Below are 143,023 nucleotides of genomic sequence, written 5' to 3'. Positions count from 1 at the left end.
GAAAAAGAACAATCTAGCTGTGCTTTGATCCAGTCATGTGTCTAGAGTCTATATCTCCACACTCCTCTATTGTCCCAATTAAATCAGGACATCCCATTTTTGGTGTGCTCTTGCATGAGAGCACAGTACCCCAAAACATACATTTTGGGGTGCGGTGCTCTCTTGCGGGTCATATGACTTGCGAAAGAGCAAAGCCCCAGAAAACGAGTGTCCCAGTTTTCTGCTAGGACATGTTGGAGGGTAAGTATCTCACACGTATTAGTGAAAGAAGGCTGAATAAACCTTTTATCATCCCAAGGGCTGCATTCCCTTCTGGACAACTTTGTGAGGGGCCACATGCTGCCTGCTGGTGGTGGGAAGAGGAAGAGGCAAAAAGTGAGGAGATAAACAATTAATGTATTGGTTTCCTACAGTTGGATCATTTCTACACACTTTTCTAGCCTTCATCCAGCAGGATTTATGTCGGGGGGTGGGGCGGGGCGGGCTTCATGTTAGTGAGGGCAGAACCTCAGTTAATTATTCTTATTGGTTTACTTGATTTAGGGGAGCAGCTGCCTCCCCGCATGCCTCAGGAGGACTCAAAGAGCCATAGAGAGAGGTCTGGAGGGTACTCTAAGGTACTCCAACCCAGTAGTAATGGGGAAATAAACACTTTGAGGGTGACTAAGTAGGGATTAGGGCTACTTCAGCCACAGTACCACAAGAACCACTTTCCTCCACTGCTGGAGTCAGATTTCAAAATGGGCTCCCTTGACATCCTTTGTAGTCCCACAATAAAGTGCCATTAAAATGAAGATATATGGGATGTCTTGGCATTTTGCTCTGCTTTAAATGCAAAGGAATGCATTTTTATTAATTGAGCTAAACTCCATTAGTTCTTCTAGAAATGATGAAGTGGCTGCAGCTAATGGTGAAATGAACTTGTTTCAACATCCCCTTCCTATTAGATTTGCCCTGTACCATTCCTCAGGTATGTACTTGACCATTTCCACATAGGTAATCTGAGAAACAAATAAAACTTTTGAGTCAAATGGTTCTGCCATGCTCCAGGTTTACAGATCATGCCACTGGCAAGATTGTTTTGCTTTTTGTCTCTCCCCACTTTCTTTATATGGAATAGAACTCTAAATTTTAGCTACCTGAAAGCTAAAATAGATCCTGGAGATTATTAACTCCATATCCTAATACCGTGAGAGATATGCAGAACAATCCTATTGTGTTTATTCAAATCCCACTGCACTCAGTTATGTTTATTCCCAGATGAGTATGCCCAGGATTGCAATCTAATTTTTCTTTCTAGCCATCTGCTTTGGGATTAAGCAAGCAGAGATTACCTGTGCTGAAGAATTGGAGGGGGGATGGGGAACCTCTGGCCCTGCAGAAGTTGCTGGACTCCAACTTCCAATGGCCCTGCCAGCATGGTTAAAAATAAACGGAGATGGAAGTTGGAGTCCAGCAACATCACCATCCTTCCCTAAGGTCCATTATGCCATTAGTCCCAGTACAGATTTCACTAGTGGAGATGCACTGATGCTTATGCAATAACCATGATGCTTCTCTTTGTATCATCCATTTTGCCACTAGAGAGGAAGCATCATAAATTGCAAGCAACTGCCTTTCTGTCCTTTCGAGTTCCTCCTGAAGAAAGGAAATCAATGCCTTGATCTTTTCTTTTGCCTTTTTGAAATGCCTGCATTAAAACAAGCAGTGTGAGTGCTGACATTTTGTGTGTGCCCTGAAATTACCCTCCATTCTATATTGCCATTTAAGCAGTTACATGGAGCCCACTTCCCAGAGGAAGGCAATCCCCTCCACTGAGACTCAAAGGCATCAGCGTGTAGAAGTATCTCCAGTGCTGCAGACACAGAGGGGTTTACCTTAATAAAATGAGCCCAGACCTACCTCCAGTTACTGATGCCCCTTCCCTTAGTGCAATTCTGTGCAATCTAATCTGCACTTTCCAAAGCAGTATGCAAACTAAAACACAGCAGTCCTTTGGAAATTGCACTTCTCTGAATTTTGCAATGAAGTTCTCCAGATGAGTAATGAGTAGAAAGAGGTATGTACTAAAGCAAAGTGTGCATAAAAATGCATGTATTAGTGTGAATATCACACAAAATGCTTTGTATTAGGGAAAATATCAATATTAGGGAAATTTGCAAGAATGTGTGTATCTGGCAAAATTGGATACAACAATGGGTGTATTGGGAGAAATTCAAGCGAAAAGGCTTGTGAATCTTCGTGAGGACTATTTAAAAATAGAAATTTGCAAAATGATGTGGAAACTGGAAAGTTGGAAACTTAAAATTGGAAAAATGAGAAACTGAAATTGACAGATTCATCCATCCCTTTGCACTTGTGTGATAAAAATTGCCGTGATGGAGCATCATATCCAAAGGTAAGCTTTGTTGGCATCCATCTTTCTTCAGAGGCAATGGAGTGTGCCTCTGGGGGTGAAGTCAAACTGCTGCATATGCAGCACCGAAGTGACCTCCCCAGGGTCTGCAATCTTAGATACTCTAATATCCATCCTTTAAGTTCATATTTCAGTAATATCTGTGATCATGGACTGGTTTTTGAGTTCCCTGCTTTGCTTATGAGGATGCATTTATTTATATTTTAAGTTTCAGCCTACTTGCTTGTGAAGGCTCTGGATGGATACAGTATGTGAAGACACTGATACCGCCCAGTGACATAACTATTCTCATGGCCATTGCATCACATTGTGGCCGTGGGATAAAACTAGCCTCTTGGCTCTCGCCCGCGTCAATCTGTAGCGTGCCAGTTGTGTGCATCTGCCAGGCATAGCCTCCAGATTTCACCATGCCACTGCAAAGACATTCTTTCAGCATTCATGGTAGGGTGCCTGAAGCTAAATCTAGGGTAAATCCCATGTAGAACTGCCACCTTGGTGCTTGTAAAGTTCTGCTATTATTCGGCATATTTCAGCTCTCAGTCTTCATAATGCTTTTCTTCCTACAACAGCAGAACTGCCTCTCTCTCTCTCTCTCTCTCTCTCTCTCTCTCTCTCTCTCCTTCATTTCAGTGAGGCACAGATGGTGTGAAGGTAGTTTGAAATGCCCTAGTAAAGTCCCACAGCTAGGAGTATTAATCACTATACATTGCTTAATTGGGTAACCTTTATTGTGGTTTAAATAGCAATACCAAGTTGCACCAGCACAGATGGTAATCTGTTATTAATTGATTGCTAATAGTAATGAATGGCCCTGCAATATGGGTTTATAATGTTATAAATAAAGCATCTGACAACTATATTAATGGCAGGCAGCACGCGGAAATGTTCTGGTGGGAGCATTGCTCCCTGACCACATGACCTGCAAGCTGGCACCCAGGACCATGAAAGGGGCTATCATTTAGCCCACAGTTTAAACACACACACAGAGAGAGAGAGAGGGAGAGAGAGAGAGAGAGAGAGAGAGAGAGAGAGAGAGAGAGAGAGAGAGAGAGAGAGCGCATTTGCCCCTTTTGGAGTGAGAAGGGCTGATCTTCCACTTGCATGCCTCCTTTCATTCTTCACAGCCGTGGTAGCTTTGGTGTCCAATGCAAGAGAGAATTGAACAAGCACAAGGGTGTCTCAAGTAGTCAAAGCTGAGTCCGTGCATCTCCTACCACCCCCACCCTCACTAGGAAGATGTGTGTGCTGTGCCGTCCCTGCATCTACATAGAATAGGCTCATCATAGGGAGAGGCAGGCCCACCTTGGGAAGGGTCATGCACAAGGTCTCAGGTTTAACCTCCCTCAACTCCAGGTAGGACTGGGAGAGAACCCAGCCTGAAATCCTGGAGAGCTACTGCCAGCAATACTGAGCTAGATGGACCAATAGTCTGAGTGAATATAAGGCAGGCATCCTATATTCCTAAACCAGGAATGGAAGAGGAAGCAGAACTCACACATCATCTTTGGCTAGGCTTACCTAGCTGATCAGCAAGGAGCCCTGGGCTGGTACTAAGAACATCAGAGCATAAGACCACTACTGATGTGGATGCACCTGCTGGCCCCAGTCTGTCTACATAACCTGTAACCAACATTTCTGCTGGATATGTGTATTTTGTACACAGATTGGGTCTACTGACACGACATAGGGTTGCATCCAACTAAGTTCTACTTAGAGTAAAAGTTAGTCTTGCCTACTCTAAGTATGACTAGCATTGAATATGACCCACAATAAACACATGGAAATTATGGCCATGGCCAGCAGAGGTGATTCTGCTCCATTCTCCACGAATTTATTGCATTCCCGTTTGTACACACCTTTCTAAGAATGGCATGAGCCCATTCAGCAATTCTAGCCACAGCAGGTTGGTTCATTAGGACAAAGAAGGCAGTGCCCCCACCAGCCTCAGCCAGCCCCCACCTGCCCGTCTTCCTACTTACAACCAATCCAAAGAATGGTACTTTGTCAGCTTCCTCCTTAGTTTCAGAGTTACCCTTGCAGAACTCAACAGAGAGGAGGATGGGGACCAAAACCAGGTGAAGTTGGTTCTGCTTACCAGTTGCTTTGCCTGCTCTGTGCAGTTGAGGGTCTACATCATCTGGGAAAACTATTCCCTCTTCACTGCAGACCTTTGCCCTCCAACACATGGAGGTCAATGGGTGGCCGTGGAGAGTGGTTCTTTGCACTCACATTATTTTCCTTGTACAAGGGTTAGAAGGCCCAAATAGAGTTCAAGAGTCTAAACATAAGACGTTCAGCATTGCAGTGGAGACGAGAGCATCTGACCAAAGGCATCTGTCTGAACATTTCTGATAGAGAAGTCTTCAGTTCCGAAAGTGAGCTGTCTCCACCTTTCTGCAGCACTGAATTAAATCTGTCATGTGTTATTTTGCCTCACTGATGTGCATTAAAAAAAAAATCAACCCAGCTCTGGGCTGTAATCGCCACTCATCTAAGGCTGCACAGTAATTGCTGGCAGCCATGGAAACCAACTTTCCATAGTCATTTATAAACTTGACCCTCCTTGCCGCCTTACTACTGCGTTAAGATCAGCTGCAGTGGGGGGGGGGAGAGAGAGAGAGAGAAATCTGGAACTGTGTTTGCAAACTGGTGGTAGGCTTGTCAGCCTAAGTAACAGAGGGCATGACCCTTCCTATCAGCCATATGGGAGACAGATAGCACAGCTATTTATATGAGTGATCCAGCAGTTTTACGGCAGAAACCTTACAATGGTGAGTCATCCAAAGAGTCTGATTTCGCTTCTCTCCCTGTCAGCCTGTCAATCTCCTGTAGATGTGTGGAGGGTGGGCCTTGATGAGACAGGGCCTTTACACCAGTGGTCCTTCTCAGCCGTGGAAACTCTCCCTAAAGAGGTTTACCTGGTGTTGACATTATCCTCCTTTTAGCCCCAGGCCAATACTTTGCTTTTCTCCCCGTCATTTCTGTTTTCCTGCTGCTTGGTAGTTTGTTGTGATTGTGCTGGTGTCGTGGGGAGGTTGGGGTTTTATTGTACAATAACTTTTAATTTCTTTTTAAGATGTTTAATTTGTGTGTGATTTTATATTTGGATTGTATTTCTTGATGTAAATCACATGAGAATATGGAATGTGTGCTGTCATTTTTGAGGGACATGTTTCTAGGGAGAGACAAATCTGTCCAATTCAGTTTCTCTTGCTGTCTCATTTTCCCAATCTTCAATTCAGTTTACCACATTCCTGCTTCAGATTCTGATTTAAAACAAAAAAGCAAAGTCCTCATGAAAAAAATTCAGCATTTAAGGTTGGTTCAGAAAAGGGCTTAAGGAAAGCTAGGATTCCAGGTGGAGAAATCGAAATTGGAAACAGAATTGTTAGAACCTAAGACCAAGGTACATTCAAAAATGTATAACTTGCTGCTGAAATGGAACACACAAGACGAAATGGTTAAATCAGCTATGATAAAGTGGGCTCAGGATATTGGGCATAACATAATGTTTGAGGACTGGGAAAGGTTGTGGACCACTGGGTTGAACTTCACTGCATGTAATGCTCTGAAGGAAAATGTAATGAAAATGATATATAGATGGTACATGACCCCAGTGAAATTGGCTAAAATATACCATTCGTCTGATAATAAATGTTGGAAATGTAAGGAAAATGAAGGAACATTCTTTCACCTCTGGTGGACCTGTCCTAGAGTGAAGGCCTTCTGGGAAATGATTTATAATGAGCTAAAAAAGGTGTTTAAGTATACCTTTACTAAGAAACCAGAGGCCTTCCTTCTGGGCATTGTCGGCCAGAATGTGTTAAAGAAGGACAGAACATTTTTTATGTATGCTACAACGGCGGCAAGGATACTCATTGCTAAGAATTGGAAAACTCAAGATCTACCCACACCGGAAGAATGGCAGATGCAGCTGATGGACTATATGCAACTAGCCGAGATGACTGGCAGAATCCGCGACCTGGGAGAGGAGAGGGTTGAAGAAGACTGGAAGAAATTCAAGATTTATCTACAAAAGTACTGTAATTTGTCTGAATGCTAACAAAGATGCCAGAGTAGAAACAACTGTCTACCATCAAATTATATTTTATATTAGAGTTTAACCTAAATTATTGGATTTAAGATTTTAAACAAAACGATAATTTGCTTGGAAAAATTCTTTTCTTAATGATGCAAGTGGAAGCAGGAGGCATGAGGGAGTCCAAAGTAGAATGAAAAGATGTTATAAAATTTATTTTGTTTGTTAAATATGTATTTGTATGAAAAAATCTTAATAAAAAATTATATAAAAAAAAAAGAAAAGGGCTTAAGGGAGCAAGGTATAGATGGAATACACTGTAGAGCAATGAGCCCCATCTGTCTATTTCATGGCTGGGGCTTCACTAAGTAGAACAATATACAGAAGTGTGAGACCATGTCGTGCATTCCTGTCATAACTGCAGGCCCGATTGTGGATTTGACTCCATAAGAGGCCAACCAGACAATCTGCAGTGCTGATGCCATCTCCTGGGAGTGACATTCCAACTTGTGAACCTTGTCACCTAGTTTAGTTGGTCAAAAGAAGCTTCTGGGAACCCGAGGAGAGCCCTTGACTGAATAGCAGGAAGTGTCAGTGACAAGAGACTGACAGAAGCAATTCAGTTTAATTTAATTCAATCATCCTTCTGTTGCCCTGACAAGCAAAAGTCTCAGAAAAGGACATCCCCTTAGGTCTCTGTCAGGGGTGTGCAAAGCCTATCCAGGATGGGGGGGTCACATGCACTCATTTTGGGGTTTGATCTCCCGAGCCCATTTGTCATCCATTTCAATTCTGGGTCCGATGGCAGGTTGTTACATAGCCTGGTGGCCTCTCTGCCGTCTCGCTCCACAAAGGCCAAATGCAATTTTCTCCATTTCTTTTTGACATGACGTCTTATTAGGGTGCTTGATAAATTGAGGATGCTATCTTCCTTGCTGTTGCTCATACTCAGGGCAGCGGCAGAGAAGTCCTTCCCCACAGGCAGTAGTAGCTCCCGGTTGCCGATCTGGGCACTTGCTTAGTACGCAGTGGCAAGAACACACCTTGGGTTTCTATGTAAATAATTACAAGCATGAGGAACCCAACTCTTACTGTGAAGGCAGCAGATGGGAGGTATATCTCTTCAGTTCCCCCATCATGATTAGCACCAAGATGATTAGCTCCCTGGCATAGCTAGCAGCCTGAGAGGTGGTGTCTCTATTGGTCCCAGAGCAGACATTTTTTTGTAGTCGCAAACTCTCCATTCTGATCATGAGTTGGGAAGGGGGGGTGAAGAGATAAGCCTCCTCTCCCCATGCACTGACTTCACAGTAGGAATCAGGCTCCCCTGCACACGTCTCATTTGGTGCTATTGGGTGTTTAAAGTGAAGCTATATTGAGAAAAGTTCATTTTGCCCATTTGATCCCTAGAGTGATTTTTCCCCCTTCAATTATTATTATATTTTTAGCCTGTCCTTCCTCCAAGGAGCTGAGGGTGGAAGACCCAGATTTCTCACACACCCCAACTTAATCCTCCCAGTCATAACAACCCTGTGAGGTATATTAGGCTACCTTCCACCAAGGAGGATCACAACATGGACCTCAATATGGCATACATCAGGGGTGGGAGCCTCAGGCCTGGTGGCCAGATATTGCCCCTTCCAGAGGCAGATTTGGATGTGTGTGACTGATTTGCCTAAACTGGGCGCTCAGCCAAGAGGGAGCCACAGGGGGCACTGCAACAACAATGTAGAATGGAAGGTAAGAGGCGGGGGGCACCGCAAAGATTAAAGCCTACTGGGAAATGATCTATAATGAAATTAAGAAAGTCCTCAAGTGGACATTTGTAAAGAAACCGGAGGCTTTTCTCTTGGGCATGGTCGGCCAATTGGTACCAAAGAAGGATAAGACATTTTTTATGTATGCAACCACAGCAGCAAGAATCCTGTTGGCAAAGTATTGGAAGATGCAAGAACTACCTACTCTGGAAGAATGGCAGTCGAAGGTGACGGAATATATGGGACTGGCAGAGATGACCGGCAGAATCCGTGACCAGAGGAAAGAGACAGTGGAAGAGGACTGGGGGAAATTTAAAACATATCTAAAAAATTATTGTAAAATTGTGGACCGATAAGATGTTAAGGGGTAAGAAACAAAGAATTACAGCTGTAAATCTTAAACTCTAAGAAAATTTAAAAGGGACTTGACTAAATATTGATTGAGGAGTTGCTCGAAAAAATGGCAAAATAAGGATGTGGCGAAGGGAAGGCATGGGGAAGTCAAATCTTTGTTGTTTGTCTTTGATGTTTGTGTTTGTTTGGTATTGTCTTTAATATGTGTAAAAACCAATAAAAATATTATAAAAAAAAAAGAGGCGGGGGGCACCGAATGTTGGTGTCTCACAGGACGCTGCTGAAATTTGAAAGCCCCAAGTTTGCCACTGCCTGCTCCTAGGTCTTTCTTCCTGGCCCAATACTAGTCCCAGACTTCAGCCTGTCTTAAAGAAGCACATCCTTGGGAGTCACTTACAAATAATATCTCTTCTGGGCTTTTTTATCCACATAGCCTTCAGCTGAGTTTTGTTCCTTGCTTTATGCCAGGTTGTTACACCAGAGCAACTGTAGGCAAACTTTTACTGTTGAGGGACACATTTCCTTGGAGGCAATCTGTCAGGAATTTCATACTGGCAGGAGGTGTGTCCAGAGCCAAAAATAGGTGTGGTAACCTTTTCTTTGTCTTGCTGTCTCTTTCTGCCACTCCTTATTCTCTTTCTCTCTCTGACACCTCCTTCTCTCTCTCTTAGACAGCCCCCTTCCCTTCCCTTCCCCTTCTCCTTCCCCTTCCCCTTCCCCTTCCCCTTCCCTGTCCCTATTTGACCCACCCTTCCTCCCTGCTCTTCCCTTCTCTGGACCAGGATATGATAGAAAGCCAAGAAATAGCTTTTCACATAGGAATATTTTGGGGTTAGTTCCAGGCTCCATGCTGTACCGTAATATGTTCAAGTACACTGAAAGGAAAATGTGTTGTTTTTTTAGAGGACTAAAAGAGAGAAAAGTCAGATTCCATCCTGAATATGAGAAACCTTGTTGGTGTGAAAAGTGTGCCAAGATATTTCAGGAAGACAGATCGGAGGTGGGCTAACAAGACTCCAACCTGCTCTGCTCCCATCTGCCACCAAACATTACAATTCATTAACCGGGTTGCCTCATCCCGGAAGGATGGCTGGCTTTGCCCTGCAAAGCTGCTTAAGGGTTATTACATTTTGTCAGGTTGTGTTCAGCAATGTCTGTTATAGTTTAGAATGTTGCCCTCTGGAATGCATATAATGTTGGCAGGTCAGGCACTCAGAGACAACTATTTCTGGTCAGATAATTTCAGGATAAGCAAAGTAACCCCCACATACAACTCTCTCTTCCTCCAGTGCACAAAGGCCAATTAAGATATGCAAGAATTGGTTCACTTCTCAGGACAGTAGTTGTGGTTGTGTGTGTTGTTTTTTTCTCTGGACTCTGTTACAGCACGCGCGAGCTGCTGGGTTCTGTAATTATCGACATGAATTTTCTCTAATTATTCCCCATTTTCAGCAGGTGTTCTCTAAATGCTGGCCTGAGCTACGAAGTGTGAGATCAAGAGCTGTACTTTCCCTTTGACATTTCATTTTGAGGTTTCACTTCTGCTTAATGCGGGGTATTTTTCATAGAAATTGGAGTTAGCTGGGGCTGTAAGATCACCCTCCCTGATATCTTCCCACTGTGCCAGAGCATCTGCCTGTGATGAGACTAATGAGTCCAGGCAGGGGGTGCAAAACCTGTAGCTTGATTTCAGGTAGGCAAGGGCAGCCCAGAGAAGGAGAGTGGCAAGAGGGCAAACCAAAATGGATGGAAGGAGGGGGGGAAAGCCCTCTGAAAGCAATCCGAGAGAGTGTGTGAAGAGAGTGGAAAGGATGTGGCATGCCCACTTTTGAGCACTGTCCCTGTCTGCCCCCCCCCCATTACTAGTGTTGGTCCCACACCAGCCCTGCCCACATGTGACTCCCAACACACATTATCCCCCAAGACAATGTGGCTCTGAACAGAGAGAAAAATATATGTTCCCTGCGCTTCCCACCTCTAGTCTAGTAACAGCATTTTCCAGCTGCCTCCTTCTCTTCACTGCAAACCAGGGAGAAAAAAACTAGTTGCTTTTCCTATGGAAGAGGGTGGAAGGAGCAAAGTTGGCATCTGTCAGGGCTGGTTCAGCTGCAGGTCAGCACAGAGACTCAGAGACAGGCAATAAAGTTGATTCTTTATTCGAGGAAACAGACTACAAACAGAGAAACCTACGGGCAAGACTGGCCTCAGTAAAGCAGTTGCCAGAATTAATCTGTGCCTCCCACTTCCCCCTAATGTCTCCTTCCCAACCAGCTGTTTTTTCTGCAGTCTTTAACTCCTGGGAAGGATTCCCTGTGTTCTCTATGCTATTTGCTCTGCTACATGCAAAGCCCTTCTTGCTCTTGGAGACGAGGGAGGAGGAGAGCTGAATACAGTAGGACTGGCAGGGTCCTGTGAATCTGGTGCTTAACTCAGCCCCCTCCACCCCTCAGCCACCTGTCCTACATCTGCAGTGCTTTCTGCCTCTTCTTCCTCTTTCTCGCTCAAGCCTGTTGCTTCTTCAGCATCCAACCATTCTTTCCCCACCCCGCTTCATCCTCTTCAGCTCTCCACCAGCACTCCTCCCCTGGCTCTGAGCTTTCCTCTTCTGGGGCTTCCCACCACTCCTCATTTTCCAGCTAGTCCCTGACAGCATAGTTCAGGGAGATAGTGGGATGCAGGCAAAGACAGGGAAATGCAGGGCTGCCTCCTGTTGTGGATGAGCAGTTAAGGAGCTACTCTGTAGTATTTTTAGCATCCTGGGATCTCCCTCTTTTTCACTGCTGACTTGCCATAATATTTTGCCAGGAATGCAAGCTGGGAGTGGAGGCCAGGGTTGTAAAAATGCACCATTTCCTGCTCCACTCTGTATCCATCGCATGCAGCGCTGCTTCCGTCCTGCTGCAGTTCAGCATCTGCCAAAAACACCTTTCTTTGTCTCACTGTCCCCTGTGCTGAAATGACATAACTTACCTAATTTATGTAATTAATTACGTGAATTGCCTTGCCATTACCTTATTCCACCCTGTTCTTCTCAGCACAGAGGAAACAGTGTAAGTTGCGGGAGGGGCATAATAAATTCCTTATTGTTGGTGAACTGACAGGAATGAAACAGTGAATGCTGATTGTATTTGCTGGATTGATTTTTGTTCCGGACATGAGACAAACATACAAGTCCAGCCACAGACTTTCTTAAATACCATGTGCTTTGGAATGGGGGTGGCCCACTGTTGTGGCCGACCATGGGACAGCAGCCGTGCAGAACAATTTTAAGTGTTTTTCCTACATTAGTTCGGATTTGCGTCTAACAGGCTAGGAAGCAGCTCTGACACCAGACTATTGACTCAGGCTAATGCGGCTGACAAGGGAACAAACTTATCCCAATTCTGAGCACTTGAGCCAAATCGATAAGCCAAATCACCCTTAGATGGGCAGAGGTTTCTCATAGATGGCCTTGATTCAGAAAAAGGAGCCCACAAATTACTTTAGTGCCTGAGTAGTACTTGTGAAAAGCTGAGCCAAGACCTTAATTCCCATAACCATGATTAATAAAAGACTCTGTATGCCAAGGGTGTATATTAAAGAAAGGCGGGCTTTCTAAAGCCATTAACTTGCTAACGTGCTTGTACGTGGACCTGAAAGAAAGGTGCTGGGTTGATGGATGTACTTGTCATATTTACGGTTTGTAGCAGGGTGATTAATGTACTTTGTGGTTTATAATGCAGTGCTCATTTAACGCTCCTTTTAAAGATTGCAGTGATTTATTGGATCCAGCACCATGGTAGCATTCCAGTGGGACATCAGCAGCAGTATTATTATATCACGCTGGATTATCAATTAGGCTTGTGCAACTGAGTGAGTGCCCAAATGAAGTCTTCTTCCATCAATTGGAGAGTTGGTGACCCTGATTAAAGTGGAATTTGTACAGACAAATGCAAACACAAATCATGATGCTATTGCCTACCCCATGGTCTTTCTGTTCTGTAGTGGTGCTTTTCAAGCTGTGTTCCAGGAAGTTATAGGTTTCCTTTAGATCGAAGCTTGTCACAGCAGATGAGACAGTTTGCCTGTCACTGCTGATCTGCCCTCTGATTCACAGATGCAAAGGATTGTTGCGGGTGTGCTCAGAGGAAACGCATGCCCTCCAACATTTCTCCAATGAAAATAGAGATGCCCTATTCAGTTGTTGTTGTTGTTGTTGTTGTTGTTGTTAAACTCCACCCATTTCGCTGAGTTGCCCCAGCTATTCTGGAAGGCTTCCAACATATAAAAAAAATAAACAAATTAAACATTAAAAACTTCCCTATACATGGTTGCCTTCAGATGTCCTCTAAAGGTTGTATAATTACTTATCAGCTTGGGGGTCACATAACTCCAATACCCTCCAGCATTTCTTCAATGAAAATAGGGGCATCCTATCATACCCTCCAACATTTTGCCAATGAAAATAGAGACATCCTAAGGAAAAGCAGGACATTCCAGGATCAAATTAGAAACTGGGGCGGCTTCTGTAAGTCCCAGACTGTCCCTGGAAAATAGGGACACTTGGAAGGTCCGGGTGCTCTCCCAGAAATGTAGCCTCTGAAAAGGCAGATTGGTGTTCCCACATTTTCCTAGGTCCCAGGTTATGTAGGGCTTTAAATATAAGCATCCATACTTTGAATTGTGCTCCAAAATGGACTGGAAGCCTTTGGTGCTTTTTAAGCCCTGACCAATGTCAAGTCCTAGTCCATGTAAAGTTCCTACATGCTGGATTTCAAGTTAACTGCAATTTCTAGTTTTCCTGTCGCACAGCTACAATTTCCAGCATCCTAAAGAAACTGCAGTTGCCAGAATTCTTTGGAGGAAGCCATGTGTTTTAAATGTATGCTGTAGCTAGGACCTGGAGGGCACCAGGTTGGGAAAGCTTGCCTTAAAGCATGGACATGTTGATATGGGAGCAGTAGACCAAGTCATGAAGGGCTTTATGGGTAAGAGAGAACCTTGAGTGGAGCTCAGTCGTGAACAGGAAGTCAGTGGAGTTCTTTCTTTTTTCTTCTAACATTCTCCTTTCCCTTCCTCCCCCACAACAAACACTCTGTGAGGTGAGTGGGGCTGAGAGACTTCAAAGAAGTGTGACTAGCCCAAGGTCACCCAGCAGCTGCATGTGGAGGAGCGGGGACGAGAACCCGGTTCACCAGATTACGAGTCCACAACTCTTAACCACTACACCACACTGGCTCTCCAGTGGAGTTCTTTCTGAACATCTGGAGATATGTTCCCAGCCACTGGCCAATATCACAGCAACTGCCTTCTGTGCAAACAGACATTTCTGGGCCATCTTCAAGGGCAGCCCCACATACAACACATTGCAGTAGTTACCAGGAAGTTACCAGGACACAAATAACTGTGATCTTCCCTTTGTAGATATTAATCTAAATAGATTCTGTAACAAAAGGGCAAAAACGTCCTCCATTTAGCAGTTCCCCACACCCCTGCGTTGGTGAGGATAAGAGTGGCTTAACAATACCTGCACTCTCCTTATTTAAGAGACTAACATCCTTCGCAGTAGGTGATAAATTTTCACCCCTTCTCTGAATCCCCCTTATCAAGAAAAAATTTGAATTTCCAAGAGCACTAACAGGCTTCTGGAAAGAAAAGACTTATGTCAAGGTTAATTGCCTGATAATATTGGAATAGGACCAATCTAGGCCTTCTGCTGGCCTGACAGCAGAGACAGAAATGTCAGTGCTGGCTCATTATCCTAATATAAGGAGAGCCAGGGGAGCATATATCATACAGCAAAGCAGTGGATTGGCTGGGCAAGGAGCACGGTCTGTCTGCTTGCTGATTTACTCTTCTCAGGGAAATTCAGCCCCATGAGAAGACAAGAGATGGATATCACTTGGGGCTTGCCTATATATTATGCACCGTAGATACAGAATTACTTCTCTGTATGTCAGGCTTTCCCAACCTGGTGCCCAGGATTTGGACTACAACTCCCAGCAGCCCCTCACTGAGCTACAATTTGGAGTGATTTATCAATCCCTCTTCCCAGGAAACTCTGGGAATTGTAGCTTTGTGAGGAGAATGGGTTTGTTTTTTTTTCTCCTAACAACTCTCAGCACCCTTTAGAAACTACAGTTCCCAGGATTCCTTGGGGGAAGTCATAGCTCATGGCTGCTTAAAGTGGTATGATATTGCTTCAAGTGTATGGTGCAGATGGGGCCGCGACCTTGCATTCTCTTTCGTGGCAGCACACATGCCTTATGAGAACAGTGGTGGACAGGTCATTGATGTCCACCGCTACAAAAAGTGAGAATGGGTCGTGTGTGTTGAGCACTTGCTGAAAGGTAGAAGCCCGTGAGCTCAGTTTGCAGCACTTCACATCACAGCTTTTTAGCAAGTGAAGAAGCCGGTCTGCTTTCAGCCACTAACACGGAACTCACCTGACACCAAAGGCAGGTACAGGCTGCACACATTGGCAAGATGGTTTCACAGAGAAGCCCCAGTATGGGAGCATTTGTAGCATGTAAGAAGCAGGGCTTTGTCATTTGGTGCAACTTTCCATGCCTTCCTCTGACGGCTGCTTTCTCCCTCCTCCACACCATTGCTTCCCTCTCTGTCCCCTGCAGATAAGAAAGTCAAAAACTACAATGAAAAAATATTCCTGATTGAAATGATAATAATTTACCAGGTTTGCATGAGTTCAGGTTGCAGAATTTATTCTTTTCCAAGTCATGGAAATTTCTTAACCGAAATTCAGAGCTCCTGGTAATAATGGACTTTTTGGGCCTTAAGTATCATCATAATAATTTTCACCTGCCCTTCACCAGCAAGTCCTGGGGCAGGTTCCAACAATTTAACATTCAGTATTAAAAACTTTTAAAACAAATCACAGTCACAAGACCAGAAATTGGCTTGGGAATGTTAAAATGAAATCTACTTAGAATGTTTTATGCATTGTCTTGTTTCTTTTTGTATATGTGCTTAGCAATAAATTCCAAGTTGCCGTCATGTTATTATCTAAGCTGTTTGCACAAGCCATTCAAAAGAGACAATGTCCAAATGATGCTAGTCTTTTGACAGCACTGATGGACCATTTTCCCTTTCTGCAAATAAAGGTTATACTAGTCCAATTATTCCAGTAAGGTAATATCAATAAGAATGCTAATTATGGCAATTGCATAATGGATCATTAACTAGCGATTATGACTTTGTCAAGTGCTTAGCAATTTTATGCAAGAATCGCTCAGCACATGTCACGGAAAAATTATCCTCTTGGCATCGCTGACTTCCTGGCTGCAAACAGAATCTCAAAAGTTGGGCATGGGGGAGGTGGAAGTTTCCTGTTTGTGGGGGAAAGAAAACAAGTGTAAAAAAGAAAAGAAAAAAAAGGTGTTCTTGATTATGTGTCTCGTGCAAAAAGCACCCATAATTATACATCAAAAATTGGCACAGTCCAAAACACACAATACTGATGCGCCATCATCTAAAGGGTCTTAAGTTGCCCATGGAAATAAAAAGGCCTGAGTGTAAGGCAAGCATTGGCACATTTCTTTCCTAACAGAAGGCATTATCATTTTTATAGCTTCCCTGGAGAGTCTCAGCACGTCTCATTTTATTTGAATAAATTATTCATTTTATTTAATTAGGATCATCCACCAGCCTGAAAATTGATTTTGTTTTCTGTATTCAAGATGCATATATGGGGACAGGTAGGTGTCTAGTACTCATCATAATTATTATTTTTAAAAATGTAGCAAGGGGCTATTCCCTCTTCCCCCAAAAGAAGTTGCTACCCATTCAAACTTCCTTGGGGCAAAGCAGCAAAAGCAGGAGTTTAGCCATTGCTGTGCTGCATATATTAATTAAACTGAAACTTGCCTATGGAAATATTTAGGGCTGTAACTGATACAGCACAATCATATACTTGTTTACTAAGGAATAAGGCCCCTTCAAGTTCAATGACTTTTATTCCCTAGTCAGTGCATAGAACTGCAGCCTTAATTGACTAATTGGTTAGATTAATTTATTTCAAAACTAAATGGCTGTTTTGATAAATTCAGGATATATTATTATTATTATTATTATTAATCTTAAGCTTATAAAAAAGCTGCAGGTGGCAAGCATTCTCACACTGACATGAGGCAGTGCCTTTTTCTGTCGTGATGCTCACTACAACATGCATACATCATCTATAAAGAAAGAAAGCATTATTTGCTTGTGGATTATTGGTTTTATGCATATTCCAACTTGATGGATCACTTAGATCAGCAGAAACTCCTGTAGATGATCCACTGATGGTTTCTTTAATAGGGTGACAGCCCTAGAAATATTGCAGCAGGAAAGGAATATTAGTCCACAACTCTTTAGAAAGATCAGATGGATGGATAAGTCTGTATAAACCATGGAAGATGTATACAGCACAGGATTATCCAAACAACGACAACATGCTTAACTCTCCCATCAAAATCAATGGGGTCTAAAGGGGCTTGACTTTGGTTGTATTATTTCATTATTGTTATGTATCACCATGTATAAATCATTTATAATGGCATCTCTTGTTTATATAGAGCCATCTATATACACAGGAGGAGGGAACACTAAAAATATTGAAAATAAATATTATAAATAAATAAATAAGCAACAAGCAAGCAGGCATGACACCTCTGTGCCCCCAAGCAGTTCACAATCCAAAATCAACCACAGAGGAAGGGGAAATGGCAAGGGGGAAATATGTGCTGGTTTCAATTATGCATGTACTGGCTCAACCACAATAAGGCATACATAGGAACCAGTGGCAAATCTAGAAGAAAGAGGAGAAGGGATGCAAATGGACAATGAATAGGAATAATGTTACAAACTAGCATCTGAGGAGTTCAAACACTGAAGGCTGTTCAATAGCTTCTTGCAATTGTGGCAGTTCTCAAATGGGAGGGACCAGTGCTTTTTTTTTCTGGGGGGACGTAGCGGTACGCATACCCCTAAACATTTTGCAAATCGTTGTACTTTTGTCAGTTTAGTGTATTTATTTTTCATGATTTGAACAGTAAAATGGTGATTTTCTTGAGTCAAAATAAGAGTACCCCTAAACATTTTTTAGGGGGAATGAAAAGCACTGAGAGGGAAAGCATTGGGATACAATCTGGAGGGATATGAGGCTACCACCTTGCTGAAGCTAAGCCATATTCCTCAGGTTGGGAAGGCTGGAACCTGAAGCCAGGATGAAAGCTGCTGCCTCAAGCAATAGAGCAGCTCAGACTGGGACTGTGTCAGGCACTGATCTGGGCAGCGGTTCCTATTCACTGCCCCGTGCCCCAGAGAAGCTTAATTTGCAGTTAGCCAGCCACTTTGGTGGTTACACTTCGGCGATAAATGCTCCTGTAGCTCTGGAGGAGATATCAGAGAGTGCCCAAGAACCCAGGCCACGGGTGTGAGGAACCTTATGTACTGAGGCAGGATGTCCAGATCTGATGGTTTCACAGGCTTATTGGCAGTGTGGATATCTTATGGAGAGTTCTGCTACCTTTGCTTCTCATATGAGAAGGCCCCAGGGTCTAGAACCCTCTTCACTGCTTCAGATAGTGGGCTACTTTGCTTTAGACCATGGGTAGGCAAACTAAGAAATGAAGAAGGTACTTAAATGTACCTTTCATAAGAAACCAGAGGCTTTTCTCCTGGGCATGGTCGGCCAATTGGTGTCAAAGAGAGACAGGACTTTCTTTATGTATGCTACTACAACAGCAAGGGTACTTATAGCAAAGTATTGGAAGACACAAGAACACAAGACACAAGGCCCAATCGCCTTCTCAATCCGGCCTGCGGATGGTCCAGCAATCAGCAATCAGCAGGTTTTTACATGAGTAGAATGTGTGCTTTTATTTCTCTGGGTTATTTGTGGGGCATAGGAATTCATTTCTTATTATTCGTTCATTGTTCCCCCTTCAAAATATAGTCCGGCCCCCCACAAGGTCTGAGGGACAGTGGACTGGCCCCCTGCTGAAAAGGTTTGCTGACCCCTGCTTTAGACTGTTTCAGCTTACTCTTTTTGGAGGTCAGAGTACTTCAAAAATGGCCCACATTGGTTCCCTACTTGGGCTTCAACCACGGTGGATGTGCATGCCAAATGAGGATACACAGAGTTGCTGCAGATGTTATGCCACAAATGCCAGCGAGTGATTCAGAATCTTTTCAGTGTAATCTTGTACAGGCATGACTGGAAGTATGATTTGCGTATCAGCTGATCCAGATATTTAGCAGGCAGGAGTAATGACTCCACAGTGATTTGCTTGCAAGAATTCATTCTAGCCCTGCAGCCAAATTGCCATCAAGGTTCTTCACCTTCCCTTTTTAATATGAAATTACCCAAATAATAAAAACTTGACAAACCTCCCAAGTACAGTATAATGCCTACCGTACACGATCAAAGAGATGCAAGCAGGGGAAAAGGAGATAACACCTCCATATTCATTCGACAAGAATAGATTAATTATGATGGTCTGCAGCTTTGGGAAAATCTGGACTGTTTGTTCTCCGCGGTCAGCATCGATTTACCCTCGCTTGAACTGAGAGGCTATTTAAGCGGTAATTTCAGTTTCATGCAACTCGGAGGCAATAAATGGATTCTCACTTGTGCTAGACACATTTTATTCTGCTCATTTGTGGGAATGGCGACTGTTGATTATACTCCAGAACCTTTGAAATAATACTTGTGATAACAAAATGTCACTAATGTATGAGGAGGGACATGAAATCACTAGCATTTCTTTTTGTAAACTCTGCCTTGCAATTTCTTCCTCCCTGCCCCTAGGAATCTTACTCCCTGAACATCATCATATGCCCTAGGTGCAATATACTTTTCTGTAGCTCAGTGATAAGAGCACACATTTTGCGTGCAAAAGGTCCCAGATTCAATCCCTGGAATTATCCAGCTTGGGCTGGGAATATACTGTCAGAAAACTGGGGGAGACTGCTGCCAGTCAGTGTAGTGATTGGACTAGTAGTCTGAATCACTACAAGACAAATTCCTGTGTTCTTTTGCTTGCTCTTTCCTGTTTATAGAAGCAGGAGCAGAAAATAGCTGAGAGTGTACCCACACAACTGATTTCTTCATTTCCGATGGCCTGGTGCAGTTTTGTAGCACAAATGCTGAAAATAGTAACTATAAAGAAATACAAAATTGGATAGGATTCTGGCAATGGATTACGCTAGCCAGTGCCCCTCAATGAATACTTAGCCACAAACTAGTTTTGCAACTTTAGTTATAGAATGCACACTGGCCTTCAGTCTTGCCCCTCCCCATTTGGGTATCATTTGGTGTCATTGAAGATGACACCAAACTGGGAGGGGTGGCTAACACCCCAGAGGACAGGATCACACTTCAAAACGACCTTGACAGATTAGAGAACTGGGCCAAAACAAACAAGATGAATTTAAACAGGGAGAAATGTAAAGTATTGCACTTGGGCAAAAAAAATGAGAGGCAGAAATACAAGATGGGTGACACCTGGCTTGAGAGCAGTACATGTGAAAAGGATCTAGGAGTCTTGGTTGACCACAAACTTGACATGAGCCAACAGTGTGACGCGGCAGTTAAAAAAGCCAATGCAGTTCTGGGCTACATCAATAGGAGTATAGCATCTAGATCAAGGGAAGTAATAGTGCCACTGTATTCTGCTCTGGTCAGACCTCACCTGGAGTACTGTGTCCAGTTCTGGGCACCACACTTCAAGAAGGACACTGACAAACTGGAACGTGTCCAGAGGAGGGCAACCAAAATGGTCAAAGGCCTGGAAACGATGCCTTATGAGGAACGGCTAAGGGAGCTGGGCATGTTTAGCCTGGAGAAGAGGAGGTTAAGGGGTGATATGATAGCCATGTTCAAATATATAAAAGGATGTCACATAGAGGAGGGAGAAAGGTTGTTTTCTGCTGCTCCAGAGAAGCGGACACGGAGCAATGGTTCCAAACTACAAGAAAGAAGATTCCACCTAAACATTAGGAAGAACTTCCTGACAGTAAGAGCTGTTCGACAGTGGAATTTGCTGCCAAGGAGTGTGGTGGAGTCTCCTTCTTTGGAGGTCTTCAAGCAGAGGCCTGACAACCATATGTCAGGAGTGCTCTGATGGTGTTTTCTGCTTGGCAGGGGGTTGGACTCGATAGCCCTTGTGCTCTCTTCCAACTCTATGATTCTATGATTCATGCAGCTGTTGGGGCTGTCTGCCACCTTTATGAACATCACTTCTACATTTATATTCATCCCTCAGAAATATGTTTTAAAATAGATGCAAATCTTCTCCAGGGTTTGGGGAGAATGGAGGTATGTTGGTGATGCTGCAGGGACTAGCCAGTTAGGTTGCCTTCACTGCTAACTTTTCCCTATTTGGGCTGAGACACTGCAGAATCATTCCACCACCTCACATGTTTGTTTACAAAGCAGAAGAGGAGCTATCATACCACCTCCACTCTTAAATTGTTGACTCTTAAATTGTTGCTTCTGTTTTCACTCCAGTCTGCTGTTTGGATCAGCAAACACTACCATGAGTATAGGCACAGGTGCTCTGTAAGTTTACAGGTATCAGATGCTCTGAATGCAGTGCACCTTGCGCATAGCTTGATGGGTGATCAGACTTTTCAACAGAGTCAGCATCAGTCGCAGCAGCAGAAACATGTCCAGTTATGGAGCACATGGGACTCAGGTATAACCAAGCATTATATATAAAAATGAGAGCTACTGCATTATAAGAACTACAGCTCCCATCAGTCCCAGGTGTCCCAGCCCAAATCCAACAGGCTAACTGCTAACAACTCTTTGCCAGCATAGTATCCAATGACTGTTGGCTGATCCTAATAAACTTGGTATTGTGCTAGGTACCATTGCTCAGAGGAACAGAAGGGTTGTAATGGGTTATAGCCAGCAGAGCCATCCCATTATCACAATGTGCTTGTGCAATGGAACTTCCGCTTCCTCTCCCTGCCCTGCCCCCTAGGCAAACACACACACTTATCTGTTGGGGGGGGGCTAACCCTCTGCAGTGGATGAGGGCATGTTGGGAGAGTTAAGGAAAAGTTCCATTGTGCAAGAGAAAGTCCTTGCACTAACAGGATGAGTTCATTGGCTACAGCCCTGTGTGTGTGTGTGTGTGTGTGTGTGTGTGTGTGTGTGTGTGTGTGTGTAGAGAGAGGGGGGGTACTATTAAGTAGTGGGTTGACAAAGCAGGTGACACAGAGATTTATCCAAGTGGTTCTTTATAGTAAGCTGGAACTGAACTGAACAGCAAACAGCTCAGCCGGCCTGCTTTTATAGGCAGCCGGCTGTCAACACTGTAACAACAACAACCCAGGGTTTCCCGCCTAAATTAACTGATGTGGACCTGAGTGAAAACTATATACATGATACCCCTGGTGGCCAGGGTGATAACTTCAATACATAACAGCTACAGTGGTACCTCGGGTTACAGACGCTTCAGATTACAGACGCTTCAGGTTACAGACTCCACTAACCCAAAAATAGTACCTCGGGTTAAGAACTTTACTTCAGGATGAGAACAGAAATTGCACGGCGGTGGTGCAGCAGCAGCGGAAGGCCCCATTAGCTAAAGTGGTACCTCAGGAACAGTTTCAGGTTAAGAACGGACCTCCAGAATGAATTAAGTTCTTAACCTGAGGTACCATTGAACTGTATATAGATACATGTAAGATTATGCATATAATCTGCGGACTGCATTTTTTTGGGACTCTTTTTGGATGCCTTGCACTTCAAAATCTACCACTACACTACTACCCAGGGCAGGGAAAGATATTCTTGTGTTTGGGTGTTAGAGGCAGTGCTGTTAAAATGTTACATCCCAGTGCCTCAATTCAATGGTTTAGGCTAAATAACCAGGGGGTTCATTCCAGTTATGTAATTCAATGTGCATCTCTCTGAGTTAACTTGCAGTTAACTCAGAGGGATGTTCTTGTGACTCATATTATGGAAAGGTATTTGGGGGGTGGGGAGAGAAGTGGTAAAGAAATTAGCATATCTTGTAAACACACAGACATTGTGTGCTAGAGATTAAGAAAAATATTTCCAACTCTAAATCCATTATTGTGCAGCCGTTTGCCAGTGCTAAATTCAATTTAGAAAAATAACGAAACAAAAGGGAAGAGCAAATCTCTCGGCTTATAGCATTAATCAGCAAATATGAGTTTGCCTTGATGGCACAAAATGGATGTAACGGGAAATTCAAATGCAATGGCCATCAGGCTGGTGTGCCACCAACTCAATAAAGGGCATAATCTAAAAGCTATTTTTAAAATAATAGAAATGATCACGCTGTTCTCAGACATCTTTTCCCCAAAACCCTAATAATGGCACATGTGTTTTAGCACTCAAGGAACGTACCAGATCAGCAGTTCCAGAAGTTGCTGTTTTCTCCTTCTCTATAAATTAAGCTCATACCAGACAGCATCTGAGCTAATTCAACAGTACTGTTAGGTAATTTTTGCTCTACTCTTAATGGTCTTGTGGGTCTTGTTCTTTAGAAGGTACCGTGTTCCTTCCAAATGGGGTGGTTCAGCCCTACTGCATTTGGGATCCTTCCCGCTTGTTCTACTGACTGGGACTCTGGACACCTAGGATGTTCACCCCCTCCCTTTGTCACAATGAGGCTTGGGAGGGAACACTGCTGCAAGAATGTTAATTGCAAGAGGGTGGGACATGTTTTGGGGTCACCATTGGGGAGGGAAGGCTTACTACTTCCCTCCACAGCTATAACTTCACCCAGAAATTGTCCCTCCCCTGTTGTAACTAAGCTTGAAGACCAGGCCCTCCAAGTGTCCTTATTTTCCAGGAACGTCCCTGATTTAGAGAAGCCGTCCCAGTTTCTGATTTAATCCCAGAATGTCCCACTTTTCCTTAGGATGTCCCTATTTTTATTAGAGAAATGTTGGAGGGTATGGAGTTATCTTACCCCTGAGATGTCTGAAGGCAATCCTGTATAGGGAAGTGTTTTTTTAAAAAAATGTTTAATGTTTTATTATGTTTTTATATATGTTGGAAGCTGCCCAGGGTGGCTGGGCCAACCCAGTAAGATGTGTGGGGTATAAATAGTAAAACTATAATTATGGAATGGGATGTACCTATTTTCATTGGAAAAATGTTGGAGGGTATGGAAGATGCCTTGTCTTAGCTAAATTAGGCTTCTTTCAAGCCCAATTTCAGGGGGAGAGGAGGATAGGGCCCTGTGGGCACCTGGGAAGGCCTCCAAGGCTGCTGTGCATCCCTGGGTGCTTCATTGGCGAGCCATGACAGGAACATTGCCAGCCCTAAATATATTCTCATCTGAATAATTGGCATTGTCTTTGATTTCCTCAGGGGGAAATTGCAGAGAACACACAAACCCACTTAGGAGGTTTGGGGCATTGAAACCTGCCACCAAACAAAAGCAGCCATAGCATCTGGCTCTAGGCACAGCAATCAGATAGCTTTAAATACAGCTTCATTCCCTCCTGACTGACAAGTGAGAAGGAATATGCCAGATTTATTGATTGTTCAGCCCACTTTATATTCGTTTTTCCCTTGTTACCCTCACCCAAATGATTGTGGTGGCCTGCGCAAGCAGAATCCTGTTTGTGGAAGGTGTAGGCAGGTTGATTTTCTCCTGTTATGTTCACATTTGGTTAATTGATCCAGCTACTAGCTACCTTAGGGAGGGAAGCATCACAAAGATGGCTGGAGCTGGTCCTTAGTCACACAGGCTCTCTACGGACTTGGAAAGAGCTAGTGGTCTTTGGAGATCAAGAGAACTGGGGAAATTGTGCAAGGGGGCAGTTCTTAGAATTCTCAAGGACTGGCTCAAGGCAGGAGTGAGAGATATTTTTCATACAGCAAAGAGTCTTGGGCATCTTTCACAAATTATGGCACAACTACACATTGCATTTCATCAGTTGCAGAAAGTGTTATCCTTTGTTACAAGTAGATGCACACAAACACATACACATGGGTTTTCCTGGGTGGACTTGTGAATAGTAAGCTCAGAGGGAATTAATATGCAGAACTGATAATTATATAATTAGCAGTGTTCATCTTGCAATGTGTTACACACCATTATCTGCCAGCACTGCCTTTTTGTGTTCTACATAGAACAGAAAGGCCAGTCTCTATGCAAATGAATAAATGGACTTTTAACTGGCATCAGGGGGAAAAAACACATTTTTTAAAAGAAACATTTCAGCCTCCCAGGACACTCTGTAACTGACCTTGAAAGTGGCTATCATCGAACAAAGGAACTTTAGTTCATCAAGAGGTCTAGCTCTATCATCCATGGCTTGAAATGTTTATGTTGATAAGCTCACAAGGGTTGGGATGTCCGTGTAACCCATCAACATTTCTCTTTGATCCCACTGCTTACAACAAACACACACACACACACCACATGCATACCTGTAACCTGCTCATAGGCAAGTTGCATTGGTGGCTGGTACCCATTGGGACTAGTAGGGAGGAAGGCAGAGGCCAACAGTAGGAGGAGCCAAGAGCCAATGACAGGCAGAACCAACTCATTCTTGCTTTGTCCCCATCCTCCTTTCTGTGGAATTCTACAAGGTCAACTCTGAGACTAAGCAGGAGAAGAAAGCTGACAGGCAGTTCTGCCCACTGGACCAGTTGTAAATAGAAGGCAGGCAGATGGGGGCAGACTGAGGCAGAACTTCATTATGAATCAGTCTTCACTGAGTTGAGCATTAATACTTTTGAGTGTCACCCCAATCTGCAAGCAAGGCTTCCCGCCATTGCCAAGTGTTCAGTTTCCTTGGAATGAAGGTCAGCAGAGGCTGTGGTGTCTTTAGGACATATGGTTTTCTTTACACATAAATACAACCTGGGCATACGATGGAAGGGCTCACAGTTTTTAACACACCAGCAGATTTTGAATCCCTGTTAGGTTTCCACGGCAGACCCCAGACAGTTGGGGTTCAGCACAGAGCACACTTTTCTCCGTGTGTCCAGCTTCCAGCATGAGCCAGACTCATACAACTTTCACATATACAGCCCTCCCCGTTTTGGCCTCTTCTTCATCCTGGGATGATGTGGCATCCAGGCAGGTGAGGTGGGAAAAGGCCCACCCATTTGTCTCCATCACAACAAAGCCCACTGTTTAAGATGTGAATGATGAATACAACTGACTGGCTTGGGCCATTACCTTAAGAAAGGAACTAGTTTGACTGGTTCACCAGGTTCCCTTGTATCCTCACAGATACAGGATCACAGGTTTGGAAGGGACCCAGGGAATCACTGATTCTCCAAAAAACATACAATGGTACATTAATGTAATTGAAGCATGTATATATTTTCCCTTAACCTCCCCCCCCCCCCACTCAAGAAAAAAAAATTACAGCAGGGTGCTGCCAAAAAAGACAAAAGTAAAAGAACAGAAAATTACATCCTGCATTAATGGAAATGTAATATTCGTGACACAAACTTGATCTTGATAAATTAAAGCATAGTTTAACGTTTCATAACTAAAGCATTGCTTAGCTTATGAGTTCTACAAGCATTTTCTCTTAAGTATATCTCAGGGAGTTTTTAATATGAAGTGCTTTAGAATTTCTCAAATTAAATTTTTAATGCTGTAATCTCTATAATGTGTGCACTGCTGGCAGACTGTGATTTTCCACAGAATAAACTATTTTCCTTGCGGACTATTTTGTTTCATTTGGAATAGCGGGGGGGGGGGTGCCCTGCGTAAGTGACAAGGAAAACCAAGAGTGCACTGCGAACTACCACGGAAATCAAAGATGCTGCAAAATAATAATTTCACCCCAAGAGTCTTGCTATCTAATCGGGGCAACCGTGTACCAAATACCCCTCAGCTCAGGGGTTACAGGAGCAGCAGAACTCCAGATAAACCATTGCCATGACAAAAACATCCACAGAACCCTTGGGTTCAGGCAAGGTGGAGTTGGCTGCCTCCCCATGCCCACTGGGTTGCATACAGTGACTTGTTTCTCGAGTGGCATATGCACTGCCTTCCTGCCTGTATGTCATTACCTGCACCTGCATGCATATGCATCTTGCTCATTACCACTTCATTCCCATCCCAGCTATCAGAAGAGATGTAATATGCTCCTGTGTGCTTTCTAGCCCAGATGGTGGTGGTGCATTGCCTTGGCAAACCCTGCCTGGGTTTGAGCTCTCCTTTGACACATTCAGCTTCCTCCTCCTCCTCCTCTAGCCCCTTCCAGACAACCTGTTTTATTGAGCATTCATCCTGATCTCCTTGCACAAAGCTGACACAAAGGTGAGGCTATGTTTGCTTCCAGATGACTTGCTTCATGAGCATTCAACCTGGTTTGTTTGCAGAGAGATTAGACGGCATTGCCTGTTTAATGAGCAGTCATACCCATTTGTTTGTGGGAAGTTTAGATGACCTTTCAAAGCCAGAGGTATCTCACATTTTCCAGTGCATTTTCCCATAGTTTTCCTTATTGCAAAAAGTCTGATATTGGGGGAGTGGGGTTTTTTTTTGTTTTGTTTTTGTTTTGTTTTTTTTGCCAGAGCCCTAAATCAGCTTTAATTGTGCTGTCTGAATTTGTCGGGCTGTGGTTGAATCTCACCTGAAAATTTGTTATTGTTTAGTCATTTAGTCGTGTCCGACTTTTTGTGACCCCATGGACCAGAGCACGCCAGGCACTCCTGTCTTCCACTGCCTCCTGCAGTTTGGTCAAACTAATGCTGGTAGCTTCGAGAACACTGTCCAACCATCTCGTCCTCTGCACCTGAAAATAGTGGCCATCTGAAAGCACCTTTAGTCCAGTCTTTATTAAGTATTCATCCTGATTTGTTTTCAGGGATGTTCTACAACAGTGTAAATTTTATTATTAATTTTATAATATTATTTACAATTTTGGGTTCATTATCTCATCACTTTCCTAACTGCAAAAGTCAGGGTTTTTCTTCTTCTTCTTCTTTTCTTCCGCAAAATAGTGGCAGTCTGGGGGCACCCATTCTAGGTGGAAATAAGCCATCCAGAAATAAACTTTAAATAATAGTGCTGATTAAGGTTTAAAAGTTCTCTGAAAATAGTGTTTGTCTGAAACGAAGAATTGTGCCTTGCATGAGTAGTCATCAAGCTAAAAACCCTCTTTGAGTGTAAATAAAGCTCCCATCGTTCAGCCCGGACACTGAGGTCCAGCTCCAAGGGCTCTCTGGCAGTTCCCTCACTACGAGAAGGGAACCAGGCAGAGGGCCTTCTCAGCAGTTGAGTCCACCCCGGGGAATGCCCTCCCGTCAGATGTCAAAGCGAAAAATCATTATACGACCTTCAGTAAACATCTGAAGGCAGCTCTGTATCAGAATGCCTTTAATGTGTGGTGTTCTGTTGTTTCTGTATATTATGCTGGAAGCTGTCCAGAGTGGGCAGGGTACAAAAATACAATTATTATTATAAATTATTATTAATCTAGTTTTGTTCCAGAAATGCCTTCTCATTACATATCCACCACCATGTGGTGGACCTGCGATAAGGTAAAAAAAAATTGGGAATCAATTTATAATGAACTCAAAAAAATATTTAGATATACTTTCCCCAAAAGACCGGAAGCGTGTCTATTAGGCTTAATAGGAACAGAAATTAAAATAGAAGATCAAAATTTGTTCATGTATGCTATAGCTGCTGCGAGGACCCTTCTGGCCCAAAGATGGAAAGTACAAGATATACCAACTATTCAGGAGTGGCAAGCGATGTTGACAGAATATGCAGAACTTGCCAAACTGTCAGGGAGGATCCAGGAGGGAAATAACTGGAGTAAATTTATTGAATATTTAAAGAAGAATTGTAAAGAGGTCAAGACACTAGCAGGATTGACATAATACCTCCAATGTATAATAGTACTAATACGAGAATGATGTGTGTGATGGAAAGAGGATAAATATACCAGTTGTGGGGAGGGAGGGGGGTCGCGACTCGGCAGAGTCAAAGGGAATGTATGGTGCTATTACAATTTGTTGGAAAAGAATATGTAAGGAAAACAATAAAAATTCACTTGGCAAGAAATGCCTTCTCATTATTATGAACCTCTGAATGGGGAATAAGTGGACACAGGGCATCCTTCACAGAAGTAAAACACCTGATTGTGGTTTAATAAAACACTACCACAAATAGTGAAAACAGACCTCTCTAGCGTTGTTAACAGGGAGAGTTGAACCTGTTGCACACCCAGTCATTTTCATTACCCATCTTTAGTGAGAGAGTCTGTCACATTTGTCACAAGGGGATTCAAGCTAGCCATCCAATGACCACGTGTGGAGGGCCACTACAACAGAGTGTAGCTCAGATTTTCCTCTGGCTGCAACTGGTGTTTCTACCTGGTTCTCCATGTTGGGTGAATCCAGTGTTGCAGAATGCACTCCCCCCACCCCACCCCCAATTCCATGGACACATTGGTTCCCTCTGTGTCCATGGAGCATTATGTTGGCTCCCCAGTTGAGAGTCTGGCTACATTTCCTTGGATGACAATGCAGCTGCACCCACCATTTCCCCAACATGTTTGTATCTTCTGATTGTACACATATACACCCAACTCCAAGACTGAGCCTACAGTGGCTATAGCTTTGACTGGGAACTAGGAGAAAAGAGGGAAAGGGCAGTTTGAGTCTAAAAGTAGAGCAAAAAAGAATAAGCAAAATGGTTGCAGAGATGATAAAGGATGGCAAAGTGACACAGGGTTAGAAAAGATGACAAGGAAGACAATTGGGTGGGGAAATCATATTAAAAGTTGCCAGGTCTTGCACACATGGAAGAAATGGAAGTCTATTTTCTGCCTTTTCAGGGGTGTTATTTGCCAGACACAATTTTTTAAATCACCACTGGCATCTGTGCAGCTGAATTTATGAATCCCTGAGCCATTGACCGTTTGGGGCAGAAACTGTTCTCTTGCATTTTTAAAAAACTTCAGAACATTTATATTTTCTCAGACTGACATCTGCATTTAATGGAGATTTCTGCAATTGAACAGCTTACCAATTGCTTGTCTGACATTCATGAATGAATACAAGAAAACGCCTCTCTCCCTGAAGAAGAAAGTTATGTCAGTCTCTTCTTTCAGCTGTTCCCCTGCAATTAGGTTTTAAATGGGAGGAAATTGGTTTGTGTGTTTACTCTGTGTTAGATTTTGATTGGGGTTTTTTTGGGGGGGTGAAATTTGAATGCAAATACCACTCAATGGAGAGAGAGGAGGGAAATAAGTGTTAACTCGTATATGAACTGGTTGAGATTAAAAAGCTTGCATTCCTATTTCATGTTCTAAAACATAAGCTGCACTTTTAGAGGTGCTGTCATCTGAAAATCTTTGGATAGGGAGACAGCACTGGAATTAACTGTGTTTTTAGCACATTCTCTCCATGAACTTTTCCACCTAGCTGGTCATTAGAAGAACTGGTAATGAAAACTCATAGCTGAGTTTGCTCATTTCCTCCTCCCTCCCAATCCATTTTCCACTTAGGTTGTGTCTTTTTAGATGTTAAGACTGACAGGACTTTTTTTTTTTTAGTGATCCTGAAAGTTGTGTTGAAAGCCTTTTTGGCTGAAAAGTGGAATAACATTCCTTTAAATTAATTAATCTTTGAGCTGATGGGAACTGGATTCCAACAATACCTGGAGGGCCACAAGTTAATTATGCTAAGGAGAAGATTCTATCAGAAATCCCTTGATGTGTTTGAATGTATCATCAGAGCTTGAATGAGATGATCCTTCCAGCTGAAGGGAGGAGAGGGAACTCTGGGGTTAGAGGGGATCCTGAAAGGCAACCAAAGTTTAACAGGTGTCTGCTTACAATGTGCTCAAAGCAGTCATCATCAGAGGCCTTGCTCCATGACCCACCATCTATGAAATACGGTTGGTTGGAGTATGGCCTTTTTAGTTGCAGCACCCAAGCTGTGGAACTTCCACCATAAAGAGGTTCCTAGAGTGTTGCTGGTGGTCCAAGTAGTCCAATCTCCTGCTCAGAGGAGGAAATTCAGAGCTAGAACACCCTCAACCGGTTCAGCTGCCTCCTTCTCTTTTAAGCTTAGGCAATCAGCTAAGATGATCTTATACTACCTAGCTTTTAATCAGGCTTTGAATGTCTTGTCTTCTTGCAGATAGTGTTTTGGTTGATTATCTTCAGCACAGTTTTATAGTACTGTAACTGAATATTATTGTGCTTCTCTTATTGTGAGCCAGTTTGCGGGCACACTTCAAGACCACAGTGTGATGCTAGGGCCAAATGATTTTATAAACAAACAAACAAAATGAAATCCCTTTACTTAAAAAACAGAAGTTGGTGCATCTGCATTGAATTTAAAGAAGCTGAGCATCTGCATCTCTTTGAAGATTAGGGGGCAATTAATAGGAATGTGGGGGGGCGTCACATTCATCATCATGAATCAGTGTAGATATAGGAATTGACCTTTTGAATAACACAAGAAGTTGTGGGTCAGAATAGTTTGCTTTTCAGGAGGGTGTTTAGTGAAGGAAAGATATGTAGAAGTCATTGGGAAGGTCTGGTGAAGGTCAACAGAGCAACGTAGATGAATTTGCATAAGATGAAGGACTGCAGGATGAGAGCCATTTAGCCTGCAAGGGTGAATGGTTACAAGGTGGCAAGTCTGAGGCATTCAGGATGATCAAAGGTTTGCTGCAAAATAGATTGATTCTCTCTCTTTACCTCGCGCCCCAACATTACGAGAAGCAGCAGCCACTTGCTGACTTTAAAGGGTAACAGGTTGTGAACCAATAAGACAAGAAATAATTCTTGGTGCAGCATAGCATTAACCTATAGAATTCATTGCCCCAAGAGGTCACTCCAACCCAACACTGGAGCTAGATTTTAAAGAGGGTTGGCTAATTTTATATGTTTGCTAATAACATTTTGGACTATGAAGGCAGTAAAAATAATGAGGGAAATGAATATTTTCAGGTCATAAAAAATTTGCCTTTGAGGTTAAAGAGATTCATTGCCCTACAGACCTCCTTCATGCCTGTGTCCATGTTGTGTCCACTGCTTAGAAAAGCCTCTCTCTGTCAAGTTACCCCATTCAAATCCCTCCTCAAAAACCTAATCTCCCACAAAAACCATTGGGAATCTGGCTGTTGATTTCAGTGGAGTCAGAATCCCACCCTAAGAGGATTAAAGCATTATCCCTTCAGCTCAGAAACAAGTATCAATATTAGTTCGTTTTTGCAAAGCAGCTCAGCTGAGCAAGTCAGGCACAAAACAGTGAGCTATAGGAGCCGTGAAGCTAAGGCTGTTCGAAAGTAGCCAGCCCGTATTTTTAAAGGAATGTTCCACGTACAGTCAAGCAAGATTGTCTTTCTTACTTGCACTGTGGTAGCACATTGTGTCGTGTCAACAGGGCAGAAATCGTGTCTCTTATTGGTTAAGAATATTCGAAGTCCGTAGTGAGAAAGTGTATTGTAAGAGCTCTGCATCTCTTACGGAACAGATTAGGTGGTTGATATTTAAGGGCAGGGATGGCCAACATGACCCATAATGAAGCCACTTAGAATATTGTTGTCCTAATGGCACCTTAAAGCACATGTCAGATGCTGGCTCTAACCCACTGTCCTCTGAGAAGAATATTGTTGCTAATCACTTAGAGATGTTTCATAGGAAGTGGACTAAATACATGGACTAAAACATATAAAAAATCAAATTGACATCCACCTTGTTCCGATGGTATATGACCCCCACCTACCCACACCCCGAGTCCTTTACTCTGACTCATCTCTCTCTCACTTCCAGCTTTCTCAAGCATACACCTTTCCCTTCCTCCTGCATACAAGCCCAACTTAACGTTTACTCTTTTGCTGGTTTCCTAAATACTCAAATTCTTCTCCTCTCTCAATTCCCAATGGTGTCACAGCTTGATTGCAAATCATGGTGGCAGTGCCATGTCAGCTTAATTGGGAATTGTTCTTGGCCATGACTTTACTGAGGAACCAGCTTCTCCAACTCTGTGCCCCTGCTGTATTGTGACTTGAGCTCAGCCTGCAAGGAGAGGCATCCCTCGCACAAGGCACAGATCCAATTTTCAGACTTTCCCTCCTGTGCAGGACTTAGCTGCCACTGTGAAGCCAACAAGCAGCTTCTCTAGAATTGCTTTGGAACTAGTCAGTTTCAGGGCTGGTGCTGCCAGCCTGATCTTGGCAGGCTGGACACTTCACTCCCCATCTTATGGACTGTATCGCATATCATCCAGCTGGTTGTTTTAGAAGGCAGGGGAGGAAAAAAGGAACTTTTAACTCCACTGTTTACTCTGCTGGCTAAGTAATAAATTAAATAGGATTAAGGAGAGCATTGGTATACACACTCTCTCTCACACAGACCATAAGCCTACTTGTCTTATATATGTAGCATTTATTTCTGACTGGTGTGAGAACAGAGCCCATCACTCATTTCACATTCTCGATGTCCTGTGAGTTAGCTCCAAGTCTCTTATCTGTCTCCCTCCTGCCAATATTTTCAAAGCACAAAGACACACCACCCCATGCACACACGTTCTCTCTTGCTGCCCCTCCTGCTTTCTCCAAGTCACTCTAACCAAGGAGGAACTGGCGCTGTGACCTTCGTATTGCATTTTGTGTGTGCACCCCTCCCCCCGCAAGAGCAATGGTTGGGAAAGAGCTCCAATTAAAAGGCATGTCTGATGGTGCAATGCCTCTTCCTCAAATGTATCACTCTGGGCAACTGCCATAAATACATTTTTGGTTCCACCCTTAAACTGGGTTTCCCAATGACCTTTGGGGGGGGGAGGTAGAGAAGTATTAACTTTGCAAAGCTAAAAAGTCTCCAGCTTAGATCAGTAATGGCAAACCCTCTTCAATGGGACTGAGGATGCTTTGCAGCATGGTACCACACAGCTGTGCTGAAATGATTTGTAAAAACAGGAAAGGCGTAAGAGCCATTCCGCACATTACACGGCAACAAATTCAGGTTAGCCACTAACTTGTTAACTAGAGGTTCAGCCAATCCCAGATCTCTGAGGAGTCTAACTGCATCACAGTAAATGAGCTTTTGGAAACTAGTTAGCATTCTGCCCCAGAAGTGGTCCTTGGGACAGGATTCCAGCCCAAGTGGGAGCATGTAGTAGACTCAAGTGGAATCTACACACATATAAAAAAAACCCATTCTGTTAATGGGTTTGTTGTTTTTTAAAGCATTTTTTAAAATACATTGAATATCCCTAAGGCTCACCATCGCCATCTAATGCCACATGGTATATTGCACTTAGAACACACTTAAAACATTTTACAGTATTTGCAGCTGTATAGCTGAGTCCGTAGTCTTGGGGCACCAGGTCATATACCACTATTTCAGGATCCAGAAAGCAAAAGCAAGGCAAGGTCAAGCAAAGCAAAAGGCAGGCCCAGATAAGCAAGGCCAAAGAAAACAAATGTAAAAGACCAACAGATGAACAAGTATAGTGGGCAGCACCCTGGATAGCTCCCAGTAGCACCTAACCTCTAAGGCAGTTTGAATCATGCTTCAACAACTGTATAAATGCATAAGAATGAAGTTTGTTTTATAGCTGGCATACATGAAATGAAACGAAACTTGACTCTATCCTAGCACTTTCTCTTTCTTCAGATGTGAGCTGCTCTCAGGAATTCTAGAGAATATGCTATTGTGGGTGGAATGATATCATGTCCCATTCAACAAAAGTTGCATGGGTCAGGAGATGGAATTATCTTTCTGTCTATAAATGCATCTAGATTAGCTGCTGGATTGTGATGAGGTTCACTAAAATGCATTTAGCCAAGCCTAGATATTAGCTCACCATTCAAATTACTTTATCAGAAATCTATTATACACATTACCATTTTTATTTTCAGAACAGCTAAGGTGATTTCTTTTTCCCCTCCCAGCCAACACAGTTACAATCTACTTTTATAGAATAAATTGCTATAAATTATGTTAGCAGCAGCATAAACAGAGGTAATAGATCCCTGTCTCTATAGTAGCAGCTGACAGCGTTATGCAAATCCAAGATGTCATGTCTATTTTTGAGTTTATTCTGATGCTGATGAGTCTCCATTAATGTTCGTATCTCATTTTAGTTCCTCTTTTCATTCAGAAGCCTCAAGGGTAGAAAATTTTCATCTAGTCTGATTCCTCTTGATGAACTTGGATACAGCCCTGAAGGCTAGATGATATGACATATTAGGCAGGCTTATTTATTATAATAATAAAGTTTTATTTAGTTAAAGGAAAACAAAATCTGATGGTACTCAGTGCATTTAGACCAATAATGGCTGAATAATCTAATTTCTTAGTAATGTTCAATGATTAGAAAGCCTAAAACCAGTTATTAGAAGGGGGGAACTTGTACAAATCTTGTCAATTTCAACCACCAGAGTGAATAGGTTTTCAGGTACAAAGGTGTGTGAGTTGGAAAAGGCCTAAGTTTTTTAGAAAGTTATATTAAGGGGAGAAAGTCCAACTACATAGCACTTGAACTGAACACTGCAAAACTTTAGGAACAGTAAAGATGTGGTGTCTTCTCATCTAGTTCCTCTCCTTCCTCTATAACTTTTAACAGAACTCATTTCACATCATGTCAGAGACAGGACAGAGGTGGAGTGGTGGAGACCACCTCCCCAGCCTGAACCTTCCAGAGAAGAGGAAGACCGTACAGATTTACAACAGTGGTTTGCAGGAGGTCATAGCACAAAGGCAGATGAAGGGCAAAGTTGGAAAATAATGGGAGAGGAGGAGGCAGATCCGGAGCAGCTGGCTGACACATTAGCATTCCAGACCTGGCCCCCTCTCCCATAACCCAGTGGGCATTGAAAGTAGGAGAGCAAAGGGCTTGGAGACAAATGACCCTAAATGGCCACAGTCAGGTGGGTGGTGTTGTTGACGATTGAGGAAATGGAGAGAAGGGTGTGTGAATTACTTGGAGCAACACCATTGCTCCAAGAGGCTGCATTTCTAAGCCTCTCTCTGTGAATATGGAATAAAAGACATTGGTAAGAACTTTCCCTGTCTTATCTATTCCTGGCAGCCTACCGTGGGGGGGTCGGATTCCCTGACACCTGACACCTCGCTCCCTTCCCTTCCAAGCAACAGCAATCATGTATAGTGGGGATGGGGAACTGAAGAATGCATCAGATAAGATCTTCTAGATCATCCTGATGCTGGGACTATTGAGTAAAAGTTATGAACAAGTTGCAGGGCTCCATTTCAAACAGTAGCTGCACATTTATGATAATATGCTTTATAATTTGGCCCATAAAGTCATCTGTTTATTGATGTTGATGTTGGTTAAACATTTAGTTGGGGTTGGCGATTATCTTAATTTGGGTATAACTATAAAGTGTTTATTATTTATTGTTGTCATTATTATTGGTTTCCATTGATTTATTGGTTTGTTTGCTGCTTGTATAGGATATTTTGTTTTTTAATGTTTGATGCTTTGTTGTGTTTTTATTTATGTTGTAAGTTCCCAGAGATTTTGGGGAAACCTGGAAAGGTGGGCAGGATATAAATTTTATAAATATTATTAAAATTATCTGTGTGTATCTGAAGAAGTGTGCATGCACACGAAAGCTCATACCAAGAACTGACTTAGTTGGTCTTTAAGGTGCTACTGGAAGGAATTTTTTTTGTTTTGACTATGGCAGACCAACACGGCTACCTATCTGTAATTAAAATTATTATTATTCTTTAACAAGAGAGGCCTGCTGGAGCACACTCAGACTGCTCTGGCCAAGTGCTCCCAAATCTTGCTCCAAATGTAGTACTGTTAGTCTACAGCAATGGTAGAAAACTTCTGGTCTATGGGCCAAATATACTGACCTCTCAGTATAGCTGGCCTCTCATAACATAATCATGTTAAGTATAGCCTAGTGAAAAATTGAGTTCCTGGCATATAGGTAGAGCAACATTCTGTGCCCCTTAGTGCTGTTGTTCTAATTTCCCAGTATTTGAAATCTAGTTAAACGAGGAAATTGAGGAAGAAAGACCAATATCACAGTAATATAGTGGGGAAACATATATTTGCTTAAAAAGGAATCTTTACTCAGTAGGGCTGGTTCATGTTTAATGCACACTTTCATGTTTAATGCAGACTTTCAGTGTTTGGAAGGGTGTTCGTGTCTTGCTGTGATTATACGTTAGGCAACTGTGGCAGGGAAAAAGTGTGTGATTCTAATCAGAATTGCAGTGTAAGAGACAGAGGAGAGGAAACCTTGGTTAACAGCACCACCAACGGGCCATGTGCATAAGCATTATTGTTTTCCCCCTTTAAAATATTTGTATGCAACCTTTAAGGTTTAAAAAACGACCCAGGATGCTGTAAAGTTCAAATGCAATACAATACAATAATTAGAAGTCGGGGGAAATAAACCAACCAGCCCAAATAATATTTTTTTAAACTATTTTAAAAAAGCAACACAGTTGAAAAAAGCACACAATAAGCAAGGATTATCATAAAATCTTGAAGTGATACGGTCTACCAAAGCACAGCTGGTAAAGTATTCCAGAAATGTGGGGCCACTGCAAAAAGGCCCTTTCCGTTGTGCCCCCCAATAGATGGCATGTGCATCTATTTTTTGTTTATTGCTGATACTAATTTTTTGAATTATTTAAGTATTTGCTTTTCACTTTTTTCTCTTTGTAAACCATGTTGAGTTTTTACAATCAAGCAATATATACATTTTATGACATGAGTAAAATAAGAAAATCTAGGCACGATTAAATCTATTCCAAGTTGCCCAGAAGGAGCTGAATGTGGCATTGATTAAGAACAGAGATAACTAGAAACACTGCATATACATTGCCATAATTAGACAGTGCCAGTCGACTTCCAGTGCAAAATGGATTCATTGGTTTTCACAGGGCATTAGACTACCACTTTGTCTATTTCCAAAGGTAGAATTTGATTGTTATATTTCAGAGACAGCACTCATATAATACTAGGTCCTTCAAATAGGTATGTGCGTACTGTGCACATATACACTTCCTGCACACACCTTCTCGCTGGGCCTAGAAAATCCCATTTTTGATGTAGACACTGGGCACCTTCAAGCAATTAGCAGACCACAGTGCAAAGTTAGGCTGCATTTGGCTTGGTGGGTTGCAAGCTTTAAACCTATCCTAAATCTGTTCCGAAGCTCACTCAGCCAACACAACTGTGCCTTGTAAGCAAATGCAGTAACAGTCACAGACTGGAGGGGTGAGATTGTACAACACCTCTGTTGTCAGACACTTACTTTGCTGCTACAGAATGTCAGCAGTTCTTCAATCTTCCTGCATCAGAGCAAGAGGTGAAACACGGAGAAAGACTATAGCTCTGCAGCAGAGTGCATGATTTGCCTGCAGAAAAGCCCAAAGTCAATCCCCAGCATCTCCAAGTGAGTATGGGAAATATTCTTGTCTGAAACCAGGGAAACCCACTGCCAGTCAGTGTAGACAATACTGAGCTAGATTGACCAATGGTGTGATGTGTTATAAGGCAACTCCTTATGCAAGGACCTCTCCACTGACTCAGCTGGGCCCAGATGCCATTTGGCTGCCCATAATAATAATAATTTATTATTTATACCCCACCCATCTGGCTGGGTTTCCCCAGCCCACCCGCGTGATGCCCAGTCCATGATGATGTATTATGAAAAAGTTGGAACATGAATTTGCTTTTTTCTTTTCCTTCTTGTATCGCAGATCTTAGGCTGTAAGCATTATTTTAAAATGGTCTATGGGAAGGGAATATGTAGATGAAGGAAATAAAATATATAGAAAGTGAGAAAGTTTAGTTTCATTGGCTACTAGAAACTGGCTACTGAGCCCAGGGAACATTTGTGAATGATTTCTTTAAAATTAAATTTTTCAGGTAAGAATGAAGAATGCAAATTAAGAAAATATCATGATAGCTGTATAATGATAGGACAAGGTAACAGGTGTTCTGCTGCCTTATCTCAAGTAGAGATGTACATACCCAGAATGGAAGGGAAAATCTGTTTTCCTTCTTTCTGCCTCCTTCTCTTCCTAAGATTTGCTGTTCTTGTGCTCAATTAGCTGCCTGCCTCTCTGAATATTATAGACAAATTCTATGTGAACAAAGCCTTCAACAAAATTCATTTACCGTTGTCACTGGAATAAAAGCATGACAACAGCTGCTCATCCTACTAATTTTACTAGAGCAGTTTATGGGGGTGTTTGAGCATTGATAATGTGCAAATCTATTAGTCATCATAATCTTTTCTTCAGGTTTCTTCAACCAGAAACAATTACAGAATGGAAAATAAATAAGCAAACTAACGACCAAAATAGGCAGTGTGTGGGAGACTTTCTGATTTCTTTATTTGTTTGTTCATGTCCATAGAATAAAAAAGCACTATTATTGTGGTGGAATAAGAGAGAAGGAGCAGTGTTATTGAAGGAGCAGATCCAAAAGCCTCTCAAGCTGATTTAATACTTGTGGAAGAGTGTAAAACTGTTTTGCTGCAGCACATAATAAAATATGGCTTTACACAGATAGAAATTGATATACCAGTTTTACAGTGAAGGTACAAGTTTGGATGCAAGTGTATCATGCTAGCTAGCAGCCTTATTCTATGTATATTTACTCAGAAGTAAATTTGACTGAATTCAATGGAACTTCCCTCAGTAATCATCAACAAATGTTATTGAAATTTAAACTGGACTCTGTTCTGGTTCTCAAATCTATGATGGCCAAAGGATTTACCTTTCATTAACTGACACTGGAACTTAAAATAGCAGTGCATAAACCAAAAGGGCGAACTATTGCTTGTGGCAGGGATCAGCTGCCCTCAACCAGCTGCATGTGGGAAATGTGCAATTTCCCACATGCAGCTAACTCCAGCAGGGCTTGTATGCAGTGCTAAACTTAAATTCAGCTCCTTAATCAAGTCCAACTTGTGTCTGGGATCAGATGCATTTAGAAGCCCTGATCAGGAGCTAAACACCTGACAGAGCTTATAAAAGGTAAAGGTAAAGGTACCCCTGCCCGTACGGGCCAGTCTTGACAGACTCTGGGGTTGTGCGCCCATCTCACTTAAGAGGCCAGGGGCCAGCGCTGTCCGGAGACACTTCCGGGTCACGTGGCCAGCGTGACATCGCTGCTCTGGCGAGCCAGAGCCGCACACGGAAACGCCGTTTACCTTCCCGCTGGTAAGCGGTCCCTATTTATCTACTTGCACCCGGAGGTGCTTTCGAACTGCTAGGTTGGCAGGCGCTGGGACCGAGCAGCGGGAGCGCACCCCGCCGCAGGGATTCGAACCGCCGACCTTTCGATTGGCAAGTCCTAGGCGCTGAGGCTTTAACCCACAGCGCCACCTGCGTCCCGACAGAGCTTATATTTGGTGACAAATTTAAAAGGTGCTGAATTCAACTCCTACTTGCAGAGGATCAACTGGGAGCACACTATAATGCTCAAAATTGTCCTTTTGCAGGTAGATATACCTGCCATATAATCTATTTAGTGGCATCCATACATACATGACACTTCATAAAGAAGAGGTCAGATCCCCACCCCAGGAGAAAAACAGACATTGAGAAGCAAGAGGAGGGAAGTGGAGATAAGCGTTGGGGGGAGGATATGTGATTATTTCAATTATGTGTACTTTGGCTTAGTTACAAAACGGTATTAGTTGTCCAAAGACTTTCTGAAGTCACATATGTCAGCATGTGTCTATGTGCATTTTATTTGGAAATAACCTTTCATTATGTATTTGCAACAAAATTGCAACACAGAGTTGCTAAATGTAGGAAGCCACTCTCTGTGATGTTGCTGCAATAGTGACATAGCCTGTGTCACTCATTTTCATAATTTGGCTTGGAAGACACATAATAGAATTTTCAAAACACTTCTGTGAAACTAGAGGAGCAAAAAGTGAGCTCATCATGTAAGCATTTTGTGTGGTATAGACAGCATTTCAGTAACTTCATGTAGCAAAGTGATTTGAATTCTAATGACTAAAATTCATTTCCTTCAAAGAAATGAGACATTTCTATGATTAAGACTGAAAGGAAAACATATGCTTTCTCACACCCACATACAATCTGGAACGCAACCTAACCATGCCTCTAAACCATTTGCTATAATAACTAACCTTCAAAGGAAGTACATTTATGCCTAATTCTTGGAAGCAGAGAGAAAAGCTTTCTACACATTCCCTGTCCCTATTCACTAATCATATGTCTGTCTTTTCTATTCTATGTCATCATCATACTGGTTTTCAAATGTAATACAAAATACACTTCCTTCAGCCTCTAATGCTAGATTTGCTTCCTGCACTTGCGTTTATTGAGAGCTTGTCTACATAGCCCTTGTAATTTGAAGCAGTTCTGGATTTGTTTACATGATAAACAAAGGCAGAAGTGGTTTTAAGGGGAAAACTGACAGGTAAACAATAGTGAATTATATTATCGCAGGGTAAAGAACCTCCAGCCCATGGGTCAATTTTGGCCTTCGAGGGTGCCAAATTTGGCCCATGACATCATTTCCCTAAAAACTGCCCCATGAAAACTGTCCTTCAGGGTTGTGCTCAGAAGAAATAGGCAATGAATGACTGTCAGACCAGCCCTCCATTTGATGAGTCCTCTATTTAAAGGACTATTTTGTCCAACTCAGATTAAAGATAAATAACTATCAGAAAGGAGGGTGGGGTCCTGAAGTTGCCCATTGAATGTTAGAAGCTGGACAGCAGGCTAAGCATGCTCCTAGGTCACAGTCTTCTCCGCTATGGTGAAATGTATTGCATTTCAATATAAATTGTAGTACAGTACTTGTTATGAGAAGTGCATAGATATATATAAATCAGGATGTGCAAATTTGTGCCCTCTTCTTCTTCTTCTTCTTTTTTTTTTTTTTTTGCTAACACATTTCATCTTTTTGTAAACATTTTTCAGTTTTGAGTAACAACAGTGGTGAACCCCAACAGAGTGTAAACACTGGGTGAACACTTGATTGAAAAAAGGGGGGCGCTAACATTCTCTTATTGGACACCGAGGGAAACATAGTATGCCTGAGAGTTCAGGTTAAATTATTCCTTCCTCTTATTTTCCCATACCTGCTCCACGTCCTGATCCAATTAAGAGATGATCACAAATTGGACTAAGGTTGACTTCCCTGTTTTCCCCTATACGTAACTGCTTAAACCTCCTTTGAGAATCGTAGTGAGACCTATGCCACACCGCCAACTGCCGTCTAGGTACACGAGGAAGCCTTTAATCAAACAAAAAGACAAATCACTAGCAAGTGCCTCTTTGTATTCACGTATTTAAGAACGGGAAACGCTACAGAGGTTTACTAGGAAGCAAATTCCACTGGATTCAACTGTAGTTACCGAAATTCCGCACAAAACCTAGGGAGGAAAGTCCCATTTCTGTACATATACGGGGACTTGATTCCGAGCAGGCATGCCTAAGGATTGAACTGCAGGCTCCCCAGATTCTGATATACATTTGCTTTTATTATTTTCTGAAGAAGAATAAAAATCGCAACTCAAAAGGGTCCTAGAACCGCCGCTCGATAGCATCCTGAGCACCGGCTTTTGTACTTCGCTCGCAGAAGCCCCAACACCTGGCAAATCGATGCACTCGGCACCAGGTTCCAGCCTCTGCTCTCTTAACGGCGTCGAGAGCGGAGGAGCTCGGCGCTCGGCTGCTTCGCCTTAGCGGCTGAAACTGGCGGGCGTCCCTTTCCCACACCAAGATGGCGGCCGCTCGAAGCGGCGAGGCGATCTGAGGCTGGCCGCTCCCCCACCCCCTTCCGCCGCGGGGGAGGGAAGGCAACCTTCCGCCGGGAGGGGGCAGGTCGCTCCGTTATCTGCCCGCCGCCACTTGCTGCGTCGACAAATCCCTCCTCCCCGTTCCGGAGGCTTCTGAAGCCCGCCTGGGGTGAGCGCGCGAAGGGCGAGGGGCCACAGGGCGGCCAACGGCCGGGGCTAGTTCAAACTGAGGAGGCGGGAAAGGGGTCGCGCGGGGTCCTTGCCCCCACCTCCTCGAGGGGCGGGTGCGCATGCGCAGTGGGCGTGGTGCCTGGGCAGCCCGGGGGCGAGCGGGGTTTGCCGACAGAGGGCGTCGCTACGCCGCTTGGACCAGGTGCAGTTCAGAAATGGGCAGCCGCAGCCGCAGGTGAGGAAGCAGCCGGCGACGCGGGCTTGGCCGCTGCTCTTGCCAGCTCTGGGTTCGGATGCTGCTCCGTGCAGCGGCCCGCAGGCTCCGCCCGCGGCTGTTTTCCGGCCACTGGGGCGATAATAATCGAGGCATTGTCCTTTGTCGGGAGCGATGGAAACGATCCTCCCTACTTCTTAAAACTATTTGATTTGATTTCCCCAGATAAAAGGGGTGTTGATGCTCCTGGATCTCTGGCATCCTTTTGTGGTGTCAAGCCGGAATGTGCTCCGCTGCCGGGCTCCGAACTTGGTGGCCTTTGTGGAGCTTCGACTGGATGCCCAGAATGAATGAATGAATGGGATGGTGCCAGGCTGGTGCTGAATGGGGGAGAAATGCAGGCATTGACCTGGCCAGAAGGAAGCAGCGGGGCATGGTTGGGCTCCAGGTCAAGGGTAAAGAGCCGGCCCAGGACTTGCTGCATGGGGCTGTGGTGCTCCACAAGGGCTTGGGTGTCAGGAAATCAGAGGCATCTGCTGGTCCTAATATTCAGACCCTTGCTAGTAGAATTGTAGAGTTGGAAGGGACCAAGAGTCCAACAGCCCTCCAATGCAGGAATCTTTTGCCCAACTGGGGCTCAAACCCATGTCCCCGAGACTAAGAGTCTCATGCTCTGCCAACTGAGCTAACCTACGGAACAAATACAGTAGAGCTGTTAGGAGATTAATGCTGGAAACATAAGTTCCCCTTTTCTGATCTTATAAAACCATGCAACTTCATAAGTCCCTTGCAGTAGAGTAATGGGTGGGTGCCTCTCTTCACATAAATAACCAACGCCTGTGTGGACTTCATGGTATGGGTGATACTGTTCCTGTACGGCTTGTGGTATACCACTCTTCCAGGCACCATGTCATTTAAAACTGTTGCTGATAACCATTGTAGTTAAATGCTTGATAGCCTGTCCACTACTGGCAAGTTGGAAGCCTCAGAAGTATTCCTATGAAAGATGGCTACATGATGTAACAAAATTAAATTGCTGGGGTTGTTAAAATCACTTGAGAGGTAACTTGCAAGCGCTGGTTGTGAACACCCATTTTTACAGGGCTTGCGGCGGCGTCCTCCAAGTGTTTACTCAGAAGTAAATCCTACATTGTTCAAGCCCACCTACTGCTAAATAAGTGTCTATAGAATTGAGTTGTCAATCCTGTAAATCGTCCAGTCCTTTCTGCCTATAACCAGGGAGCCCTGTTTTGTACAGGGACCAATTCTGCTGAGTTACAGCTTATTGTATGCTTGTCTGTGTGAGGCCTGACCTTTCATTACGGTACATGAAGAAGTAGAGGCTTGTTTTCTAGCTTACTGGTATATGCAAAAGCAATTCTGTTAGTGAATTTGTTATGAATGCATCATAAAGAATTAATGAGGGAATTCTAATATGCAGATAACTTTTCTTCAAAGTCTTCTTTATCAGATGAAATATTCCATTCACAGGTTGAAATATTCTTCAGGAACTTAACCCACTAGTTTACATTAATATCTCTAACAGCTGACATTGGTTAACATCTTGTATTTTTGTATTACTTGTAAAATACATTACTATAAGGAGGTCAAAACTCCCCCCTTTTAAGAACCTATGTTTTAATTCAGCATTTTTATGACAGCTGTGTATAAATGCATTCAAAATTCAAATGGTTTATACAGGGGAAATCATGTTTATTCAGGAGCTGAATCTTTTAAAATTATTGTGAGACTCAAAATAAAAACTGCACAACTATGCTTTGACAGATATTGCATGTCTGTCATTTTAAGGAGGATAAAGCATTATTCAAGAACAGAAATAGCAAGTGCCCCACTTCCTGAATCAGTATCCTTCCTGGGCAGGTTGGGGAAATCCTGAGCATCTGAGGTGACAGAGACTGGAAATGCTGCAGAGGCCCTGGAAAAAGGACTGCTTCTTTCAGTCTTCTCTCTTTCTCCTCCTTTTCCTTCCCTTTTCCTTCCCCAGTTTGGTACTCTGAACAACACCTGTGGGAATAATAGGACTAATGCCTACTATTGCTGCACCATCACTAGCCTCTAAAGTTTGATATCACTGAACATCACACAGGACTGAAAAATTAAATTCTTCTCTCCAGTCAATTCACTTTATCCTAGTATAGGAGATTATAAAACTCTCATTCCCTCACCTCCATGGCTCTTACACACTTTTCTTTAAAAACTGCAGGATTCAATACAGTACTCACCCTGAACATATTGTAACAATACAAAAGCCCAATATAGTTATTTGGTCACTGTCCTTGTGTTTCATTGAAAAGGATCACATGGTGTTAATCTGTTTAAAACTAGTGGAACAGAGGCTTGGTTCTCACCTTGAAAAACATTCCTCTCCTGCCTTTTAACATGAAAATCAGCTAAACCAAACTGCCTGCTGAATCTGGGATCTTTCTCCAAGCCCTGGAATGTCTGGAGGATAAAGATAAACTGCTGAGAAGGCACACCACTTCACCCTCCTGCTTCCCATTTCATTCTTTTTTTTTAAAAAAAAAAATCTTCATTCAGTCCCTTTCTGCATTATGATTCCACTTTATGGGAGGGTTATTCTCATTCTCTGTTTCTTAGACCTTGTCCTGTAGCCGGGAACGGGGAAAGGAGCCCAGGCGTGGCAACACATTCCCAGGCCCCTGCAGGACCACCATGGCTTATGATGACTCCAAGAAAAAAGAAGGTAGGATTGTTTCATAGTCTGAGAGGTGTTACGAGGAAAGTACAACCCCCCCCCCAGTCCGTGGAGTGAGAGACTAAGAAAGAAAGCCAGTGTCCTGCATGGATTGGGTTTCTGCAGCATTCCAGATCCCTCCCTTGTACTCAGAAAGTTAAGTGTACCTGAATTGAAACACGAGTCTCACAAGCTCCAAAGTCCTGATTAATTTTTATCAGGCTTGGCAACAAGCAGCACTTCCTAACCCTTGTCAGCTCCGTAGAATTATAATTGGATTGAGGACTGGATCCAGACCTTCAACACAGCACAACACAGATGCCTAGGTCCTCATTTGGCTGAGAAGCCTTTTCAGTTCTTGCTATCCAAGGGGGGGGGGGCGCCAAGAGTAGGAACAAAACTTCAGCCTTTGATACGGCAGCCTAAAGCATTTCCCTAAAGGTTTGGGGCAGTGCTTTACAGTAGTGAGTAGATTGTGTGTATGTGTGTGTATGTGACTGCTTGCTTCCTCTTGTGCATTGTGTTTTATCTTTGGCCACAGTGACAGTTGTGAGAGTGTGCCTTGATTATTTCTGACCACGCCAGTGTTTCCTCCTTCAGACTGCTTAGAGAGTGACCGAATTGATGGTGTGGGACTAGTAGCTGGCAGAACCCAGCGAGAAAAGAAACGTTCCTACAAGGACCTGCTTCGAGAAGAGGAGGAGATAGCTGCTCAGGTCAGGAAGAATTCACAGAAGAGGCTGAAGGTGAGAGAGTCTGAGAAGAGAATGAGAAAAGCTTGTCAGTCTAACTTTGCCTCTCCCAGCCCAATTTGAACTGCTCTGTTGGTAGTAAATGCCACATTAAGAGAAATGAGAGAACAAGATTCTTGGGGTTATAGAAACAGATGTAGAAGTCATACTATTTCCCTATTTTAGAAAGTTCAATAAAATGGTATCCCCTTCTTCTAAAAACTAGGATGAGATGAATGTAACTTTTTATCATCCACTCATCTTAAACTGCTGTTTGAATTAGAGATTGAATGATCATTACAGAATAGAAATTATTCTTTTGGATGCATAGGTCATCATTATATTGTTGCAGGATGCAAACTGATATGTTGTTGTTTGCCTGATTCTGCAGGTAGCCTGAAAAATAATGAGGTGTGATCTACCTCATTCAATTCCCTGGGGATGTTAACACAGACAGCTTTTCCTCAAAACATTTCCTTTGACCTGAAATCTCTCCTATTAGTCTAGAGGTGATTATTTGAGCTTTGCTTTTGTTTTTTTTTCTAAATCTTCAGCTTGGAAAAGTTCTTTTCCGCTCTTAAACAGGGAAGTTCTGCTTTCTCTTGAGAATATCATTTCTAAAATTCACATGGCAACTCAGACCATCTTCTGTTTCAAAGCACAGAAATGTCATGCCATAGAGAGCATATTTGTTAGCTAATGTGACGCCTATGATCATCTGTATTAGAAATTAATATGTATATGCCTTCATTACTTGGTTCTTTTTCTTTCTAAAGTGCTGTTATCTTCTTTTGCAGGAAAGTGACATTTTCTTGCTGGGGACAGACACTTATAAGAAGAAGAGGAAACACTCCAATGAGTACTATTACAGAGGTAAGAGTGGAAGCAACATAGGAAGGGATATGACAAAGGAGAAAAGTTGGGCAGTGATTTTAAGGTTCAATTTGTACTTCTAAGGTTCTGCCAATAGGCTTTGTGCTTCCTGGAGGTAAAGTGAGAGGCCAGGTCTTTTTCCACAAAGCTTCCATTCTAAAGATAGATAAGGGAGAGGCCAATCAGTGAAAGGGAGGCAGCTGTATATATTGCATATTCACTTTGACAGCTAATTTATTTTCATTTACTTATAAAAATATTTATATACAGTGGTGCCCCGCAAGACGAATGCCTCGCAAGACGAAAAACCCGCAAGACGAAAGGGTTTTTCGGGTTTTGCGACGCTTCGCTAGACGATTTTCCCTATGGGCTTGCATCGCAAGACGAAAGCCCATAGGGAAATCTCGGGGACCTTTTTTTAAATGCTGGCGGTGGGGAGCAAAGCCTTTTTCCCCCCTCCGGACTTCAGAAGAGGTCCAGGAAGGCCGGCGGGGGCGAAAGGCTTTGCTTCCCACCGCCAGCATTTTAAAAGCGGTCCGGGATAGCAGGGAAGCGCTTCCCGCTATCCCGGACGGCTTTTGAAGGCAGGGGGGGCAAAGACTTTTGCCCCCCCGCCCGCCTTGGGAAGAGGTCCTGGACCTCTTCCCAAGGCGGGCGGGGGGCAAAAGTCTTTGCCCCCCCCCTGCCTGCCTAACCGGGGGCTTTTAAATCGCCCCGGGACTGTCCGGGGCGATTTAAAAGCCCCCGGACGGCTTTTGAAGCCTCCCCCCGCCGCCCGGCATCGGGGCATCGTCCCGATGCCGGGCGACGGGGCGAGAAAGCCTCCCCCCGCCGCCTGGCATCGGAACCATGTCCCGAAGCCGGGCGGCGGGGCGGGAAAGCCTCCCCCCGCCGCCCGGCTTCGGGGCATCGTCCCGATGCCGGGCGACGGGGCGAGAAAGCCTCCCCCCACCGCCTGGCATCGGAACCATGTCCCGATGCCGGGCGACGGGGCGAGAAAGCCTCCCCCCACCGCCTGGCATCGGAACCATGTCCCGAAGCCGGGCGGCGGGGCGGGAAAGCCTCCCCCCGCCGCCCGGCTTCGGGGCATCGTCCCGATGCCGGGCGGCCGGGCAGGAACGCCTCCCCCCGCCGCCCGGCTTCGGGGCATCGTCCCGATGCCGGGCGGCCGGGCAGGAACGCCTCCCCCCGCCGCCCGGCTTCGGGGCATCGTCCCGATGCCGGGCGGCCGGGCAGGAACGCCTCCCCCCCCCCGCCCGGCTTCGGGGCATCGTCCTGATGCCGGGCGACGGGGCGGGAAAGCCTCCCCCCGCCGCCCAGCTTCGGGGCATCGTCCCAATGCCGGGCGGCGGGACGGGAAAGCCTCCCCCCGCCGCCCAGCTTCAGGGCATCGTCCCGATGCCGGGCGACGGGGCGAGAAAGCCTCCCCCCGCCGCCTGGCATCGGAACCATGGCCCGAAGCCGGGCGGCGGGGCGGGAAAGCCTCCCCCGCCGCCCGGCTTCGGGGCATCGTCCCGATGCCGGGCGGCCGGGCAGGAACGCCTCCCCCCGCCGCCCGGCTTCGGGGCATCGTCCCGCCGCCCGGCTTCGGGGCGGGAAAGCCTCCCCCCGCCGCCCGGCTTCGGGGCATCATCCCGATGCCGGGCGACGGGGCGAGAAAGCCTCCCCCCGCCGCCTGGCATCGGAACCATGTCCCGAAGCCGGGCGGCGGGGCGGGAAAGCCTGGGCGCGCTTGCAACTCTCCGCAAGGAGCGCGCTGCTTGCGGAGAGGTCCGCGCCTGTCCTGGACCTTTTCTGAAGGCAGGCGGGGGGGGGGCAAAAGTCTTTGTCCCCCCTGCCTGCCTTCCCAGGGGCTTTTAAATCGCCCCGGACAGCGGAGAAGTCCTCCGCTGTCCCGGGCGATTTTAAAATGCCGCCCGCCAGAAGTGGTCGGGGGAAGGCGGTTTCCATAGGAACGCATTAATTGATTTTCAATGCATTCCTATGGAAAACCGTGCATCGCAAGACGAAAAACTCGCAAGTTGAAGAGACTTGCGGAACGAATTAATTTCGTCTTGCGAGGCACCACTGTACCACTGTTCATAAATAGCATCAGAGTAGCTTACAACAGTCACACATAAAACCATACAATAAACAACAAATAAAATTTAAAAGTTAGAAATCAGCTAACTGTTATGGAAATAGGCATTCTGAATTGCTTGAATAAGCCTTGTTGAATAGAAAGGTTTTCAGCAGGTTGAAACGGAAGGTGCTGATAAATCTATTGGCAGAGTATTCCACAGGGCTCGGTCAAGGCTTGGTTTTGTATTGCTGTCAAATAAGCCTCACCAACTTATTTGTAAGTCGACTTTCATACCTGGCCTCCCATCACAGGTGTCACTGGCTTACCAATAGGAGAAGAGGCAAGATCAGCTGTCAGTGTGTTTGTTTATCACTGCCACCCCCCCTCTCCCAGAACATTGCACTGACACCACTCACAGGTCAGGTAAGAGCTGCCAACCATTACTGAATACACCAGAAATAAAATAGTCTCTTAAAAACCAATGTGTCCTTATATTTCAGCCTCACCAATTGGCCTCACTAATTTATAAACCAAAATTGATTTACTGTAGGATAGCTCTTAGCTGTTCAAGACCGACTACCTTCACCCGGACATGAGGCCGCGAAGTTATGACTGTGATTAAGTGAAGATGCACTTGTTGTTGGGTATACTTCCATTGATCCTTCTTCTCTGAACTCTTTCAGAACTTTCTTCATTTGAGTTATCCCTGCCTTTGGAATCGTCTGCAAAGAAGAGGAAAAAAGTAGTGACGAGCCCACCCTCTGCTGACACTGCCATGGATCTGCTTAAGGCCATCACCTCGCCTTTGGCCACAAGCTCCAAGTCCTCGAAGAAAACATCTGAAAAGTCATCTCATTCTTCACTCTCTGCCTCTGGCCATTCAGAAGGCAAGAAGGAACACCACAAGAAAAAACTGAGTGGCAGTAGCAGTGACCTGTCCTTGGATGAAAGTACTTTCCACAAGTCCAAAAAGGTGAAGCCCCCCTATGTGAACACTGAAATGTTGACCTTGCGTGAACCTGATGGCTTAAAGATGAAACTCATCCTCTCACCGAAGGAGAAGGGGGGAAGCACAACGGAGGAGCCCTTTCCACATCCGTCAGCCACAAAGAAATCCTCTAAGAAGTCAGCTCGGGATGAGCAGGGATCATTTCTCCCAAGTCATGATTCGCACGGCTTTTCGAAATCATCCCGAAAGAAGCACAAACCACTGGAGAAGGAGCCACATCCCTCTCCAGCTGCTGAGAGCTTTAGCCCAGACACACCCCTCTTCCCTGAAGGCCAAAGCAGTGAATTTGAGCTTTCAGGCCTGGAACCACAAGCGGAATCAGGTTCGTCCTCTGGAGGTGAACTGGAAGCTGGAGAGCTAGTAATTGATGATTCGTACCGGGAGATAAAGAAGAAGAAGAAATCAAAGAAGAGCAAAAAGAAGAAGGACAAGGAGAAACACAAGGAAAAGAAGCATTCCAAATCCAAGAAGAGTTCTGGGCTTTCTGGGCTTTCCTCTTCACTGGCAGTAGCAGAAGTAACAGCTCCACTCCCAGTCTCTCCAACCAGTGCGCAGTTTGCCGTTCCTGTCCCTCCACCACCACCGCCTCCACCGCCACCTGTTTTCCATACAGATGGCCAGAGTGAGAAGAAGAAGAAGAAAGAAGAAAAGGAGAAGGTTGAAAAAATGGACAAAGAAAAGGTAAAAAGGAAAAAGTGGCAGCACAAGTGGGTGATTGGAAATGCTGAGGACAGTTGTTCCCAAAATAGAGGGCTCTAGACTGTTCTTTGCAGTTTTGTTAGTTAACTTCAGAAATAGGAACCAAATATATAAATTATCTTGATTGTTGTCTTTCTGAACTGCAGATAAGCAGAAACACTCTAAAGGAGTACACTTCTCCCCTCCCCCCCCCCCCGAATGTGTTTAACATTGAAACAAATTGGTTTCTGCTTTAGAAATATTTAGGTAAAAGTAGCTGGCAGAAGTAGCTATTTTATTCATTGATGGCAGCCCTGTACTGCCCAGTAGCTGAAGCTCTTTGAGTCATGTATATAAACATTGATAAAATACAGTGAGAATAGCAAAACAATTACAGAATAAAATAAGAAACTTTAAAATTGCAATATAAAACACAGCACACCAGATACAAATCAATAAAAGTTAAATACAAATAGGCATTGAAACTTTTAAAATCAAAACCTCAAAATGCCCCAAAAAAATGAAATTCCCTGTCACAAAATGCAACTAGAACAATGGGAGTTTCGAACACTGGCCCTACAGTAAATGTCTAAATTCTATCAATGTCTCTGCCAGATACAGGATGCTGTCCATCTAAGTTATGCAGAGTATACCCATGGAAATTAATAATACAAAGTCATGGTGTAGTGAGATATAGCCCACACTGAGTTTGAAAAAAGGCTTTTATGTAAATGAAAAACCAATTGGATCCTTTCTGAAATATGGATATGTATACTCTACCTGCCAAACATAGGCATATCAATTTAACCTAATGAAAATAAATTGCTGTAGTCTGCCCGGTACCTTTCAGACGTCTACCTATCAAGGTAAGAGTGAAGCAAAGAAGATCCATACTGGAAAGAAGAGAAAACAAAAATGCCCACTGTGCAGTATATCCCCATACTTAACTTTGTTTGTATGCTGTTATGGGGCTTATTGTAAGAAAGTCCCAATATCAGTCAATCAGTTATTTTACTTGTATGCTGCCTTTCCAAAATAAAACCAAGGTTTACAACATAGAAACAATTACTAGCAAAAGTAGTCATAAACAATAAGACATCAAAAAGTACCCAACCAAATTGAACCATTTCCACATAACTCATAAGATACAAAATAAAGATACAAAAAATTAACAGCAACACCCCCCCAAACCACTTAAACGATGTCTCAGCCCAAGATTCTTTTCTGCAGCCTCAGCTTTTGTAGCAGGAGTCAGTCACAGCCCTGTCCTCCCAGCCCAGGTAGCGAAAGGCCTGCAAGGCAGGGAGCAAGTCTTCCAGGACTCATAGCCAAGATGGTCTATATGGGAAGGGGTTAAATACATTCTAGCTGTCAGTAGAGAAGGAACAGTGCAACAAAGCGATGCAAGGCCTAGTTGTAAGAAAGAGTGGTTTAAATGGTGTTGTTTATGACTGCCGCAGCTAGAGTAGTATATCCAAAAAAATTGAAAGAAAGAGATACAAAAGAAATTTGGCAGAATAAATTGATAGAATACACAGAATTAGTAACTGTGAAATTAAGAAATAAGGATGAGTCACAGATAAGATGCGTGGAAGTGCTTTGAAGAGTATCTTAGAGGGTATAATAGTCAATTTAACCTACAAGTAGGAATGAACATATGAGCAGCAGATAACACTAATTAAAGGAAGACACACACTAACTAAACTGATGTTTTTGGCCTACAACTCCCATCATCCCTAGCTAGCAAGACCAGTGGTCAGGGATGATGGGAATTGTAGTTCAAAAACAGCTGGAGGCACAAGGTTGGGAAACACTGAACTAAAGGAATGGGTGGAATAATAGAATATGCAGCCGACAAAAGACTACCTAGAATGCCATGGAGAGAGATAGACTAGGAAGTCTGAAGATAAGAGATAAATTATGAATATTGTATGATGTATATATAAGTTGTAAAATTGCATTAAAAATAGTAACAACAAATGGTATTGCTTAGTTGTAAATTAACCTGCTTTAATAGTCAGATTGGGACACAGGTGGCGCTGTGGGTTAAAGCCTCAGCGCCTAGGACTTGCTGATCGAAAGGTCGGCAGTTCGAATCCCTGCAGCGGGGTGCGCTCCCGCTGCTCGGTCCCAGCGCCTGTCAACCTAGCAGTTCGAAAGCACCTCCGGGTGCAAGTAGATAAATAGGGACCGCTTACTAGCGGGAAGGTAAACGGCGTTTCCGTGTGCAGCTCTGGCTCGCCAGAGCAGCGATGTCACACTGGCCATGTGACCCGGAAGTGTCTCCGGACAGCGCTGGCCCCTGGCCTCTTAAGTGAGATGGGCGCACAACCCCAGAGTCTGGCAAGACTGGCCCGTACGGGCAGGGGTACCTTTACCTTTACCTTTAATAGTCAGATTCCCACCATTGTTTAGGAAATAGGAAGAAGTATCCGTAGGAAACTTGATTTAAATCGGACTTACATTGACTTTTTTTCTTTTTGATATAAATAACCTTGATGCTAAGCAATCTACTGATTAAAAATCCATTAAAAAGCATGGGAAAATAAAAGAGTACTTGCCTGGTACTGAAAAGGTTACCAAGTATGCACCGGGCATGCCTTTCTGAGAAAGATGATGCAGTGCTGCCACAGAGAATACATTCTCTTTCATATCCATCCTCTGGGTCTCATTTGGCACTACCACTCAGAGAGGTCTCCATCAATGACCTCAAGGACTGAGTATGAATATAAGAAGCTAGATAACATACATCATACAAAAAGTCAGCTTGAAATTAACCCACTTCTAACTTGTCTAAGAGAATGCACCAGGAGATTGTTTTCTTTGGGGATTTCTAAAGGAGCTTGAATATTTTACAACATATTCCAACATAAACTTCTTGCTTTCTTTTTCCTCTTCCTGATTAGCCAAAGAAGAAGAACATGTCTGCCTACCAAGTATTCTGTAAAGAGTATCGTGTGAACATTGTGGCTGAGCATCCAGGAATAGGTAATAGAAGTGTCCGGTAAGGTTTGGGAGATATCCAGTTGTGGCATCCCGCTTGGACACACTGCACTTCACTTTCTTTCCCCCTGCAGCCCAACTGTATACCCCGAAAATCTGCTCCAGAGAATTGGGGGACCTTTTGGAAAGGAGAGGTAGGGGAGAGATAGGTAGGGGAATGCCTGACATCTTTACTGGCATAAAGTTGGATCCTGCCCATTGGGCCACTGCAAAACGAAAGCACAAGCTGCGGAGAAGAAATGTTTAAATGTTTGAAAGAACTCTGTCTGCTCCAGTGAAGGCTCTGTGTTCCCATTATGAATCTGGGCGATACACTTTTTTCAGAAAGCATATAACCAGTCATTCTGGGCCGTCTCTTTGGTATTAAAGTGGCAGCAGAAATAAAAATGGCACTAAGGGTTGTAATGCAAATGCCATTCTTCACTGCTTGGTCAAGGTGTGATTATCAAGTAGGGCATTCAAAAGTCCTTGGATTCAAGATGGCTCTGTGCACATGACTTTTGGAGCTTGGGGAGTCTAGATCAGCATACTTGTCTCCTCTGCAGAACCCCATGTAAAGGGACTGAAGGGTGTGGGTTTTTTTTCAAATTTAAGAAACACAACCATATCAGACCTCCAGATCCCTGTTAGAAACGGGCAATTGTGGCTTATATCATAAACCAAAAATGATTAGCACCCTTGCTAGGAACAAACATGTTAGCATTTAAATTGTGAATACTCGGAGGGTAGGCAGGCGTACAATATTTTTTCTCTGGGTAGATGACAGGATTAAATGCCACATATATGCATAGCGGTAGAAATTACCTTCCATTCTGCTTTCACATATCCTCCCAAGCATAGAATTCTGAATTTCTTGGCTCCTGCTCCTTTCCACTTTTTGTCCCAAATCCTGAGCATGTAACATGCATTACAACATTGTGTGGGATGGACTAGACCAGCCACTAATGTAAGAGAGCTTTAAAAAAGGGGATTAGACAAATTCATAGAGAATGAGGATACTTTTCATGATGGCTGTGTGATACCTCCAGAATCAGTATACCTCTAAATATTGTTCATTGGGGAACAAAAGTGGGAGTGGTGCTGTACTTATGTCCTCCTAGTGGGCTTTCCATAGGCATATAGTTGGCCCCTGTGGGGGAAAGAGGTCGACTAGCTAGGTCTCTGGTATGTTCCAGCAGGGCTCTTCTTATGTTCTTGCTCAAATTCCTCGCTGTGATGTTTGTGCAACTGTTCCATGGATTGTTTTTCCATGTATGGAGACAATAATGAGATATTTTAGCATCGTATGTATTGTAAACAATGAGTCCTATAACGGTTCAAGTAGTTAACTGAATGTACATAGAAAATCTCTGCTTTTCTCTGAATGGCTTACTTTCTCTGATTTCCTGTTAGATTTTGGTGATCTGAGCAAAAAGCTGGCAGAAGTTTGGAAGCAGCTTCCGGAGAAAGATAAGCTGGTAAATATCTGATAAACATTTGTACAGAAAATGACACGTGTAGGCAGAAAACTGACTTGGTCCTGGAATACTGCCACCATGGTTCTTGTATTTATTACCTTCCAAATCTGTGTATTGCATATCACCTACCCCTGCTTGCGAATGGGAAATGTTTGGTATTGATATTCTCTCTCTCTCTCTCTCTCTCTCTCTCTCTCTCTCTCTCACACACACACACACACACACACACACACACACACACACTTGGCCAGACATCCTGTTTTACAATTGCTCCATCTGTATGGTTGGACAGCTGATGTTGCCTTTTTTAACACTAGTTTTGTTTTCCCTATTTTCAGGTTTGGAAGCAGAAGGCGCAGTATTTGCAACACAAGCAGAATAAAGCAGAGGCTACAACAGTGAAGAGGAAAGCAACCTCATCAGAGGGTGCACCAAAACTGAAAGGTAACCTCTATATTCCACTGTTTCTTCCATGCCATTCTTAAAATGAGGCTGTTCAAGTGTAAGGCGAGGGTGTCTGTTAGTCCATTTTGGCTGTGTGTGTGTAATCCAGGATCTTCAAAGAACCTCAGTATTTATCCCACACAGTTTTTGATGGCAGACCCTCCATGTTGCCTTATGCAGATGGCATGCCCTTTGTATCTTCATCCATGCTTAGTATGAGGGACCCTTTTAAGATTTTGAATTCTTTTCATTTTGAAAGAAAAGAACATCTACCTTTGAACTATGCTAAAACAAAACTTATTTTGTTTGATAGAAGGCCTAGGCCACATACACGGACAGTAATACTACAGTGGTACCTCGGGTTACAACACCTCGGGTTACAAACACTTCAGGTTACAAACTCTGCTAACCCGGAAGTAGTACCTCAGGTTAAGAACTTTGCCCTAGGATGAGAACAGAAATCGTGCAGCGGGAGGCCCCATTAACTAAAGTGGTACCTCAGGTTAAGAACGGTTTCATGTTAAGAACAGCCCTCCAGAATGAATTAAGTTCTTAAAAGAGGTACCACTGTAATTTGGAATACTTTAAGGTCTTTAAATATTAAGGAATGCAGTTTAATCAAAATCATACCTGGGTATCCACAGGACTTCCAAACCTATAAGTAAGGTCATATTAAGCTATGCTTGCTTTGAGGAGATAATCTAAGATCTGCACTTAAAAGATCTTTCTGGGGAAAGTTATTCCACGTGTGGTATATGGTACCGAATATAAAGCTGCTCAAAAAATGCTGTTGGAGCAAATTCTCAATAGATCTGTACAAATTAGGCCAACAATGTGAAACCTGAATAATTAAGGACAGACTGATTCTCAGTTTCCTTAAGGCTGTTGCTACTGTAGCTGCAAAACAATTGAACACATTTTTATTTCAACAACCTTCTCTCTCTGGATGAAAAGGTTTAAAAACAGTAAAACATGAACACCTATCTTTTGCTTTTTGTACTGTTTGGAAAACTATTTTTTAGCTGTTTTGTGGTATGTTTGTGAATCAGCTAGCGCCAAATGTAAGAGATGATTCATAAATAAATAAAACTGCATTAAAAATAAAGTAAGTTAAAGAAATAGTGTGGGCTGAACTTCTATGGCCATACAGTTTGGCTATGTAAACTGTGCAGTTTCGTAATATGGAAAATGCATAAATAAGTGTTTTACTTTCTGTTTTCAGCTTCTCTAACGGGGGCACTTTCACCCCATAAGAAGTCTCCATCTAGCACTGTAGTGCTATCTGCATCACCTGTCAAAGTTCCTGAAACAGATCCTATAGATGTAGCTGCACATCTGCAATTGCTGGGTGAATCTCTAAGTCTTATTGGCCACAGGCTACAGGAGACAGAGGTAGGTGCAGGAACCTTCGCACGTGAATGTAGTCATTTCATTTTTAAACAACAGAGCTATTTTATTCACAAAGTTCAGATAACTACCGTATTTTTTGCTCCATAGGGTGCACAGGACCATAGGGCGCACCTAGTTTTTAGGGGGAGAAATAAAGGGGGGGAAATTATGTTCTCCCCCCCCCCCCAGCCCAGGGGGCTGGGACGAGGGAAGCCTGAGCAACCTCATTGCTCATTGCTGCTCCTGGGGCTTTTAGCTGCAGGGCTGGGACGGGGGAAGCCCGAGCTTCCCCCGACCCCAGCCCCCAGAACGCGCTGCTTTCCGCAAGCCTTCTGAGCCCGGCGGGAACTCCCGCTGGGCTCAGAAGGCTTGTGGATAGCTGCCTGAAGCCTGGAGAGCGAGAGGGGTCAGTGCGCACCAACCCCTCTCGCTCTCCAGGCTTCAGCGAAAGCCTGCATTCGCTCCATAGGACGCACACACATTTCCCCTTCATTTTTGGAGGGGAAAAAGTGCGTCCTATAGAGCAAAAAATACTGTAATTGGAATTCTGCATACTGCATTCAGTGCCAAATTGAACAAGTGTGTACACCACTCGCTGGAACTTTATTTGCTCCAAGGGCTCTTATTTGTGTACAGTCATACCTCGTGTTACGTTTGCTTCACGTTGCGGCTTTTCAGGTTACCAATGCGGCAAACCCGGAAGTGTTTACTTCCGGCTTCACTGCACGCGCAGAAGTGATCTTCGTGCATGCGCAGAAGCGTGCTGTGCGCTTCGTACATAGGTGCTCTATTGCGTAGTAGCGACACTCTACTTACAGACTTTTCGGGGTGCAAACCGCACCCCGAAACGAATTGTGTTCATAAGTAGAGGTACCACTGTATCAAGACTCCACTTTTGCAGGTTTAAGCAAGCTTCATTCCTGAGTTGCTATCATTTAAAAAAAAAAAATTCATGGTTTCCAATTCTATGTCAAGATGTTTGGTTGAACTAAGATTTATATATATATAAAGCAGAATAAATGTTTTCCAAAATACATATAAGACACAGCTCTTGCTTGGCTATTGCTGCGTTTGAGGGATTAGATGGAAACTGATGATCACATTAGTCTATTATACAAACTACCCGCAGCCATTTCATGGCATCATTCTGGGATGACTGCCTGCGCAGAACAAGATGACACGCCCTGCATTACTGCTAATGACATTAAATTAAAATGCCCAAATGGGGATTTTGGCAGCTACCCAAACAGTTTGCCCTGAAATGATGAATCCATTAAGAGTGAAAAGCTCTTGCATTGTAAAGTAGCATGTAGTAACAATCCACCCAAATTGATTTTACCCTCATTTACTAGTTTAACTACATTTCGTGTCTGGGTATACAATTCCTGAGTACATTTCCCTTTATTTGTATTCTTTATTTATTTTTGCTTTCAGGTGATTTTTTTGTTTCCAACTTTGTTTATATGACTGACTTCTGCTACAGTCAGGCTCTGTTTCTGGGCTTCCCATGGGTATGTGGTTGGACCCTGAATAGAGACCAGAATGGCCTGATTCAACAGGCTCCTCTTATGGAGTTTGGGTTTCCCCAAAGTTAGGTCTCTAGCAGTTTTTGGACTACAATTCTCATCATCACTGGTCCTGCTAGCTAGGGATGGTGGGAGTTGTAGACCAAAAAACAAACAAACAGCTGGATACCCAAGTTTTGGAAACCCCAAACTGAGATCTATTGCCTCTGAACATGGATGTTTAACAGCCCAGGGGTGTGGATCCTTAAGCCCAGGGGCCAAATGCAACCCTCCAGTACTGTCCGTGAATCTTGGGACTCTCCCCCGCCATACACCCTCTTCCCCAGTGATGCCTCTCACCAGCCCTGCTTGATAGACTTCTTGCTTGTTTTTGTCTGGCTGGAATGAGTCCTTGAACTCCGAGAAGGACTTTTGCTTGCCTGGATGGGCACTTGAGGGGGGTGTCAAAAAAAACAGCCTCTTGTACAGAGATAAGATTTACATTAATTGTTCTGCCCTTTACTAGAATGTGCTTCCCTGAACAGAATGAAGCCCTTGAGCTGGAAAGGCTTTCCAACCCCTCATATAGCCATTAATTTGTGGCTTGTAGTCATGATGACTATATGGAAGCTCCAGGTACAGTGTACAGCAGGACAGCAGCAGCACATCAAACATTTAAGCATCACAGCAAGGAAGTACAGGGTGGGAGCACCTTACTGGCATCTTGCGCAAAGCTGCTTTGTCATCTGCTGTGTTCCCATATTTATCATTCTGCCTGGTGCTTTAAACATAGGGCGCAGGGTTGCAGCCATGGTGTATTGAGTAGAAGTGGCCAGAAATAACTTCAAAAATGAGAAAGTATAACTTCCATCTCTGATCGTTCATTCCTGCATTTGAGCTTCATCTTTTCTAAGGGAAGAGCGCTTCAATAAGCAAATCAGGGTTGCCAGCTCCATGAGAATGAGAGAATCCGTGCTGGGCCTAAGACAAAGATAACAAACTGACATCATGACAAATCTCTTTCCTTCCCAGGGTATGGTAGCTGTATCAGGAAGTTTATCAGTGCTCCTAGATTCAATCATTTGTGCTCTAGGCCCTTTGGCATGCCTGACGTCCCAGCTCCCTGAACTAAACGGCTGCCCCAAACACGTTTTGGTAAGTTCTGTGTTGTTTTGGAATGCCAAGGTCTCATACTATTTCTTACCGCTTCCCTCTGCCCATGAAAGGCATGGTTTTTGCCATAATTGTAGCACACATTCAGCACTTTGCTTTATATGTAGGATACTCCCGTGTTAGTACCCTCTTCTCTCACAGCTTAAGGAATTTCTAGAAAGGAAATGCTGATTGAACATAGCAGGATTCAAGTTGTGTTGGTTTTTTTCCATCTGCCCTTCTGCACAATCATGTATTTTTAGTCCTGGAGTAGCCAGTGTGGTGCCTTCAAGCTGTGGTTGGACTCCAACTCCCATCAGCCCTAGCAAGCATGGTCAATGGTCAGTAACAATAGTTGTATTCTTTACAACATATGGAGGGTGCAATACTGGCACCCATTGCCTGGGTTGAACATGCAGTTTGTATGTAATTTGTTGGTGGTGTCCACATGTCTTCCTTGTTGCACTTCAGTCCCACCTTTTCCTGTGTTCAAAGCACACTTTTTTTGTATGTGAGATGACGCAATATACACTCCATACCAGATTTTGTATTCATTATATATGCATAGAATATTTAGAGGACTAGTGTGGTGTAGTGGTTAAACTGCTGGACTAGGACTTAGGAGTAAAAGGTAAAGGGACCCCTGACCATTAGGTCCAGTCGTGACCGACTCTGGGGTTGCAGCGCTCATCTTGCTTTATTGGCCGAGGGAGCTGGCGTACAGCTTCCAGGTCATGTGACCAGCATGACTAAGCCGCTTCTGGCAAACCAGAGCAGCGCACGGAAACGCCATTTACCTTCCTGCCGGAGGTAGTATTTATCTACTTGCACTTTGACGTGCTTTCGAACTGCTAGCTTGGCGGGAGCTGGGACCGAGCAACGGGAGCTCACCCCGTCGCGGGGATTTGAACCGCCAACCTTCTGATCGGCAAGTCCTAGACTCCGTGGTTTAACCTACAGCGCCACCCGCATCCCTCTAGGACTTAGGAGACCAGGGTTCAAATCCCAACCCTGCTCTGCACCTCACTGGGGGACCCTGGGCCAGTCATAGAACTGTAGAGTTGGAAAGGACCTGAGCCCTGTCTAGCCACTGTCTAGCTACTGTCTCTCAGCCTAACATAATTCTTGTTGTGATGATTAAATGAGAAGGGGCAAAACTATGTACGCCACCTTGAGCTCATGGGGGGGGGGGAGGTGGGATATAAATAAATAATGATTTTGTTATTGAAAGAAAGCTTGTGTAAAGTAAAAAAAATAAAGGATAGTGCAATAGAGGATAGAAAACAATATGGCATCCATATCCTACCTTTTCTCCAATGAATACAAGGCAACATATCAAATCAACCCTTTTGGACAGGTTAGCCTGAGAGGTGGTGGCAGGCTCAAGTTCACCTAATAAGAATTGAACCCAAGTTTCCCCCCCCCCCCATTCTAAACTAACCCTTTAACCATCACAGCACATTGGCTGTGGAGCACACCTAATGATGTGGAGAGTTGCTTCATTTGTCCCAGGCAGCTGAAACATTTATTAAAGGCTGTTCCTTCTGCAACCTGCTGTTAATATTTTCTACCAGCAGGCGGCTGTGTTATGTAAGAACTGCAATTTTATAAAAACATGTCTTGAATTTGTTTTAAATATTCATATCCTGCCTTTTCTAGGATGCTCAAGGCACCTTCCATGTTAAAAATTAAAGCACAATGCAGCAAGCTAATACATTCAGTACTAAAGAGCAGAAAATTAGTAAAACTTAATTCTGAGCAGCAGTCCAGTTTTGCTAACCATGGTGAATGTTCCATTGTCCTTTCTTCTCCAGCTTGGAGTTGAGGAAGCAGTGGGGATCATCTCTTAAGACTTGCAATGAGTTTTGGGGGTTACAACAGAAGTACAGAGAGATATCTGTTCCCCTTTCCAGTTCCACAGAGGGCTGAGTCTTGCCATTTTGAGTCTCTGTGATCAGTATAAAGCCTTTGGCTCGGGGGGGGGGGTGAGGTGACCGTTTTGGCAATGAGTAGCAAAGATAAAACACACAGTCTTACTGTCTACTCAGACGTGAATTAGATAGGACCTTACTGCAATCTTAGGGCTAGTTTCCTGGGCGTAAACCCCTGCAAGCATCATGGAGCTTATTGCTCATGTGCTGAAAGTCCTGAGGACCACAGATTTTGGTCCAGCTACCAAAACCAGCCAAATGTTGTGGCCCTGGCTTTTATAGAATTGGGTGCCACAAAATCATTGGTGCTGAAATATTTCTTTATTCGCTTAGTGACAGCTATCAAAGCCCAGGGCAAATGAAAATATTCCCCAGTACTTCTGAAAGATCCACAGGCTTTTGTGCATCTCAAAAGGAAGCACTCTGTCTACCTTTGTCATGTCTTTAGGTGTGTGGTTTTTCCTAAGTCATTTGTTCTGCTGCATTAATGTCAAAAGCATGCTTGGGTTTTTTTTAATAAGATACTGATTCAATTTAATATGCATTTCTCTCTCTCTCCCCCTGACTACCTTTCCAGTCAAACACATTGGACAACATTGCATACATCATGCCTGGACTCTGACAGGAAAAGGATAATGGGAAGTGACGTGCTGCCAAGTAACTGAAGTGTGTACAGATACACTATCCTAGTATTCTTCCAGAGGACAATGTATAGGGCTTTGAGTTTTTCTATCTGTAATATATCAAATAGAATTGTAACTATTTTGCTTGATTTTACGAAAAGTTTCAACCGTAATTTGTGGGAATCAGTTTTGTCTCAGATTGGATGTCTCTACAATTAGAGTTGGGAAATATTTTGATAGATTAGCCTTAATATGGTTGGGTTTTTGTTTTTTTAATGAATTGGTTTTACTTGGAAAAGTCAAGCAAGTTTGGTTGGCTTGCATGTTGTTAAAATAATGCTGGGAAAGAAAGTTGAGGGGATAGTGTTTTGCTGAGGGCTTGTGCTGGCACCAGGAATCCTCATTAAATCTTCCACTTGTAAGTAGGTTGCTAAATACAGATTCAGGTGTGGTGAGTGAATTCTCAAATTCTTAGGAGAAACAAGGGCTTCTTAATATGGATAAGCAGTAAATCCTAGTGAAAGCCTGCATCATTTCTTCACAGGTTGTAACTAATCAATGGATTGTGGTATTTTAGAACTGTGCTGGGATATTCTAAAGACGAGGATCTACAAGCCCCACCTTCAACTTCTCCTGATTTTAGCTAATTTCTCTTCCTCTCTGCTATCTCTCTACCCCCACCCCCAGTACCCTTCAAAAACTAGTACCTAAGGTGACACCATAAAAGATTGAGGGCCGGGGCTCCTCCAGCTCCCTTACAGTTCACATACTGATTTATAATAGCTTATCACCAGCAGTGAACTGACGTGGTCCTCCTCTCATGGTGCTGAAATGTGTGTTGTAGAGGCAGTGATTAAGCTGAAATTTAAGGGCTTTTAGCTGAGAGGAAGACAATGAGAGGGCAGGTCCTTCATCCCAGCCACAGGATTTAGCGCTTTGAGTGCCTGTTGCTCTTTGAGGAAGCACTTCTCTCTCACCTAGGATGAAGTGTGGCATTTTTAACATGTGTATTTACATTTTCATATACTGCATCTGTAGTAGATTAATTTATATTGTATATTTCTGTATATAGCTATAATGAAAGCAAAAATTCCCTCCACCAACCATGTATGGAAAACGAGAACTATGTGTTTTTACCTGGATACCCTGCCAAAATTGCATTTTATCTGCCGTTTTCAAGCATAGGCTGACAATGAAGGAAATAGTAGTGGTGGGATTTGGATGGTGGATGGAAACAAAAATTGAAAACTTTATATTGTGCCCTAAGTTCCCTTGCCACTTGTTATTTAGAAAACGTAAAAGTAGCAGACAGTGGGATAATTTTGGTTCCAGGACTAGCAAATTAAATAAATAAATTCCATGCCCTGTCTTCAGACCCCTAGGGTGGTCTTGGCAGTTTAAAAGCCCCTACCCACATTCCGCCCAGCTGGCTCAAGCCCAGTAGGAAATTGACAATGGCAATAGAACCACCTTTGCATTCCACATACTCCACCCACTTTAGGATCACAGGCTCAATGTATGAAAACTATTTCTGCCCACTTTTTCCAAACTTCTTGGCAACGTTTTAATAAAAAAGTTCTCACTTTCTTTACAAGTTTTCCCGAGTTAATCCCAAGGGGGACAGGCTAGCTGTATTAGGTGCTATTCTGTAAACAAGCCCATGTGCTGGGAGCTAACGTCTTGATTTTTACAGAGCCTTTTGTGTCTCAAGTAACATTTGAGTGGTGAAGAGAATCCTGGCGCAATCACTTTAAACCTAGATAATTGTCAGAAACTTCCTTTGAGTCAAACAGTCAAAGGGGCTCTGCTTCAGTTCTGCCATCTGCACTATGGCAAACTTGACTTTTTAAAAGATAAATGTACTGATGTATTTTTATTTAAAATTTGTAAACATTTGTATAATCTGTGTTGTGTGACATTTGGTACTGGAGAGCTTTGGATATACCCCTCATACTTTTTTACATTTGTTATTTCCTGCCATCTAGTCCAAATTGCATTGTATAAATGTTTTGCTAATGTATATAAACTTTTTTAAAAATCGGAACTTGAATCTTGATTAATTTCATATGCCTCATGACCACCAATATTTCATCTATGAGATGTTTGGTCTTGGCAAATTACTTATTTTTTAAAAAAATCAGTTTCACAACATCCCTGTTCATAACCCCCACACTCCACAACTATAGAAGTTCTCTATTTGGTAATTTTTACATGCCTCAGTATAGTCCATAACTATCTTTCTACTTTCACTCATTCCACCAGTTTTCTTTAGATTGAAAGCAAGCAGTATGATCTACCAGTAATGGTCACTGTGTTAACTCATTGATTGCAATTGGGTTTCTGTGTAATTCTTAAGACTTTGTCAGAAGGTTTAAGACTGTGTCAGAAGGTGTCTTTACATAAGCAACACTGGCTAGGAGACCTTTTTTCCTAACCTGTTCTTCGTGAATTGCTGGTTCTCTGGAACTACTATTTTGTTTTATGTTACACATTTTCATTGATACTATTTTTGAAATTTAATATTGAAACTACTCTGGAAGAGTGCTGCTCAGAAAGGTGGCATATAAATATTTTAAAATAATGCCAAAGTTGCAGGTTTGATCCCTGTATGCGACAGCTGCATATTCCAGCATTGCAGGAGGTTGGACTAAATGATCCTCAGGGTCCTTTCCAACTCTACAAATTCTGTGATTCTGAATGACTTTGTGCCTGCTATGCTGCCCAAGTTGAAATACTGTCCATTTACTCTTCAAGCGAACATTCCTGTGCGTGATTCTTTTGTTTGTGAGTTTTTTTGTGGTTAGGCAGGATTTAAACACACTCCCAAAGGAAGTTCTAGTGACCGAGAATGCTGGAAGCAGTTTAAAATTTCTATGTGTGCTTTTAATTGCTGTGTTAACAGACAAACCTGCCTCTCCAACTAAGCACCAGGCTATGAAGCCCATCATCTTTCCCAATCATATCTGTATCCTGTTCTTAATCCAAGACTAGCTCCAAGCTAGTTTGCTACAGTTCCAGCAGCTGCTGAGGTTTTTGCTCCTGTGCTTCTTTAGTCTGGATGGTAACGGAGGAAAAACATTTTCGTTTGGCAGGCGCCACAACGATCCATGAAACCCGCAGGTACGATTGCAAAAGACCTGCACTGGCCACGTTTCTATTTCAAAAGCAGCAACTGCCTAAGGAACATATTAGACCACAGGGGAAGGGTGGAGAGAGTGTGGGCGTGCTTGTGTCCCAGTTAACGATCCTCTGTGACGTCACCCGCCACCGTCATAAACCAATCGACCTCTCCGCTGAAAACCTCTACTCCCAAGCATGCTCGCCAAGAAGCAAGTCCCACACTCATTAGGGCTTGCTCTCCCGGCGAGCATGTTTGGGATCGGGCTCTTCCCCTTGGCGCGCTGAGTCATCCCTTCCGTAAAGCTCCCCAACAACATCGCCTTTGAAGTTCAGCTTGGAACGCGCCGGGGCGCTGACGTCACGAGGGCGGGGGTGGGAGGGAGGTCCGCGGACACGCCTCTCTCGGTCCCGAGGAGGTCACGTGACGCGCTCTCGCGGGCCATGTCAGCTGATCTCTGCTGAGCTGTGCGGCCGCGGCGATGGAGTTTCTCCTGGGCAACCCTTTCAGCTCTCCCGTGGGGCAGCGCATCGGTAAGAACGCCGAACCTCGCCGCGGCCCTCCTTTTACCAACTCCGCAAAGTCGCTTCTGTGGCGTTTGCGCCTATTTCCCTTCCCTTCCCCCCCCTCCCGTCGAGGTTCTTACCTCAGGCGGGGGTGGGTTACCTTTACGGTGAATAGGCGGGGTTCAGGGTACCTGGGCCAATGGAAAGACGGGATTATGTTGATCGGCAATGAGTGCTAGCCAATGGGGAGCGAGCTAGTAGGTGGGCTCTCGGGGCTGCCCTCCTAAGCCAATCGGGGCTTGTGGTGAGGGGGGGGAGACGGGAGGAGTCTCGCGCACTAGATAAAAAGTTTTCTCATTTAAAGGGGCCGCGCCCCGCTCCGAGTGGGCGCCACGCCCCCTGGAGCCAAAGCCTCTTCGCTGCTCACCCCGGCCACCTTCCCAAAGCGAGGGGAGGGGCGGGGGCAGGGGGCTGCCTGAGGACAATATGGAGAGGTTGTAAAGTACCTGGCTGAGGGGAAAGTCCCGCTGTCCTCCTCGGCTGCCAACCTAATGGCTCTGTGTAGAGGCGTGGAGGAAGCTGCGAGTGTCGCAACGGCATTTGTTGGCAGGCCACTTTAGACAGGTGCTGCTTTCAGGCCTTCTGTTTGCACCTCCTTGCAGCACTCCAGGCAAGCTGGACCTAGAGATCTCAAAAGCCAATCCTAAAAGTTGCTAGTCATATACGGTTGTTCTGAGGAGAGACACAGAGAGAAGCGCCTTTCCAGAGAAACAGGCTTGATATTCTTTCCAGGGAACCACTAAATGTGTACATGCAGGGCCGGATTTAGGTCCTAAGCTACTGAAGCTATTTGATGAGGTCCTAAGCTACTGAAGGTGATGGGGCCCTTTATATGTCCAGTTGTCCTTTGTCAACAACAAATTGTCACTTTTTTGTTGAATATATGCTGTATGGTAATTTATGGACCTAATAGGTATCTAAAGCCATTTGCCCATAACCAAATATGTATTTTACCAAAGTAATACACAACACGAAACACTGTTGCTGTATGTAGGTTTTATTTTATTTGTTTTTTATCTTATATTTTGGAAATGTACATCCAGGTTTTTTTCCTTTATATTTTTTTGGGGGGGCAAGAGAATGAGGCCTTAAGCTATAGCTTGTTTAGCTTATACGTAAATCCGACACTGTGTACATGGATGGGATAGGCACAGGTTGTGGCCCTTCATCTATGGGTCCATGTGCTGGGATGGCAGGAGCAGCACTGGGTAGCTGGCAGTGTTGACTGGGGCATTGTGGGAAATTTAAACAGCAGTGAGACCCAGCTGCCTGACACTTTGGGTTGTCTAGCCACAAAAAAAGAGCCCGTGGTGGATCCTGGTGGCGGGCCTGCTAGGATGTTTAGCAGATGACTATCGCTGATACTGGCTCTGAGTTGGAAGGCAGGGAAATTTTTATTTCTGAGGCAATCCAGTGGTATCTGTAGGAGGTGTTCTACAAGTGATTATAAAGCTGAGGGTAGATAAATCCCTCAGGATTCCTTGTAAACTCTACACAAACAGGAACACCACAGAGGCAGATTTAGGGGAGTGTGATCAGTTTGGTTGCACTGTGCACAGAGCTTTGGGGTGCCACAATTTTGGCTGCCACTGCACCCCACACCAGAAAGTGGGGGAAGTGGAGTGGGATGCCTAATCCTGTATATTTTCTCCAGGTTTCATTAGTTAAGGATGCACTAAAGGCTGGCAGAAATTAAATGCTCTGTTCTGTCATTCATATCCATCTTCTGACAATGCTATGTTCACTTAAAGCTTCCATAGTGCATGGGAAAATTCTGGAGATTATCAGACCCACTGGTGAGTCAGGATCCAGTAGGTGGAGATTACTGTATTTTTTATTTTTAAAATAAAAGTTAAGATGATGATATAGATATTACGTGGTTAAAATCGGGAATTTTCTGTCCAGTGTAGACTTAATCCCTTCAAATGGTTATTGGTCATGGGTTTGTGACTGAATAATGAAGGATGATTCAGAAGTTGAAACATGAGGAAGAGCTAGCATAAAATGACAGTTCTCTTCGTAGTTACTTATTTCATTCCCATGGCACACACTGATTTGGCTGTAATGTACTGAACTGAGAATGTCCTTCTTCAGAAAATATCTCCTCATAACAATGTATAAGATACTGAATGAAGACTAAATCTATCCAATTAGGATCATTGTGAAGTAGTGCCTGATGAATCATTTGAGTAAACGTGATTTGAAACTGAATGAAATACTGCAATATTTCTTTCTAGGTAATATTTCTAAAATCCCTATTGTATAGTTTGAAAACCAACTTAAAAACTTTGCCCTCTTTCAAGGGAGGCACATGTATTGTTTACAACAATGTAATCAGCACTGAACCATATCACAGAGAATAGCTAGGGTTAAAGTCCGATTTTAAAATCCATGTTTTACAACTGCAAAATTTGCAGCCAGTGCTGTGCGTTAACAATATAATGTTGCCCTTGATGTTCTACCCTGTCTTTAGAATAAATTCTTAATCTGATAGTTGCACTGAGAATTTTCACTGATACATCCTTCCTGGCCTTTATTTTGAAAACAGCTAGTAAATGCTTCAGTTATAGAGCATACCAGAGCCCCCTGAAATCTGAAATAACCTGACCAGCCTGTAAAACATAACACTTAAATGTTGTGTGACAAAATTGCCAGTCGCCACACCCTGGAGGCAAACTGACACCCTCCTGAACTGACTTTGAAGTAAGCCAGAGACGCTTGGAGTGCTCCATTTGCTAACCTACAATTTGGCATGTTTGTTGTCAGTGAGATTTGTGCTCCTGTGTCTGCTGTCTGATACACCCTTCTCTGCAGAAGCCATGTTGCCCTGGGTTAGTTTTCAGAAGGTGTGGATGGTTCTAATTACAGCTCTTGAAGCAGAGCCCAGCATCCAGATCCTTCATGTGACCAATGAATAGCCTTTGTGTTTATGTAAATCTTCATCAAAGCGGTAAAATCCAGGATTTCCTCCCCTCCTTAAAAAAAAAAAATCACTAACTCAAAATCCATCCCATGGATTTATTACAAATAAGAAGCTGGAACTGATTAAAATTCCAGCTGTATGAAGCGCCCGTCTAAAAAGGTGCTCAGTTAGAGTGACAGAAGAGGTTTGTAGCACTGTCAGCACCCCTTTGGCCCACTTCTTTTGTAGATAGTGTTTGAGTGGGTGTGTAGCTCATTCTCTGTTTTTAAGGTCATTCCAGAGGTCCCATGTGGTAATGCTCCCTCCTTTCTTTTTTCATCTGATAATCCCACATTCACTCAGATGAAGGATGGGAGCAATGAGATGATACAGTTTGAGGTGAACGTTGAAGGGTTTTGCATATAGGTATTTCAGGAGACTCCCTATCAGGCAGTTTAGAAAAACTAGTTCAGATTGTCAGGTGTCAGAATTGGACCCACCCACACTCACCCACAACCACTTCCCCTTGAATGCCTGTGGTCTGTCAGAGGGATTGTTAATTGCTGGAAATGGCACTGACAGTTTCCATAAAACATGATAAGCTGAATTAGTAGTAATAACAGCATGTTCTGTTTGGGTCTGGAAGAGAAGTGTGTTTGATAGCGATTTAAATTTGTTTTCCTTTATAATCAATTACTGGAAAATAATTTAATATAATAATATACTTTTTATTTTGTTGGGTTAATTTACTTCAGTCAACTATTTTATGCTATTTTAAATTAATTTAAAGGGGTTTGTGGGGTGGTAGGTCTACATCTACAAGATGCCCACCTTTGTCTTATGCTAGGTAGGAGAAGAGGGAAGTGGGTGGCACTGTGGCCTAAACCACAGAGCCTAGGGCTTGCCAATCAGAAGGTTGGCGGTTTGTATGCCTATGGTGGGGCGAGTTCCCGTTGTTCAGTTCCTGCTCCTGCCAACCTAGCAGTTTGAAAGCACGTCAAGTGCAAGTAGACAAATAGGTACCACTCCGGCTGGAAGGTAAACAGCGTTTCTGTGTGCTGCTCTGGTTCGCCAGAAGCGGCTTAGTCATGCTGGCCACATGACCCAGAAGCTGTCTGCGGGCAAACGCCGGCTCCCTCGGCCAGTAAAGCAAGATGAGTGCCGCAACCCCAGAGTCATCCGCAACTGGACTTAATGGTCAGGGGTCCCTTTACCTTTCCCTAGGTTGGAGAAGAACAGCCTCTTTCTCCCAAAGATCTCATGGAGGCCTTCCTATACCCAAGCCGGCAGCTGAGCCCTGTCCCCAGTTTGCATGTCCTAACACCTTCAGTGGCAAAGGTATTCTGGCCTTCATATACTTCTGGTCTAGGTACATAGGTGCAGGTCCTAGGCCTATATCTTCAGAGACAGATGTCTGTTCTATCACATTTACTTCCTTTCAGAACTGAATAATCATCATAATAATTATAAATATTACAGGACACTTTGAAAAATTGGATTCAGTATGCTTCCCAGTTGTTACCACAGCAACGCTTCCAACAATCCTACAAGCTATGCTAGTATTATATCAGTGTTGCAGGTATGCGGCTGAGTCTAAAATATGAGTCTATGGTCCCTAGTGAGAATATGGTTAAGCTCTTGGCCTGCAATAAACCTAGCAGTAAACCCCACTGAACTGAATGCTATCCACCCGCTGTAAAACTTTGCCTGTGTGTGTTCTGTGCTGACCAGCAAACACATCATGGAAAGTTGTGTAGAATTTAACACGTGGACATTTACTTTCATTAAAATAGACGAAATACTGCAATACATCTGTATCTCTATATATCTATCTGTCTGACAATCGGTGTGCATGGCGAAAATGTGCAGCCATAGTTCTGAAAGCAGTTTGGATTTTCTGTGTTTATTTTTTACTTAGGATATGCAGCATATGCCCAGCCTTCCTTATGTATTGTTGCTCACATTGTCGTTGGATTTATTTGCTAATCTCACTCCTGTCTCACCATGTACTGGCTGGTGTTGGTCTCTGCTCTGATTTCTGTGTGTACTTTACATGCGTCAAAATACAAGGAATTGTTTCAACTTCCAAAGCTGTTGCTGTTGGCCATAATAAAACTGGATTCTAAATTGGTGGATTAATAGTCATCTAGTTGTTTGGCTGAATTCTGCTCCTTTGGACTTTTCTTCTTATTAGTAAGCCTCTTTCCTGAGCAGCTAGAGGAGTATGTGCAGTTTGTTTGCATTCCTTTCTGGAAAGTAAATATTTTGGGACCTTGAATAGATCTCTTCACATTGGGGTAGAGGTTAGCAGAGTGAACTGAGGCAGAGGGAAATGTAATGAAGAGTAATATTAATGTATCCCCCTTTTCAGCAGCTCAATCAGTGAGTCTTTTTACACAGAGAGGTATTCAAAAGTGGTATCCCCCACTTTAATAACCTAATGAAATTTGAGTATGGTATACTCTGAAAATAGAATTAAAATTATCTCACGTGTGTTTTGGGTTTTGTTTTGTTTTAAAAATGTAGCTTCTGATCCAGAGAATTTCAGTGTATTGTCAAGATCTGATGACTTTAGCAGCTATATATTTCACCCATCATTTACAGTCGTACCTTGGAAGGAATCCATTCTGGAAGTGTGTTCGACTTCGAAAATGTTTGTAAACCAAAAGCACGGCTTCTGATTGGCTGCAGGAAGCTCCTACAACCAATCAGAAACCATGGAAGCCCCATTGGACGTTCAGCTTCCAAAAATAGTTCACAAACCGGAACAGTCACTAGGTCCGGGTTTGCGGTGTTCGAGAGCCAAAACGTTTGAAAACTAAGCCATTCGAAAACCAAGGTATGACTGTACCACCCTTCAAGGACTATTGTTGCCAAGCCGTTTCCATGCAGATTACTTCAGCCCTCCTTATCTCATTGGCATCTTTGACAGCAGTGATAGGTCTGCTTCTCCATCCCCTTCATCAGAGCTTCAGAAATTCTCCTAGGGAAGCTAATTCTGATACTTTCAGTGCAGTCAAGTGTTGAAAGTTCTGCTTACCTTTTACCTGTCAAAGGCAAAGGAGCACTTCCATGTACAATTGATGGCCATCCTAACCTGTACTTCTAAGTGCAATGCTTAGTTGTCCCACTACTCCACTGGCCACTGGTACATGCTGCTGTGAACAATAGATAGAGTCGTTCTCTGTTTCCGTCTTTCCTTCAGCCTATTATTTTGCAGACTTTCATGTGCCTCTGCTGCTAGGCTGGTATCCATTTTCTCTTTGTACACTGTCCAGGCTTCTGCCTAGACTTACTGGGCCCACTTACAACAAGGGGTTAAGGCTGAGCTGATTACAGGGTGGAGACGCTGGTAATAACAACTTGCTGTTCAACATTCTGCTGTGAGTAACACCGACAGAAAGAGACACCATCAGACGAAGACTGTGTTTGCCCTCATTGCATTCTGTTACCCATCCCACTCATTTGGTTGCTAAGAAGTTAAACAGCTTCTCCATTTTTCTACGACCAGAGTTAATCCATGACATTTTGGTGTGTCTCTTCCCCATCCCACCCCCCAGTAAAAATACAGTGGTACCTCGGGTTACATACGCTTCAGGTTACATACGCTTCAGGTTACAGACTCCGCTAACCCAGAAATAGTGCTTCAGGTTAAGAACTTTGCTTCAGGATGAGAACAGAAATCGTGCTCCAGCGGTGCGGCAGCAGCAGGAGGCTCCATTAGCTAAAGTGGTGCTTCAGGTTAAGAACAGTTTCAGGTTAAGTACGGACCTCCGAAACGAGTGAAGTACTTAACCCGAGGTACCACTGTATAATGAAAATACTATGTAACAATTTGCCTTGTAATGAGTATCCCAGAATTTGCTGATTAAGGCGAACCGCTATCCTCTCATGAGAAGGCTCCCATAGGACAAGATCCATATGGAAATAAGAAACTTGATTTTCCCTCCTCCTTATACATTCACACGTATTTACTCCTGATTTGACTTGATTTATGGGGCCTCTTTGGGAATCTAAGAATGTGAAAGAATCTACAGTGAGGGGGGGAGTATTTGATCCTCTGCTAAGTTTGCCCGTTTGCCCTCTGACGAAGTAATGACCAGTCCATAATTTTAATGGTAGGCTTATTGTAGCTGTGAGAGACAGAATAACAACAGGAAAACTCCCAGAAACCCAGAAGACAAAAGTCACTGTAGATATTTCTGGAAGTTTACAAACAGGCTGCTTTGTTTCCCCCGTGTTGTTTGCCCTACTCTCTGGCCTTGCAGCATGGAGATTCTGCTCCTAGCTTCTGGCCATGATAGCTGTCTATTGCTTCACTTCAGCGCCCCATTGCAATTCTCCTTGCAACACAAGAGAAGAACAAGGAAGTCACTGTCTTCCCTCCCGTGTCTTTGATGCTGTACTGCAAGGAGAATCCTTGCACTGCCAGAGGGCGAGTGGCCTGAAGCCAGCGGCATGAAGAGAAAGCTGGAATAGGGCTCAGGTGTTGGCTGGTTACAGTCAGAAGCTGTCGCTAGGTGGAGACCTGGGAACAGCAGTGGCTCAGGAGGCAGTTGTTTATAGGCTACTGTACCAGGATCTGGCGACATGAGGGATGGGGACCCATTGCCTGTAGTGTTGTGATGCAAAGGTTTAGCAGCTGCTGGGTTTGCCACCCTGGGTTTGCCACCAGGTACATGGCAGCTGAGTGGCTCGTGGTGGCCAGCACAGGCTACTGATGTGATGGTGACCTCACAGACTGACAGTGCTTCTGACCATATGGAGGCTATTTCTAGGTCTGTTGTGGGAAAAGATTATTGGGCAGGGGGTGTATATTTGGAATCTTGTCTCTTCCTTTCTTCCACTTTCAGTTGTGCTGCAGCTGCCATTCATAAAGCCTGAGACTTTTAATCTCGTTACAATGAGCTGAAAAAAATGCTTTAAAAGATAATTTGTTAAAAACTCAGAAGCTTTTCTTTTTGGTATAATAGATGTAAGTGTATTTAAAGACCAGAAATCTCTTGTTATGTATGCAACAGCAGCACAAATGACATGTGCTCAGAAGTGGAAAGGTGATACGATACCAACAAAGGAAGAATGGCAGACGAAATTAATATAGAGAAATGGCAAGATTAACGAACAGAATAAGAGATCAGGATGAAAAAGTATTTAAAGATGAATGTTTTATAGATTGTTTTGGCAATTATTGTAAACATATTAAAAAGTTAGTAGTGATAGAGTACATTCAGCAGTAAGAATTAGTGGGATAAAAAACGGTGAAAAAGAAGATATTGGGGGGAAATAGAATATGTAGTGGAAAAGGAAATAATAAAATGAACTATGGATTGGGGAAGGGAAGTAAAAAAAAATTGTGTGTTTTACTTTTGGATTATTGTTATTGTTTAAATTATGAAATTGAAAATGATAGATAAAAATTTAAAAAGAGAGACTCTTAATCTCTGTGTTGTGGGTTCAAGCCCCACATTGGGCAAAGGTTTCCTCCATTGCAGGGGGTTGGACTAGATGACCCTCAAGGCCCCTTCCAACTATGATTCTATACTTCAAAGGCAGATCTAGGGATGTTGTCTGTTTTCTTCCTCCTCCAGAGAAAGCTACTGATGGCTCCCTACAGAACGAAAACTGGGCCCTCAACATGGAGATCTGTGATATCATTAATGAGACAGAAGAAGGGTAAGGAAGCCAGTGCTGCTTACAAGACAAGTGGCCTTATCCACATGCTCACTGACAGACTTGCGTCAGTCTACTACGCTAATGTGTATGAGTGGAAAAAGTGTTCAGGAAAAAATCTCTTGAGTAGGGGTTGGCAATGTAAGTCATTAGTCTTAAAAGCCCAAGTCCCTTGACACCTTCAGAAGAGAATGCTGCCAGAGCAACATTCTGCTTGAAGCCGCCTTTGGTACCACCAGCTGCCAGATATGCCATTAGCCCTTTCCCGTAATTTTTTCACATAGTATTAAACTCTGTCTTGCATTCTTTCACTGGCATTTCCTTTTTTTTTTTGTTCTTTTCCTTTTCTCACAAGGACAGCTTACTGCTTGATGGGTTCCTTCTTTATTGCCGTCCTTTCCCTTCTCAGTTTCTCTCTCTTTCTCTGTCTCTGCCTTCTTTTCCCTCACTGGGAGTCTAATACTCTCCAGGCTGGTGACTACGGAGACAGGAAAAATCTCAGCTGGCCCATTCAGTGCTCTGACATTATTCAGTTCCAACTGAGGTTCTCTCAGGTATACAGATAGTACAGTAATAGCAGAGAGGAAGTGTGAAGTTTCCAATCCAATCCTTTCTTCTTCTCTCATACATATACCCTGAACAACCCAGCTTTGAGGCATCCAGAAATCTGAGGAATGCCAAACCCATCCATGCTGAACACTATAAATAACTCTCAGTGGGCTCGCTGGCGACCTCAGGAAGGGCAAGAACAACATGCAATAGGAGTGGTGCCTCTCTGGAATGCAGCTTAGTGCTTACGTGGCTGCAGATATCTCCCCCCACAGAAAATAAAGGAAGCCTTCTTGTTCTTTTCGTTATTGCAATGTGGTATGGCTTCAGGCTGTGTTGTCCTGTCAGCTGTATCTCCTCGCGCCTTCCTTGCAGCCCCTGTGTCTATTCCAACCCTAGGCCTTTGTCCCATCATGAGCTCAGCATGACTGCATCACACACACACAGAGAGAGACACACAATTTTGTTTTTCATACAACACCATCATGGCTCATTGGGTCTGTTCTAGTGGGTTCCGTTTTTTACTTGGACATTGGAAAAAAATGGATTTGCATCCTAGCTTAGCTTTGGGCTTGGGACCTACCTGAGGCTACTCAGGAGCTCCCTATCTGAATTTGTTGTAAGAGTAAAAGATGTGCACCTGATGGTGTGGTCTAATCCATGGGCAGTTGTTTGCCTTTATTTAATTATTTATTTGTTTTCAGGAGATGCAAGGCTCATTGGTGTAATTTTTGTTAGCGGGGTAAACATTGTGAAGCCTTTTTAATATGCTAAGTGTCATTGGTGATGTGAATAATAATAATAATAATTTGTTTTTTCTCAGCCACTCTGGGCAGTTCCCAACAGAATATTAAAAACAGAATAAAACATCAAACATTAAAAACTTCCCTAAACAGAGCTGCCTTCAGATGTCTTCTAAAAGTCAGATAGTTGTTTATTTCCTTGACATCTGATGGGAGGTTGTCCCACAGGGCGGGCGCCACTACCAAGAAGGCTAGTAATCCTATTCATGGCTAACTCCAGGTTTGAGGGGACCCTCAGCAAGCTGTCATCTGCTGGTCCAGCCTTTCCCCACATTTGTGAGTCCTCTGGCATCGCTACCAGGCAACAGCACAACAGTTGGGCTTTGATTACCACTGGATAGCCCCCAACCATCATTAACTGCTCTCAAAATCCACTGCCTCCTAGCATGGTTACATTTGTCTTCTGCTTCTCTTTCTCTATACTGCAATGAATCTCGTTCCACCTTCTCACCCCACAACACAGTAATGCAAAGATAAGCTTCTTGCCTTGTGTTGAAAAGTTTGTTAGGTGTTGCTAAAGTTTTGGGTTTCATCCAGAAAGCTTGTGAAATGTCAAGAAAGCAAGACATGCCGAAATAAATAACGGTGGTTTGGTTTGTATGTCTTGCTTCTGAATTCTTCATCTTCCGTAACATGACAACAGATAGCATGTTCACTATTACTCCTGTAAAGCTACTGGTGGAATGGATCCCAAGCTTGCAGAATGAATGTGCTCTTTGAAACAGGATATTCTTCAGTAGGTGGGCTGTTTATGTTCTTCTCTGATTTTGCCCAACAGCTGTCCCTTACTGGCATGCTATATATGACTCTTTCATTTCATTCCAAAGGAGACAACAATATAGGACTTTACCTGGACATGTTTCATAAATAACACTTTTCCTTGCACATCTTTTTGTTACTTATTCTTTATTAAATTTATGTACCTATCTGTAGCTTGCTCTTTGCATTCTTTGCAATTCTTGTTCCTGTTGATATCTGCATTTCTGCCTCTGATTCAAGCAAATACACTTTGGGGGTAAGATACTGACATTGTGGGAACGGCTAGCTTGGCAGACTCAATTGGCTGGTTGATTTGGGTTCTTAACAGTAGCGGCTAAGGAACAAAACTGATGAAACCTTATGGCCTGGCAAATTCCAGCTGCATATTTTGTCTCTGTTCCAATGCTAGTTCTTTTGTAATCTTGTTTCTTCTGTTCTTAGCCCCAAAGATGCTTTCCGAGCCATAAAGAAAAGGATTGTAGGGAATAAGAACTTCCATGAGGTGATGCTGGCTTTGACAGTGAGTATGATGCTCCTTTCTCAATAAGCACAAGAGTCTTCTGCATTTGCTTCTTGCCATCTATTGCAGGGGGAGTTATAGGGCAGGATGCCATTATAATCATTTGATTCCGTTTACTTCAGTAGCTAAATCAATGACAGAGATAGTCTGAAGGTATATCCAAAAAAAGGTATAACCTTTGAGCGGGGATGTTAAATCTTTGATTAAGTAGTGGGAAAGCACCAAAAGACTACAAAAATATGTTGTGCGTGTTTGATTTAGTCAAAAGCAAGTGGAAATACCCTGGGTACCAAAACGTATCCTTATGCCTGCCTGCCATTTGGAACTGGAATTTCCAGTTGGGATTGATATTTCCAGTTGGGATTGCATGGGAAGGAGGACCTAAAACCCCTTCACTGACATCTTATTTGGTTCTACAGGTCCTTGAAACATGTGTCAAAAACTGTGGCCACCGCTTCCACACGCTGGTCGCTAGCCAGGATTTTGTAGAAGGTGTGCTGGTGCGAACCATTCTTCCCAAAAACAATCCTCCGGCCATTGTACACGACAAGGTGCTGACCCTCATACAGGTGAGTGCATGAGATGAGTTGCCTTCCTTCGCGGGCAAATAACTCCCAGCAAATTAAACAGAAGGGAGCAAAGGAAGGAAGTTCAAATGTAAGTATGGCAAGGTGCTGCTTTGTGCATTAATCTCTCTAGCACTGTTTCTGCCCTTCAGGGGATGCCTACCATGCTGCACACGAACAGTGACACCGAATTAAAACGTGACCCCCACAATATACATAGTTATTTTGAGTCTGAACCTGGGCTGAGGCACACACCCAGGTTTTTTTTCAGGTCTGGGTGTATTCCGTTTCTTAAAAAGTAAATAGTTACACTCTTTACAATCCAAATCCTCAGTCAAGAAAAGCTGAATTCTGCAACACACACACACATATAGATATATTCAATTTGCATAATATATCTCATTTGCATAATTTGTTCTTCAGCATATGCTGTTTTGCATAATGTATCCCGGTGTCGGAGGAAGGAAGGTAGGAAGAAGAAGGCAGACAGGGCACTGAAGCCTGCTTTCAGCTACCAAACATATTATTCAGCCACTGCTGAGGTTTCAGCTGACATAGTTGACACATTTTTTAATACCTATATTTGAAGCCATAAGGCCTAGAAGCTAAATAAATAAACAAAGGAGAGATTTTCAGGAAACTTGAATCCTGCTCCCAATACCACATTATGCAATTTTTCTGTGCTCTTACAGATTCTTAGCAATAACACACCCTGCTCTTCTCCCCCATGAGAATTTAAGAAAGGGAAGACAGATTATGAGACTGTGAGGCGGTACCTGTTTTCTGTCTCTGCAGTCCTGGGCAGATGCATTCCGTAGTACACCAGACCTGACAGGAGTTGTGGCTGTTTATGAGGACCTGAGGAGGAAAGGCTTGGAGTTTCCCATGACTGATCTGGATATGCTCTCACCCATCCATACACCACAAAGGGTAAGGTTTTCTTTCATCATGAGGGTCTTTTTAAGCCCGTAGCTCCTGGAAGAGTATAATGCAGCCTTGCAAATAACCCCACAAAAGTTGCTAGCCTGCAAGCATATTTACTAGTTTGCTAGGGACTGGCAGAAGAGAGGCAGAGAGCTCCATTCCTCTTGCACCAGCCTGCTGCAGTTCTGTTCTAGGGACAGAGGAGGGAGATGAGATTCTCTTTCACCTTTGGCAGCCCACTTAGTTTTTATGTTTGGGGGAGAGATGCAATGAGCTACTGCTCCCCCTTCTCCGCCATCCAGTTCACAAGCCTACATGGAATCCCAAGCACTCTCCTGCATGCTGTTGCTTCTTGTCTATGGCGACGAGGGAAGGGCTTGAACACAAAGCTGGTCTAATGTGAAGAGTGAAGAACCAGAGGGAAAGGCATTTGCAAAGGGGGAATAAACTGAGAGTCCAGATTCTGTGTTCAAGATAAAGAGTAAAAATTACAAATGTTCCCAGCATTTTCAGCAATAATGTATGCACTGCTGTTGCTTTCAGATAGAATGCTGATAGGTTTCTTCGCTATTTTATAAGATATAGCAACATTTGGATTATTGGAAACATTTGTATTTGTCTGAAGTGGTTTCCTACTTTACAATGGTGAAGAAAAGCTGGCCTGAAAGGTTTGACCCTAGTATATTTTCAGCTGTTTCTCCATTAGTACAGGACCTAATTCAGTCTCTTCAGTTTTAAAAAGCAAGCAGTACATTGAAGCTTAGTAGAGTCCTCACTGCACATATGGAGACAAAAACCTAGTTTCTGTCAGCTCATTGGGACCTGTGGCTGGGGTGCATTTCATTGAGGGCAGTCTGTTTTGGAATCCATTCTCTGGTCAGCCCAGAGAATGTAAGGAGGTTGGCGGGCTTCATGTCCAGCTCATTACTGGAGAGCCAGTGTGGCGTAATGGTTAGAGTGTTGGACTAGGACCTGGGAGAGCAGGGTTTGAATCCCCACTCAGCCCTGAAGCTCACTGGGCCAGTCACCATCTCTTGGCCTAACCCACCTCACAGGGTTGTTGTATGAATGAAATGGGGAGGAGAACCATGTACACTCCCTTGAGCTCCTTGGAAGATAAAGGTGGCATATAAATGTAATTAATAAACAAATTACTCAGGGGAACACCAAAGAGAGCAGAAAACACCGTAGAACATTGCTGGGTGAATTAATAGAGTAGGGAGGGGGGGAAATATCCTTTGCCTTTTTTCAGCTGTTACTGAACCACTTTCTCTTTTATTTTACGGATTCCTCTCTAGACTGTATATACCTCAGGCTCCCCTACCGGAGTGAATTCACCAGCAGCAGACTCCCCTCAAGCAATAGAGTCTATTCTGCATCCTGTGTCTCTCCCTGTCTCTCCAGGGGCCGCCACGGACGCCCCCATCACACCGACACCAGAGCAGGTAGGTTCAACTTCAGCGTAGTAGAGATGGGAAGGCCTGGGGGGGGGGGACACCTGTTTTTCCCCAAAGCCGTTTTTTTCAGGAAAATTGAAAAAAAAAAACAGTTTGATATAGTTTGAATATTCCACACACTTTTCCAATTTTCCGGGTTTTTTTCTAGGCCTTTACATCTCTACAGTGTAGTGATATTATTGCAATACATCCAGCTTGGGGGTCCCCCCCCCCAGTGTTCCACAAGTTATTCGATTCCTCATATGGAGAAGAGACTATTTCATTAAAAGGAACCCTGGTTCTTCCATGGTTGCAAGTTCCACAGTTACAACAGTAATGAAAATGTGCCTGAAGGAGCAGTGTCAGAGGTCTCATTTGTTTAGCAAGGGTATGGCCAGGTCCTAATACACTCACACACAAACACAAACACACACATATATGTATACACAGATATACATCACAGGCAGCAGGATGGGGGAAAGCCTGTCTTTGGAGAGATCAGATCATACTGGGCTAGGTCAATCAATAGTCTGATAATACAAGGTAATTTCCTGCGTCCTTCTCTAAGAGTGGAAAGCCCAGCTGGACTTAATGGGTGTATTTGTGCTTTCAGATTGGGAAACTCCGCAGCGAGTTGGAAGTGGTGAATGGGAATGTGAAAGTGATGTCTGAGATGCTCACGGAGCTTGTGCCAGGACAAGCTGAAACCTCCGACCTTGACCTGCTCCAGGTAGGAAGCGGCTGCAACACAACTTTGCCTCTGCTGCTGTGAGTTAGGACTTAATTTGGTTCGGGTCAGCAAGTGCTGAGGTGGGCTTAGCCTATGCCAACAAAAATAACCCATCACGGCAGTGACTCGAGTAGTAGGAACGGATTTTTAGCCCGGGCTAGTTACTAGCTGCCACTTGTTAACCTAGGCTGTTTGGTTCAGTTTTCACAATGTACATTCTCTTGCCATGGGTAGGAGCTGAACCGGACATGTAAAGCGATGCAGCAGCGCGTGCTGGAGCTGATCCCCCGCATCCTCAATGAACAGCTAACAGAGGAGCTGCTCATTGTCAATGACAACCTCAACAACATTTTCCTGCGCCACGAACGGTATTCCCATGCCCCTCCCCTGCTCGTTCCCCTGCCCACACCCCCTTGCAAGCAAAACAGCTTGTGTAAACCTTCCACCTGAGCTCATCTGCTCACCTCTCTCTTTCTCATAGGTTCGAACGGCTCCGATCTGGCCAGCCTGCTAAGGTGAATGAGTGTTCCTTCCTTTTAATGCATGCTAACAAGGTTTTTAATGATCTGTTGAAAGCCGCCCAGAGTGGCTGGGGTATAAATTAAAAAATACTATTATTATTATTATTCATGTTTCTTAGAAGGGTAAGATAGTAGCACATTAGAACCAAGGGGCACAGTCCTCAGTGTGGCGGATTCAGATATTTTGTCTTATTCTTGGTGGGGCTGATTCCATTATTTCCAAATTTCTCAGACTTTTTTGGGTGATGAATGGTGTTTTAGATTTCCTCAATTATTCAAAACTTGTGGCCTCCCAAAGCAGAACCACGCTAGGGAAGCCTGGCCAGATGGGTGGGATATAAGTAATAAATGATGATGATGATTGGTTAGAAATGCTGTGAGAACAGTTTCAAAATAGTGAAGCAAATTTTCTGTCTCTTTTAAGCAGCTAAACAATGCAGAAAATGCAAGCAATTTGATTGATGTGGGACCTAATGCAGTAGAAAAAAAACCAGAAGCCGCCTCCACGCTCTCATCTCAGCTTGCAGAAATGAGTGAGTAACTTACTTGTGTCCCTTCTGCTGTGTGGTTTCCTTGTCTGCCCACTACCCCAACCCCATGATTCTGGGAGCCACTAGCTCACCTGTCTTCTAGCTGCTGTATCTTTTCTTCTTTATGTTCTCTCAGTCCTTGCTTTAAAAACTTCAGAATTAATTTAATATAAGGTAGCAGAATCAATCGTGCCAAGCCAGCAAATGTATGCAGATGTTCATAACTTATCCTGATAGCAGCACTTAGGATGAGTGGGTTGGAGGGAGGGGAGAGGTAGTTTACAGAGGAGGCGTGGTGCATGCAACCCTTCATAAAATTATCCTTACCGGCAAAAAGAAATGAAACCTCCTGTGATCCTATTTTCAGACAGGTATCTTAGTATTATGCTTTGCTGATCTGAACGTGTGTTAGATGTTACCTTGCTCTTGACTTTTTACACCTTTCAGATCTGGGTTCCGGCAGCGTCAGTGCAGGACTGCAGTCCCTCAACAATTCTGGCAAGCTGGAGGAAGAGTTTGACATGTTTGCACTGACCCGAGGCAGCAACTTGGCCGATCAGCGCAAAGAGTAAGTGACAGCACCTGCTGCGGCAAATTAGGTGTTGTATACAAGAGTTGTATGCTGGCTGTTCAGGCTTAATAATGAATGTTCATTCATTCACACTCAAAACAAGAGAAGTTATGCAGGTTTGCATAATGTATAGAAACAGAGGAATTTGGCTTTCGGTGCAAAATATGGTTTATATCCATGCAGAATTTTTATTAATTTTTTTCAAAAGCAGGACTTGTTTTGCTAGAAACTATGGCCCTCTGCCCTTTGATATTTTTTCCATGTGATTAAGCAAATAGATAAGTCCTAAATTCTAGTGTATCACAAGTAGGAAAAGGAGAAACTGAAATCAAGGGTGCTTGTAGGATGAATAGTATGTTTAATAAGAGATACCAAACAAACAAGCTTGTACTCAGCAGGTGTAGCTGAAGCCCGCTAGGGACTTGAGTGTCAGTACAGAGCCCTTTGGGGACAAATAGTTTCTATTTCCAGTGAATTGCTGTTAGATATTTTGTTTTCCAAACTGTGTTGGCTCAGCCCTGCTTATGCCCAGTTTTTCTGGATAGGAAAAAGCCTACATGTTTGTTCCTGCTCTTTCGCCAGCTTCCATTTCCCTTTTGCAGGGTTGCTTGTAGTGCAGGAGTGAATCTTCCAATGTCACACCCATCTTTGATTTTCCAGTCTGAATGTTCTTTGGTGGTGGAGTTCAAGAGCAGACTGTCTGTATTGTTTAAAACCCTGGTCTTTTAGGAGACTGATTTGTTTTGGTTTTGTTTATTGCGGCTGTTGTTGTCCATCCCCACCAGAACTAATGAAGGCAGACTTGAGTTTTTATTAGCACTTAAACTCTCTCCACTACTCTCCCCCCCCCCCCTTGTCTGTTATGTTGTCATTCTCTAATGGCTTCCAGGAATTTTAGCAGCAGTGAAATAGATAATTTATTATTAACAGCATGGGCCAAAAGGAGAGCAGAGCTGTGTTTCAGTGCTGCAGATAATACTCCAGGAGAGTAAACACCATCCATACCCAGTACTTGTATTTTGCTTCTTACGGTTGCCCATGCTTGTAGCCTGGAAAAGGAGACAAACCTCATCTCATGATGCACACCTACTTTACTTAGCATTGCTTCTTTCCATTACAGAATTCATATAATTTTTATATTTTGCTTTAGTATTTTGTTGTACAGTCCCCAGAGGGAAATAGCTATTGTGGTACTAAGTAAATAAATGCATTTTTAAAAATTCTCTGGGGTAACCTAGAGTGAAAATTTCAAGTTTTTGGAATTTCCCTTTCCTCCTTAGTTTTGAAAACAAATCTCACACATACGAAAATGACTTGAACTATGTGGGGAGGGGGAGTTTAAAGCAGGGAATGAATATTACTGTAAGGAAGAGGTTTGTTTTCTCCTGCACCATACATTATCTGTATCTTAAGTCACATACCTTGTTTGCTCCTGCTGTCCCAGCCACAATGATCTAGATTTCTTGAGAGCCGAAATGTAAGAGTAGGCCAAAAGTTCTCCAATGAAAACTTTTTGAGCAACTTGGCGACAATTTCAAGGGTTCACATCCTTCTGCTCACATCCTTATGCCTTATTTCACAGCCACCGCATGGCAGTAACAGCTGAAGCAGTCAGTGGTCCTTCTGACAGCCACAGTCTTTTCCCCCAGAAGCCTCTTGACATGCTATACCATGATGTACCATTGAGCTGTGGGGGTTTCTGGGAAGAAGAGCCATCAAATGTTTTCCCCAGAACGCTTCCCCTGTGCAACAGGACATCATGGTGGAACATCAAGGGGATGAGGAATTGATGGCCAGTGACTAATGAGTGGATCTTACCTTGAAACATTCCCCATCTCCTTTACTTCCCACAAATAGGATGAGTCTGGCACTTCAGCTAAACGCTACGAGAAAGTTCCTGAGGCCAATTTCACCTCAGCCATGAATTTTGGCTTCAGGGCAGCCACTATTCTCATGGCCACCCTTTCCCCCTCCACCCCAAATCTCCAATATGGGGTTAATTATAATTGCAACCTATCTTTCAGGTTGGCTGCATGAAGGATTACTGGTTAGAATTATGCAGAGCACTCTGCATGCTCAGGAAGTAGTATATAATGCTAAGCATGGTTATTCTGTAGAGGACTTAGGTGTGGAAGATCTGGTATTTTCCATTGTATTCGGCAAATTCGGCCTTGTAGTTCCAAAACCCACAGATGTGTCTGAGGGAAAAGTCCTAGGCTCAGTAATGCAAACCTGCAAGAAGCCTTTCAGTGACCCCTGCTGATTGTAGAAACAGATGTTTGTTTTGGGCATGTGCGGTTACGCTTGAGCACGAAATGCACTCCACCCCCAACACTTAGCAAACCGGGCTGGGAGCCAGCATCCTTCTAATTGCCGTTGCTGCAGCTCTTTCTGCCGCTGAAAGGGCTTATAATTCTTGACTCACAGATTGCCCTCCCAAAGAGCCAGTCGAGCACACCAGACACAGGGAGAAGGATGCTGTGAGCCTGTGTACCAGGCTGTCCGAATGTTGTTCTCAGCAAACAGTTTGCTGAGTGCGGAGTGGAGTCGATTTTTGAAGAAACAAGGCAGAGAGCGAGAAGGCTGGAAGCAGCTGATCTTATACTGAAACCCAACCTCTTGGCGCACACTCCGGCCACTCTCCTCCCAACCCTGGAACTGAGTGCTGTTAACTTCTCCAGCAAAACCTGATCCTCCTGTGACGGGTGTGATCATTCCGATAAAGAGGCTCCTTCTATTTATTCCTCTTTCTCCAACTGGACTATCTGCCTCCTACTTTTAACTTTCTTGCCAGCAAGCCATCTCAGGACTGTCTCTTCTACAGCCCCTCATGCTCTCCTGTGCCTTTTTTCCCTTCCCTTCCTGCGGCTTCGCTTCCAGACTGAGACCCTTTTTGTGGGCAACCACCACAGCTGGCTCGTGTATCTTCCCAGAGCCCCATGAACATCTGTGTGCAGACTTTCTGGCAGCACCTCAAACCCTTCTTGCCCTTCTGCCTCATCAGCGGCATGGTGGTGGCACTCTACTTCATCCTTGATGCCATTGTGCACAGCGGGCCCTTCACGGACGAGCTCTTTTTTGAAAAGTTTGAGCAAAAGTGGCCCAACCCCTTGGCCCCAGCAGGGAACGGTTCCCGGTGACCATGGGAGGGACAGAGACATGGCTTGGGGGAGCTCACCACTGGGATGTCATCGTCCAAGGAAACATTGGCCTTCCTGTGTAAGAAATAATCTGCATAGATTGGAGGGTGAGGGCAAAGGGTGGGCGGGGTGGTCTTGAAACTGAAGGTATTTCTTGCAGGAAATGGGGCAGTCGTGATATTTGCCGAGGTCTTGTTGTAGCTGTGCATGCACTGATTAATCAGAAACAGTTAAGTCTGTCCAAGCCCATCTGCACCATATAAGTTTGCCCACCGTGTCTCCCGAAACAAAATAGAAATGTGGAGGGATGTTGAATGTATTTTAAGAGCATGTGCTTAGGTAGAACAGAAGTGCATTCAGGTTTCTGTGCATGTCACAGTTCTGCAATAGCATAGAAAAAGTGCAGAATGTGACAAGGAGTGCAGAATTTAGTTTCCTGAGAATCCCAGCTTTCTCTTTTTTCCACTTTTCATATATAAATGGCACTTTTCTAGTCCCTGTGTCTATAAAGCTCTGCTTGAAAGCATGGAGGCAGTGTTTGCAGAAATCTCAGGAGGTGGAGTGGTGGTTGGGTTAAAGCTTCGGTGTCCTCCATATTTCCTTGACTCTGCTCATAATTAGCAATACCAGACTAAACCATGCAAGATTGTAAAGATCACAGCATCTGTTGTACAAAATAAGAGAAGTTATGCATATGTACTTCATTTGAACACTATAGGGTGCAGAATTTGGAATGTCTGGACACAGAATGTTCTTTTTAAGTTGTTGTTGTTGTTCCACTTCTACACGCAACTCTAGATGTGTGGTGTATATTAGCAATGAAGGGGTTGTGTATGGTCTGAGTATCCTAGTATGCATATAAGGGATAATTTCTATTTATAGCCTATTTCTTAAGGCGTGTGATAGACACATATCCTTATATCATTTTACCTTCCTTCAAACGCTTGAGGGCAGCCCCTCTTTATGTTACAGGTTGGGATGGAGAGAAAGGGCTTGCCTAGATCCATTTGGTACATGGCTGAGCTTGGGTTTGACACCAGCACCAAGGCTGACACAGCGCTAGGCCATGTTGGCAAAACCTACAATAAACTCTCCCCAAACTCATGGAACATTGGTGCAACTTTAGGGCTTGTCCCTGTTTTAGTGGGATCTCTAACTAGGCATATATACATGTGTGAGCTAAGGTAGTATAATAGCAAAAGCTTTGGGTATAGATATAGATGAGCCATGCTAAAATCCACTGTTCAGCCATAATGCTCACAGGGCATCCTTTTGGGCAAGTCACTGGTTCTCAGACTAACCTGCCTCGCAGGGTTTTGTTTATTATTTGTTTATAAATTGCATTGCTCACTCTTTCATGCATTTGAGCACTCATGGCAGCCAAATAGATAATCGTCACATTTGTTGGGATTCCTAAGTACAACTGAGCCATGTTCCACTGGTTCAGACCTACTTTAGAACAGACAATGTCCAGGTTCCACCACCTGGAACCTGAAAACCTTTTATAATGCTATAAACTTTTCCATGGCTGTCTGTGACTATTCACAACCGCTCCCCTGCTCTTGCCCTGGTGCTCTTTGTTTCTTTCTCTGTTTCGTTCCATCCTCAAGTGATGCCACCTAATCACATATTAGACCCAATGGCATCATGGTGCTGCGATTGATCCGACTGGGCTATGAGCTTATGTCACGAAGGGCAAAGAGCGTCCATTTAGAAATAAGTCAGTACTTCATATAATGATCACTTAGACTATCCTAGCCCATTAGGGCTCTTGCTAGCACATGTGCATCCAGCCTGAAAAATTGCTGAATGGTTAGTAAGTGGCCTTTTGATATTAACATTTCCCAAAAAAATATCCCAGCTTGGCCCTGCTGTCAATGAGAGAGTGTGTGGATTGCTGTTCACCAAATTTCAGTCATTCTTCCTTATGACAAAGGATGTAAACAATCCTGTGTATGTAGGGAAAGCATGACCCCCAAGCACATCCATTTTCTATATCTAGTTTCAAAGAAGATTCCCTAGTGCATAACCTTCAGTAGCTTCTCTGCTTGGTTTTTCTGTCTTTGACCACCCTGTCTCTCTTCCAGGGTGAAGTATGAAGACCCTCTGGCCAGGCAAGGACTAGCTGGAGCCTTGGATGCCCGGCAACAGAACACAGCAGCGGTGAGTTGCTAACTATAAAAGTATTCCATGAGCACTCAGTGTAAAAGATGAGCCCCTGCCTTCCCAAGACATCAGCTGTAGGTCCATGTATACCATGGTGCCCTCTGTATGGGGTTTTTAGGGGGACTACAACTCCCAAAATTCCTGACTATGGACCATGCTGACTAGAGCTAGTGGGAGTAGGACCTAGGTCATTGCTCACTCAGTTCATCAGAGCAGCTTTGGAGGTTAATTACATAGTTTCGTGTATTTTCCTTTCTCATTAACACCTAAACATGGACTCACACATCTCCCCTGTCCCCACAGCGGTAGTGGCAGAACATGCAACTGCACACTATTAAATCATAAGTACCTAATTGCACAGCACAAAACAACAACAACAAGCAAGCATCAGCATATCAAGCAGTTTATTTAAGAATTCAGTACATACGGAGAACAAGTAACCTGTTGAAACAATTCTCGATCAGTAAGACGGAAAAGTAAAAATAATTATAATTCAGTAATACTCCAGTCATTTTCAGTTCCTGCTGAAAATGGTTCTGAGCTGTAACAAGTTAGTAGCAGCTTTCAAAATGCAAGATGTAAAGCCTTAAAAGCCTGCAAATAAATAAGCATTTTAAAATCACAAAAATCAGTAAAAAGAGGTTTGGGGGTGTAATTTCATGGGGATCCACCCAGGGTGTGAGGGGGCTTTTCCAGTCCAAGGGCCACATTCCATCCTAAGAAACCTTCCAGGGGCCACAGAGGCAAAGGTGGGCAGACCAAAGGATATGACTTGTGCCATCATACTGTAGGCTACATTCCAGCCACACAAAATTAGAGGTTTCTTTCCTTTCTCTCTTGTCTCTCTGTCAAGAGATATTATTAAGCCACTTGAGAAGGGTGTGGAGCAGTCTGGCAAGGAATGCAGCCAGATTAGCCCCTGGGCCAGTGCATTGTTAAGTATATGACGTTGGACTAACTACGATCACACAGGCTTTAAAATCCTGCTTCCTTTCAAGGTCTGGGTTAGAAGGCTAGCAGGCCATCCTTCTTCAACTCAGACCTTCCCATCCATAGAGAAAGAAACTGGTTTGGGGTTGTACACCTTTCCGTCCCCAGAGGCAATGCAACTATATCTTTGTGGTCATAAGCCATGAGCTCAGTTTGGGGGTTCTCCCACACTCTGTTTGTGTTCAACAAAAATGGGAAGGAGGTAGGAAATTTTCCATCTCTCTTTAATTTGTATGGGGGAGCTGCTCTCCCTTCTGAGCTCATGAGCCCTTTATCCTGGAAGGCACCTGCATTTCTCCCTACCCTGCCCCACATTTCCCACCTTTTCCAGCTGCTTTGAAAGCAAACTCTCTCTCAACTAGCCGGAGCCAGGTGCTTCCACTGATGGAGCCCCAATCGCAAACTGGATGATGCGCCAAGGAATGGTGAGAATGTGTCGCTGCCAAGGAAGAGCAAAATAGAGGCTGCTATGCAAGGGTGTGGTGTTGGCTGAACAGTGTGTGGGGACAGCCATCAGAGAAAGTAATGTGGCTGGGCTGGAAGTCAAGCAACCTCTCCCAGTAATAAAATCCACAGTCCACAAGGCTTCGTGGACTGCAGAAATCTTAACACAATGAAAGAAAACAAGGAACCATTTTTAAGCTTTATATTCTCATCAACATAGTGCAACAGTGCAGCATATTTTCCCCTCAGGGGATTCCCTTGGAGGAAAGTAGTTTGTGACTTCATGCCCAAAGTGGGCAGGGCCAGCACACAGAATGAATGGGGCTAAAGCATACATATTTAGGTACATCACATGCTTTATGTCTGACACACATGCCTCTACTTTGCCTTCCTTGTTGTGCACTGAGAAAAGAGCTCCTTTATCAGCACACAGAATTGAAACATGGCAGTCTGGCCATGAAGCCAGTTCAATGCAGGTTGGGATAGGGACATATACTGGAGTGCCAGAAGCAAAGAGAGGCCTGGCTAGGTTTGCCATATGTCAGGAAAACTCCTCTGACATGTCCTGGCTTCCAGGTGTAAAAATGGTGTTGGGGAAATTTTGCCCAAGCGTCAAAATGTAAGGGAAAACCTGGATATATGAAAAAGCAGTAGAAACAGGTCCAAAAGCTTAACATCACTTTTTTGGGGGGAGGTCTCCCCTAAAAAGCTCAACAACAGTGCTTAGCAATTTTGGGGTCTTCCTAAAAAAAAGCTCAACAACTTTGCGGGTGTCAGGAATTTTACTTTTTGAAATCTGGCAACCCTAGGCCTGGCAGGCTAAAGATTTTCCATTTCTGCCTTAGTGGGATAAAAACTGATCTCTGAATCCATTAGCATAACCTCCCCCCACCCAGCCTTTTTCAGCTAGCTTCACAATCCAGGGATCTGTACCATAATTTTACAAGAAATATCCATGATCCGTTGCTGTCTTTTCCTCCTGCACTGGAGACTAGAGATGTTTCTCCCACTAGGTGAGAACATCTATGGGATGAGGGGTTAGTACTACTGGCCAGCTCTTAGGCTGCCACATCACAGAAGGGAACTCATGAATGACACACCGTTTTCCATATCCTCCATGCAGCACCAACCCTTTCAGGTTTCTGCCACTTTCGCTTATTCTCTCGACAATGCCCAATAAGAGCCAGCTCAAGGGGAACTTACACTAGTAACTTGATCAGTATTGGGCTGTCTGTCATTTTGATTTCTGTGGTTCCAAATTCAATATATACAGTTGAACCGGTGGAGGGAAATGGCTACAGGATTAGAAGACCCATTGAGATGCTTTGTCCAAGGTGTGCCCACACACTGTACCAACTGGCTTGTGTAATCCTGTCTTCCCCCTGTCCTGGAAAGCTCTTCTAGGGATAAAGGAGATATTGGTTTCGTTTTCTTAAATTGTGCCACTCCATCTCAAACCTTAGCACATCTCCAGTCAGTGGCGTAGCGTGGGGGTGCAGGGGGGGCCTGCCGCACCAGGCGCAACATCTGGGGGTTAGGGATAGGGGGCGCAAATCCACGGGTTAGGGGGCGCAAATCCACGGGTTAGGGGGCGCAAATTACTTGCCTTGCCCCGGGTGCTGACAACCCACGCTACGCCACTGTCTCCAGTTATGCTAACCAGTCTGATGGAGAGCTTTTACCCTGGCAGAGGAAAGAAGGTTAGGCAAGAATAGCTCAGGCTTTTGAGAAATGGCTTTAAAGGGATCTTTTCTTTCTTGGGTGAGATGGAGTCTGACATTTTGCTTTTACACTTTTTCTTTGATTTGGAAGCAAACTTTCCTACACTTAATAGCAAGAAACCACTTGCTTTTACTTCTCCTTAAGGTAACCTATGGGAATTACTAGTTCTCTTCTGTGCTCTTGCGCTCTCTCTCTCTCTCTCTTTTAAGCAGAAATTCCTTGTTGCATTTAAGGATCTGTGAATTTGGGAGATCATCTAATTGCTGACAAGGGCTGGGGAGAAGAAGTTCTTCACGGTGAAAGGGAAAACCTCACTTTTGAAAATTCATCATTATTGAGATCACTTTTTTTCACTTAAGCAGCTTCCCATAACTTGGGTTAGCACAGGGTCCAATTTTGGAAGGAATCATTGTAGAAAGTAAGCCTTTCTCCTTGCCATACCTACCTCTTCCTCATTTCCTGGAATTACAGTATAATTCCAGACAATCCAATGTATCATGCAGGCTCTTCCTTTCTGTTTAGGATGAAGACAGAATTCTGTTAGACTGCATATGCAGGTTATATGCTCAGTAGCAATAGCTCAGCTCTTCACCTAAAATACCAAAGAATTTATGCATGGCCTTCTGTTTCTTTTTTTCAATAGATTTTATTAAAGTTTGAAAAAAGTATACAATGGTTAATATCAAATAGCCAAGAAACTAATCTAAATAAAAGCACGATCCAAAAATAGATTGAAAAGAAAAGAAAGAAAAAAGGCCGGGGGAGGAAGAGAAAAAAAAGAAAAGAATAGAACTCTTGATTCTTCGTCTGTCAGCTATATATAGAAAAATATTCAAGACATCCACTCCAGGATAACACCCAATAATTCCTTCCTATAAACCAATAATTTCTTCAATCCTCATACAAATCCACTTCAATTCTTTTTCATTCAAAGGAGTTTCCAATCTTTAATAAATATTGACAATGATTTTTCTCTTAATTGCACATGTCAACTTCACCCTCTCAGCTAAATCCAATAGTCTTAGCATGGCCTTATGTTTCCATGGGTGTTAAGATTGTATGAGATGCTTTCCTGGGTCCCACCAGGGTCCATAAAGTGATAATCCAGCATTTGGTTTCTAGCCGTAACTAGTCGTCTGCTGCTGACAGTTCACAAGCAGAGCAAATGAAGGTCATGGCCATTAGCTGCTCTTTGATTATCTTCCACAAAATTGTTTTAAGCAACTTGAAGGTGGCATGCTGGAGATGGGCAGGCACATTCAAGTACCCAAGATGCAGACATGCAGGAAGGCAACCTGCAATGCATGCCATCCATTGAAGACAGCCAGGAGTTCACAGATAAGCCAGGTGGACCCTGCATGCCAGTCCACCAATTCTGGGCTTACCACCAGACCCAAGATGTGCTCCAAATTGGAGGTGTAAACACAGCAATTTTCTAAAGTGACAATATGAATGGCAGGGGTCCAGACAGCATTGCATTTAACTGAATTTTACTTTAAAGTGAAACGAACCCTTTAAGAACAGGAAGAGTGAGAGAAAGTGAATGAAGAATCCTTAGCAGATCTGACATGCCACATCCCAATTGACTAATAATGATGTACCTGTTTCAGTGGCGGTAGAGAGAGCATTGAGTGGCATTAACATCAGGAAGTGGTGGCAAAATGTTAAATCCACTGAGGCACTTTCCTGTGGCACTAGAATGTGGTTCAGCATGTGCAAATTCGCTGCTTTCATTCAATAAAATCAGAAGTTTCCAGTCCTCTTTGATTTATGGAGGAAAGCTTGAAAAACAGGATGGTGTGTCCTGAATTGACCAGGAATGCAAAAGACTGCAATATTGATATTTTTGAAATGCCATGGCTACAGGGAGCTTGCTCTGTGGTATTTGAAGTTCACTGGAATACATTGCAACTTGTGAGAGGCAGCTTGTCACAATTCACCAAAATCTAATCCTGGATTTAAAAAATGCTTGCCCCTTCACAATGTTTCATGCTAAGAATCGAAATAAGAACTTTTTTCATGTTGTGTTAATAAAGACTAAAAATCAGCTAGGGCTTCCCAATTGATTTTATTTTATTTATATCCTGCCCTTTTCCCCAGAGTTGCACAAGGTGGCATAATATTGGATAATACTATGTATGCACGATAGATCTTATGGCTGAACAACTTTGCCATCTTTGAGGGTCACTACTGAAACTACTACTTAATTGATATCACCCATGAGACCCAGTCCGTGACATAGCTGTTTATCAGTGTCATTCATGGTCAGGTGTAGGCCTAGGCCATTTGAAAGGTGAACCTGAGAATCATCTAACCATTCTCAAGTGATGTTGGAATTAGCTAAGAAATGGATTCCCATCACATACTGGTCCTAAAAACAGTGCTGAGTAAAATAAGCGGCTGTCAGTTAAGAGAGCATTTTTGCAAGAATGGGTTTCATTCATGCTCCTTCCTTCCTTCCTTCCTTCCTTCCTTCCTTCCTTCCTTCCTTCCTTCCTTCCTTCCTTCCTTCCTTCCTTTGTTGTTTTCCCTTTCTCTGCCAGGTTCCCGTCCCCCAAGCTGCCATCATGGAAGATATTGAGCAGTGGCTCTCTACTGATGTGGTAAGTAACATAGCCAAAGCACTTACTTATTAGTAAGTGATTATGAATGTAGTTATTAGGTGAGTGGTAGAGCCTAAAACCCCAAAGAGCTGCACCAGTCAATATCTACATTACTGAGTTAAATGGACCAGTGGTCTGACATGGTATGAGGCAGTTTTTTATTTTTAAATATCTGTAATAGATTCTCAGGGACGTGGGTGGCGCTGTGGGTTAAACCACAGAGCCTAGGACTTGCCGATCAGTAGGTCGGCGGTTCAAATCCCCGCGACGGGGTGAGCTCCCGTTGTTCGGTCCCTGCTCCTGCCAGCCAGCAGTTCGAAAGCACCTCAAATTGCAAGTAGATAAATAGGTACCGCTCTGGCAGGAAGGTAAACAGCGTTTCCGCGTGCTGCTCTGGTTCGCCAGAAGTGGCTTAGTCATGCTGGCCACATGACCCAGAAGCTGTGCACTGGCTCCCTTGGCCAATAAAGCGAGATGAGCACTGCAACCCCAGAGTCGGCCATGACTGGACCTAATGGTCAGGGGTCCCTTTACCTTTTTTAATAGATGCTTGGCAGAGCTACCTAGAATCAGCCTTTAGGTGTTCTGTCTCTGGAGTTGGGGTCCTAGCTCAGGGGTAAAGCACATCAGAAGGTCACAGTTTGACATCCCTGGCATCTCCATGTGGTGCTGGAAGATGCCTGTTAGGAAACCCTTTTGCAGAAATAGCCAGTGTGATACCCTCCAGATGTTGCTTCAAACTCACATCATCTCTGATCATTGGCCACGCTGGCTGGGGCTGATGGGAGTTGGAGTCCAATAACATCTGGAAGGCACTACATTGCCTGCTTCTGCGGCCAACTTCACTGAGCTCCATGCATCAGTGGTCTGGCATGTCATTATGCAGCTTCCTTTGCTTCTAATGCCCCTTCCCATTCTTACTACTTTGCAAACTACTATAAGCACCCGCTGCTTGCAGTATATTGAGCTAAGGTGTGGTTTGCATTGCCACACTTTGTGCCGTGGGTCATTTCATTTCCACACACCCCAGTCCAGGATTACATCATCATAAACCCTAAACATGACCTGAGTTTTCAATTCTCAAATAACTAGTTTGCCATGAACCAAATGCAGGCAAAACATAGCTGAAGCTGCCTGCCACAGGAAAGTTAGTTGTGTGAATCAGCCTCCTCACTTACTGGCTAAAACAGGGTCTGCTTTTTCCACTGTCTTGTCTGTTCCGATGTTGGTGTAGAACTAATTTCTCTGCATTTCATCCTTTCTGAAATGCAATGACTGTTGTTTGACTAAAATGGTAGTTTGGGGAAGTAGACTTTTGGTATCCACAGGTCATCCTGTTTCTGCCTTAAAATGCTGTCTGTTTCTACTGGTATGAGTGATGGAAACCAAGGTGAGTAAGCACACACTAGGTCCCTGTCCCAATAAAAATGGGATTTTCTGTCCATGTAATTAAGCCCTGCACACTTTCATTTGATCTGCCACAATTTCCACACTTCCTTGTGTTCTCTTTTCTCAGGGAAACGACACGGTGGATCCAAAGGGTGTCACCAGCGAAGGCAAGTTGCTAGCAGACCCTGTGCCCTGCCTTTGAGGGTTACATTTCCAATGAATTCTTGCAGGCATGGGATGTTTTCTGCTGATTGATTCCATGTCTATACATTTATATATAAAAAAAAACATTTTCTAGGAATGAGCAATCTGTGCAAATGGCTTTTCAACTTTTGGGATTTTTTTAAAAATCCCAAAATGTGGCTCTCCTTGCACAGGTCTATTGGGATGTGTTGCTCCCATGTTTAATCATGTAGAAATGTCCTGCATGAAGGCATTGTGTTTATAATTGGCACCCCTGAACAGTGAATGTGAACTATCAATCTCCAAATATATCTGGAATTATAGATGTGTCCAGTCCATGGAAACGATTACATAAGAAGCAATGCTCAGGGCTTTTCCAACTCTTGATTTGATTCCTCATTCTCCCTTTTTTCTTCCTTGTCAGAGTTTGACAAGTTCCTGGAAGAGCGAGCAAAAGTGGCAGAACGGCTGCCTACGCTTCCCAGTCCCCCAACTGGAGCTCCTTCCTCCAACAGCAGCTCTGGCCCTCCGCGGAAGAAGGACAAAGAAGAGGAGGCGATGTTTGCTTTATGAACCCTACTGTGGACTGGTGTGCTGTGGTTTCAAGAGGACCTGTGTGCTGCACTGCACTCCTCTTTCTTGGGGTAGGAGAGGAGGGAAGCAAAAGGAGAGTGTGTTGGGGAAGAGACACCTTTCCCCCACCACCCCTTTCCTCTCCTCCTGCCTCCTTTTCTAGGCTGCTTTGGGGTTAGATTAATCATTGCTGCATTTGGGGGCGCAAGAGAGAAACAAGCGGGAAGGGTTTGCAGAGCTGCCAAATGGGTCGCCGCCTGGTGAGTCGACGGGCTTGGGTTTCCTCCTTTGTGGGCAAGACAGTTTTGTTGTTCCTTTCGTGATGAAGAGACTATTAAGAAGCCATGCTGGAAATCGGTAGTGGGCTCTGTAGTTTCTTACCAGCCCTACAGGCAGCTGCACTGCGTTGTAAAACAGAGCAGCTCGTCTGTGTCTTTTCCATCCTTTGCCCTCCCCTGGCTGAGCAGGAACGATGGAAACCCTTTGTAATGACCAGAGAACACTGTTGGGAGTACAGTAACAACCCCAGCGGGCCTCTGTTACAACACTGCCTGTTGTGTCAGGACTGCTTTGAGAACAGCCAAGTTCACTGTAGCCAGTCCAGGTACCTGTCTCATGAAGCACCACAGGGAAGGAGGCATATGTCTTCTCAGTGGTACCAAATCCTTCTAAAACTGGGTTCTTCCTGCCTCCTAAACAGGAACATCCAGGAGGCAGCCTCTCATCTGAAATTAATTCATACGGCTCCCATTGATCATGATCTCTCTATCCCTGCCATAACCTTCCCTTAGAGCTCCTCCTCACAAACTATCCCTCTTTGCTGCAGAGGCTGGACACTTTTTGTGCATTATCAGAAAACACACCGAGGAAACAGCGTTCACTGTGTTAATGGGTGGAGCTTGTTGGGGTGAAATACTGAATTATTCCATGTAACTGGGAGACTTGCCTTTTATATTCCTTATTAAAGACAATATTTGACTTCACTAGATATGTGCGTGCTTTCACTAAAGTGTGGGCCTTGCCTCCTGGCATAAAATGCCACCTTGCAAGGTGGGGAAGAGGAGGAGCAGGAGAAGATTCTGGGCTTCTGAGCAAGAGATGCTGGCTCTGCATCCTCAACAGAGTCCTGTCTGGGAAGGCAGTGGAAGGAAAGGAACAATGGTGCTCTTGCTGGTATCAGACACCATCTGTGTTTACTACTAGAGCCATCACATCCAAACTAAAAATAATTACTCTCTCACACACACTTTTAATATTTCATTTCATTTCAGAGGTATACTTCGTCACTCAACAGTTATAATCCTAGTCTACAACATTGATGAATTCCCGCTCACTCAACCTCGGTGTTTATAATTGCAGTTACATGCAATGGTGTTTTTAAAATTCCATCATACCCAGTTTCATCCTTTTAAACAAAGTTCTTATATGTTCTGCTATATATTTTTTTCTTTCTTAGACTTCAAACCCCACTGTGGAGTTTGCATATGAGAAGTTTTATTTTAGATAGACCAGAAAAGGTTTCCAGTCCTCCTTGAAAGATTCTAAACCTGTGGCTCTTATCGCCGCTATCAGTTTTGCCATCTCTGTGTATTCCATGATTTTCATCAGCCATTACTCCTGATCAAAAAAATTGTAGGCCTGGAGAGCATAAGATTTCTGTCCTTCCTCTGTCCAGCCAGAGCTTTCCATTCATGACTGCTGAACTAGTTCCCTGCAGTGGGGATGGAAGGGCCAAGCCACAGTGCCTCTTAAAATGGCTCTAGGAAATTGTCTTCTACTAAGCCATTCAACCAGGCACCATCGCCAGTGGCTCAGGGCTCAGGGAAAGCCAATGTTCACAGGCAGCAGCTTCACCCTTTTATACTTTTCTCACACAAAAAAGTACTTCTGTTTAGAGCAGGAAACCCAATAAATCAGTGTACAGAGTGTACATAAAGTTACATGTACATAAAGTTACATAGAGTGTACATCTAGGCATGCCACTATATGCTAGGAGCTATTGGCCAATCTCAACCTATCCACTTGCATAAGTCCTGGGAAATACATCCGGGTAAGATTGCCACTTCTTGTGACAGACTTAAAAGTTTCGCACTTTTTCTCTATGCAGAAATCTTGTTCTTTGTCCATGTAAAAGAGTTTGCATCCAAAATAAACAGGCCAGCAGAGGTCAGCAGAGCTTACTTTACGGTTCTTTGTCTTCCTGGTCTTATGGATTACCTTGCATATGATCGTGTGCCTATTTTGCATTTCAGGCAAGCTGTTACAGGTTTTTTATGTTCTAAAAATATTTAAGACTACTTCTCCAAGCTGGGGAAAACAGCTCCTGTGTTATTTCTGCCTTGTAAAGAATTTGTGAAGGTACAAGAGCTCTACCAGAAAATAGAGGCAGCAGTACCCTATTTGACTGCTGAGTCACAGCGCAAGTGACGTGTCACAGCGCAAGTTTCAGAAAGCAGAAGTAAAACTGCAAATGTCATTTTAAAATATTAAGCAATTTTATAATACAGCAAAGCTGGCTCATTATTTTGAGGGTAACTACAGTTTTGCAACACTGGCTGCATTCACATAAGGGGCAATCCTTTAGGAGCTTTGCATTTAATACTTTGGGTACAAATATATGATTACAGTAATTGGGATAATATGAAAAGGCGGTTAAGTTTCACCCTAAATCTTGATGTGCCAATGTTGGGCTACTTTCCAGCTCTACAATTCTATGATTCTGTAAACATTGGGCAAAGCAATTCTATACTTGCATTGTTCTGGCACCAGAGATGTGTTGTTACAGGGTCGATAGAACTGCTGCTGCTGCTGCTGTATCCAATGGTCCGGTTCACACGCAATGCTAAACCATGGTTCATTAAATCATAACTTAGTGTTATGTGCCCAGTGGTTTAACTGTGCTTCGTTTACTGGCAACAAACCATGATAAAAAGCCATGGCTCATTGGTGGCTTTCGAGCTTTAGTTTCTTTTAACTATGGCTTCATGATACATGTGAACCCAGCATCCTTCCTTCGCTGTGCTTTGTCCAGACACCCCACCCTAGACACCCACCCAAGACTAGCAGCTGGAGAAGAAACCAAATTTTGGAGAGAAGCCATGGTTTGTCTATGGGATATAACTCATGGTTATCTCATGTACAACAAACAGTAACAGTACAAAATACATAAAACTGTCACGGGCCTGAGTGAGGGCAGGGGTGTGTCAGAGGGCACAAAATCACACCTCTCCTCTCTGGCTCAGAGTAACTAATGGGGAAAGCAGTGAGTAGAGGGGGAGAAGGGGTCCTGCACACACACCCAACTTAAAAGGTAGCAACCAGCATAAGAGGCAACATTGAAGACCTGGGGAAGCCTAAAGGTCTTAGCCTGGCATGTAAAGACTGACCACAAAGGTGCCAGACGTAACTTCCCAAGAAGAGCATTCCGCAGAACTTTGATTTGATATAAAATAAAAATTATCCTGGTTTCTAAGACCTTTTTTCTAAAACCTTTGATTTTCTCGCTTCTCAGAGATATAACAGACAAGTAGAGACACAACAGCTTTAGTTGAGAAATCAGAACTTCCCCAATTCAAACGACCTTTTCTCTTAAGAAATTTTACATGCGAATGACAGGGACAAGCCTATTCCATTTTGGTTTTCTGCTCTTTCTGATTTATTCCCTCCATCCAGCTGTTACGCATTTTATTCAATCTCAGTCTCTTCTACATATGCTGTGGTCTAAACCACTGAGCCTCTTGGGTTTGCCAGTTGAAAGGTCGGCAGTTCAAATCCCCACAACGGGGTGAGCTCCTGTTGCTCTGTCCCAGCTTCTGCCACCCTAGCAGTTCAAAAGCGTACCAGTGCAAGTAGATAAATAGGTACCGCTGTGGAGGGAAGGTTTCCATGTGCTCTGGCACTTGTCACAGTCCTCCGTGTGCTAGTAGCGGTTTAGTCATGCTGGCCACATGACCCGGAAAGCTATCTATGGACAAACATTGGCTCCCTCGGCCTGAAAAGCAAGATGAGCGCCTCACCCCATAGTTGCCTTTGACTGGACTTAAACATACAAGGGTCCTTTACCGTTACCTACATATGCAAGAGAATGAGGTGGTAACAATCTGAAAAGAGTTGAATGGTCTACACCATTTCAGACTTCAGGTCTTACGACTTCCCTACAGTCTAAAGTGGAACAGTCTACTCTAGGCACTCCAGACTATCCCATTTTGCACCAGTCCTAAATACTGGATATTTATCTCCTAGCTTTTCAGAAGCAGAGGCATCTCTTGGGGAGTGCAGCCAATGCAATCGCACTGGGCATGGAATTTCTGGGACGCCAGAGCAGGCTTTGTCACTATTACTTCAATGGAAGGCAAGAGGCATTGGGGAGGGGGCAGATTTTGGCGCCGCACAGAGTGCCACTGACATCTGAGATGCCATGGTCTGCCACTGTTAGAAGTGCTGAGCATATCTGAGTGGAACTGGAACTCAATAGAAACTGCTGATAGTATCAATTTTTGTGATATGTCCATCAGTATATTCCCTTGCGTTTTCACATAACTGCTGCTTGTAGTGGAAATGATTTCCTCTTCTTATTTTTGCCAGTGGAACTCTTAGGGCTGAGTTCACATGACCGTTTTTAACCCACAGCGAGGTCATTTCCCCCTCTTCTCTTGTATGATCCACATAGAACTGGATCATTATTTCATGATGGCCCAAGATTAGTTGACCAAGCCTCAAGGTGAGCAGCTAAGAGTTAATAGAGAAAGTCCAAGAATAAGAGCCATTCCATAGTCTGGAGTCTAAATGGGAGGGTGAAAGAAGAAGGAAGGACAAGAAGCAGTTCTTTAGCACAAGAAGTGAGGTCCACAAGCAATCTGGAGGATAAAGCTCTCAGAGGCTACTAGCTTGGATGGCTATGTTCCAACTCCACTAAATGGCAAGCACTGGGAATCACAGGGAAAATGCTTTGCTCCCAGGTTCTGCTTTGGGGCTTCCCATAGGCATCTGATAGGCCACTGTGAGAACAGGATGCTGGACTAGACGGACCATTGGCCTAACCCTGCAGGGCCCACCTTACGTTCTTACAGTCCACGGTCCAAACAAGGGGTGGTCTAGTGACCATCAAGGTGGCAAGGTGCAGAGATGTTGTTCCACCACTCTGAGCCTGGAAGAAGAAGACTTTGAAACCTGACCTTCCAAGGCTTCACCCAGAACACACAAGATACCTGTGTGGCTTGCATATTTCATCTTACCTGTGAAGCTTACTCACATATACATTTACTCTGGAGGAGTTGCTCCTCAGGCACACACTCGGTCTTCTAGTGTCTGGCTGAGACTTCACCTTTAAGTGCCTGTGCTCCTTAGGATTTGACAGCTGTTCAGCTTCTGCTGCTGATTCTGTGAAGGGGTTATCTTTGTCCTGAGGAAGAAGTTGAGCTGCTGTGACCCCTGAAGTCCCCGATTCCCCTGCTGTGCCTCACAATCCCTTTGACACAGGTTGCTCCTCTGTGCTGTCTGCCTTGAGGAGCTCCAAGTCAACTTCCAAAGAAGATTCCTCCAGAGGGGAGGTGTAACAACATGATCCTTATGTATTGTACAGGATTAGTGTCGGGGCGGGGGAATAAGGAGTTAGGACAAATGGATGCTCTGCTACTCATCCCCATGTTCCAACTCTTCCTATTTGGGAAGACTTCCCTTTTTACTGACCCATAAAAAACCCACATCAATCTGGAGGAGCCCTTCAGCCATATTTTCTGCATTATGAGTTCCAGCTACAAAACAACAGCACAATGCACAGAGAAAGAGCTAATGGTCTGAATTGTGCTGACTAACCCTCTCAAGAACCTTCCAAGTCATGCCTCTGTCTCTACATCTTGCTGTGTCATGGTAGGCTTTGTTTGCCTCTCCGCACTTGCTGAGTAAGCTGTTCCAGTCTTGAGGCCACTTTTGCTGAGTCACTGTGGTGAGAACATGTGAGCCTGTATTGAATCAAATGGTTTCCTGCTGCTTTTCCTGAGATTGCAGCTGTATGCATTGGCTCACATCCCTTCTTCTTTTTTAAACCTTCAGAATGATCTAGAAACAACTATTTTTTCAAGCGATCTGATTGATGTGCCTTTAACTCTTTCTGTTCCTTAAAACTACACCTATTTCTTATACAGAGTTTTTACTGTGTAGTGTTCTCTGTTGAAAGATTTATTTTTTTAAAAAACTGAGATGGGTTGCATTGGTTTATAAGCTGGCAGACTTCCACACTTAATGCAAGGCAGCATGAGCAGGAACTGTAAGCTTTCTAAGGGATTCTGAACTTGTCAAGAAAGACGGCTATAAAGATTTACTAAACAATGTCATGACTTTTGTGACTCTGAGTAGGTCACGTCTAATATGTCCCTGAATTTAGGACAAGTCAAATAGTACAGGGTTGTTTTTTTAAGAACATGTTTGCTCAGCTGGCATGAAAGAGTGAGAGATCTGCAGCAACGTTATATCCAGCCACCATTGCCATCTAGGCAAACCAACAGCTCATTCTGTGTTCTCAACAGATGGAATTAAAGAGCCAGTGATTGGGTTAGAAATTCAATTCAGTTCACATCTAAACATGAATCTACCTCATTTGTCCTTTCTGAAACAATGCATGACCCTAAACACACTCAAAACTGGCACTTTATTCTGGCAAAATACGTATACTAAAGTGTGTATCTGATGTCCATGAGCAGCAATTTTCTTTTGAAAAGGGAAATTAGCGGAGAAACACTCCAAGGCAAATATTAAGATGAAATGCTAATTCATGGAACTCAAAACTAATGCAATTTGAACAAATGAAATATAAACCAAGAAACAAGAAAAGACAAATGAACCTCCACAAAAAAATAACCATATTTTATTCTCGCGTGTCTTACCTCTGCTTTAGGCAAGTTGTTAATCTGAGAAGACAAGAAAGCCATACTATACACATTTACCTGGGACTGAGTCCTACTGAACTCAGTAGGACTTACTTCTTAGTAAACATGCTTAGGGTTGTACTGTAAGAACCAGAAGTGTATGTTACTATTTCAAAAGCACAAAAAGCAGATCTCTTAGCCCCAGTTCATTTTTCCACTTTCCAGCTCACAGCGAAGGCTTTTGCCTGGTTACGTTCTGTTCAGTGGGGCTTAAGTCCCGAGTAAGAGTCCATACGGCTGGAGCCTAAATGTCCAGAGAAATTCCCTGTCTTCAAGAACAATGCCTATTATATCTTCAGAGCACAGCCCTGAAGGACGGTTTCCTGCATTGTGTATCAGTCCAGCTTCTGTCATATATGTTAATACGATGAGTCACTGGTGTGTATGTGTATGTGTGTGTGTACATCAGCAAGGTGTACATCAGCTCATTCCAGAGATGTCTCATATGCACCTGCATCACACAAGCAATAATTACCTGGGACTCATTGTGTGCTCTCTTCTCTCCAGATGCATCATTAATACCGCCATTAGGATTAAGGTCATTTCTGGCATATCAGAGATGCTTTTTGTTTTTGAGCCTGCTTAAGGATAGTGTAGGGACGCGGGTGGCACTGTGGGTTAAACCACAGAGCCTAAGACTTGCCGATCAGAAGGTCGGCAATTTGAATCCCCGCGACAGGGTGAGCTCCCGTTGCTTGGTCCCAGCTCCTGCCAACCTAGCAGTTTGAAAGCACATCAAAGTGCAAGTAGATAAATAGGTACTGCTCCAGCGGGAAGGTAAACAGTGTTTCTGTGCGCTGCTCTGGTTTGCCAGAAGCGGCTTAGTCATGCTGGCCACATGACCCAGAAGCTGTGGACAAACACTGGCTCCCTTGGCCTATAGAGCGAGATGAGCGCGCAACCCCAGAGTCGGTCACGACTGGACCTAATGGACAGGGGTCCCTTTACCTTTAAGGATAGTGTTCCTTGGTATGGCAGGACAAGCAGTAGTTAAAGGAGTCACAACGACCTGACCTCCAGTTTGCAATGGAACAGCTTCCTGATTTTGTAGAATAATATAATTGTAGAGTTGGAAGGGACCACAAGGGCGATCTAGGCCAGCTCCCTGCAATGCCCAACTTGGGGCTCTAACCCACAACCCTGAGATTAAGAGTCTCATGCTCGACCAACTGAGCAGGGTTATTGTCCTCCCTTGGAGCCCTTTAGAACTCACTATGCTCCTTCCCATTCCAATGACTTTCCTGATCTCACACCTACACAAAAATGAGCCTCGCCTATCAAGCTGCCTTTGTGATCTGTGGCAGTTCCAAGCCAATGACTGATTGACTTGAATCCAGTCTTAGGCTCTGTATTCACATCTGCTGTGAGTCTACTCCAGAACCACATGCCCTCCCATCTAAGCTGATTCAGATGCTCTGAAGCCTATATGATGTAGTGATTGACAAATATTATACAGGTGAACCAAGGGATCGCCATCTATTTTCATTTAATCAAAATCATTTGGGCACGCATAGTGTGTATGCATTGTAGTTTCAGGCCAGATCCAGCAATCTGGCCAATTTCATTCTGACCGGCAGCTGCCAACTCAGTCTGTTGCAATACTATTCTGTTCTGACTGGTAACAGCTCTCTGGCAGCTAAGGGGAAAAGTCTTCCATGTCCCCTGCTGCCTGATCCTTCTAAGCCAGGGACTGAACCTGGAACCTTCTGTGTGGAAAGAAACATGAGCTCTCTACTAAGCTATGTGGTCCCTCCAGGAGTGGCTCATGCCATGGTGCAGAACAGCAACAATCGCTTCCTAGCAGTGGTATTGTTGGCACTTAACCAGGAGGGGTGGACTGAGGTGGTGGCAAGGTCAAAACTGAGAAGATGCACTAGAAGAACCTGTTGGCTGCTCCCACAAGTACATCCACACAGCTTCCACTCACTAAGTCGCAGCAACATTGCTGCTGGGAGACTATTGATGCAACTCTGACCCACCAAGTGAGCCACACCTGGGTCTTTTTCTTCCCAACAGGAGATTCATTGTCAAGGCATCAAACCACTTTTGCAAGTGGAGATGCTGGCTCCTATCTTAACAGGAGATGTTCTTGTGGCTGTTTTTCACATGTGTATGTTACAGCAGGCTGCAAAGTGGCTTGGCTAGATTAATCTGGACAGTTTCCTGAGGGGAAAACGCTGCTGGTTTTGTGCAAATGAAACAAACCAAGGGAAGGCATTGCAAGGATGTGCTTGATGCTCTGCTAAGGTCCCAGGAATTACAGTTCTACTAGAACATGGACCATAATGACTGAAATTATAGGTGTGTTCAGGTGATTGGCACCATGAACACCTGTCTGATCCTGAACACCCCCTTGCACATCAGCCTTGCCAACTCCAGTCTCCTGATGGTCTGAAGGGAGATCGCCAGTGCACTTAGCTGAAAACATTAAGAATCTCTGAATGTGTGAAGATCAGGAGTGGAGAGATGGGTCCAATGAACAGGAGGACATTGGGATGAAGCTAACACACTCTGTGTCCTCACACATTTTGCTGAATGGGGGTCTAGAACAAGTGCCAAAGTACAGGACTATGATGGAAAGGGAGATTGAGAGAAGCACATCAGGAAGCACTATTGCTGTGGTATGGGACTGAAGGGGAAACTTTCCAATGTGCAAATTGGGGGTCCATTGGCCATTACTAATACAAGCATTTCCCAAAGATTTGATGACTTGGAGCAAGAAGGTGCTAATCCACAACTTTCCTGATTTGAAATATATGATCATTACTTCACAGCTCCTCTCTCCTCTCTACACTGTGAGAATAAGAGATCAGGTACAGCCTCTTACACCCTGATATAACCGTGTTTATTCATAAATCCAATTAATTTTCCCGTAATTTACTTTCAAGTAGATGAGTTTGGGACTTCAGCCATGATAGAGAAAGCCACAACCAGTAGCAAACATACTCTATCAAATGGTCTATATTTCATGGAATGCATTGTTTAATGTTTGACTGAATGCATTACATTAAAGGGACGCGGGTGGCGCTGTGGGTTAAACCACAGAGCCTAGGACTTGCTGATCAAAAGGTCGGCGGTTTGAATCCCCGCGGCGGGGTGAGCTCCCGTCGTTCGGTCCCAGCTCCTGCCCACCTAGCATTTCAAAAGCACGCCTAAGTGCAAGTAGATAAATAGGGACCACTTTCTAGCGGGAAGGTAAACGGCGTTTCCGTGTGCGGCGCTGGTGCTGGCTCGCCAGATGCAGCTTCGTCATGCTGGCCATGTGACCCGGAAGTGTCTTTGGACAGCGCCAGCTCCCGGCCTCTTGAGCGAGATGAGTGCGCAACCCTAGAGTCGGTCACAACTGGCCCTGACGGGCAGGGGTACCTTTACCTTTTTATTACATTAAAGACCATTTGTAGATTTCTCATGAACTGGAGGAGATAGACAAGCACTGAGTAAGTACACAGTTTGCCATGCAAAGTGGGGTATGTTGTAACCTCTGCTCTTCTCAGCAGTCCTGGCAGATTTGTTAATTATCATGATGGCTAGAAAGCTGATTGCTTTGAATCCCAGCTTTCATTTTCAGCACAATCTGCTACACAAATGTCTAATGGAAAATGTCCTTGGAATTCCTCACTGTTTTCCTGGCATGTGAACCATAACATCAAGCTCAAAGTTTGATCTGTCTGTAGAAAAACAAACGACTGCCCCATAGGAGTATAACATGTGAGTTGCCTGGCTGTGGGCAAACATAATTGTGCTACCAAAACACTTGTGAAACTAGTTCTGCTTTCTTAATTGTTGAATTCACTCAATAATTGTTAACCTTTGTCCATTCCCTCTTGCATTTCCCTTGCACTGACAAGGAGGCCTTTCAGCCTCTACGAACAAATCTGTTACCGCTTTCAGAATAGCTGTTGTTTTTTCCTGTTGCACACAGCTGGACATTCTGTTTTCTGATTCAGCATTTCCTTTTGAGGCTTTAGCAGCACATTTTGCTGTGTCACGATGTTCCCTTATAAGGAAGGCATTGCTTTTGCTGAGTAATACATTCATCCCTCTCCGAGACTAACCTCTGGCATTGTTCCCTGAAGCTGGAAAAGATACAGCCAGTCTCAGAGGTAACTTAAGGCTGACTTTCAGATTTACTGTCATGTGCTATAACTGGTAATGTCGTTGCATGTAAGTCCCAGTGTACAGTCCAGGAACATCTAGCCTTGTAACAATGGCGAAGCTAAAGAAATGGGGGCCAGGGCAGTCTTTAAATGAAAACCTAATGTAGGCAATCTGAAGCTTTCTAAAGGAAAAACAATAATGATAATTTAGGGAAATATTATTGTGCAGAAATACTGTGGTCATTTTTTCAGAGATCTGTCAGATTTAGAATAATAGAATTGTAGAGTTGGAAGGGACAACAAGAGGCATCTAGTCTAACCCCTGCAATGCAGGAATTTTTTGCCCAACATGGGGCCCGAAGCCATGACTCTCATGCTCTACCAACTGGATTTATTTTATTTTTATTTATGGTAAGGTGCTGTGCCTTCAACAACTCGATGAGGGGAGAAAGTTCAGCAAAGCAATGGGTACTGTTGAGCATCATGGGGGGTGCGGTTGGTGATACTGGGAGTCACCAAAGGCATACATGCTGTTCACTAAGCATACTGTCTCATCACTGCTTTGCATTATGGTGTATATCTTTCTGTCACACAAAAACCGCTGGTTGGTGCAGGTGGAAAGAGGCATATTTCCTCAACTCCTGGTGATCCTAAAGTCTGTGCAGTAGGCTGGTTTCTACACAGACTCACATACTCCTCTCTAAGCTTCCATCCAGGCAAGCAGGAGGAATGATTAAAGTTCAGAGACACATTCTAGCTGGGCATGAACACACAAAGAGGCTGGAAAGAAGGGCCAGTGAGGGGAGTCCTGAGGACCAGCAGAGAAGCATGGGCATAGCCAGGATTGGGGGGGTAGGACTTTGTTAGGGGGCAGAACCGTCATGGTTGGTCAGTTAGTTAAGTATTTCTATTGTTTTATTTGATCTAGGGGGCAGCTGCCCCCTGCACCCCCTTGGCTACGCCCATACAGTGGTACCTCAGGTTGAGTACTTAATTCGTTCTGGAGGTCCGTTCTTAACCTGAAATTGTACTTAACCTGAAGCACGACTTTAGCTAATGGGGCCTCCTGCTGCCGCTGCGCCGCTGGAGCACAATTTCTGTTCTCATCCTGAAGCAAAGTTCTTAACCCAAGGTACTATTTCTGGGTTAGTGGAGTCTGTAACCTGAAGCATATGTAACCCGAGGTACCACTGTACAGAGAAGCTTCAAGAGCTTCATTTGCCCCCCACCCCCCAGACCTGAGCTTCCCAGACTCTGTTCTATCAGTTGCCTACACCACACTGGAATTATTCTTAAATCCTGATAAATGCGGGGTCTTTGTGACAGCACAGGTTTTATACCCTATTTCCCCCATACTGCTCTTTCTCTGTCCCTACATATTGAAGTGGGGAAACTGCTGTCACATTGAACACCTTGGACAGCTGTGATGAATAGATGAGTGATGCCAGTGAAACACCTGTGAAAACACGATGGTGCTCTGTGAGGTAAATCCGATGCCTGAAAGCGAATAGTATGTGAGTCAAGTGAACTGTGAGGAAGGCTGTCATTTGTAGGCTCTGATCCCTGCTCCTGCTCCTAAACTGGAATCTCTCCAGAACTTCGTGGTAATTGTCCTTCATGGTCATTCTCACATGGAACCATTAGACAGTCATCAACATATATAGTACTTCGCTATATCAGCTCATAGAATGCATCAGTCTCTTGTGACATCCCGTGCTGTTATAATTATTTTACTTTATACGCAAAACGAACACAGCGGCGGAACTGCTTGCCACATTTTGGCGCCTCAGGCAAAGGACAAGATGGCGCCTCCTTTCGTTCCATATACAATTTTTTTGGTCAGAATGGCATTGCAATCTGACATTGACACAGGGAATGAATGGCTCAGCATCTGACAGCTAGCTAGTCATGCAACAGACCTGAGCGCATTCAAAATGGTGTTCTGGAATGATCTGCTTGTGTCCAGCGAAGAAAAGTGAAGCAGTGAAGAAGCTTGACTGAGTCAGCTGCAGTGTCAACACATTTGCCTCTTCCGAAATTCCAGCCACTTGGCTCAAAATGCCTTCCTCTTAAGCCAAAACAAATGAAAATGCACATCTTCAGCTAGCCATTTTCGACATGTCAATATTGGAGAGGCCCCGCATCTACATTGGACCAATCAGTCAATGAACCACCTTATATTATGATGTTGCTCAGTGTTCCATGGTTCCCGTCATTAATTTCTGCGAAGAGTTGCCACCTTTCTTATCTTACTTCAAAAGCATCTCCTACTTATTTTCAAGAGCACAGTACCCTTAGTCTTAGTGGAACAGACCAAAGGTCTTCTGCCTATTCCAGAGATGGGGAACCTGTGACCCTTCAGATGTTATTATCAATTCTCAACTCCCAACAATCTCAGTCAGCATGGCCAGTGGTCAGAGGCGATGGGAGCTGGAGTCTAACAGCATCCAGAGAGCCACACAAGTTTCCCACCTCTGAGTTATCCAGATACTTCAGGAAAGCCTACAAGCAGGACATGAAGACAATGACCCATTGTTTGTCCCCAACGTCTGATACGCAGAGGTTGTACTTCTTCTAAACATCATGGCTAATGTCTTATATTTCTATAGATAAAATTGTAGTGAAAGGAACAAGATTAAGTCAGGCTCGTTTCCTCTCTGCCCTGCCCCGGCCAGTTGACAATACTATTCATTTCACTTTCTGATTCAATTATACTTTATTTTCTGAAAATGGCCCATCAGCAGTAGTGCAGATTTTAGACTCTGGGGTTACTGGTCTTAGAAAGCAGGCCTCTATATTAGCAAACATTTTAGGTTGTTAGTATTTTGTTTAAAAATGATTTTTTTAAAAAAAAAATTAAACCCTTCAGTTTCTCTATTTGCAAAGCTGAGATACAAGTACAGTGGTACCTCGGGTTAAGTACTTAATTCGTTCCAGAGGTCCGTTCTTAACCAGAAACTGTACTTAACCTGAAGCACCACTTTAGCTAATGGGGCCTCCTGCTGCCGCTGCGCCATTGGACCCCAATTTCTGTTCTTATCCTGAAGCAAAGTTCTTACCCTGAAGCACTATTTCTGGGTTAGCGGAGTGTGTAACCTGAAGCGTATGTAACCTGAAGTGTATGTAACCCGAGGTACCACTGTATCTCCCCATCCGTCTTCCTGGCGGGGTTGGTGTGATAGGAATCATCCCCACTGAACTCATGGTCACTTTTGTTCCAAAGTAAACATCAGGGGGTTAATCAGGGAAAACTGAGGATCTCATTGCGTGCTGGAACAGAGAGCATGGCATTTCCTGATTCTTCAGGGTTTTTTGGGGGGTCAACATTCCCAGCTGTACCCAGAGATGCCATAAATTGAACCTGAGGCTCCAAGGCAGATGCTCTGCTACTGAGCTATAGTTCTGAAGGGTGGGGAACACAATTAATAAATGAATCATCATATTGATTAAAAAAAAAATACTTAATGCACCGAAAAGCTGTTTCTCCCCAGTGTTTGCATGAAAGCAGTGGCAGATACTCACGAGTCATTGTACTAGTATTCCATACTTGAGAATATTCCAGGTTAACCTGACTTAGATGGAAGACAAGGAGTTAAAACCAGCCTGGGCAAAATGCCCAGGATTCTTGAGAGAGATGTCTCTCACTTGACATCCTGTTGTTGTGCTTAGTTGTTAAGCTGCGTCAGCTGACTCTCCCTCCTCCCTCCCTTTCCCAGAGGAGGAAGAAGAGGGACGGGTTCAGCTTCCTCATCGAGGGGAGTATGTGCGCGTGCATGTGCGTGGTGAAAGAGAACTGTACGGTGAGGTCAGATGTTCCCCGGGCTCAGCACGTGACCTCGGAGCAAAAGTATAAAGAAAGATGCGGGGAGACCAGATGCCTAACTCAGTAGCTTCTCAAACTCTGGAGAGAAAGGAAGCAAGGAGCCGAGAGTGAAGAGGAAGAGAAGAAAGAGAGCGGCCGCAGAATAACAAAGCGAGGAGAATGGCACAGCGCGCTGCAAGGTGAGTGGCAATCCTGGGCTGGAGACAATCCTTCGAAGGAGTTTACACAGACTCTCTTAGGTGTTACGATTAGCAGGGAGGGAGGGAGGGAGGCTCTTGGTAGGTCCAGCATCCTCGGAAGTGTGGTGTGTGTGTTGCCCAGGAGAGGGCATTCTCTGTGGCAGTACCCAGCACTGTTGGACACCCTTCTCACCCAGATGTGTGCCGTCTGGGACCTTCATTGGTATGGCTTCCATCACATGCTGAAGATGCTCCTCTTTACCTTGGCCTCTGGTTGCATATACACCGTACATCTTACGCGCATTATTTTTCCCGAGGAATCATGGGAATCTGTACAGAACTACAGTTCCCAAATAACAAACTATAGATCCCAGGATTCTCTGTGGAGCAGTGTGTTTGAAATGTATGTCATTTTGTGGGACCTACCTCTATTGTCAGATGTTTTGATTTTGCTGTGGAATGGCTTTATTTTATTTTTCAAACTGGGACCTTGTGGTGAAGTGCAGAAGAAATCTCATGAGTAGAGTGCTTTTTCATTTGTACTTTTAGTGTTATATGGCATCACGGTTTCTCTTGACACCTGCATGCATGTAACACCTGACAACTGAGGCTAACGTTTAATGTGTATGAAGAATTAGACTACTCATGAAAGCTTATTATATCAGTATACATTTCTTATTTGTTAAAGACTTTGTTGTTCAGAGGCATGCCACTTTTGGGGGGGTGGTATCTGAATTGCATATTTCTAGTTGCATAGACACCAAACATTCAAAGCACATTCAGAATATCTCCTTTCCCAAGAATCCTGGGAACCGTAGCTTGTTAAAGATGCTGGGAAGTGTAGTTCTGTGGTGGGTAAACTACAGTTCCCAGAATTCTTGGAGGGGGGAAATGTACTTTAATTATATGGTGTGTTTGCAGCCCCTTGCAGAAGAACAAAGGGGTCCATTTTCTTGTCAGGAGCTGAGGATGTGAATTTATCCTGCTTTGCCACAGACTGCCAGTTTACTTCTGTGCAAAAGTGCTGGTATTCAAGATGCTTAAGTTAACACTGAATTTGTTTCCCTCCCCCGCCAGAATGCCTCAGGACCTGTCAGAAGCCCTGAAAGAAAGCACCAAAGAGGTGCATGAGCAGGCAGAGACCACAGATTTCATGATGCGGTTCCAGAAGGGACAGATGTCACTTCATGAATTCAAGGTACTATGCCTGAGTTTTTATTCAAGAGGGGGGGCGCGGGGGGCGGGGGGGGGGGAAGACTTTAAACACCTCGAAGAGTCTTGTTTTACAATCCAGTGGGATATACGTTTTATGAAATCAGTCAATCTGTGACTTGTTGAACTACAACTCCCATCATCCTTAGCTAGCAAGGCTAGAGCTCAGGGATGATGGGAGTTGTAGTCCAACAACATCTGGGGACCCAAGGTTGAGAAACACTGGTATAGAGAAAGCAATGGAAGGAAGAGGAGAAAGAGGAACAGAAACCATCAACAAATGATCCCTTCAGACCTCTGCCATGGCAAGAGCAATCTGACCTTCCCCTAGCAGTCCACTGGGGCAGGGGAAGGAAGTGGGGGAAAAGAGGGGGGAGGAAGGAGAGGAGGGGCAGAAAGAGAGCAGAAGAGGGGGGCACACTGAGAGAGAAAAGGGGTGACGAAAAGAGAGAAGATGGGCTGTCCATCCATCCCACTTTTTCCTCTAGCCCCCACTCACTACAGCTTTCCCCACTGCGACAGTGTGAGCCCTGACAGATCACTCCCAAGGGATTGTAGCTCTTGATAGAAAGATTTCCTAGCCCTTCTCTGACCTCACAGAAACTGCACTTTTTTTATTTCCTGGGCGTGCATTGTTGAACTGCTGTATTTTCATTCTGTTTCACGCCGCAGGCAAGGGCATAATTTTCTGGGTTCATTTCGGAACTTGAGCAAAATATGCCTTCCAAGTGTGCCCGTCTGAGCTACTGGAACTAGCTTATTAAACAAATGCTAATGAGCTGAACCTTCTAGTATAACCAGTTAGAGGTAATTATTAGGCGTAAGTCCCGAATGAGGTGGCACGAAGCACAAACACAGATTGAGCAAAGCCAAGGGGGTGGGGGAGAGAGGTAGTAGCAGCCATGGTGAAATTCTGGAGAGGTGACTTGTACATTACCCAGCAAAAACACAGTTATAATTGCCATGAGATTTCCGTTCTTTGTCGATCGGCTGGTTTCTCTTACAACAGACCAATGTAGTGGGCAGGGAGAGCATAAAGATGGCAGGTCATAAAGAGTTGGTTCAACAAGCCATTACTCTCTGAAATGTTATACACACACACACACACACACACACGTACTGAAGCAGAAGATACTGATCTCAACCATGAAAACCAAACCAATTTTGGTGCTTAGGAACATAGGGATGTGTCCTATACTGGGCCAGACCAAGCGCAGAACTGTCTACATTGACAGGCGTTCTCTATGGTTTCAGACAGGAAGTCTCTCTCAGCTCTATTTGCAGATGGCAGGGATTGAATCTGAGACTTCCTGTCCACAAGTCAATTCCTCTATCCCGAAGCTGTGGCCCTCCCTCAAGTTCCAAAAGATAATCAGTCATATAAATCCATGTCAAGGGAAGGCGATCACACAAATGTGGGGAGAGAGAGAGAGAGAGAGAGAGAGAGAGAGAGAGAGAGAGAGAGAGAAGGAGAGAGAAACCATTTGACATGTGTTTGGTGTCAAATTTTTGCTCTTGGTCACTTTGTGGAAGCTCACAATGGGCCTCTTAGAAGGCAACCGCTTCTCAGATGTGTGGAAATCCAGGTCTTAAAGGGCCTTATATAGGTCAAAATGCACACCCAGTCGCCATCCAGGAAGTGCAATAATAGTCTGCACTGCTGGTTGACTTTTGAGTGAAGGAATTTAGGGTGTGTTCATAAGGCAGTTGTGAACAGGCTCAGATGCACCATCTCTATTTGACCTTAGAATCATAGAATTGTAGAGTTGAAAGGGACCGTGAGGGTTACCTAGTCCAACCCCCTGCAATGCAGGAATCTTTTGCCCAACGTGGGGCTCCAACCTACAACCTGGAGATTAAGAGTCTCATGCTCTACTGACTGAGCTATCCCAGTTCATACTGGCGGCTGCATCCCACTGTGTTGCTCTTTTGCCCAACTGTGCCATAACCATCACATAGAGTACAGGGATCCAGAATGGGATGTACAGTCCAGACAGCTAAACTAGTGCTAGAATCTCTCTCACCCACAGTGCATGTCCTTTGCATTCTCCTTGCCTGCACAGATGCTGAACTGAGGTCAAAAGAAGCTGTAGAAGGGATGTGTTATTAGCCACAGTTACTATTGAGATGAATGGGAATCATGCAGCTATGAAACATAACTTCCATGTGAGAGCCCTTTTGAGTGTGGGTCTCAAAGTACTTTCCTCTAATGGTTGGGCAATTCGTTGCTGCACTGCCTTGCTTACTGTGTTTAGCTAGGCCAGGGTCACTTCCAGGCAACCTGTTCATCAAGCATTCATCTTGAATTGTTTGCACAAAGTTTGTGGGGTGGTTATATATTGGCTTCAGTGAACATCTGTTTGTGGAGTCGTTAGATGACCTTGCATCATGCAAATATTACTCCAGAATTTCCGGTGCATTTCTTCCCACCACTTAACCTTATGGCAAAATTATCTGATTTGGAGGATGGAAGAGAGAGAGTGGGCTTTGCTCCATATTGACTGTCATGGTGCAATCTGAATTTACTGGAATGTGTTTGAACCCACAACATATCAACAGTCTGGAAGCACCTCAAATCTTTCATGGAACTTAGTTAATGTTTAAAATGTATTTAGTTGTGTGTGCGTTTTGTATTTGCAACAGGGACAAAAAGTACTTTCCCAGAGAGTTTGTAAAGCAGCAACGTAGAAATAAGTCCAATTGCTTCTATAAAGGAAGGTGCTGGTGGATTTGACAGATTTGCTGTGTTGTATCCAGTGGTGGCTTTTTGCTGATGGAAAATTCACCTGCACAAGGTGGGGCACTCATAAGAAGAGCCCAAATAGATCTGACCAATGTCTCAACTAGTCCGGCTTCCTGTTCTCACAGTGATCAACTGGATGCCTATGAGACGCCTACGTAAGGTTACCAGATGTTCCTGTTTCCCAGGGACAGTCCCCGGATTTACAAATCAGTCCCTATACAAAATCCATTGAAGTTGAAAAGTGTCCCTGGATTCATTGAAAAAAACCTGGTAACCTTAGCCTACAGGCAGGATCCAAGTGCAGCAACAACTTAGTTTTTATCATTCCCCCTACCCACTGCGGCCCAAAGTTAAGAGAGATCGATGGAAACTGGGTGCCCCACCTTGTGCAAATGGAAATGTTTTCTGCTAGGGCAAAGCCAGCATTGCATGGTATGTCCAGCCCTGCACTCCATGTTTAAGCACATGGAACTACTGCCATCCCATCTAATTCAAGTCTGATGTGCCAGGGGTTGAACACAATAGGTTCTCTACATAGAAGTGTATATTCTGACCAAACTAAGCCTCCTGGAGCACAATATACATCAGAGCACAATATACATCAGGAGGCTTAATTTTGTCAGAATCTAGTATACGCTTCCAGAGTTAATGCCAAATACATGACTTCTGGTAAATGAGCCACCATAGCCGCTAGAGGGCCGTGAAAATTTGTGTCCTGGGCTTTTTAGACTCTTCTACCCATGTACTATCTGAAACCAAAGGGGCACATTGGTTGCCAGATGCAAAATATATTGGCATTATTTTCAGCTCTCCTACCCCACTGTATGGCCAAAGGAAGACTTTGCAGCTAAGCTTCTCCCCTCCCTTCCATCCTTTGTTTCAGCTGTACCTGGCTTCTCTGTACTACGTCTATGTTGCCCTGGAGAAAGAGTCTGAGCGGAATAAGGACAACCCAGTCTATGCCCCTGTTTATTTCCCAAATGAGCTCAATCGCAGGGCAGCTTTGGAGGAAGACTTGGAGTATTTCTATGGCCCCACATGGAGGAAGGAGATCCAGTGTCATGAGGCAACTCAGAAATATGTGGACAGGCTACACCACGTGGGCCAGTACGAACCTGAGCTTTTGGTGGCCCATGCTTACACGCGATACTTGGGAGATTTGTCCGGGGGTCAGATTCTGAAGAAGATCGCTCAGAAAATGTTCCATCTGCCCAGCACTGGAGAAGGGCTGTCGTTCTTCAACTTCCCTGGAGTCACTAACATCAGCAAGTTCAAGCAGCTGTATCGAGCGCGGATGAACAGTCTCCCCATGGACTCAGCTACTGAGGAGAGAATACTTGAGGAGGCCAAGAGATCTTTCCTGCTGAATATAGAAGTGAGTAATCGGCTGGCTACACAGTCTTGCCATGAGGCCCATAACTCTCTTGAAAGTCACAATAACATTTCTGTTGACACTCTTAGGAGATGGTGAACATTTCTAAGAGCTGACCGAGCTTCTTCTGATTAGAGATTTATTTTTGTAAGGTGAATCAGGGTCATTTAAATAAGGCATTTTTTTAAGTAGAATCAATTACAAAGCAATAAACTAACTTTTGTACAGCTTTTCCTTAGCCTCAGTGTTGAACAAAAAGAGAAAAAATAGGAGATGATTATGATATTGGTAATGGGGTATGGTAGAAGCCGGTCTGAGAACAAAAAATGCAGGCAGCTGTGTTGGTCTATTAGAAAAAATCCAAACAGAAACAGTGTCATAAATACCTAATACTTGTTCCAGTATTAAAATGTTAATTCGGAACATTCTTTGCAGGCTACATCAACTTCCCTGGGAGTTAGCCCCATTAAAATCAGTGTCACTTACATCTAAATAGACATTTATAGGATTGAACTGTAAGGCTGAAATCCTAACTCCACTTACTTGGAAGTAAGCCCCACTAAATTAAGGATAATTGAGTAGACATGGTTGCTCTAAGTTACTTTTACATCCATAGGATCACAGGTTATACAAAGGTTTGTTGGGACAAAAAGTGGTGGGCACAGTACTTTTGAAAATTCTAAAACGCACAGCAGCTATTTAAGTCTGTCCTGAATGGTCTTTAAGATTGCTGGCAGGTTGTGATTTATCTTGAGTCCGGCTCTTCCAACCTTCAAATTAATTTTAAACAACAACAGGATCAACATTTGTCAGCGAGCATTTAAGAACTAAGTACATACGCAGTTGCTGGATGGCCTGGTTTATTATTTCATTCCCTCTCCAGAAGGAACTAAGAAGTTCTAATCCCATTAAGATCAAAACTTTCTTCAGTCTGGAGGGCTTAAACTAAAGCTAGCTCACTTTTTGTTTGGCTGCACACACACCAACCACTTAAAGAACATCCTTCACAGAGGATCCTAGGAACTGCAGTTTACCCTTCACAATGCTACAATTCTTAACAAACTACACCCTTAACAAACTACAGTTCCCAGGATCCTAGAGGGGAAATGTGTGGTGTGTACACAGCCCAGCTTCCTGATGCAACTGGTGCTGTCCCTACATCTTTCTTCATTTGCAACTTACTCACATAGGGATACGAACACACAGGTATGCAAGGACCAGCATTCATACACTTTGTACATTATACGCACTGGAAAATTTGATCAGTGTTTCTCGGCAGGTTTATAAGGAAAGGTAGATGTTCACATGCTCCAATATAAAGATGAAAGCAAGTGAGGAGGATTGGAGGACCTTCAAACTTTATTAAGATGGGTTGTTGTGGTGGTGGTGGTGGTTTGCAAAATCCTAAAAAGGGATAGAGTGCTTTTCAGTAACAAAACGGTGATCTATCTCAGGTGTTCAAGGAGTTGCAGAGACTGACAAGCCAAGGGCAAACCACAGAAAACCTCCGCCTTGAGGAACCAAAACTAGACCTCCACACAAGAGGAATCAACAGAACTCACAGTAAGATAACTTCTTAATTTGAGCCATTCCTCATCTTCTAGCCACATCGATTGCAGGAATCATCCTAGGAATCTGCCTTATCAGAACACTGATCCATTTAGCTTAGTTCTTCCCATTACACTGCCTGGCAGCAGCCCTCCAGGGTATCAGGTAAGCTAAGCACTTTCCCAAGACAGATATTTGTGCTGGCATGGGCCTCGCCATCAGGGGCAGCCATTTGTGATGCCCATGACAGGCAGTAGTAGCCTGGCTTCTGACCCTGCCTACTATGCTCCCAAGGCAAGCTCCTTTCCTTTTAAGCTCCGTTTCCCCTTGGATCTTCTAAATACAGTGGTACCTCAGGTTACAGACTCTTGAGGATACAGACGCTTCAGGTTACACACTCTGCTAACCCAGAAATAGTACCTTGGGTTAAGAACTTTGCTTCAGGATGAGAACAGAAATTGCGCAGCGGCAGTGGGAGGCCCCATTAGCTAAAGTGGTGCTTCAGGTTAAGAACAGTTTCAGGTTAAGAACAGACCTCCAGAACGAATTAAGTTCTTAACCCGAGGAACCACTGTAATGGAAAGAGGAGTGATTCCTATCATAGCCATGTTCCATTAGAAAATGTGTGTGGACCCTGCAGTTATCATTAATAAATTCTTATGAGGTGCTTCAGTGTTGTGTATATATATATATCAAAAGATAAGAAAGGCTCACAGCCTCAGAATTTAATATACATGATATAAAAGGAAAAAGGAATGGGGTAGGAAGAGGAAAACAAGCTCTGAAGCAACTGTGGCTTCATAGGCTACCAGATGGGGTCAGATGGATGTCCCCTTTGCCATGATGAACTTCCTAAGAGGCAGGGGGTGCAGCCTCCTAAGAGCCCCAGGACACCTGGTTAGCTGAAGAGGCCAAAGTGTTATTTTAAAAGTCTCTCCTTCTCTCACAATCCCTCCTTCCACCCAGCTCCCTAGGATTTCTGTGCTGCAGAATGCACAGCACAGTTCTTTAAACGAAATAAGATTCCACCTAGTTGAATGAGATTTATGCCTGTAGATGCACATGTAGGGCTGCAAGCCTTATAGTTCTGAAACGCAAAGTCGCTATGCTGGCTCTCCCTTTTATGGAAACTTTTGCTTTCTGTAACCACCCGCTTGCAAGGTGAGTGTCCACCCAGCTGGCTCAACTGCACCAGTGCTCTGTAATATTATCTTCCTGTATCATTAATCTCTGGTGGCTGCTCTGCTCAGTGTACCTGCCTCGCACCCAGTGATGTCATCAGCGTGGCTGAAGCATTGCTGAATGTTCTAGAAACGAAGCTCCCAACCTGACCAATTTCCATTCTCTTAATATAGGTCCAAAGGAAAGTGACCGTGTGCAGATGAGGCATCAGCAGATGCTACCCAGCACGCCGCTCCTGCGTTGGGCTCTCGCCATCTTCTTCTTGGCAACAACAGTCGGTGTGGGCTTGTATGCCATGTGAGCAGAAGGAACCTCAGCCATGTCTTTCACCAGCACCTGCCTCATCCTGAACTAACAAACCTTTCCCTTGTGGAAGAAAGCCTCCTTAGATGGCCTAGTTTGGGCGATCTGAGCTCAGCTGTTCTCACATCACTAACTTGACAAATGACATGAAAAGACTCTTAAGACTTTAGAAAGTCAAATCAAATGCTGGTGCGGCAAACATTTCTAAAGATATTGAAATGCGAGAGGGAGCCATAAAGACTGATAACTTGCCAGCCGGGACAACCGAGGAATAAATGTTGCTCCTGGTACTTTGCCTAGTGTTGTGTCATAGTACTGTCTACTGCAGACTTCAGCAACCTGATGCCCCTTCCCTGATATTTTGGACTACAAGTCCCATCAGCCCTAGCTGCCACATGCTGGCTGAGGATGATGGGAGTTGCAGTCCAAAATATCTGATGGGCACGAAGCTGGTCCAATGTTGTGTTGCTTGCTTCTCCTTATCCTGAGACAAAAATGCATTGCTCAAACTATGATTTTATGTAATAATGTTTCTGTTTTATGTAATGATGTTTGTTTTTGAAATGCATTTGTACCTCGGTCCTGTATTTTTTTGGGGGGAGGAATATATTCTCTTGCATCTGTAACTTGCCTTTTATAAATTATGTGCTCAATCATTAAACCTCCCTATGAGTAGAATGAACTGTATCCTTCTGATTTTAATGTTTTATCAAATCGTGAGTAGAGCATTTTTCTTTTCCTGTGTACTATATTAACTGATGCTGAAAGGATATTGGGCTGATCAGTGCTCAGCCTTAAAATTAACTTACCTTTGTGTCTAAAGGCAAAACTGTTGAATCTTTGTTTATTTTATTTATTTTATTTCTATACTGCCCTTCACCCAAGGATCACAGGGCAGTTTACAATATAAAAACACAAAAATATTTAACACAGTACCAAACAAAATAATAACCCACAATTTCTTATTTGGGGAAAAAAACGCAGGAACAGTGTGCTCAGCACTGGTCAAGTTTGCACATGACACTAAGCCATGGTTATTATATCATGGCTTATCATTAAGTGCCCCGTGGCTTCACTGGTTTGTTTACTGTCAGTAAATCATGATCTGAATCCACAGTTTGCTGTTAATTTATGAACCTTGGCTAGTTTTAATGATAGTATTATATGCAAACCCATCACCCTTAATTAACCATAGTTTGTTTAGCCACCCACACCATAGACACTCATTAAACTACAAAGTTACAAGGCAAGAGCATCTAGAAACATAACTAAATTTTGGAGAAACAAGCTTGCTTGATAGTCTGTGGGACAATTTGTGGTTAACTTGTAGTTTGTAGTAAGTCCACTGGTATTATTTGCAAATTAGTTCTTTGTAAAATCTCTGGAAAGCTAGGATTGACATCCAGTTTTTAGGAACAGGGTGATGTGTTGCTTCACAAGCACCTGTAATCAAGAAATGTGTTTATTAATCATAAATGTAATGTTAATGCTATTGTGTATACTAGTTCATGTCTGTAAAGGAGAATTAGTTATTTGCAATACAGTCAATGCTCCCGAATGCCTCCGTTTTGGAACGTTTTGGCTCCCAAACACCAAAAACCCGGAAGTAAATGCTCCGGTTTTTGAATGTTTTTCGGAAGCTGAACATGCGACGCGGCTTCTGCTTGAGTGCAGGAAACTCCTGCAACCAATCAGAAGCTGCGTCTCAGTTGTTGAACATTTCAGAAGCCGAACAGGCTTCCGGAACAGATTACGTTTGACAACCGATGTTTGACTGTATTGGCAACAGTTACTTTACCACAGTTTGGCCAAGGAAAATGTTAACAAATTTCTAGGTTACCAAAGAAGAATGACAAAACACATAGCCAAGTGATGGTGTCTGCAGAGCTCAAACAACAGAAATTAGTTTACAAGTATTTGTACAACCAACAAATAAATAATCCAGAAATCTTTCATACTGAACTATAGCTGCAATCCTAACATTATTAAATGATCATTCACATGACCATACCAACTGACTCTAATCTAAGTTTCATCACACAAATTAGTATCTCTGCTATGTGTATGACGGACACCAATTAATAGTGCTTAACATCCATCGCACAAATGGGAGAAAAACGGCTTGAATTCTTAACCCACTCTGCTACAGTTGCTGAAAGGTGTTGATCTGTCCCAAGTGGTCTTGACTCAAGTACGCATCTTGAATTAACTCCTAAAGATATTGGGATTTCAACTTTAGATGCCAATTTTATTTCCCCTGCCCAAAACCTAATTGAAGATTGCATTGATAATAGCATGCCTATTATATGAAACTGAGCAGCAGAAAAAGCCTAGGGAGTCATACCCTTGAGATTCTGTATTTACATGGATTTGTCTAATTAAAAAATAGTGGTTTCGGAATGGAGAACAGTAACTTTTGTTATTTTCCTAGAAGATCATATGAGGAGACAACAATGCCTCAATCTGATTCTTTCCATTAACTCTTTTGTACTAAGTAACAGTACAGACTTGAGCAGGGCTAAGTAACCGCACCACAGTTAACATGCTGGAGAAGAGGAGAATAGCATTTCGCCAGTGGCATGGCGTCTTGAATGCTGGTAAAAAGCAATTTCACTGCAAAAGGGAGAACAGGCCATCAGCCCTGTAACTTCAGCAGTCACTGTAAATTCACCATGCACAGATAATTTCTTTACAAATGTTTTTGCACCTCTCAAGTCTAGTCCTTAAAGTACCGTACTTTTCCAGAGAACACAAATTTGTAAGCACTCTTCTTTAAAGCCAGCTCCACCTTCAGACGAGGCCTGAGCATTACACGTACGGAAGAATGAGGACTGTACAGTATCAAACACAATTTGCACAGTAGCATTTGGATGTTAAAAACACATCACATATTTTGTTGCAGTTTTGACACAGTCCTGCCTGGTACACCAGTATTATTTACTAGGTAGCCTTTTATTCGGCATTGTTATTTATTAAGCAGGATCTGGTGTGGTTTCAAATTGGCGGGGTGGGGTGGAGGGTTGTGTTTTGAGTTTCCTGCATTGCAGGGGGTTGGACTAGATGACCCCTGGGGTGCCTTCCAACTATGATTCCATGAGTTCCATGGCTGACTGGGGGTTTGAACACTCTTGATGCCTCTCACATAGCTTCATGGGCACTCAGCTTGGGTGGTCTGCAAGGGGGCAGGCTGCTCAAAGTATGGGACACATGAGGAAGGTGGCAGATTCAGCAGGTGAATCTCCACACAATACAATTTCCTCTATGGAGGGGAAAGCGCTGCCTATTTAGACTTCTGATTTGCCAGACTTCTTTTTACAATCAAAAGAAGCCGCTGTGTCAATGTTGTGGGTGAGCATTGGGTGCCTGGGTACCTTCTATGTATATGATGGGGTCGTGGCGGTGGCGGTGGTGGGAACCAGGGCCGGATTTAGGTTTGATGAGACCCTAAGCTACTGAAGGTAATGGAGCCCTTTATATGTCCAGCTGTCCTTTTGTCAGTAACAAATTGTTGCTGTTTTTTGTGTTAAATATACTGTATGCATCATCATCATCATTTATTATTTATACCCCGCCCATCTGGCTGGGTTTCCCCAGCCACTCTCGGCGGCTTCCAACAAAATATCAAAATACAATAGTCTATTAAGCATTAAAAGCTTCCCTAAACAGGGCTGCCTTCATATGGTAATTTATGGACGTAATAGGTATCTAAGCTATTTGCACATGCTGCTATGCAACCAGTCCATGCAGAATGTAGGCACCCTATTTATAGAAATGAGCAAACCAGTGAAATTTTAGGGAGCAGGCTAGCAGGCGGGGCCCATGACTTACATCATAGGAGCCTACGCAACACCAAACACTGTTGCTGTATGTAGGTTTTTGTTTTTTAAAATTAATTTTATATTTTAGAACTCTACATAATTTTTTCTTTAATTTTTTTGGGGGCCCCCAAGAGACTGAGTCCCTAAGCTATAGTTTGTTTAGCTTATACATAAATCTGGCACTGGGTGCATCTCCGCACAATGCAATTTCCTTTATGGAGGGGTTAAGCGCACCCTATCTAGACTTCTGATTTCCCATGCAGTTTTTTACAATCAAAAGAAGCCGCTGCGTCAATGTTGTGGGTGAGCGTGGGATGCCTGGGGACCTTCTATGCATGCGAAGAGGTCGTGGTTGTGGGTACAACAACAGGACAGCAGCCCACGCCTCTCCGCGTTGCCGTACTGGCAGCCGCCATCTTAAGCCTTTCCGCCTCCTGCGTCTTTTCCGCTCCGTTCAAGGCTTTTGGCGCCAAAACCTTCTCCTCCAACGGCGGCTTAGTCATTTCATTAAAGAAAAAAGCAGGAGAAGGGGCGTGGTCTCATTTCTCCTTCCTCCAATCGGCTTCGTCGCTTCCTCGCGATCAGAGAAGGCGGGGTTAAGCTGGTTGGGCCTGAAACCAATCACAAAGCTCGTAGGCCCTTTGGCCCAATGGGAGCGAGCGGTGCGTGACAATAGGCGGGTTACTTTTTCTTTTTGCCGCGAAAACGTCTGGCGTTGTCTTCGAGCCGAGGGGGCGGAAGTTTGTTTCTCCCGGGAATCGAGTTTGTGGCTGGAGAAGCAGGTGGGTGCCTTCGGGGTTTGCCAGCCCGGCAGGGCGGGGAGGGAGAAGCGGCTCTCGACTGCTTGTTTGGGTGGGGGGCAAGTAAGTAGGCTTTACCACTGGGATGTCGGGTGCAAGGCCGGGGAAGTGGCCCCTCGCTCCCTAACTGTAATGTCTCCATATCCGGGACCTCTTGTTCAGTGGCATGACTTTTTGAAAGAACACGCAAAAAAGTAAAAGTGCAACTGACTTTCTACATGCTCAGATGCACTTTTTATCTTTCTGGGCACTCTGCTGTGGTTTGGATTAGTCAGGGGTCAGCAAACTTTTTTACCGGGAGCCGGTCCACTGTCTCTCAGATCTTGTGGAGGGCCGGACCATATATTGGAAAAAATAATAATGAACGAATTCCTATGCCCCACAAATAACCCAGAGATGCATTTTAAATAAAAGGACACATTCTACTCATATAAAAACACGCTGATTCCCGGACCGTCCGCAGGCCGGATTTAGAAGGCGATTGGGCCAGATCCAGCCCCTGGGCCTTAATTTGCCTACCCATGGATTAGGTCTTAGATGCCAACCAGTACCTGGTCTCTTTTCCTTTTTGTTCTTTTACAGATCCTTCCTTTTCCGTACAGGCAATCGTCATGTCTGGTTTTGATGACCCTGGCATCTTCTACAGTGACAGCTTTGGTGGGGACCCAGTAGCTGATGAGGGGCACATCCGAAAGTCCCAGCTGCAGAAACGTTTCAAAGAGTTTTTAAGACAGTATCGGGTTGGAACAGACCGGACTGGCTTCACCTTCAAATACAGGTGCCTTCTTCCATTTTTTGTACCCCTTTAACTTGAAGGCTAAAATGCTGCACAGTATCTACTTATCTCGGAGTAAACCCCCCTTTGAACTTAGTAGGACTTAACTCCTGAGCAGATAAGTGTAGCGTTGTGCTTTTAATGTATTGTGCTTTGAATATATTACTGGTTTGGATTAGTATGGCTCTGTTTACTGTATTTATAGGCTGTCCTGTAGCAAAGTTCTCCGGGTCTTATGGCACCTTAATGACTAACAAAAATTAGGGTGGCACAAGCCATCTGACAAATTGTTGCAAGACTCTTGGATTGTTTTCACTGCAAGAGGCTAACATGGCTACTACCCTTTGCAAAGTTCTCAAGGCAGCTACCAATCAGGGGGGGAAATAAGATTAAATAACAAAAACAAAGGAGCATGAACACAGTAGAATATTAGTGTGAGCTGGTCACTTTTAAGTCCTGCCAAACTAAACTTGTTTTCTCTCCCCCCCCCCACCCCCAATCTCAAGAGATGAGCTTAAGCGGCATTACAACCTGGGGGAGTACTGGATTGAGGTGGAGATGGAGGACTTGGCAAGCTTTGATGAGGACCTGGCAGACTACCTGTTCAAGCAGCCTGCTGAGCACCTGCAACTGGTATGTATGGGGCAAGGGTGAGAAGAGCTGGGAGACAGAAATAGTGGGTTGCAGTCAGATGAACATGGACAGCATTGATTTATTATTAGTTATTACATATTATATCCCACCTTTCCTCCAAAGAGACCAAGGTGGCATGCCTTATTCTCCCCTGCCCTTCTCCATATTATCCTCACAACAACCCTGTGAGGTTGGTTAGGCTGAGAGTTGAGTACTGGCCTGAGGTCACCCAGTGAGTCTCATGGCCAGGTAGGGATTTGAACCCTGGTCTCTCAGGTCCTGGTCTAACCACTACACCATGCTGGCTCTCCCCAAGGGGGACCTGAAACAAAATATTGCTGGCCAGTTATGCCCTACTGTGTTCCATTCCCCCCCCCCTTTCTTTTTGCTCATTCAACCATCACTTAGCATGCTCAGTTCTTCTTTGGTAGTCTTGGGCTTTTTGCCCCTGCCCAATGTTCTTCTGCTTAGCATGCTGATACCTCCCTCATATTTCTTAGCAGCTTCATTTCTTTTGACACTTTGCCACCTGAGCTTGCTAACAAAGGGAGTGATAGCCATTGGCTTCTGTTGTTCTGAGCAGCACCGTTCTTTTTCTCAGCTAGAGGAAGCGGCAAAGGAGGTGGCTGATGAAATAACTCGCCCTCGTCCAACGGGAGAGGAGACTCTTCAAGACATTCAAGTCATGCTGAGGTCGGATGCCAATCCAGCCAATATCCGCAGTCTCAAGGTGAGCTGGGTGGATTCACTACGATAGACTGAAGAGGAGAAGCTACAGTAGAGCATTTAAATGTGGAGAAACCCTTTGGAAAAAACACATGGTCTTGCTCGATGCCTCATAGCCAGTCAATAAAAGTGGGTGACAAGCATTAGTTTTGCAAAGCCAAAACCAATGTGGATCCCCTCTGCATCCATAAGCCGTACTACCAAGGAAATGGTAGTAACCACCTCTCATTTGCTTGACCCAGGAAGTTTGATGGCTCCCTCTCTCTGTGTGGGCAGGGAGACAACAATCCTTAAGTTCACACAGGAAGCTGCCCCTGGAAATTTTCATGCCTATGTCAAAATCTTCCACAATTCTCAGCTTTGAAAATAAAATCCTTTAAAAACCATATCCTGTAGTTGAGTACGTTAGGCACGTTGTGTACATTCATTAAATGTTTTGATTTGCATTCTTGGTTTTATTTCCCCATTTACCTACCTGCATTTAGAAACGGGAACACTTCGAGTTTTTAAAAACTGATTTTGTTAGGTACAGGGGAAGAGAAATTGGGATTTGTGGATTTATTGCATTTGGCTCTGAACAATTCAGGGGGCAATTTGCAGCTGTTTCCTTTGGAGCTCGTTCACAGCTGTGTTTCCCTCCTGCTTGCTTTGCAGTCGGAGCAGATGTCTCATCTGGTGAAGATCCCAGGAATCATCATTGCTGCAACTGCTGTAAGAGCCAAAGCTACCAGGATCACCATCCAGTGTCGCACATGCCGAAACATCATCCCCAACATTGCCTTGCGTCCTGGCCTGGAAGGATATGCTCTTCCTCGGAAATGCAGCACGTAAGGCTGAAAGTCCCTTTCCCAGTCCATCTCTTCTCTTGTTCGTCTGCCCCATCTCACGTGCAAAATCCTCCTGCAGGGCAACCCTGTACATGCCCAGCCAAATTGCATTATTTAGAGCTTGCTCTCAGGACACTGGAATTTAGTGGACCTTACTGCCAAGAAACCAAGTACGAGTTTCTGCAGTCTTACAGAGCAATCTAAACTTTGCACTACCAAGGCTCTGCAGAGGCACAACCAGGCCACCCGCAGCAGATGAAAGGTTGGGGGGATGACCAGGCAGATCAGCTGTGAGAGCAGCTCAGGAGCTAGTGCATTTCAGTCTGGCCCAGCTCCAGAGTGCCCCACTTTAGGGGTTTGCTGGTCGGGATACTGTTAGGCATTGGGCTTAGCCAGGAGATGCAAGCAAAGGGTTGCCTTCACTCAATACATGCATGCCCCAGGGGAGGGTTGGATTGCAGCCCCTGTCATTTGTTTTATGGCAGAGTATTATGTGTGTTTGCTCAGACGTTAATCACACTAAGTTAAATGGATCTTGGTTCAGATAAGTAGCTATGTTGGTCTGACGCAGTCGAAATAAATAAAATAATGTCCAGTAGCACCTTAGAGACCACTTAAGTTTGTTCTGGGTGTAAGCTTTCATGTGTACACGAAAGCTTATACCCAGAACAAACTTAATTGGTGCTACTGGACATATTATTATTATTATTATTATTATTATTTTATTATTATTTTAAATGGATCTTGTTCTCAAGAAGGTTTTGCTTAAGGTTTCCTGCCCTCTTCCTAAGATTTTTGATACCTCCTTCATGGGAAATGCAATTGTCCCGTGTTCTCAGAAAAGGACCTAAGAATTAAACAGAACCAGCATGGTGATCAGCAGCTTTTAATCAAGAGCACTTGGCTCATTTGGGGGCTGTGGGCGACTTTGGGGCAGATGTCCAGGGCCTCCATATGAAGAAGGACTGGCTTACCTTACATTTTGAAGCTGATGGAAAGATGCACAGCACCCACCCACATCAGTTGGTAATATCAGGCTGCTGAGCTCAGAGCCTAAAACTAGCCTAATTGTACCACCGCAGAAGAGCAAGTAGTGCGTTGGGTCAATCAAATCCTTTTTACTCAGGTGTGGGGAACCTTTGGCCCTCCAGAGGCTGCTGAAATGCAATTCCAATAAACCCTCAACAAGCACAATTGATGGCCAGAGGTGATGGGGGTTCTGGTTCAGCAATATCTGCAAAGGTTCCCCATGCCTGCTTTAGCTGACTTACAGACTTTGGTTTACTTTTACTTTTCTCCCAGCAGTGCACAGGTAAGACAACCCTATATCTTTAGTATGTCCTCTGAAGGCTTTCCCTTAACACTTTTGTGAGTGGGGGTCAGGTGAATATATGGTCCCCACATGAAGCTGAGGTCTTTGGGTTCAGCAACCTTCCTTGGGCACAGTAGGTAATCTTGGGGCAGGTTTGGTGTCTCTTGGTTCTATTAATCTGCAAAACAGGGATTTTCATCACTTGCCAGACTAGGTGTCTTGGAAGATGACTTAGACAAAGATGATAAAAGCACACCACTGAGCACCTTCTAATGGAATCAGCAAAGGAAGAATGGATACAAAAACTTAATGAATATGCAGAAATGGCAAAGCTCTCTGAAAGAATAAGAAATCAAGATAATTATTGAATATTTACAGATGAATTTCAAACAGATAAAAACATTGGCAGGATCAGCAGTTTATATTTAAAGTAGATAATCAAATGAGCAAATTAAATGAATTTGGCTATGCAGAAGATATTTAAAAAATTAAGGAACGGCAGAAAGAGGGGAAAGGAAGTCAAACTTTGAAATATTAAAATGATTGTAGAATTAGTAAAATGTATAAATTTGAAAAGTATAAATAAAAACTCTAATGTACAATCTTCTCCCATCTTCCCTGCACCCATTCCTCCCCCTCCCCTTTTCAGGGAACAGACAGGCCTAACAAAGTGCCCTTTGGACCCATACTTCATTGTTCCAGACAAGTGCAAATGTGTGGATTTCCAGACCCTGAAGCTCCAGGAGTCTCCAGATGCTGTCCCCCATGGGGAGATGCCCAGGCACATGCAGCTCTACTGCGACAGGTGACGACTTCCATCAGCTGATTTAGACAGGGAACTTTGTTGTTAGGAAGAAGGGTTTATTTCTTGGTGGTAGAACAAACACTTTGAAATCAAGAGGTCTCAGGTTCAATCCCCTAGGCACCTCCAGGTAAAAAGTTCAGATAACAGGTGATGGGGAAAGAGCCCTATCTGAAAGCCTGGAGAGCTGATGGCAATAAGTGGAGACCAGAGATGGCTAAGCTCTGGCCATCCAGATGTTGGACTATCAACCCCAACTGGTTCCCATGCTGGCTGGGACTGATGAGGTTGTATCGAAAGCTGAGCCAGTCATTTTTATGATAACACTGCATTGTTTTATGGTATATGATGCTTTTTTTTTGTAAATGTTGCTGTGTATTACCCCGGTATTTATATGACGGATGGTCTATAAATACTTCTAGAAATTTTAAATAAACAGTATCTAGTGGGGTCACAGGTTCCTAATTCCTGGTGTAGGCAGTAATCTAGGTCAGGCATAGGCAAACTCCAACCCTCCAGATGCTTGGGACTTCAGTTCCCATCATCTCTAGCTAACAGGACCAGTGGTCAGGGATGATGGGAATTGTAGTCCCAAACATCTGGAGTGCCGGAGTTCGCCTGTGGCTGATCTAGGTGGACTAAATGATCTGATGCTGATGTAGGACAGCTGCCTATGCTGAACCTGTCATAAGAATGGCTACATTGAACATTTGAGTCGGTTGCAGTGTCCTCTGGCTCTACAAACTTGGATAAAAGAAGGTACCAGTGCTTTGACACCTTCTGTGTGCTTTTGGGGTATGGGTTGTTAGATAATGGTGGTTCCTGAAGACTTGAGAATGTAGGTGGGCCACAGGAATGGCTCTGTTGATACTTATTTAAAACTGCAGTCCTACGCACACTTATCTGGGAGTAAGTTCCAGTGAACTCGCTGGGTCTTACTTCTGAGTAGGCATGAAATAAGACTGCACTATAAAGCTATTTAGCAAATTTGGAAGGAACCCAAAGACTTATTTTCTAGTCCAATTCCCAGCTGGTACACTGGGGTCAACCACCCACTGGCTGAATGATGCCGGAGCAAGATGCCATCTTGCTTAGGTACATGTATTGAAAACAATTACAGCATTCTTGGCTTGTTGTTAACCACTGTGAGCATTCTAAAGATGTGCAATAGAAAAGCAACATAAAAATACCTGATAGTAAATAAAATGACAAAATTTTGTCTCCTGGGCCAACTCTGCAATATTTGAGGCATGCGTACTTGGTAAGCTTTTTGTCATTCAAGAGGAAACCAAAAGGAATCTTACAGTTCCACTTTTCTTTCCCTCCTTGCTTTTTGTTTTTCCAGGTATTTATGTGACAAGGTTGTCCCTGGGAACAGAGTGACCATCATGGGCATCTACTCCATCAAGAAGTCTGGCCTCACGAAGAACAAGGGCCGGGACAATGTTGGCGTGGGCATACGAAGCTCTTACATCCGTGTGGTGGGAATCCAAGTGGACACTGAAGGCTCGGGTAAAGCTGCTTTTGGAAAACTTTGTTTCTGGTTCTTAATATTGTCCTGCGTATTTTGTATTCTTGTGAACTTGAACCACCTGCTCAGGAATGCTTTGTTTTGAAGAGCAATCCTTTGGTGTTGTGGCTGAGAGGCAACTTAACCTCACGTTAACCCCAGGCAATTCCTGTCTCACTACTCAAACTCTGGCCCACTCTGCTAATTTCTTAATGTGGTACATAGAGGTGCTATCAATTTGCTTTGTGGGTATTGAATTTTTTATTGCTAGAATAAACAGAAGCAGACATGTATATGCGTAATCAAACACATCCATCTGTAGAACTGGCACTTTTAAAAGTGCCACATCATCATTCTGCACTTGTAAGGAATCTGCCTTTTAGTGTGGCAACTCCTGCACTTCTGGAACTCCCTGCCGATTGACATTAAGTCCTGCTAAAATCTTTTTTTGACTAGGCAAGCATAATCAAACGTGAAGTTACCATGTATCTTAATCTACTTTTTGCTTGCAATGTATACATTTAACTGAGGGTTTTATTTATGTTTTGATTTTTTTTAAAAAAAAGCAACTTCATTTTAGTCTTTGTCTTCCATTGACGTTTTTAATGTGTATTTTAGATACAGTGGTACCTCAGTTTAAGTACTTAATTCGTTCTGGAGGTCCATTCTTAACCTGAAACTGTTCTTAACCTGAAGCACCACTTTAGCTAATGGGGCCTCCCCCTGGTGCCGCGCAACTTCTGTTCTCATCCTGAAGCAAAGTTCTTAACCCGAGGTACTATTTCTGGGTTAGCAGAGTCTGTAACCTGAAGCGTATGTAACCCGAGGTACCACTGTACTTTGTAAACCACTTAGAGGTTTTATTTACAACTAAGCCGTATACAAATGTTGTTAAATAAATAAACCTTCTCCACCCGTATTCTTTTGGGATGTGTCCTCTCCTTTGTAAAATAGGGATGAAGTTCTTCTAAGTGTACAGAAAGAAATGGTAATGTTTGGGATGGGGAAAATATAAAAAATGGGGGCTACTGTGACATTGCAGTGAATGCTTAAAATAATTAAAATCGAGTGTCCTAAGTGTTTCTGTATTCTCTCCTCTAGGACGTAGTGTCAGTAGTTCTGTGACTCCTCAGGAAGAAGAGGACTTTCGACGACTCGCTTCCATGCCCAATATTTACGAGACGATTGCCAAGAGTATTGCTCCCTCCATCTATGGAAGCAGTGATATCAAGAAGGCTATTGCCTGCATGCTCTTTGGAGGCTCTCGGAAGAGGTATTGGCAATTTGCATGAAGGAAGAACAGAATGGGAATACAGTTAGACGAAAGTGTCCTTTCATGTCCCCCTCCTTCCATGTTGAAGGAGAGCAGCCCATTTAACAGTTGCATTTGTGTCCAGTGTGTGTCGTGACTACAGTGGTACCTCAGGTTAAGAACTTAATTCGTTCTGGTCTGTTCTTAACCTGAAATTGTTCTTAACCTGAAGCACCACTTTAGCTAATGGGGCCTCCTGCTGCTGCACGATTTCTGTTCTCATCCTGAAGCAAAGTTCTTAACCCAAGGTCATATTTCTGGGTTAGCGGAGTCTGTAACCTGAAGTGTATGTAACCCGAGGTACCAGAAGTCTATTAAAATGAAATAAAGGACAGCACGAGCATCTGTGGCTAATTTATTGCCAATAACTTGGTAAGGTGGAATGGAAGAAGGTGCTACCCCTTCCCAATGGCCTTGAAGCTCTTGGCAGCTGCTTTTCGACAGGCTGATTTGAAATACGTCAACTCTGTTCCTAATAGCAAACTTGGGTGGTGAGTGCTGACAGGTGGAGCCAAAATGGGGCTACTAAGAAATGAGCTCACCTTCTCTCCTCTCTCTCTGGCTTTACTCTACAGGCTTCCAGATGGGTTGACCCGCAGAGGAGATATTAATCTGCTCATGTTGGGAGACCCAGGCACAGCCAAGTCCCAGCTGCTGAAGTTTGTAGAAAGATGTTCACCCATTGGGGTAAGTGCCCTGCATATTGCCTCTTTGGGGTTAAAAATAGAAAAATCTGTACTGCTTTATTGCACCAAAAAGAAATAGCCATACAATGCATCAGAACTGCCCAACTAAATTCACAAGAATTTAACCTATGGATATATCAAAAATGCATTCAAACTGATCTTTGATGGGCGTGGGTTACTGCTGTCAGTAATCTCTGCTCTACAGACCTCGTTTGGATTGTTGCAATACACTCTATGCAGGCTGCCCTTGAAAACAGAAGCTATAGCAAGTGCAGAATCTGGCTGCCAGGTTTATTAACTGGGGAAGTTATATGGGATCATGGACCACCTATCTTAATAGTTGTACACCAGCTGCCTGGATGCTACTGGGCTTGATTATAAAGCCTTGTGCAGCCTAGAGCCCAAATATCTGCAGATGAACCTTCCTGACCCCATAATAGACAATTCAGAAATTTCATTGGGGGTGGGGGCTTTCCTTGCAGTTCCTGCCAGGATTCGGAGTGGGGTGTACATAGAAGGCCCATCTCCATGATAGGGCCTTGCCTCAGGATGATCTCCCCCTTTGAGATGTATCTATTTCCCACATTATTGGGTTACACCAGGTTTTCCATAAACTGACTGGGCTGCAGAGTGTATACATCTGACATGACATGCATCCCTCTCTCTCTCTCTCTGTTCCTCTTTCAGGTGTACACCTCTGGGAAAGGCAGCAGTGCAGCTGGCCTGACAGCTTCTGTGATCAGAGACCCATCTTCACGGAGTTTCTTCATGGAGGGAGGAGCCATGGTGCTGGCTGATGGGGGAGTGGTTTGCATTGATGAGTTTGACAAGGTACGAATCGGATGCGCCAGCAAAATTCTACGTTACCGTATGTTCAATGGTTGAAGCAGGTCTCCTAGTACACCAACTTTCTCCAACGTAGAGCTTTCCAGATGCTGCGGATCACATCTCCCATCATCTCTGGCTGTTGAACATGTTGGCTGGAGCTGATGGGAATTTTAGTCCAAAGCAACCAGCATGCCACAAAAAGATGAGGTCAGGACAGTGTATTAATATATATTAAGTAATGCATAATATAAGCAGCTGCTAAGAAGCCAGCTGGCCCTAAAAAAAACAACACCCATTAGGACTATGGGCAAATGGTTACAATCCTGAGGTAAAAGTTTTTCAAAATGTTGATCATATGCTGTCTAGATTCATTTGTTACATGAAAGGTTTACATTCTGAAGTTTAAAAGTCAGTAGTTTGCCTCCAGCCACTAGTTAATGGATAAATAAAAATATTGTAGTGCAGCCCTCAGGGAGGGGGAGATGGGGTAGCATCTTCCATCAGTTGCCCATGCCTGAAAGAGCAGGAAATAGTGGAGATCAGGCATGGCCAAACTCGGCCCACCAGCTGTTTCGGGACCACAACTCCCATCATCCCTAGCTAACAGGACCAGTGGTCAGGAATGATGGGAATTTTAGTCCCAAAACAGCTGGAGGGCCAGGTTTGACCATGCCTGGTGTAGACTGTTTGATGCTCTCTTCCATTCCTATGAGAAACCTGACTATAATTTTTTTGGATTCTGTTTCTCCTCTCTCCTCCCACCCTTCCCACCCCCCTTTTTTCGTTTCTATAGATGCGTGAGGATGACAGAGTGGCTATCCATGAAGCGATGGAGCAGCAAACCATCTCCATTGCCAAGGTGAGCTCCGTTGCCGAGGCAGCACCAATCTTTTAGGCATGGTGTGCCACCTGCTTGCTTTAAGTATCTTCAGCCTGTGAGTCTTATGCTTAAACTTGGATCTCTTATTGGGCTTTTAAATGGTAAGGACCCAGTGAAGCGGGGTTAATTTCTTCCCACTGGCATGCAAAAGGAAAAACAGCTGATGAGTTTCCAATGTGGCTTCGAGCATTAACCTTCACCCTGTGGGCCTGGTCTGCATTCAGCACTTGCACATGGCTTGACGTGCCCATATTTTGCATTATTTACTGTCATGCTTCGGATTCTTTCTGGCGTGACTTTTTCCCTTTTCGCCTCGGTTTCGCTCACACAGGCCGGTATCACGACCACCCTCAACTCGCGCTGCTCCGTGTTGGCAGCTGCCAACTCCGTCTTCGGTCGCTGGGATGAAACGAAAGGCGAGGAGAACATAGACTTCATGCCCACCATCCTTTCCCGATTTGACATGATCTTCATTGTCAAGGATGAGCACAATGAGGAAAGAGATATGGTAGGTGGGCTGAGTAGCTCTGTGTACAGGGAAGGCACCCTAGGGCTGCCTACTGGGGAGACCAACTACCTTGTGATAGCAGAGGAGGGACTGTATCTTCAGACATGACCCTGGTTTTCATGAATTTGCCATGGGAGAGCACTTCTGGAGGATGGAATAAGCCCTTGACCCCAACAGTGTATGTTTTCTGATCGGCTTGCCCTCCTAGGTAGCATAACATCCTTGATAGGATTTAGCATTTCCCCAGGCTGGGAAGCTGAAATCCAAAGGCCAATCTGAACAAATCTTGTGCTCCAAGTCTCATATCTGCCCCAGAATGCTTTGCTGCTCAATGAGGCCACACAACCTCTCAGCCTCTGGCATGGGAATATTGTGCAGTCTGCCTGCACAAGATGATTTTATTTGCAAGGCTGCAGAGCACGCTGTAAACTGAGACTGCTTCCTAAAGGATAGATTATAACTGAGGACTAAGGCAGGGCAGAGCCATTGTTAGCGCCTAGCCTGCACTTGTTTAAATGAATTCTTTGCTGGCCATATGTTTCCTGCATGTTGAAAAGACTCCTGTTTGGTGTGCTTCGTGCTTCCAACCCCTCCTACTCTGGTGCTGTATCCACAGATACTGGCCAAGCACGTGATGTCTCTGCATGTGAGTGCTCTGACCCAGACCCAAGCTGTGGAGGGGGAGATTGAGCTGAACAAACTGAAGAAGCTGATCGCCTACTGCCGAGCGTGAGTCAATTGAGAAATTGTAGCACCGTCACCTGGGAAGGATGGCAAGCGCTTCTAAACAAGCTGTATGGTGGGCTGAGACATAGCTAGTGCTCCTTTCTTGCTCTCCATGTCCCCTTTAACTGAAAGCAGCCTGAATAGTTGTGAATGTCACAATGCTAAAAAGCCTTGTCCACCTTAGCTCTTAAGCCAGAGTGGCTGGGGAAACTCAGCCAGATGGGCAGGGTATAAATAATGAATTATTATTATTAAAGTTCAGAGTGAATTGTTTTGTTACTCTAAAGCAAATGGAGGGGTGCCATTGAACAAATATTGATACCACCACAGTCCCCCATTCCATATATATATACACACACACACACACATTCTCTCTCTCTCTCTCTCTCTCTCTCTCTCTCTCTCTCTCACACACACACACACACACACATTTTTATTGGTTTTTTAATATATCGTTTTCAACTATCATTAAACATAACTTCTTATCTTATACAATATTTTAGACCTCCGTCAACCAGCTCTGATGATTTTCCATTTGTTATCGCTTATTCTGCATTTCTTAATTTCTCTATTACTCTTAATTATCATTAACTAATAATTCTCTTCATAGTCTTTCTTGCAATATTTCAAATAGTCCTCCTTACAGAACTTCTTGCAGTCCTACTAGCGTAATCTGTTCATTACAATTGGTTTTCAAATAGTTCATATATTTACCACTGTCCCCCATTCCTAACCCTCCCAACATTTTCACTGTCATTCCTCATCACACTGCATTCTACTGTCAAGGGCCATATCCCACAAACCACAAGGCCAAGTCTTCCAGAACTATGTGAAGGCATATTGCTCCAGTATAACCTTTATAACTTGCCATTAAAACTTCAGTTTCTGCAATTTGAGCTTCTGATTAGCTGTTTTGGGTAGTGCTTCTGAGTTTAATGACAGTGCTGAGTCGTTGGGGATGCTGTAGGGAAAGCTGGATTAGATCTCCAAAAACCTGCTCTCAAAAGTATAAAGCTGTTTCTAGCTCGGGGTTTAAATAGGATGGAGACTCTTCCAGATGGGTGAGACAGGGGAAGATCTGTGGCGGAGCCAGTTGGTAGGGAAGCCTCTGGTAGAATTGTGTGAGTTCAGTGCTCCCTCTGATTTATTAAGCCCTGTAATGTCCTTTGCAGGAAGTGTGGCCCTCGTCTTTCTGCAGAGGCCGCAGAGAAGCTGAAGAACCGCTACATCCTCATGCGCAGCGGAGCCCGCCAGCACGAGAGGGAAAGCGACCGCCGATCCAGCATTCCCATTACGGTCAGGTGAGGTGGCAGCAGGTGTCTGTGAGGGATGGGGGGGAATGTAAAGGACGGTGCCTAGGAGGATGGCCTAGGAGGCCTCTTGTTCTTGGCAGGCTCCCTTGCGTGAGGCCAAGACAGATGCACAGTTGAGACAAGATGGTCAGATCTTTCTCAGAGAAGTTGCGTTGGATGACGGATGTGTGTCCTATTGCTGGCTGCTTGGATCGAGTGGGGGCACAGATGCTGGATGAAGTTTCTCTTCAGGAATCTTGCCTGACTGGCTGGGCTTGGCCTGGGCCATGAAATGGGACTGTGTGCTGATGAGAAGGGAGACTTGGCTATGTGAGGCTTTGTTCTCTGCCTGGCCTAGTTTTTGCTGAGATGGCACTGTTGCACCTCTCCAGACCTCAAGGGTAGAAAGAGTTTCAATTCAATTCAAAATCCTTTATTAGGCATAGCACACCACACATACATATCATAATACAATATAATATAAAATAATAATACAACGAAAAATCATCAGCTGCCATTAACAACCACTAAGTCTCCTTATCATGGCCCATTCTTTCTTCATGGACAGCTCTTAGAAATTCGGCCGCTAGTAAAGTAATTTGATCGTCGTTGTCCGCCAGCATGTCCTGAACAGTTGGTTGGATGAAAGTCTGTTTATTGAATTTTAGGGCCTCATACAATTGTATTCTGGCATAACTGCCAAAATCACAGGAAAAGAATATATGTTCTAGAGTATCTAGTTCCTTTTTACTGCATTTACAGAGACGCTCTGATTCTGGGATAGCTAAATATCTTCCTCTCACTACCGCCGAGGGAAACATGTTAAATCTGGCCAACATAAACAGCCTACATAATTCATGTTTCTTCAGAGTTGTCATGTATCCCTTTTGGAAATCTCTACACAAAGGGAGATTTAAGTGGATAGGAGAGCAGGTGCTATGCTTTGCAACTTCAAGCATGGCGAGAACACTTTTTTCTGTGAAGGTCTTCCTAATAATTTCCCATGTATCTTTGGGATCAGAGATTTCAAAATCAATTAGATTGAGCCCTATAGAATCTAGTTTTCTCTTGCATATCAAAGAAAGATTGTAAATTGCATTATCGCTTAAAAGATCGTAAAGTAGCGAATTAGGGGATAGGGCTCTATAATGGAGGAAGATCCAATATTTCAAGGTTCTCAGCCATGCTCTTACTGATAAAGGCAGTATTCCCAGCTCACAACATATTGTTTCATGACTGAATGTTCTTGGCACAGACATGGGAAAACTGTAGCCTTCCCATACATTGCTGCGTTAACTGCTCCCATAGTCTCTTGACCAGTTGCAGTGCAGATCCTCTACAATTAAATAAATAAATCAATCCCCTGCACATAGAAATCTGTACCTCAAAGGAAAGCATAGGTTTGTGTCCCTTCTTCCTTGCCATATACCTGCTTTATTTTCCTACTTTGTATAGATGTTCATTCTGTGTTGAAGTGCAACATGTCTAAGCTTAAGGGAAATTTATACCTGCTACTAACAATTGCAATTTCTAGCAAGTGTTTCTTCTATTCTCAGCATTTGATTTGAGGTTTTGCCTCCGTACGTTTCCAGTTCCCTTGCTGCGATAAACCTTCATTTCTTTCCCCTTCGAGATATATACAGTGGTACCTTGGAAGTCAAATGGAATCCATTCCGGAAGTCTGTTTGACTTCAAAAATGTTTGGAAGCCGCAAAAGTCACATTGGACGTTTGGGTTCCAAAAAACGTTCGTAAACCGGAACCACTCACTTCCGGGTTTGCGGCATTCGGGAGCCAAAACGTTCAATTCGCAAGGTGTTTGGGACCCAAGGTACGACTGTATATGATGTTTCATTTCTGCCATGCAGGCAGCTGGAGGCCATTGTGCGGATTGCAGAGTCCCTCAGCAAGATGAAGCTCCAGCCTTTTGCCACGGACGCAGACGTTGAAGAAGCCCTGCGTCTCTTCCAGGTGTCTACGCTCGATGCTGCCATGTCGGGCAGCCTCTCAGGTGAAACAACAAAACAGCAGCACACTTGCACAACACCCGTGTCCTCTGGAAGTGTTTGGGTATACATAGTCTTGTTGGAAAGATACGGAATGTGCTCTTTCCAGTGGAAAAGGCAGTAGATAGCCTGTGCCATTGATTTACAAGGTGGGTCTAGGCCAGGCCACTTTCCCTTTTGCATGGCGTTCCTGAGGCCACAGGCCAGCAGGGTTTCAGGCAGGGGACATTCCCAGCCTTATTTGGAGATGCTGAGGATTGAACCTGGTACGTTTTGCATGTAGATGCACTATATCCCTAACCCATCCACCCCATTGTACTGTGTTAAATAGGTGGTACAGTGGTGCCCACAGATTTTTGCATTTAAGTTTCTGTAAAGAGAACTGCAGGGATGCGGGTGGCGCTGTGGTCTAAACCACAGAGCTTAGGGCTTGCCGATCAGAAGGTCAGCAGTTCGAATCCCGCAATGGGGTGAGCTCCCGTTGCTCGGTCCCTGCTCCTGCCAACCTAGCAGTTCGAAAGCACATCATGTGCAAGTAGATAAATAGGTACTGCTCTGGCGGGAAGGTAAACGACATTTCCGTGCACTGCTCTGGTTTGCCAGAAGCGGCTTAGTCATGCTGGCCACATGACCCAGAAGAAGAGTTTGGATTTTATATCCCACTTTATCACTACCCGAAGGAGTCTCAAAGCGGTTAACATTCTCCTTTCCCTTCCTCCCCCACAACAAACACTCTGTGAGGTGAGTGGGGCTGAGAGACTTCAGAGAAGTTTGACTTGCCCCAGGTCACCCAGCAGCTGCATGTGGAGGAGCGGGGACGCGAACCCGGTTCCCCAAATTACGAGACTACCGCTCTTAGCCACTACACCACACTGGCTCCTATAGAGCGAGATGAGCATGCAACCCCAGAGTCGTCCGCGACTGGACTTAATGGGTCAGGGGTACCTTTACTTTTAAAGAGAACTACATTTAAATCTCTTCTCTAGGCGTGGAGGGTTTCACTACCCAGGAGGACCAGGAGATGCTGTCGCGCATTGAAAAGCAGCTCAAGCGTCGCTTTGCCATTGGCTCCCAAGTCTCTGAACACAGCATCATCCAGGATTTCGTGAAGCAAGTGAGTTCAGTGGGTCAGGCAATTCATGGCAAGCTTGGGAGAGGCTGGCAGAATTTGCAACCTTTCAAGCCACACGCGACCTGCCAAACACTGATCATCCGTCTCTGTTTGTGGTCCTTCAAAGGCAGCAAAAAAAATTTTTTAAGAGGCTTACACAAGCCAAGGGTTGCAGTATCATGAGATGCTATCCACCCCTGGTGTGCACTTCAGAAATTTGGCTTTGTTGAGGTTAAAGGTTGTGCAGGCCTGAGCTAGAGCCCTTCTGGACTACTACTTCCATTGAAGAGAAACTTTTGTACTGCTCTTAATGGTTTTACAGTGCTATACAACTGCCCTGGTATTTTATGAGAGGATGTTTATAATCTATAAATAGAAATAAGTACACATACCTAGTGGCGTAGCGTGGGGGGTGCATGGGGGGCCGGCCGCACCGGGCGCAACATCGGGGGGGGCGCTCGCACTCGCAGCTCTCTGCCCCTGCCTGGCTCCACGGGTTAGGGGGCGCAAATTACTTGCCTTGCCCCGGGTGTTGACAACCCACGCTACGCCACTGCATATACCTGATCTCCTTATCCACATTTGTTGAAGAACAACAGACTGGGGGATATTTATTTTAAAAACAAACACATCTAGCTGCTTTCATGATTTCTTCATGGTGCTGAAAGATCTGAAGTACCTGTTTTCTGAAACAATAACACTTCACACTCAAGGATTTTCTACCTGACCTACCCACCTGCTTGAGGTTTACTATAACCAAGCCTAGAATTGACTCCCTTTTTTTGTTAACACAAGACATTTAACACACTTAACATAGTTGAGGGCTCTTCACTCGCTCCTGTTACACTCGTGCCCTGCTTGTGAGATTCCCAGAGGAATCTGATTGGCCACTAAGAGAACAAGATGTTGAATTAAATCAGCCTGTTCCAAAAGCTTTTCTTAAGTTCTCACCTTGCTTCCGACGCTGCAAGTCATCTCTGAAGCAAGTTAAGAGGGGTCTGTTCACTTCATCTCCATGGGAGCAAGCCAACATTTCTGCTTTGGGAAGCCAAAGTTCCCACACTCCCTAAACGGATTGTATGATGTCTACTTGCAGGCTCACAATGCCATGTATCATTGCCCAGTAAGGAAAGGTTCAGGAAAAGCTGCTATGGCACCCATGGGGCCCATAGGGCAGCTTTTTCATGAGCTGTTCACCCATAGCAAGCCCTGGGGTGAGGTTGAACAGCTGGCCACACTCACCATTTTGATTTGGCTCTGAGCATGCCATCTTCGGCAAGCTGTTGGGGATAATGCTTTGAAGGACAGACAAGGGATGAAATTCTGCTGCTGAAGTAAAGCAGGGGTAGCCCTGTAAGCTGCCTGCGTAGGAGACCAACTAGGAAGCGCATGAAGGCACTCTGTGCTCTTTTGAAGGAAGGAAGAGGGGGAATAAGGCGTGACTTTCCCCACACGAGTATGTGGCTTCTGTGTGCAAGAGGGCTGTAGAGCTATCGCTGGAGCCCTGCTTCTCATCACTGAGGATGCAACCCTGCACACCAGCCACTGCCCCATCCAGCTCTGACCCTTCTCTGCTCTTTCAAGTTACTTGAGCTGGATGGACCACACTGGGAATGACCATAGACCCATAATACATAAATAGCACAGAGTGGAAATGAAAAGAAGAAGAAGCATTTGACCTTCTCTGCCTCACTTTTCCCTTCAAACCCTTCAAACTGTGTTCTTGTTGCATCTGAGAAGCAAAGCTCTGCTAGAGCAGACACTGATCTGGACACCCTGCATGATAAATTTACCCAGAAGCTGGCTTTTTAACTCACCCAACATCCCCACCTCCAACCCAGTTCAGAGATTGTTCTTCAGCTTGGGTCCAGTCTACCTGCAAGATCTCCTCATTCCATATATGTCCACCTGTACACTTTGACCTATGGAACTGCTGCTGTCACAGGTTCCACCCTCGCCACATTTGTAAGTACAGTGGGACCTTTGTTCTCGAACTTAATTCGTTCCAGGAGTCCGTTCGACTCCCAGAACGGTTCGAAAACCAAGGTGCAGCTTTTGATTGGCTATAGGTGCTTCCTGCACTCAAGAGGAAGCTGCATCAGATGTTTGGCTTCCAAAAAACATTCACAAACCGGAACACTTACTTTCGGGTTTGCAGCATTCAGGAGCCGATTTGTTTGGGAGCCAAGCCATTCAAGTACCAAGGTACCACTGTAATTGATATTTTAGTGTGGCAGCCCTTACACTTTGGAATTCCCTGCCTGTTGACACCAGACAGGTGCCTTCACTGTGTGCTTTTTGGTGCCCACCATAGGCAAGCGTATGCAAACATATAGAATATTGACAAGTGGTTTTATAAAAAGTTTAAAAATCCTACAATTGATTTTAAATAGTTCTTTTTAAAACTTATTTATAATTTCATTGTTTCCTCCTTTTCGTAAAACACTTTCAAGGTGGTGCGTCTTTTTTTAAAAAAACAACTGAGCGGCATATGCATTTTGCAAATAAAATAAACAGTGGGCCTCACGGACTCTCTTCCTGCTCTCTTGCCTCCTTCCCAGAAATACCCTGAGCATGCCATCTACAAAGTGCTGCAGCTCATGATGCGCCGTGGCGAGATCCAGCATCGCATGCAGCGCAAGGTCCTCTATCGCATCAAGTAGAACGCCACTTCCTTCCGTGAGCTTCAGGAGCGGATTGGCTCCCCACACTTGGCACAAAAGTTCTGTGAGTCCCCTCAGGCTGTTTGCTTCCTGTCCCCATCACAAAGGTCCTTCAGAGACTGGCCCATCTATGTCTTGCGGATGGAAACTCTCCGTGGCACAGAGGCTGATAAGAAGAGTGGCTGCTGCTGTTGTTATTTTGTTCCAGCTTTCCCATTAAAGTGTCGCCTTGATGTTTTGCTAGAACATCAAAAGCTTTTTAGCTGCATTAAAACTTAATAAATGAAATATAGTCGTGTTTGTTGTGGGCGTGTGAGTGTTTGGTGGGCTGCCCGGCATACACGCAAGAGGGTCACCTTCCCAGCTTGTTTCTGCTAGATCCCATTCACACAAGGCCTGGAAGCTTAGTCCAGGAAATTAATACCACAATCTGCAGTGATCCACATTGCATGGTGATCTCAAGTGGGCCTGCATTGAGGTTGCTGAGACAGCTCCGGGAGCGAAGCGTTTGCAGAAAATAAAAATCCTTCCCTTGAGTGTTCCTTCCAAGACATGTTTATGCCACCTGATTCGTGTGCACAGCGGTGACACATCGGTAATTAATTAATTGCCAGTTAGTAACTCAAGTCATTTGTGTGTGTGTCATTCAGTGGTAGAGGCAAGGAAGCAAGCGTGCTGAGGGTTGCAGAGAGGGGATGCTAGGATAAATCTCCCCCGCCCCCCCTTTTTTTGTAGAAACAGATATAGCAGGTCCAGGGAACCATTGGCCCTCCAGATGTTGTTGAACCACAACTCCCATCAGCACTGGCAAGAATGGCAGTGGAGTGACAGGGATG

General features: G+C 44.1%; 4 protein-coding genes and 1 long non-coding RNA gene across 12 annotated transcripts; 4 read left to right on the top strand and 1 right to left on the bottom strand.

Moving 5' to 3' along the window:
* The first annotated feature begins 42,242 nt into the window (after positions 1–42,242).
* Positions 42,243–64,256, top strand: HMGXB4 (HMG-box containing 4). 4 transcript variants are annotated; one of them, XM_081928279.1, is made up of 11 exons: positions 42,307–42,427; positions 45,263–45,368; positions 45,960–46,105; positions 46,888–46,963; positions 49,709–50,715; positions 53,619–53,700; positions 55,108–55,172; positions 55,511–55,616; positions 56,839–57,008; positions 59,543–59,665; positions 62,171–64,256. In XM_081928279.1, exons 2-11 carry the CDS (start codon positions 45,338–45,340, stop codon positions 62,213–62,215), a joined length of 1,851 nt encoding a protein of 616 aa, XP_081784405.1. In that variant the 5' UTR covers positions 42,307–42,427; positions 45,263–45,337; the 3' UTR covers positions 62,216–64,256. The 4 variants fall into 4 exon arrangements, with proteins under 4 accessions (XP_081784408.1, XP_081784405.1, XP_081784406.1 ...); XM_081928282.1 differs by lacking the exon at positions 45,263–45,368 and having other exon boundaries at positions 42,243–42,427; XM_081928280.1 differs by lacking the exons at positions 42,307–42,427; positions 45,263–45,368; positions 45,960–46,105 and adding an exon at positions 46,482–46,599.
* On the bottom strand, positions 51,899–53,607 carry LOC309379373. The gene is made up of 3 exons (XR_014172459.1): positions 53,097–53,607; positions 52,527–52,720; positions 51,899–52,407 (listed from the first exon to the last, which is right to left on the bottom strand). It is a non-coding gene; the product is annotated as an uncharacterized lncRNA (long non-coding RNA).
* Positions 64,257–65,707: 1,451 nt separating the features above from the next.
* On the top strand, positions 65,708–96,574 carry TOM1 (target of myb1 membrane trafficking protein). 4 transcript variants are annotated; one of them, XM_081928319.1, is made up of 16 exons: positions 65,708–65,867; positions 74,391–74,475; positions 77,025–77,103; positions 77,523–77,672; positions 78,465–78,599; positions 79,892–80,038; positions 80,643–80,759; positions 80,994–81,127; positions 81,241–81,274; positions 81,708–81,813; positions 82,258–82,378; positions 87,609–87,684; positions 89,040–89,102; positions 93,387–93,446; positions 94,963–95,002; positions 95,443–96,574. In XM_081928319.1, exons 1-16 carry the CDS (start codon positions 65,816–65,818, stop codon positions 95,589–95,591), a joined length of 1,548 nt encoding a protein of 515 aa, XP_081784445.1. In that variant the 5' UTR covers positions 65,708–65,815; the 3' UTR covers positions 95,592–96,574. The 4 variants fall into 4 exon arrangements, with proteins under 4 accessions (XP_081784445.1, XP_081784444.1, XP_081784446.1 ...); XM_081928318.1 differs by having other exon boundaries at positions 81,705–81,813; XM_081928321.1 differs by lacking the exon at positions 65,708–65,867 and adding an exon at positions 66,299–66,464 and having other exon boundaries at positions 81,705–81,813.
* Positions 96,575–110,324: 13,750 nt separating this feature from the next.
* On the top strand, positions 110,325–119,651 carry HMOX1 (heme oxygenase 1). The gene is made up of 5 exons (XM_081928429.1): positions 110,325–110,613; positions 111,691–111,811; positions 115,452–115,943; positions 117,395–117,503; positions 118,844–119,651. The coding sequence occupies exons 1-5, from the start codon at positions 110,594–110,596 to the stop codon at positions 118,969–118,971; spliced, it is 870 nt and encodes a 289-aa protein (XP_081784555.1). The 5' UTR covers positions 110,325–110,593; the 3' UTR covers positions 118,972–119,651.
* Positions 119,652–123,420: 3,769 nt separating this feature from the next.
* MCM5 (minichromosome maintenance complex component 5) lies at positions 123,421–142,485 on the top strand. 2 transcript variants are annotated; one of them, XM_081928255.1, is made up of 17 exons: positions 123,421–123,573; positions 124,174–124,369; positions 124,873–124,999; positions 125,601–125,729; positions 126,380–126,552; positions 128,514–128,669; positions 130,012–130,178; positions 131,278–131,449; positions 132,064–132,175; positions 132,862–133,005; positions 133,796–133,861; positions 134,214–134,390; positions 135,007–135,119; positions 136,289–136,417; positions 138,276–138,418; positions 139,400–139,527; positions 142,086–142,485. In XM_081928255.1, exons 2-17 carry the CDS (start codon positions 124,203–124,205, stop codon positions 142,185–142,187), a joined length of 2,205 nt encoding a protein of 734 aa, XP_081784381.1. In that variant the 5' UTR covers positions 123,421–123,573; positions 124,174–124,202; the 3' UTR covers positions 142,188–142,485. The 2 variants fall into 2 exon arrangements, with proteins under 2 accessions (XP_081784381.1, XP_081784382.1); XM_081928256.1 differs by having other exon boundaries at positions 123,471–123,573; positions 124,194–124,369.
* Positions 142,486–143,023: the final 538 nt, after the last annotated feature.

Source organism: Podarcis melisellensis (genome assembly GCF_964234715.1).
Source record: "Podarcis melisellensis genome assembly, chromosome: 10".
Lineage (NCBI taxonomy): Eukaryota > Metazoa > Chordata > Lepidosauria > Squamata > Lacertidae > Podarcis > Podarcis melisellensis.
Note: the sequence above shows the minus strand (reverse complement) of the source record. Positions and strands in the feature narration are given on the sequence as shown.

What these genes read in the sequence shown, in the direction of transcription:
- HMOX1 (XM_081928429.1), top strand. Translation starts at nt 110,594, where the DNA reads ATGGCACAGCGCGCTGCAAG. An exon ending in ATGGCACAGCGCGCTGCAAG is followed by an intron (nt 110,614 to 111,690) that starts GTGAGTGGCAAT and finishes CTCCCCCGCCAG; the next exon opens with AATGCCTCAGGACCTGTCAG. An exon ending in CTTTCCTGCTGAATATAGAA is followed by an intron (nt 115,944 to 117,394) that starts GTGAGTAATCGG and finishes GATCTATCTCAG; the next exon opens with GTGTTCAAGGAGTTGCAGAG.
- HMGXB4 (XM_081928279.1), top strand. Translation starts at nt 45,338, where the DNA reads ATGGCTTATGATGACTCCAAGAAAAAAGAAG. An exon ending in TGACTCCAAGAAAAAAGAAG is followed by an intron (nt 45,369 to 45,959) that starts GTAGGATTGTTT and finishes TTCCTCCTTCAG; the next exon opens with ACTGCTTAGAGAGTGACCGA. An exon ending in ATTCACAGAAGAGGCTGAAG is followed by an intron (nt 46,106 to 46,887) that starts GTGAGAGAGTCT and finishes CTTCTTTTGCAG; the next exon opens with GAAAGTGACATTTTCTTGCT.
- MCM5 (XM_081928255.1), top strand. Translation starts at nt 124,203, where the DNA reads ATGTCTGGTTTTGATGACCCTGGCATCTTCTACAGTGACAGCTTTGGT. An exon ending in TTTGGAGGCTCTCGGAAGAG is followed by an intron (nt 131,450 to 132,063) that starts GTATTGGCAATT and finishes TTTACTCTACAG; the next exon opens with GCTTCCAGATGGGTTGACCC. An exon ending in AGCATTCCCATTACGGTCAG is followed by an intron (nt 136,418 to 138,275) that starts GTGAGGTGGCAG and finishes TCTGCCATGCAG; the next exon opens with GCAGCTGGAGGCCATTGTGC.
- TOM1 (XM_081928318.1), top strand. Translation starts at nt 65,816, where the DNA reads ATGGAGTTTCTCCTGGGCAACCCTTTCAGCTCTCCCGTGGGGCAGCGC. An exon ending in AGGTGCTGACCCTCATACAG is followed by an intron (nt 77,673 to 78,464) that starts GTGAGTGCATGA and finishes CTGTCTCTGCAG; the next exon opens with TCCTGGGCAGATGCATTCCG. An exon ending in CCGACCTTGACCTGCTCCAG is followed by an intron (nt 80,760 to 80,993) that starts GTAGGAAGCGGC and finishes TGCCATGGGTAG; the next exon opens with GAGCTGAACCGGACATGTAA.